Source organism: Pocillopora verrucosa, chromosome 12 (genome assembly GCF_036669915.1).
Source record: "Pocillopora verrucosa isolate sample1 chromosome 12, ASM3666991v2, whole genome shotgun sequence".
NCBI lineage: Eukaryota > Metazoa > Cnidaria > Anthozoa > Scleractinia > Pocilloporidae > Pocillopora > Pocillopora verrucosa.
This window is the reverse complement of record NC_089323.1, coordinates 16,666,165-16,810,343: the sequence shown is the minus strand read 5'-3', so window position 1 is coordinate 16,810,343 and position 144,179 is coordinate 16,666,165. Positions and strand designations below refer to the sequence as shown.

At 36.9% G+C, this 144,179-nt stretch overlaps 9 protein-coding genes across 15 annotated transcripts; 7 read left to right on the top strand and 2 right to left on the bottom strand.

Moving 5' to 3' along the window:
* Positions 1–5,105: 5,105 nt before the first annotated feature.
* LOC136277432 (protein sidekick-1-like) lies at positions 5,106–16,277 on the top strand. The gene is made up of 11 exons (XM_066159525.1): positions 5,106–5,227; positions 5,550–5,852; positions 9,020–9,333; positions 9,591–9,735; positions 10,378–10,691; positions 11,159–11,306; positions 11,921–12,223; positions 12,547–12,849; positions 14,222–14,488; positions 14,909–15,217; positions 15,809–16,277. The coding sequence occupies exons 1-11, from the start codon at positions 5,206–5,208 to the stop codon at positions 16,144–16,146; spliced, it is 2,766 nt and encodes a 921-aa protein (XP_066015622.1). The 5' UTR covers positions 5,106–5,205; the 3' UTR covers positions 16,147–16,277.
* A 9,207-nt stretch (positions 16,278–25,484) lies between these two features.
* LOC136277435 (cell adhesion molecule 2-like) lies at positions 25,485–29,244 on the top strand. The gene is made up of 3 exons (XM_066159540.1): positions 25,485–26,125; positions 26,558–26,830; positions 27,411–29,244. Exons 1-3 carry the CDS (start codon positions 26,077–26,079, stop codon positions 27,779–27,781), a joined length of 693 nt encoding a protein of 230 aa, XP_066015637.1. The 5' UTR covers positions 25,485–26,076; the 3' UTR covers positions 27,782–29,244.
* Positions 29,245–30,248: 1,004 nt separating this feature from the next.
* On the top strand, positions 30,249–48,985 carry LOC136276813 (tyrosine-protein phosphatase Lar-like). Of its 2 annotated transcripts, none has more exons than XM_066159521.1 (17): positions 30,249–30,348; positions 33,115–33,428; positions 34,255–34,399; positions 35,469–35,791; positions 36,500–36,647; positions 37,024–37,326; positions 37,583–37,885; positions 38,876–39,169; positions 39,731–40,039; positions 40,277–40,377; positions 41,319–41,508; positions 42,593–42,695; positions 43,108–43,375; positions 43,772–43,832; positions 45,826–46,092; positions 46,526–46,816; positions 47,412–48,985. In XM_066159521.1, exons 1-17 carry the CDS (start codon positions 30,279–30,281, stop codon positions 47,780–47,782), a joined length of 3,861 nt encoding a protein of 1,286 aa, XP_066015618.1. In that variant the 5' UTR covers positions 30,249–30,278; the 3' UTR covers positions 47,783–48,985. The 2 variants fall into 2 exon arrangements, with proteins under 2 accessions (XP_066015618.1, XP_066015620.1); XM_066159523.1 differs by having other exon boundaries at positions 47,369–47,502.
* Positions 48,986–50,199: 1,214 nt separating this feature from the next.
* Positions 50,200–76,945, top strand: LOC131784664 (receptor-type tyrosine-protein phosphatase F). Of its 2 annotated transcripts, none has more exons than XM_066159510.1 (32): positions 50,200–50,299; positions 52,984–53,297; positions 54,124–54,268; positions 55,340–55,662; positions 56,372–56,519; positions 56,896–57,198; positions 57,455–57,757; positions 58,749–59,042; positions 59,692–60,000; positions 60,239–60,339; positions 61,280–61,469; positions 62,778–62,880; positions 63,293–63,560; positions 63,959–64,017; positions 65,078–65,194; positions 65,285–65,424; positions 66,332–66,483; positions 66,747–66,828; positions 67,323–67,399; positions 67,591–67,630; positions 68,332–68,429; positions 68,646–68,762; positions 68,920–69,068; positions 69,788–69,923; positions 70,978–71,127; positions 71,642–71,744; positions 72,494–72,564; positions 72,840–72,974; positions 73,487–73,609; positions 74,283–74,437; positions 75,137–75,272; positions 75,722–76,945. In XM_066159510.1, the coding sequence occupies exons 1-32, from the start codon at positions 50,230–50,232 to the stop codon at positions 75,800–75,802; spliced, it is 4,992 nt and encodes a 1,663-aa protein (XP_066015607.1). In that variant the 5' UTR covers positions 50,200–50,229; the 3' UTR covers positions 75,803–76,945. The 2 variants fall into 2 exon arrangements, with proteins under 2 accessions (XP_066015607.1, XP_066015608.1); XM_066159511.1 differs by having other exon boundaries at positions 63,959–64,019; positions 65,083–65,194.
* Positions 76,946–81,684: 4,739 nt separating this feature from the next.
* Positions 81,685–92,180, top strand: LOC131776845 (cell adhesion molecule DSCAML1-like). 2 transcript variants are annotated; one of them, XM_066159527.1, is made up of 10 exons: positions 81,685–81,766; positions 84,557–84,791; positions 85,008–85,152; positions 85,715–86,028; positions 86,503–86,650; positions 87,237–87,542; positions 87,867–88,172; positions 89,804–90,070; positions 90,503–90,793; positions 91,389–92,180. In XM_066159527.1, the coding sequence occupies exons 3-10, from the start codon at positions 85,116–85,118 to the stop codon at positions 91,757–91,759; spliced, it is 2,040 nt and encodes a 679-aa protein (XP_066015624.1). In that variant the 5' UTR covers positions 81,685–81,766; positions 84,557–84,791; positions 85,008–85,115; the 3' UTR covers positions 91,760–92,180. The 2 variants fall into 2 exon arrangements, with proteins under 2 accessions (XP_066015624.1, XP_066015623.1); XM_066159526.1 differs by having other exon boundaries at positions 84,478–84,791.
* Positions 92,181–94,234: 2,054 nt separating this feature from the next.
* LOC131784667 (receptor-type tyrosine-protein phosphatase alpha-like) lies at positions 94,235–115,421 on the top strand. 4 transcript variants are annotated; one of them, XM_066159516.1, is made up of 29 exons: positions 94,246–94,455; positions 97,355–97,668; positions 97,899–98,043; positions 98,566–98,879; positions 99,337–99,484; positions 100,615–100,920; positions 101,458–101,692; positions 101,726–101,751; positions 102,009–102,111; positions 102,345–102,612; positions 102,892–102,952; positions 103,722–103,833; positions 103,924–104,063; positions 104,146–104,297; positions 104,499–104,580; positions 104,947–105,023; positions 105,974–106,013; positions 106,603–106,700; positions 106,906–107,022; positions 107,612–107,760; positions 108,253–108,388; positions 108,791–108,940; positions 109,360–109,462; positions 110,274–110,344; positions 110,794–110,928; positions 111,522–111,644; positions 112,128–112,282; positions 112,825–112,960; positions 113,260–115,421. In XM_066159516.1, exons 1-29 carry the CDS (start codon positions 94,386–94,388, stop codon positions 113,338–113,340), a joined length of 4,047 nt encoding a protein of 1,348 aa, XP_066015613.1. In that variant the 5' UTR covers positions 94,246–94,385; the 3' UTR covers positions 113,341–115,421. The 4 variants fall into 4 exon arrangements, 3 of the variants coding, with proteins under 3 accessions (XP_066015613.1, XP_066015612.1, XP_066015614.1); XM_066159515.1 differs by having other exon boundaries at positions 94,247–94,455; positions 101,458–101,751; XM_066159517.1 differs by lacking the exon at positions 94,246–94,455 and adding an exon at positions 94,507–94,912 and having other exon boundaries at positions 101,458–101,751.
* LOC131769232 (uncharacterized) lies at positions 115,205–120,912 on the bottom strand. The gene is made up of 6 exons (XM_066158911.1): positions 120,813–120,912; positions 120,204–120,209; positions 117,599–117,789; positions 117,349–117,400; positions 116,439–116,807; positions 115,205–115,561 (listed from the first exon to the last, which is right to left on the bottom strand). Exons 1-5 carry the CDS (start codon positions 120,910–120,912, stop codon positions 116,467–116,469), a joined length of 690 nt encoding a protein of 229 aa, XP_066015008.1. The 3' UTR covers positions 115,205–115,561; positions 116,439–116,466.
* Positions 120,913–127,330: 6,418 nt separating this feature from the next.
* On the bottom strand, positions 127,331–129,089 carry LOC136277211 (uncharacterized). The gene is made up of 3 exons (XM_066158910.1): positions 128,999–129,089; positions 128,748–128,799; positions 127,331–127,671 (listed from the first exon to the last, which is right to left on the bottom strand). The coding sequence occupies exons 2-3, from the start codon at positions 128,764–128,766 to the stop codon at positions 127,331–127,333; spliced, it is 360 nt and encodes a 119-aa protein (XP_066015007.1). The 5' UTR covers positions 128,767–128,799; positions 128,999–129,089.
* Positions 129,090–135,361: 6,272 nt separating this feature from the next.
* LOC136276772 (putative inactive tyrosine-protein kinase Wsck) lies at positions 135,362–139,358 on the top strand. Its single transcript, XM_066159539.1, is given in 6 exon segments — positions 135,362–135,445; positions 136,393–136,484; positions 136,487–136,597; positions 136,600–136,625; positions 136,825–136,876; positions 137,951–139,358. Coding segments are annotated over 6 exon segments (690 nt in total). The 5' UTR covers positions 135,362–135,377; the 3' UTR covers positions 138,292–139,358.
* The last annotated feature ends 4,821 nt before the right edge of the window (positions 139,359–144,179 follow it).

The window sequence follows — 144,179 nt, the reverse complement described above, 5'->3', positions numbered from 1 at the left end:
TGTCCCTCCCGCTTCTTGTATATTTATTTATTTATTTTTTGTGTTGCTATGTGAATTGGCAGGTCGGCCCGTTGCTATGGGCCACGTGCTCATGTGTGAGATAGAAAAAAAAGTTGAGTCGAGGAGTTTGGAGTAACGTGAGCGAAATAAAGTTGTTAAAAAAAAATCGAATCAGCCGAGTCCAAATTGTCGTCCGACAACGACATTCACTCATCTCGCTGAAGAACCAACTCCATTTTACCCGTCAGTTTGTTTGCACCACGCATTTGCGGTCCATAATTTGATTTGATGACAGGTTCTCACATGACAGTATCGTCATAATCAAATTGCCGCGTCAGCCTTAATGTAAACATGAATATCGCTGACTCAAACTCATTTTATTTTAAATTTTGGGAAAGGCCATTACTTCGTTCTTAGGGTAAACCAACACATCTTTGGCGAAGCGCGATTTTTTCAAATGAATAGAATAACTCCTGCGATAATTAACAAAAGAGAAAAAAAAATTGAAACTTGCGCGCACCGTTCGCCATCATTTGAAAACTTTCAAGGCAAAACAAAATACGTAAGATAACTTCTTTTCCCATAACACCACGACAGCATTACACATTCCAAACGATAGGACAAGAAATAGCTCGAAGAACACGAAAACCATGAAATATTACTCGAGCGATGAACTGGCGCGAGGGTTTTTAGGCGATGAATGCCAGAATCAATGTTTAACCGAAACATGATCAGTTGAATTAAAAAAAAAAAAATTTGAATTTTTTCTTGGCCTTAGCGCAAGAGAAAACCCAGATAAGACACGACTTACCTCCTCTTCTTTCACGGATCCTTTGTAGTTCGCTTCTCTTTGTTGATGACCTCTTTTCAGTCTGTTTTCAGGAGCGACTTTTTATTTTCTTCTCGCGTTGCTATTCGCTAGATGTTCGCCTATTTACTTATGCCTTTTATTGTTCTCTTTCGCGTTCCTCTCGCCGTGTTCTGCCTATTTTGGCGTCCTTTCTAACTTTCTTGCCCGATTTTATGGACTCACTTTACGCCGTTTACCTGTTGCTTTCTTTGGTCGCTCAGTCTCTTTATATCCAGCCTATTTTCACTTAAAACCCTCTCTCCACGAACTTGAATTATAACAATTTTCTCCGACTTACAAAGCTTAAACTCTGCCGTTTTGTTGCTTTACGAGTTGTTTAGAAATTACAAAATACTGAGAATTACTGTTAACTACATCCTTAGCAAATTATTTGCTAACGCGGCTTCACATCTACTAGCCCACGTGAAGCCCTCGTGTAATATCTAACCCAGTGCCCGCGGTACGCTGCCCTAAAGGTCGGCACTTGAGAATGCGCACCTCATTGTCATCTGCCGGTGTCTCCTGGCGCACACGAATGAGTTATCCAAGTAACGCAAGCAATCGCACCTGCGTATCACCTATTTCCTCGAACTTCCATTAGGTGGCTAAGATAGCGCCCACGGTACAGTCGGCCACGCATGCTAAAAATAGCACCTTGTACGGACGCCTGTACGGTCATAAGTCCAATTTTTTGTGGCTTGATGGGTTACTACTATTTTGTATAATTATGGGGCTACGCTGCACGCGCTTTGAGCTCCACCATAAAACTCTTCTGAACATTCATGTAAATATCATAAAAGCCAAAAGTATGTAGGTCCTAGAACACCGATTCTATTTTTGAGTCAATAGGAGGGAGACTAATGAAATGTTTACTTGGTCAAGACTCAGTCTTGTTGTTTTAGAGAGAATGTAATCGATATCAAAGAGAATAAAAACAATGTGTGAACGTTCTTTCAAAAATGTTTTTTTTTTCGGTGCTTGTCCAACAAGTGGTTGTTGTATCATAATCTCTCAAAAACTAGATGTACCTCTTCCTTTAGGTTATTGACCACAAGTGATATACAGAATCACATACTGGTTTTGCGTTAAAATAAACTAAAGTTCACACGACAACCAGGTGGAAAATCAGACATGGTTTGATGCTACTCTGGTTTGTAGATTTAATGAATGTAAGCGAAGAAGTTACAATTCATAGACCCAACGTTTCGACACTCCTGTCTAGTGCCTTCACTAGGGGTGATCTAAACGTTGCAACAAGAGATCCTTTTATATGACCACTAATTAGCGCCCTTTTTTCTGACGAGGTGTAAATAGGCGTCAGGAAGCAAACCGCCATCGTCACGATTTAAAGGAGCGTGGGCGGAGTTAATTTGCCGAGCCTCCAAACAAAGGCACTGGTGGTAACGCCGATTATTGGTGATAATTTTAGAATTATCCCACCCAATTGTATGGCTAGTTAGGCATATGTGCTCCGATAAAGCCGAATTTCCTTTTTCCAAAAGAAAAACGCTTTTTGATGCTCTTTTAAACGTGTACCAAACTGACGTTTGGTCTGTCCGATGTATTCGTTATCACAGTCATCGCAAGGAATAGAATAAATGGCGTCGGCTCGTTGTTCTTTCGTGACAGGATCCTTAGGTTTGGCGAAATATGCCCCAAAGTCCCCAAAGGTTTTTGAGCAACTTTAACGTTGTGGCTATTCAAAATTCTCTTGTGGGTTCCGTAACACCCTGAATGTAAGGAATAGCAGCAAAACCAGTCGCTGATTCCCTTTCATCAAGAGGGTTACTAGTTGTAACTGGTTTTTGGTAGTTACGGAGAAAGGTTTTTGTATTCTCGATTCTCACCGCCCTATTTGCCATAAAAAGTCTGTAGCCAAAACTTTACTTAGGAGGGCTGACTGTCTACCATCTTCACTCGATTCGAAGGCTGAGGAGAGGAAATATGTTTCTGATGTCCTAAAGGCAAATGGCTATACAAAAACCTTTCTCAGTAACTGCCAAAAACCAGTTACAACTAGTAACCCTCTTGATGAAAGGGAACCAGCGACTGGTTTTGCTGTTATTCCTTACATTCAGGGTGTTACGGAACCCATCAAGAAAATTTTGAATGGCCACAACGTTAAAGTTGCTCAAAAAGAAACAACAGAAACTAAGTCTTTCCATTGCCATTAGAGACATGTAAATAGTTGTTACTTAAGAGCAGTCTGTTAAGCAGTAGTATTAAGAATAGTTTGACATAATGATTTCACATTTTGTACCACAAACTATAGGTCTTTCCCGGAAACTCAAATCAAAATGGTATCGTAAAGAACAGTCTACAGGAGTTTGCAAGTGCAAAGTATATCCGCTTTCTACCAACAACATATTACGGATGGAAGGCACTGAGAGTGGAAGTTTATGGAGTACTTCTAACAAAAGGTATTAATTTGCTCTAGCTTGTTTTTATCTCTCCCTAAGACAAATATCATCACGGTATGAACATTATTAGTATATTGCAGGGTTGTCATAATTATTTTCTATAATCTTTAAACTAAATTTTAAAATTTCTTGTCTGTTTCATTTTCATGAAGTATGTTTGCTATTCAAATAAGTGACCTTACCTTGCAGCTTGTGAAATGAAAGCCATTGGTCTGGCCAGTGGCGGTACAATTCCAGACAGCAGCTTTTCTGCCTCATCGCATTATAGTGCTGGGTATATACCATCTAATGGTCGACTGAATGGAACTAGCCTGGGTTGGGCACCCAAGACTAATTCCGATCCTGCCGACTACCTGCAAATTGATCTTCTGTATGAGTATGTTATCTGTGCTGTTGCTACTCAAGGAGCTTATGGTATTAATGAGTGGACAACAAAGTATAAGATTCGCTTATCAATGAATGGTACCACTATGGTCACCTACCAAGAAAACAATGTTGACAGGGTAAGTTTATATGTACATGTCAAAAAGCAAAAAGTATGTCGGTCCTAGAACACAGATTCAATTTTTGAGTCAAGTGGAGGGAGACCAAGGAAGTGTTTACTTTGTTAAGACTCGGTCTTGTTGTTTAATAGAATATGAAATCGATACCAAAGGAAAAAAGAAATGCGTGAAAGTGTTTTAGAAAAAAACTTATATTTTGGTGTTTATCCAACCAGTGGTTGTTGTATTATAATTTCTCACAAAGCTATAAGTACCTCTCCCTTAGGTTATTGACCAGAAATGATATACAGGGTCACATACCGGTTTAGTGTTAGTTTTGAAACAACAGAAACTAAGCTTTTCCATAGCAGTTATTGACATGTAAATAGCTGATACTTAAGAGCGGTCTGTTAAGCAGTAGTACTAAGAACAGTTTGAGATAATGATTTCAATTTTTTTACCACAAACTATAGGTCTTTCCTGGAAACTCAAATCAAAATGGCATAGTAAAAAACCGTTTACAGGAATTTGCAAGTGCAAAGTATATCCGCTTTCAACCAACAACATATTACGGATGGAAGGCACTGAGAGTGGAAGTTTATGGAGTACTTCTAACAAAAGGTATTTATTTGCTCTAGCTTGTGAGCAGAGCTAGCTAACGGCGAGTTATAAAATCTCCAATATGGATATAGCTTTGCCATTGGTCAGGTGAGAATTTTGTGGAAATGACATAAGAGCTGACCATATGAGATGAGAGAATTTGAAAATCATTAATTTAGTTCTTTTTTTAAACTTTGAATTCACTCTCTTCTGATCATTTAGTTCTTCTTTTGCTAAATTAAAAAAGTTTTGCTCAGCTTATTATTTGTGGTTTTTATGAACCAGTGCCTGATGTGATTGTAACATTGTACATTGTAAATTCTGGAGCACTGTGGGTTGCCAGTGTAACATAATAATTGTTCTCCTATTTTGTTTAGCACATCTTCATACTCAGGATATAAATAATATATATTTAATGCATAAACACAATCCCTACTCATGATCAATGATCCTCCACTTTGATCTGAGGAATATGTAAGCCTCTCTAAGGTCACGAGGATGATTAATTTACATTCATATCACTAAATCAACCGAGAATTATGCCAAACAACTGGTGATGTTTATTTCAGTTCCATCCCAACCTCCTACTTCCTTCAAGTTAACTGCAAGCTCTTCTACCAGTATCATAGCGTCCTGGCAGTTGCCATCAGTCTCTGCTGGACATGGAAGAAACATTACTGGATTTAAACTGTTCTACAGAAAGAAAGGTTCTGTCAGATCAGCAACAACCTTGACTATAAGCAGTGGATCAACATTAAGTAGAAATGTCACCGGGCTTGATAAGTACACAGAATACGAATTTCAAGTGTTGGCCTTCACTTCTGATGGTGATGGACCAAAGAGCCCTGTTGAGATGCAGAGAACAATGGAAGACGGTATGTGATGAGTAAAGGTGAAAGAGAAAAGATTATGACAATTGCTATTCAAAAATTAATTAAAACTGCGATAAAAAAAGCAAAGAAATGATCCTCCCAGTTAGGTTGTAATTTCAAGCAATCGCAGCAAAGACGTTTGATACTGATTCAGGCACCAATGGGATTTGAACCCATGTTCCCCAGATACTAGATGGGTGCTGCTACCAACTGAGCTGTAAAGCCACAGGTTAGGAGCGTGGTAACTTCTCAGAGACCTCATTGTTTGGTAGTAACCATTAACAAGACTAGTATGGCATTAAGCGCTACAGTTTTTTAATTGCAGCTCCATCACAAGCCCCGAGGAGCTTCAGTGCGACTACAGTTACTTCTACAATGATCACAGCATCCTGGCAGTTACCACCAGCAGACTCCAGAAATGGAGTAATCGTAGGGTTCAAATTATTCTACCAAAAGAGTGGCTCCGTTGGGCGAGCAAGCACCCTGACCATTAACAATGGAACAGCATTAGGTAAAGATGTCACTGGGCTTGAAAACAACACGGAATATGAATTTGAAGTGTTGGCTTTTACTTCAGTTGGTGATGGACCAAAGACCTCACCTGTAGTAGTGAGGACCATGAAAGATGGTAAGAGTTCTCAGAAGATGTTTAACACATTTTCAAGTGATTTTGTGTAGCAACAGCAAAATTTACTCTACTTTTGAGGAGATTGTTGAATGAGATTTAAACCTGCCCAGTCTTACATTTACAATAACCGAGGAGGTTCATTTGCGGTTCATAGCATTTTGGGTTTCGTGGTATAGTTAAACATGTATGGCCATCAGATTCAAAAGCTGAAATTTTTTAGCTGTTCATTAGACTAGGCGTATGTCTGAGAGAGGTTCACTTCCGTGCTTGGAGTAAAGAACTTTTCATGGTACCAAGGCACCCTTGTTTGACAAAAATTTGATGACTGCCTATACAAACTTTAAGACAACTGCTAGAACAGTTTCTGTAAACTCTTGAAGACAAGTGCATAATTTTATTTGAAAATTGTTTGGGAACGTTTGGAGATGACAGCTACAACACTACAGATGCATGAATACTAATTTAAGGCAGACCGTAATGCATCAAGACAACCATTACAGAAGGTCTGATGAACAAAAGAAGATGAATGCCTTAAAAGTGTTCGTGAATTGTTGAAAGAAAAAAACTGAATTGATAGGGCCGTGGAGGGCGTGAAGAGAATTGTTACAAAGCTACCAAAAAAAAAAATTGAAACCAAGCATTGCAAAGTAACCTGGGACTACCAACAAATGTTTGCAACCAAACTGCTCGGGATCTAAAAGATACACTGAGTTATTGTAACAAAGTTACAATAACAAAACTTTCATCATTCGAAAAGGAATTCTATTCGTCCAGTGAAAGAACTGATTACAATAACAAAACTTGCATTTCTACTCGTCCAATGTAAGAACTGATTCATAAAACTGACCCATCCATCTATTCCTTGCCTGCATTCAGACGTCTCAGGAATTTACCCCTGCTAAATCATTATCCTGCGGTTGTTACCAGCTTTTTGGTTTTGGTAAAAGTTATACAAGCAGTTTTTAGCAGGCTTGTAATTTTGCACCACATGATGTAAAGAAGCCAATAATATCAAGCAAAATCAATGGATGGGCTATTGCAACCTTTATTAACAGCATGCTTCCTCCGCTGCACCATAACAGTTTTTCCAGAAACTCAAATCTTTCCTTAATTTCTCTAGAATTGGCCCCTTCAGAAATGACGCCCCAGGCTGCAGATTTGGTTATTTTAAGGATTGAGATTTCTTCCTGATTTGTTATAGAATTGATAAATAAGGTTAAAACTGTAATGTTTGAACGAAGATGTATATCATACAAGACGACTCAAAGTCAGCACACTGGTCATATGGGAATCACATGTAAAAATTACTTTATTCCCAGCATGGTTGGCTACACGACGCAAGACTTGTCACGGTACTGTGTAACGCTAAATACTACATTTCGTTTTTCCTGCAGTTGAGAAGAATCACATGATCGAAGGAATAAATATCGTGAAATAAGTAACAGTAACAGGTGCTATGCGACAGAACTAGACTAGGAAAAATAAACTTAAACATGGGGATACAGAATCCTACTCAAAGTCCTTAATCACTGAATACTCAACCACTAAATGTTCTTACAAGCCCAAAGTTCATAATTCTCAAACGGTGTCCATAAACCAATACTTGAGTCACTTTGAAATCAGTCAAAAGAATATTCATCAAATAGATGTTCAAAATCACTTTAAATCAGTGAATCATCATTAATCAAATCTCTTGGATGAGTCTCTTTTGGGGCACAGACAACGTGGAGACCTTCAACGCACAGGTTCAGGATCTCAACACTTTCACTGGGGTCCAATGGTGAGCCTGTGGACCCCTGAACTGAGACTGGAATGCAGGAAGGAGGACTGCTCTCGGTGTCCTGGTCAAGAGTGTCAGGTGACGTCGACAGCTTTTCTCGCTTTGGTTGTCTGATCAGTACTGTGTCTCCAACCTAAACGTCGCAATCTTTGATGACTCTCCTAAAATCAGCTTGGCTCTTGATCCTGAGTTTCTGCTGGGCATCTCTTTGGCGCATGGCTGCAGGGTCAAGACTTTCACCTCTTGGCACAACAACGGGGTTGGGTAACTTGATTCTAATTGGTCTGCCAAAATGGGGCTGTAGCAGGGGCAACACCCGTAGTACAATGGGGAGTAACACGATAGTTGTGTAAGAAACGACACATATCTTGCTTCCAGCGAATGGTGGTGCGTAGTACCTTTCCAAAGGTCCTCATAAAGCGTTCCACTTCTTCATTAGCTTCAGGTGACACGCGTTCGCGGTTTCACCTGGGTTTTGCTTCGCCCGCTGAAACGTGAAAATCTTAAATTCCACATTCTTCTTCGGGTCAAAGTACGCGTCCAGCTTCGTTTTGGCCGTTGCAAAATCTTCACCGGTGTCGGGTGGAGTGTCAAAGAGGTCAGACACTTCCTCCCCGGTGTGGTACGGTAAAAGAGCTCTCTGTATCTTCTTATCACTAATAGCAGTGGTAACAGATAGGTTTTCGAAGGTTGGAATCGCTTCAGCCATCACAAAGATTAGTCACACGGTCACACATACGGCTATGAGTATCGAGGAGTGATTTTTTACCGATCTTCGTCCCCAATGTAATGTTTGAACGACGGTGTATATCACAGAAGACGACACAAAGTCAGCACACTGGTCATATTGGAATTATTTGTAAAAATTACTTTATTCCCAGCATGCTTGGCTACATGACGCAATGTGTATCACGCCATTGTCTAACATTAATCACTACAAAAACCAAAGAAGCCTTATTGCTATTAGCATATACTAAAACAGTGGAAGCGTTGAAGGTGCGCCCTGATTGGCCAATCAAACTCGGAATATCTTTTGCTTTTCACCTCCGAGCAACTCATGCCCGAAAATATTGCTATTGTTGCAGAATGAATGACTTATGATCATCTTTTTGTGTTATATTTTACTTAAATAACTATTTACAGAAGTGTCGGTGGCAAGCGAATGATAGTTACCTTGCCTCTTTCTGGCTTGGTAACTATCAATCACTAGTCACCAAAACTTCGGTGAATAGTTTTTAATTATCTAAGACACAGACCTTTAACTGGAGGTACCAAAAGGAGAGATTCGAGACATCCATGTCCTTTTTACATCCAATCCATTATCCCTTAAACAATTCTTATTATGAATATGTTATGATACGTGCAAATGTAAATTTTGTTTCTTTAGGGGCCTGTGTTGATTTTGACCTTGGAATGGAAAGTGGAACAATCCCAGATAGAAATATAATTGCTTCTTCTGAAGAAAGTGCCAGCACACCAGGCAAGAATGGTCGACTGAACTACGCATCAGGATCATCATGGTGTGCAGGAACAAGTGACACTAGCCCATATCTACAGGTTGATCTACAGACACTTCATATCATCTGTGCTGTGTCCACTCAGGGGAATTCTCAAGCAGATCAGTGGGTGAAGAACTACACGCTACAATTATCCACTGATGGGACAACCTGGACAGACTATAAGGAAGGTGGACAAGTTAAGGTATATAGGAATAAAATGTGAGACATAACTTCTCAAAAAAATTAGAATAAAAATTTACGACTGTAACATAAACTATGAAGCGTGACGGTGTAGAATATCCCACAGAGATGGAAGTCTTGTTCAAAATTAGAATTTTCGATCTTATCAATTATCGTTAAGACTGCTAATTACACTTCGTGATATTTTTTATCCTGCTATTTCCTCGAGTCGCAAAATTAGAATCCAATGGTGAATTGCGAGTATTTGTTTTTTTCCAGTTTCTGAGGGGAAATGCTGACAGAGAGTCAGAAGTGAAGCATTTTGTGTATGGAGTATTACTCAGATATCTGCGATTCCTGCCACGAACACACCAGGGTAGAGTGTGTATGAGGATAGAGGTGTTTGGAGTGGAAAAAAAGCCTAGTAAGTGTGAAACTGGAATGTGTCTTTGCCATCATCACGGTGTTGGTAGCATTAGTACTATTAGTGAACTTCAGTGTAGTCATAAATATTTTCTTAAAATCTCTAAACAAGGTTTTTCAAACCTACTCTGTTATTTTGTTGATGTATGTTTGTTATTCAGACAAGTGAGTAGAATTTTTGAAATCAAAGACACCAAACCACTCCTAATAACAAGTTAATCTAAAGTTGAATGCTGAATTCATGGTCAATACTTACTTAGATAACTAAATTTACGTCAAAGGAGAATAGCTGATAGGAAAGGCTTAAATTTGAATTTGTCGCTGGGACTCAAAATGCAAGTATGAAATTTGGAAAAAATCTGATTATTTCCAGTTGGTAGATCAGTTGTAATTTTTGAGTAATAGATAATGCAAAAATTTGGCTTTAAAGTATCGGGTAAAATTGAATTTGATCTGTGTAAGGGTACATGGAGCCTCATCCTGGTCACTACTTCTAATTCATTTGTACAAGGAACGAAAACAACTCAGAAATCTACATGCCATATGCTTACGCGTTCCACGGCGCATGCGTAAGACCGCAGATCTAGTAAGATTACCATGTCAATTGTGGTATGAAAGATGATTTTAAATCGTTACTTTGCAGCTTGTGAAATGGAGGCCATTGGTCTGGCTAGCGATGGTACAATTCCAGACAGCAGCTTCTCTGCCTCATCGTATTATAGTGCTGGGTATCTACCCTCTAATGGTCGACTGAATGGAAATAGCCTGAGTTGGGCACCCACGACGAATTATGATCCTTCCGACTACCTCCAAATTGACCTTTTGTATGAGTATGTTATCTGTGGTGTTGCTACTCAAGGAGCTAATGGTATTAATGAGTGGACAACAAAGTATAAGATTCGCTTATCAACGGATGGTACCACTATGGTCACCTACCAAGAAAACAATGTTGAAAGGGTAAGTTTATATAAAAATCTTGTGAATATTCATGTCCATATAATAAAAGCCAAAAGAAAGAAGGTCCTAGAACACTGATTCAATTTTTGAGTCAAGGGAAGGGAGAGCAAAGAAGCGTCTACTTGGTCAAGACTCAGTCTTATTGTTCAAAGAGGATGTAATCGATACGAAAAAAAATCATTGTGTGAAAGTGCTTTCGAAAAGTCTTATTTTTTGGAGTTTGTTCAACCAGTGGGTGTTGTATTACAATCTCTCACAAACTACATGTACCTCTCCCTTAGGTTATTCACCAGAAATGATACACATGGTCACATAATGGTTTTGTGTCAATTTTGAAACAAAAGAAACTACGTCTTTCCATAGCCATTAGAGATATGTAGATAGACGATATTTAAGAGCAGTCTGTGAAGTAATAGTATTAAGAACAATTGACATAATGATTTCAAATTTTTTACCAAAAATTCCAGGTCTTTCCCGGAAATTCAAACCAAAATGGCATTGTAAAAAACAGTCTACAGGAATTTGCAAGTGCAAAGTACATCCGCTTTCAACCAACAACATATTACGGATGGAAGGCGCTGAGAGTGGAAGTTTATGGAATACTTCTAACAAAAGGTATTTATTTGCTCTTGTTTTATCTCCCCCATGAGACAAAAATGAAGTCGCATTTACAAACTATTTGTGGAAGGCAAGGTTAGATAATTATGCAGAGCTAGCCAACGGTGAGGTATAATTACTCCAATATTGATAGAGCCTTGCAATTACTAAGGAGATAATTTTTATTCAAATAACTTTAGAGCTGACCATGAGAGATGAGAGAATTTGAAAATCCATGAATTTAGTTTTTTTAAACCTAGAATCCACTCTGCTCAGATCGTTCAGGTTCTTCTTTCTAAATTAAAAAGATATTTGCTTAGCTTATTATTCGTACATGTTATGAAACAGTGTCTAATGTGATTGTAGCATTGTACATTGTAGATTCTGGAGCCATGTGGGTTGCCATTGACACAGAATCATTTCTCTCCTATTTTGTATGACACATCTTAACACTCGGGATACAAATAATGTATATTTAATGCATATACAGAGTCGCTACCTATGATCGATGATCCTTTACTTTGATATGAGGAATATGTAAGCCTCCCTAGGGTCTCGAGGATAATTAATTTACATTTATATCACTAAATCAACTAAGAATTAAAGCAAACAACTGGTGATGTTTATTTCAGTTCCATCCCAACCTCCTACTGCCTTCAAGTTAACTGCAAGCTCTTCTACCAGCATCACAGCTTCCTGGCAGTTGCCACCTGTCTTTGCCAGACATGGCAGAACCATTACAGGGTTTAAATTGTTCTACAGAAACCAAGGTTATGTGTCAGCAACAACCTTGACTATAAGCAGTGGATCAACATTAAGAAGAAATGTCACCGGGCTTGATAAATACACAGAGTATGAATTTCAAGTGTTGGCCTTCACTTCTGATGGTGATGGACCAAAGAGTTCCCTTGAAATGGAGAGAACAATGGAAGATGGTATGTGATAAGTGAAGGTGAAAGAGAAAAGGTTATCACAATTTTTATTAATAAATTAATTAGAACTGTGGATAAAATCAAGCAAAGAAATTATCCTTCCAGGTAGGCTGTAATTTCAAGCAATTGTAGCCACGAAGCTTGATACTGATTCAGTATCGATGGGATTTGAACCCATTTCCCCCAGATACTAGATGGGTGCTGCTACCAACTGAGCTGTAAAGCCACAGGTTAGGAGCGAGGTAATTTTTCAGAGACTTCATTGTTTGGTAGTAACAATTAACAAGACCAGTATGGCATTAAGTGCTAAAGTTTTTCAATCGCAGCTCCATCACAAGCCCCAAGCAGCTTCAGAGTGACTGCAGTTACTTCTACAATGATCACAGCATCTTGGCAGTTACCACCAGCAGACTCCAGAAATGGAATAATCATAGGATTCAAATTGTTCTACCAAAAGAGTGGCTCCGTTGGGCGAGCAAGCACCCTGACCATTAACAATGGAACAGCATTAAGTAAAGATGTCACTGGGCTTGAAAACAACACGGAATATGAATTTGAAGTATTGGCCTTTACTTCAGTTGGTGATGGACCAAAGACCTCACCTGTTGTGGTGAGGACCATGAAAGATGGTAAGAGTTCTCAAACGATGTTTAACTCATTTTCAAGTGATTTTGTGTAGCAACAGCAAAACTTACTCTACGTTTGAGGTGATTGTTGAATGAGATTTGAACCTGCCCAGTTTTACATTTTGGGTTTCGTAGTATAGTTAAACATGTATGGCCATCAGATTCAAAAGCTGAAATTTTTTAGCTGTCCATTAGACTAGACGTATGTCTGAGAGAGGTTCACCCCCTCCCCGTTGCTGGAGTGAGGAACTTTTCATGATACCAAGGCACCCTTGTTTAAAGACAAAAGTTTGATGTCTGCCTATACAAGCTTTAAGACAACTGCTAAAACGTACAGTATCTATAAACTCCTGAAGACAAGCCGTTAATTTTACTTGAAAACTGTTCGGTAACGTTTGGAGATGACAGCTACAACACCACAGACGCATGAGTATTAATTTAAGGCAGACCGTAATGCCTCAAGACAAGAAAAGATCTGACAAACAAAAGGAGATGAGTGCCTCAAAATTTTTTATGAATGGTTGAGGAAAACTGAATTGATAGGGCTAAGGAAGGCGTGAAGCGAATTGCTACAAAGCTAACAAAAAAAACTTGAAACTAAGCATTGCAAAGTAACCTGGGACTGCCAACAAATGTTTGCAACTAAACTGCTTTGGATCTAAAAGATACACTAAGTTATTGTAAAAAAGTTACAATAACAAAACTTTCATCATTCGAAAGGGAATTCTATTCGTCCAGTGAAAGAACTGATTAATAAAACTGACCCATCCATCTATTCCTGGTCTGCATTCAGATGTCTCAGGAACTTTCCCCTCCTAAATAACCATCCTGCTGTTGTTACCAGGTTTGTGGTCTTGCTGAAAGTTATAAAACCAGTTTTTAGTTGGCTTGTGATACTTGGGAGATCTGAGTTCCCATGCCATACCCAGATGCACCACAGGGTTGCAAATGAATAATTAGTTTTTTTGTGGTTCTATTTTGCAAACGGTTTATGTCTAGCCATATTTCGTAGACATTGACACCAAAGGTACTGTTCCTTTCGGGCGATACTATTTGCGTTTTGTCGTTTTTTTTGTTTTGTTTTGTTTTGGTCTATTTGCTTTGTATATTTTTATATTCAGATATTCAGAAACTTATAGCCCTCAGTGAGCACACTTGAACCTAATTTGATCTAACCTTTGATTTGTTTAATGATGAAAGGCTTAAATGCTGATTTGTTTGTTTGTCTGTTTTGGTAATCAACCTGAAGTTGGCTATCAATTGAGGAGCTTTTCTGTTATTGTTTAGTTGGGAAGAGAAGCTGCAAAGCCTACATGCTGCTTTGTGTCTTGAGCTTTATTAAAAAATAACTAATCCGTTTTTTACTAAATCTCAGATAAACCTCACATCAAGGATCTGCCTAAAAGAACCATTAAAGCAGTTGGCGAACTGGCAGTGTTGACTTGTGAGGTTAGTGGAGACCCTGAGGCTTCTGTTACTTGGACCAAAGATGGACTTACCAGTATACCTCGCGCTAAGTTCAAGAAGAACGGCAAGATACTTATTATACAAGATGTTGTTCCTGGTGACAGTGGCGTTTATGAATGCATAGCTATGAACATATTTGGAGAGAGCCGTACAGCTTCGACACTCATTGTTGCTGGTACGTAGAAACTCATTTACAATCACGTAAAACATTGCATACAACGGCATAATCATTTCTTCTGTGAGGTAAATATGGTGGAGAGTAGGTGTATAATTTTCAGCAATACGTTAGAAAATTTGCCAGCCTCCACCAAAGTTAATGACCAAGTATGGTTTTGCTAAGCACCACTATGATCACCATTGCAACTAGTCTCAGTTTACTCCAGCCTCTTATTTACAGGTCATTTAATACTTATTGGACTTGAAGGTTAAAGCAAAAAGAAACACCAATGACAACAAAGCAAACTACCACTCAAAGTGCAAACCTTCATCATGATAGTGTCCCCGTATGTTTGTTATACCCTTCACGATTTTGCATGAGCATGATTTTGTCAAAATTTCCCTTGGTCTCATTACAATTCTCTTTCTTTCTACACAGCGCCACCCAGAATTATCGAAGAGCTTTCCCCTTCTTCAGTGATGTGTGAAAAACAAACTCCGTGTTTTCTCTCATGTCAAGCAACAAGTTATCTTCCGTTTAACTACTCTTGGACGAAAGATGGCCAGGTTCCAACTGGTGATGGCATTAAGTTAATGAATAACAGTATCATTGTCACGCCACGTGATGGAAAAGGTTATGGGGAGTATGTGTGTCGCGTTACAAACAGCTTTGGGTCAACAAATTATAAAATCACTCTGCTTTCTCCTAAGGATAATCGAGATGATGACCGTAAATATTCTCAAAACGGTAAATATTCCTCAACATTCGAACGTGCTTAAATGTTTTCGCTTCAAACATTTTGGAAAGCCTAGAACGTTTTGGAGTTTATGGGCTTCTAATTACAGTTTTTTGATAGAACCAGTTATGTATCAAAAGCAATATTATACGATGGTCTCATAAGCCGACGTTGTTCTGTGTGAAGTTACATTTTTTTGCTTCAGTTAGAAAGTTATGGTGTGCAATGCAGGTAGATCATTCTTATATCAAAATTGGCCTCTTAGGTTGTTAGTAAATCAAAACAGAACTATATGTATACCACTGTTGAGGTGTAAGGTTAAAATATCTCCGTGTTTCTCCTATTGTTGTCCTGCTGGTTCAAGATTTCTGGAGTACGAAATTTGGAATGAAGAAGGAATACGAAATTTATGAGATACAATGAAGAACGACCTAAAGACGAGAACGTTTGTTAAAGTATTTAGGTTTCGGGGTGAAAAGAAACTTCGTATTCCTTGGTGTGAATCTATTGAAAAAAAAAACAACAACAACAACGATATCTATCTAAGCTATGTTTTCAGTGTTTGATAGTTGGTTCTAAAGACGTTTTTTTTCTTTTACTAGGTGTACCACAAAGCACATCCCTTGCCGGTGTAATCGCATTGTCTTGTGTTGTGGTCGTGTTGCTCATTATAATTTGTGGGCTGATATGGCAGCGCAGACGAGTCGTGCCAAGTGAAAGGATACAGGGAGAAGAAAACGTTTCCTTTGAAGGCGTTGAACCTTCACCTGATCGACAGTCAAATTATGAACAAGCTTCAGACCTAAATACATATATAGAACTCAAACCCAGGCCCTCGAACCATGAACAGTCTCACGTTCCTAGTGAGTATCAGTCGCTGCAGGAAATACCCAAGAACACCGAGCTTCATTACTACACATCTTATTTAGAAGCATTATAAGAGCTTCATTACTACACATCTCAGTTGTTTAGAAGCACTATAAGAGCTTCATTACTACACATCTCAGTTGTTTAGAAGCACTATAAGAGCTTCATTACTATACATCTTGTTTAGAAGCATTATAAGAGCTTCATTACTACACTTCTTATTTAGAAACATTATAAGAGCTTCATTACTTTACATCTTGTTTAGAAGCATTATAAGAGCTTCATTACTACACATCTTATTTAGAAGCATTATAAGAACTTCATTACTACACTTCTTGTTTAGAAGCATTATAAGAGCTTCATTACTACACATCTTATTTGGAAGCATTATAAGAGCTTCATTACTAGACATCTTGTTTAGAAGTATTATAAGAGCTTCATTACTACACATCTTATTTAGAAGCATTATAAGAGTTTCGCTACTACACATCTTATTTAGAAGCATTATAAGAGCTTCATTACTACACATCTTATTTGGAAGCATTATAAGAGCTTCATTACTACACATCTTATTTAGAAGCATTATAAGAGCTTCATTACTACACATCTTGTTTAGAAGCATTATAAGAGCTTCATTACTACACATCTTATTTAGAAGCATTATAAGAACTTCATTACTACACATCTTATTTAGAAGCATTATAAGAGCTTCATTACTACACATCTTATTTAGAAGCATTATAAGAGTTTCACTACTACACATCTTATTTAGAAGCATTATAAGAGCTTCATTACTACACATCTTATTTAGAAGCATTATAAGAGCTTCATTACTACACATCTTGTTTAGAAGCATTATAAGAGCTTCATTACTACACATCTTATTTAGAAGCATTATAAGAGCTTCATTACTACACATCTTATTTAGAAGCATTATAAGAGCTTCATTACTACACATCTTATTTAGAAGCATTATAAGAACTTCATTACTACACTTCTTGTTTAGAAGCATTATAAGAGCTTCATTACTACACATCTTATTTAGAAGCATTATAAGAGCTTCATTACTACACATCTTATTTAGAAGCATTATAAGAGCTTCATTACTACACATCTTATTTAGAAGCATTATAAGAACTTCATTACTACACATCTTATTTGGAAGCATTATAAGAGTTTTGTTACTTTGGTGTTGGGAATATGAATGGAAATAACTAATTAGGATAAACCATTCAACTAAAAAACATATTGTAAGCAGTTGATAGTTTACTATTTCAATGACGGTTTTACTTTGTAAGTTGAGTAATTGTTATCTGTTAGCAAACAGTTCTCTCAGAGGGGCGGTACTTAGGGTAGGGCTTTGTTCCTTGAATCCTCGGTTTATTCTGTTGTTATGTAACATACTTCAAGGGTTGTTTTTTCTTTAGTTATCTTTTTAATTGAAATTCTACTCTACGCAACAGTTTCTTTATAATTTTTATATTATCAATCTTGTTTCTGTTTTGGCAGATCTTAACCGCAAAAGTTTGAAATTTTAGGTAGAAAGTAATTTTGGTAAGAGAAAACAAACCTAAGGTACATACTAACTACGTAAGTCGACGTGACTCGCTAGTGAAGTGGGAAACAGTGACGGTGGTTAAATATTGACAACTTACTAATTGCCACCTTTATAAACTGGAAACCAACACTTTCTTGTAAATGATGCGTCATACCCTAAGCTAGCAAGTTATTTGAGCTGTTAAGAGAAGCAATAAAGAAAGTTTCAACTGCACAAGAATGCTAGAAATTTCTTCTAACAATATATCGCGTATAGCCAGAACTAAACATTTAGTTATAGCCACGAATGAGAGGTAAATGAAATTATAACTTTGAGCGAGGTTCCCAAGCTAAACGAAATCTCTTAGAAGACGATCACACACGACACTTACTTTGCTAAAGGAATCCGTGTTTTCAAGTGGGATTTAATCTACAATTGCATATCCTAGTAGTGGCATGAAAATTTTAATTCGAGTTTAAGTGAGTTCTGAACCTGAATTAAAGTTAAAAGAGTGAATTTGCAAACTCGTTTAAGAGCCATTAGATGTAAAAAGAGATCGAAGCGTAACAATGTAATGGAAGTTGTTCTTTGTATTTTACCTTTTAAGAAGGATTATACTTTTTGAGTCTTTTCTTATGTTTTTATACATATTAGATTCGTAACCGTTAAGCAAATTTATTGGTTTGTACTCTGAAGAAATCGAAAACTGCTAGCTAAACGAATATTACTGTTAGGTATTTGTAGATATCTGAAGAGAAAATTTACACTCCAGTCTCTTGAAGACATTTCAAAGCCATAGCCTATTTACAAATTGAAAAAAATGCTTGGAAATATTTTTATAATGCAATAACTTATAAGTACATTTTCAACTGTTAATAAGCAACAGAATAGCTGTAGATGATGGAATAAGAAGTTTTCACGAAAACATGTCTCTTATAACATACTCTGTGATTCCAACGAGTTGATCAGAAAAGATTCAGTACTGTCAGGTTTAGGAAGCTTTCGTAGCAAAGAATGCGTGTAGTAAGTTTTGAATTTTATTCTTTTCGTATTGGTATACTCGCGTTACTTTACTTGACGTCCATATTTTCTTTCGATCTTTTTCTATCAGGATTACAGTAAACGTAATGCGTACATTCTGACTCAAGCTCCAGTAAATAACAGTATTATTTCGGTCCATAAAAATGTAAAAGAAAAAAAAGGAACTCGGCCCATATCCAGTATCCAGCTTCGTCAATAACGCATACATTGACATATTGTAGCGAAAGAGTTCTCTTTTATTGAACAAAAAATGTTCGTGTGGTTAAAACGAGCGCGCGCTAATTAGTCGTTGCATTCTTCAAGTCACAGTGACCTCTCACGGAAAAGTAGTAGACACTGAATTGGCCAATCAGAGCGCGAGCTTTACATTGGTTATGTTACAAAACGTGCTTGGGAATTCTACAAAACCCAATGACTGAATTATTACTGCTACATCCATAGCATCATCAAAGGGTGAAATTCAAACTGACGAAAAAAACCGACTCACACGCCTCTGTAATAACTATAAATACTGTAAAGAACTAAATGTATCATCATTAAAAAATTAACATAAACCGATTGAAAACTACATCTTGACATGTAATGACGATATTCCTACAAATTATACAAAGACAAGCTTAGTGTTGTGGCGAATGTGTTCTTATTTTTTTGATTTCTCACAAATGGGTCTTATATTTCCACACCCGTTAATTTACACGTATTTTATTGGTTTTTCCACATATCATCTCTACACCATTATTTTCACACTTTATGCAAATTACGCCCCCCTTTGTGCATCATGTTTCACGTCCCTTTTAATAGCGTGTCTTATTTTGCGTCGATGTAAACCCATTTCCCACGAGTGTTTCGTGTCTCGTGTATTCCTATAGCATTTTTTAACGTTTTTGTCTCGTGGTATCTTCGCATTTATTTTTCCCGTCTTGTATATTAGTACTTTTTTACGAAAGTCGTTTTCCTGTTCCTTAGGAATTAACTTCTTCTTCACGTGCGAAGTAAAGAGTAGTTAAATTGAATTCTGAGTAAGCGTGTTTGTGTGAAAAGGGCCCTTGACCCTTTACCAAGATAGTGAGAAAAGAAAGACATCTTGCGTGACCGCATACCGTGACACACTCAATCGAAACATGGCGCAGTTTAATCTCGAGCTTTGTTTCCTTGTAGCTGTTCTCGCTGTATTTCTTCCTCTTGCTTCAGGTGAGCACCATATGATATCAAATCTACTCAAAAGGTTTATTTTCATTTGAATACTACATCTAACGGAATTGGTGAGTTACATCTTTCAATTTTTCGAATTCCGCCACTTAATCGCGAATGCCGACAGCATCAATACCAAAAAGATTAGAGAGCTGCTTCGGGTTACGTCGCGGTTGTAGAATAAAGTATTGTTTATAAATCTTTAGATAGATGCCAAGCTCTCTTTCAAAACAATCCTTTCCAAAGCATGTTTGGGAATGTGACCAAACAATGGAACAAATTTGGATTTGTTCGCTTCATTTACTAAATGCTAATGTACGTTCAAGCAACATTTGAACATTCAGTCCAAACAGTCCCTGGGGCAAAAGGACGCCGTGTATCTTTCTGACAAAATATTAATTCTCATCCTTGACAAACTTGGGTTTTGAAGCTAAGGGAACAACCTGGTAGAGAATCATACCGAGGGCAAGTTTAAATGTAACAATAATACAAGTCATTTAACTGTGATTTTCTCGTCAAAAATATTGATTACGATCGTCGTTAACTAAACTTCTAAGCATGCGTTAAGCATTCATTGATTCCATGTCTGCCTCAGAAACATGTGTTTTCTAATCTCGCGGACAAAAATCAATACATTATGCTTACATACTAGCTCTAGGAGAGCAAACTCAATTTGAAACTGAAATCGCGGTGAATCAATCATTATTTATTTGCGTTTCTCAAGCGAGCAAGGTGCGTGATTTACACGCGCGCGAGGCCATTTGTTTCTGCCCCCGCGAGTCACGCTCATGGCTGCCTCTCGCCTAGTTTCCATGTAGTTAACGAAATGCGTCTGTGGCGATAAAACATAGAGTGTCAGACAGAAAGCGAATAGCTACCACTGCATTGACTGACCGGCTTCGCAAAATACCAATTTACAATTATTGTATTTCTTCGAGTAAGCGCTCACGCTCTAATAATCGTCCTCTCCCGAATAAGCGACCCCTTACCTCACTTTCTTAAATGAATAATAGGGATACAAGGAAATCATGTTTCTATTGCCACTTTATCTATATTATTTTAGGCTTCAACCAACGCGGAACTAGTACAGGAGAATAGGGTCTTTTCCGTTTCAATTATGTCTATATTTATTTGCTTGCAGAGTTCCGTTAAAATGGCTTACTATAATTTGCGAAACGAAATGAAACGAAACGAAACGGAATGAAACGAAATGAAACGAAACGAAACGGAATGAAACGAAACGAAACGAAATGAAAATCTGCAATTTGCGAAATGGAAATATGCTAATGATTTGCTAAATAGAAATCTATAATTTAAGAAAAAATTTTTCTGAGACTCAAGAAAATGAAAGAGCTTGGGTCAGTTACATTTTCTTAGCAAATATGATATCTCATCTAGAAACATGCTGCGACACTTTCTATGTGCATTTCCGGTCACGTAGGTGTTGTGTCGACAACGTTCATTGATTACACTTTATAGACGGTACAGCTACAGCATCAACTAACATTTTACTTTTGCACTCTATGGCCTAAACGAAGCATTGAGTTATTCACGAAGGTAGTGGAGATTCGCAAAGTTCACCACGCAGATTTTGCAAAGCATTAGGATATTTCCATTTAGCAAATTACAGATTTCTAGAAATCTGTAATTTGCGAAACGGAAATATGCTTATAATTTGCAAAATAGGAATTTATATTTTGCAAATCATTAGCATATTTCCATTTTGCAAGTTACAGATTTTCGTTTTGTTTCATTTCGCAAATTACAGTAAGCCTTTTCGCAACTTGCTGTAAGCCATTGAAATTTTAAACAAGCACCCGGGCACCCGGGCCTTTTCGTTAAGGAAATACGGTACTTTGAAATACTGTAAATATAGTTTGGGTTGAACGTTGCAATGGATTACTAAAACCTCAAACTTGCATACCTCAGCTGGAAAAAAAAATGTTTTCTTTGTAAGATAACATCAACTAGATCTTACTTGAAAATTGTAAAAATCCCAATGATTTAAGTACCACTGCCACATCCAAAGCATCAAAGGGTGAAATCCAAACTGACAAACAAAACAACACACACTTCCGTGACAACTATAATAATACTGCAAAGAGCTAAATGCATCATCTAGAAATAAGCTGATTGAAAGCCACAGATTTACATGTATTAGCGATGATGCTACAAATTATGAAAATACGAGCTCGAGTGGCGAGGAAACAGACACGTTCTGTCGGATGACCTTTCTGTTACAGAAGGCCGGTAAAGCCTTAAACCCTAAGAAATTATGCTACCTATACTATGTGCTCGGTTATTTTAGGTATACAGTTTAATGGAACTATTTCAGTTTATTTTTCTAAGACAGAGATAGTTTCAAATATAATCTTTAAACTTTACATCATTCAGCAAATAGACAGAGAGTCCGAAACCATTATGTATATTTTGTAAACTTTTTATCAGTGTCAAAATAAACCACTTTAGGAAACTATGCTACTTATACTATGTACTCGGTGATTTTAGGCGTACAGTTTAATGGAACGATTTCAGTTTAACCTTTCACTATTCTAAGACGGAGATAGTTTAATGTTTAATAGTCTAATGTTTTCAATCGAATGTTTGCCATTTTTTCTTTCATCAAGGAACTGTACGCATAATAAATTATGCATTATATCATGGATTATGCTAATTCCAGTTAACTCTGCCGTTGCATTTCGATCAGCCTGTACATTCCTGCCCTGCACCTCAGAAACTGTACATTTGCCCAAAAAGTCAACTTCCCTCTCAACAAAGGAAGGGTTTAAAACCCTGTTTCCCTGTGTCAAGTTATTTAGTGAAGAAACCTCTTCAGGCAGTTGGTATGTCTGTAGCTGAGATGTGGTCCGAAAAATGAATATTTGGCAAATTAGCGAAGCTTGGAAGGCAAAAGAGAAATTGTGAGTAGAAACCCTCAGCCAAGGACATTATTAGCCGACATACCAGCAGGCCAGATGGATGTTTACTATTACATAATCCCTCCATTAATTATTGTATTGTACATTGGACAGCATTCGAGATCAGTTTTTAACGTCACTCTCACCAGACTTAAAAAATAACTTTATAGCTGACCATGAGAGATGAGGGAATTTGAAAATCAATCAATTTTAGGTTTTTTTAAACTTTGAATCCACTCTTCTCTCTCTGCTAAATTAAAAACAAAGTTTTGCTTAGATTAGTATTCGTGCTTGATATGAAACAGTGTCTGATGTGATTGTAGCATTGTACATTGTAGATTCTGGAGCCCAGTGGGTTTCCATTGCAACAGAATCATTTCTCTCTTTTTATGACACATCTTCACACTCGGGATACAAATAAGGTATATTTAATGCATAAACATAGCCCCATGATCCTTCACTTTGATCTGAGGAATATCTAAGGTTCTGTGAGATCATGAGGGTGATTAATTTACATTCATATCACTAAATTAACCAAAAATTACAACAAGCAACTGGTGTTGTTTATTTTAGTTCCATCCCAACCTCCGGCAGCCTTCAAGTTAACTGCAAGCTCTTCTACCAGCATCACAGCTTCCTGGCAGTTGCCACCAGTCTTTGCCAGACATGGAAGAAACATTACAGGGTTTAAACTGTTCTACAGAAAGAAAGGTTCTGTGGGGTCAGCAACAACCCTGACCATAAGCAGTGGATCGACATTAAGTAGAAATGTCACCTGGCTTGATAAGTACACAGAGTACGAATTTCAAATGTTGGCCTTCACCTCTGATGGTGATGGACCAAAGAGCGCTGTTAAGGTGGAGAGAACAAAAGAAGATGGTATGTGATAAGTGAAAGTGGAAGAGAAAAGATTAACACGACTTTTATAAATAAGTTAATAAGAACTGCGGATAACATCAAGGAAAGAAATGATCCTCCCAAGTAGGCTGTAATTTCAAGCAATTACAGCAAAGAAGCTTGCTACTGATTCAGGCATCGATGGGATTTGAACCTACTTCCCCCAGATACTAGATGGGTGTTGCTACCAACTGAGTTGTAAAGTTACAGGTTAGGAGCGAGGTAATTTTTCAGAGGCTTCATTGTTTGGTAGTAACAACTAACAAGACCAGTAAGGCATTAAATGCTACAGTTTGTTAATTGCAGCTCCATCACAAGCCCCGAGGAGCTTCAGTGCGACTGCAGTTACTTCTACAATTATCACAGCATCCTGGTAGTTACCACCAGCAGACTCCAGAAATGGAATAATTATAGGATTCAAATTGTTTTACAAAAAGGGGGCTCTGCTGGAGCAGCAACCCCCTTGACCATGAACAATGGAACAGCATTAAGTAGAGATGTCGCTGGACTTGATATTTACACAGAATATGAATTTGAAGTATTGGCCTTTACTTCAGTTGGTGATGGACCAAGGAGTTCTCCTGTAGTGGTGGTGAGAACCATGAAACGTGGTAAGAATTTTAAAAAGATGTTTAATCTCTATTGTTATTGTTTAATTTTACATCTGCAGTAACCAAAATGGCGTTTTGTGGTTTATAGTATTATATTTGTAGGGTTAGTTATACATGTTTAGCCCACAGATTCTGTGCTGAAATGTTTTTAGGCATTTAGAAGTTAAAAAACTTTGCCTTTATACAAACGTTATGCCTCTTTTAAGATCTCATACACTTGAAGGAAAATGGAAAGGAACGGAAGGTGACATTTTGAAAGCTGTGTATTTGGTTTGTGATGAGATCAAAAGTATGGCCAATTAAGAATACTTATTTAAGTTCTGAGTTTAATGGCTGCTTTGCTTAAAATAATGGAAAACAAGTGCTAGGGATTTCTAGGGAATAACAACGTGTCGGAGGCAAGCCTTAGATGAAATAGGGCTCTTAGAGCGGTCAAATCCCTAGAAAACGGCCAGGAACCCTCACTCTAGGCCGATGTTTTTCTTAGCGGACCGTAAGACTACATGGAAGTCATGTAAGCCTAGGACAAAGCATGGCCCTGAACTTTTCATGGTACCCAGGAACCCTCGTTTGCAGACAAAAATTTGATGGCCGCCTATACAAGCTTTAAGAGAACTGCTAGAACGGTGACAGTAAACTCTTAAGACAAGAGCATGATTGTACTTGAAAACTGTTCGGGAATGTTTGGAGATGACAGCTACAACACTACAGAGGCTCAAGACAGCTGTTACAAAAGGTCTGGCAAACAAAAGAAGATGAATCCCACAAAATTTGCCATGAATAGTCGAAGAAAAAAATTAATTGATAGGGCCGAGGAAGGCGTGAAGAGAATCGCTGCAAAGCCGCCGAAGAAAACTTGAAATCAAGCATTGCAAAGCAACCTGGGACTGCCCACGAATGTTTGCAACTGGGCTGCTTGAGATCTAAAAGATACATTTCATTATTGTGACAAAGTTACGATAACGATATTTCTATCATCGAAAGGGAAGTTCTACTCGTCCAATGTAAAAACTGATTAATAAAACTGACCTATCCATTTATTAATGGTATGTATTCAGATATCTCAGGAGCTTTTCCCTCCTAAATCATCATCCTGCTGTTGTTCTAGCGTTTTGGTCTTGGTGAAAGTTTTACTAACAGTTTTTAGCAAGCTTTTAATGCCATATTCAAGCGCACCACATGGTTGTATATGAATGGCTAATTTTTTGTGGTTCTATTTTGCAAACTTTGTAAGTACAGCCTTATTTCGTAGACATCGATACCAAAGGTGTTGTTCCTTCCAGGTGATACTATTTGTGTTTTGTTGTCTTGTTTTGTTTTATTTCCTTCATATGTTTTTCTTATTCAGATATTCGGAGACGTTAAGCACTCTGTGAGCACACTTGAACCTAATTTGATCTAACCTTTGATTTGTTTAACAATGAAAGGCTAAGATGCTGATTTGGTTGGTTGTCTGTTTTGAAGTTGGCCATCAACTGAGGAGCTTTTTATGTTATTGTTTAGCTGAGAAGAGAGGCTGCAAAGCCAGCATGCTACTTTTTGTCCTGAGCTTTATTAAGGAATAACTAATCCATTTTTATCAAATCTCAGATAAACCTCACCTCAATGATCTTCCTGAAAGAACCATTACAGCAGTTGGCGAACTGGCGGTGTTGACTTGTGATGTTAGTGGTGACCTTGAGGCTTCTGTTACCTGGACCAAAGATGGACTTACCAGTATACCTCGCGCTCAGTTCAAGAACAGCGGCAAGATACTTATTATACAAGATGTTGTCCCTGGTGACAGTGGCGTTTATGAATGTAAAGCAATGAACTTGTTTGGAGAGAGCCGTACATCTACGGTACTAATTGTTGCTGGTACGTAGAAACTGATTTACAATTACATTAAAAATTACATAACAATTGCTTAATCATTTCTTCTGTGAGGTAAATATGTAGAAGAGTAGGTGTATTATTTTTAACAATACGTCAGAAAATTTGCCAACCTCTACCAAAGTTAATGACCAAGTATGGTTATGCTGAGCACCATGATGATCACCATAGCAACTCGTATAAAACGTACTCCAGCCTCTTATTTACAGGTCATTCAACAGTTATTGGACTTGAAGGTTAAAATAACATTTTGAAAATTACCGGTAACAACAAGGCAAACGACTACTCAAAGTGCAAACCAAACGTACATCATGGTAGTGTCCCCATATGTTTGTTATACCCTTCCCCGTTTTGCATGAGCATGATCTTGTCAAAATTTCTTTTAGTCTCAATACAATTTTAAATTTTTCCACACAGTGCCACCCAGAATTATGGAAGAGCTTTCCCCTTCTGAAGTAATTTGTGAAAAGCAAACTCCGTGTTTTCTCTCATGTCAAGCATCAAGTTATATCCCGTTTAACTACTCTTGGACGAAGGATGGCCAGGTTCCAACTAGTGATAACATCAAGTTGATGAATAACAGTATCATCGTCACGCCACGGGATAGACAAGATTATGGAGAGTATATGTATCACGCTACAAACAGCCTTGGATCAACAGAGTATACAATCACTCTGCTTTCTCCTAAAGGTAATCAAGATGATGAGGGTAAATATTCTTCCTAAATATTCGAACATTCTTAAATGTTTTCCTTTCAAAAATTTTGGAAAGCCCAGAACTATGAAGTCCAGTTAAGAGTTTTGGGGCTTCTAATTACAGTTATTTTGTATAATCATTTATGTATCAAAAGCAATATTTTGTGGTGGTCTCATGCGCCGACGAAAGTTATCATAGTGTGCAATGCAGTTAGATCATTCCATATATCAAAATTGGCCTGTTAGGCTGTAACTAAAGAAAAAAAGAGCTATATATACCATTGTTGAGGGGGCTCAAGGCTAAAATATTTCTGTGTTTCTCCTGTTGTTGTCCTAATGGCTCAAAGTCTCTGAAGGACGAATTTTGAATGAAGAAAGGATAAGAAAATTATGGGATAGAATGAAGAACGACCTAAAGACGAGAACGTTTGTTAAAGTATTTAGGTTTCAGGGTTGAAAGAAACTTCGTATTCCTCAGCGTGAAATTACTTAAAAAAAAAAAACAACAACAACAACTAAACTATGTTTTCAGTGTTGGATGGTTGGTTCTAAAGTCGTTGGTTTTCCTTCGCAAGGTATACCACGAAGCATCTTCCTTGCTAGTGTAATCGCGCTGTGTTGTGCTGCGGTTGTGTTGCTCATCATAATTTGTGGGCTGATATGGCAGCGGAGACGAGCTGTTCCCAGTGAAAGGATACAGGGTAAAGAAAAGGTTGACTTTCACGGCGTCAAATCTTCACCTGATCGACAGTCGAATGATGAACAAGCTTCAGACCCAAATACGTATATGGAACTCAAAGCCAGGCTCCCGAACCATAAACAGTCTCATGTTCCAACTGAGTATCAGTCACTACAGGAAGTACCCATGAACCCCGAATATTACAATATGGTGCTTCAGAAAGAAATTGGCGGGAAACAAAATGAAGAAGTGTATGAGGAAATATGATCATCCCCAAATAATTTCCTCAAGAACAGACATGACTACAATTGGTTTCTGGTCAAGGCAGTTTATCAGCCAATTTACAGCAGTGAGGCTGTAAGAGCTTCCTCGGCTAGCAACGACTTTTATTTGGTCGATTCGAAATGAATTATATTAATCTTTCTCGTATTTTACGCATATCTGTATAATTATAGGGAATCCATGCTATCAAGTGAGATTTGATCTGCAATTGCATATCCCAGTGGCAGCATGAAAATTTCAATTCGAGTTAAAGTGAGTTCTGAACCAGAATTAAAGTTAAAGTACTGAATTTGCAAACTCGTTTAAGAGCCAGTAGATATAAAAAGAGAGCAAAATGTAAAAAATGTAATGGAAGTTGTTCCTTATATTTTAACTTTTAAGGAAAATTACATTTTTTGAACCGTTTATTATGTTCTTATACATAGTAGATTCTTCTAAATCGTAAAACAAATCTGGTTTGTACTCTTCCTTTGAAGAAATTGAAAAAGGTTAGCTAACAGAATATTATTGTTAGATATTTGTTGATAGCTGAATAGAAAATTTACACTCTAGTCTCTTGAAGATATTTCTTAGTCAGCCTATTTACAAATTGAAGAAAATGGGAGATGAATGTTGTTCGTGTCTCACGATAGAGTCACTTAGAGTCGACGTTTGGAATAATAATGAGGATCGAAATGCACTGATAGCAGCGTGCTACAAATAACGAAACGTAAACAATCGACCTCATCGCCTGATGAAGACGAGCAGTATTGCAGTCGAAACGTCGCGATCTACATCTTAAGTGACTCTATCGTGAGACAAACGAACAAAGTTCATCTCCTATCTCCTATATTTTATTAACCCTTTAACTCCCAGATCAAATTTGTAATTCTCCCTACTGTCAACTATACAATTCTTATAATGTTCATTCAGAGAATTTAGTATTGGATCAACTAATTATCTCTAAATTGATATTTTTCTTTATTCTCATCACTCATCTGGTTGATATTGTACTGATATTGTAAGGAGAAATTCTGCCTTGGTCACTCATGGGAGTTAAAGGGTTAAATTGAAAAATGTTTGGAAAGATTTTTCCGATGCAATGAAATATAAATATTATTAGATTCAACTGTATCTAAGCAACAGAATGGTTGTAGATAATGGAATAAAAAGTTTTCACGAAAAGATATCTTTTTATAACATGCTCTGTAATTCCAACGTGTTGATTAGAAAAAACTCAGTACTTTTAGGTTTAGGAAGCTTTCGTTGCAAAGTATCCGTGTAGTGTACTTTTGAATTGTTTAACCCTTTCCACCCTAACATCAGTGTGCCTATTCTCCATACTGCTCTATATACATTTCCTAAAGTGCTGACGAGGAGAATTTGTTTGACAATCACGAGCTTCTTCAGCTGGTGGTCATTTTCTTTATTCTCATTACCTTAATATGTGATTCAGGGGTGATATTGTAAGGAGAAATTAAATGCTAGTGACCCTTAAAGGTTAAAGGGCTAATTTCTAAGCAGATACTCATTTAGGTTTTCCTTCTTGGGTTGCGGTGTTGTTATTCTTTTCGTATTGGTAAACTCCCGTTGCTTAACTTGATGTTCATATTTTCTTTCGATTTTTATTTATCAGGATTACAGACAACGTAATGCGTACATTCTGACTCAAGCTTTATAAGATGACAGTATTATCTCGGTCCGTAAAATGCAAAAGAAAAAAAAGGAACTCGGCCAATATCCAATATTCAGCTTCGTTAATAACGCATATATTGACACATTGTAGCAAAAGAGTTATCTTTTTTATTGAACCAAAAATGTTCGTGTAGTTAAAACGAGCGCGCGATAACTAGTCGTTGTATTCTTCAAGTCACGGCAAACTCCCATGGGCAAATAGTAGGCATTAAATTGACCAATCAGAGCGCGCTTTACGTTGGTCATGTTACAAAACGTACTTGGAAATCTAAAAAACCCAGTGATTAAATTATCACTGCTACGTCCATAGCATCATCAAGGGGTGAAATCCAAACTGATGAAAAAACCGACACGCGAGCTTTCGTAACAACTATAAATACTGTAAAGAACTAAATGTATCATAATTTAGAAATTAACATAAACTGATTTAAAAATAAGATTTACATGCATTGACGATATTCCTACAAACTATACAAAGACGAGCTTGGTTTTATGGCGAATGTGTAATTTTTTTTGATTTCTCATAAATGGGTCTTATATCTCCGCACTTGTTAGTTTACACGTATTCGTTTGGTTTTTCCACGTATCATCTCGACACAATTATTTTCGCACTTTACGAAGGTTTGAATAAAGGCTTAAAAAAAATTCAACTTCTTGAAAACAAAGCGGATAGTCCCAAAGGTAATCTATTGTTTGCGCTATTGTTTTCTTCAACAAATGACTGTATGCATAATGAAGTATGGGGCTGTGCGGAAATTTTGCCCAAAGACATCTTGCGTGACCGCATACCTTAACACACAATTGAAACATGGCGCAGTTCAATCTCGAGCTTTGTTCCTGTGTAGTTGTTCTCGCTGTATTTCTTCCTCTGGCTTCAGGTGAGCACCATATCATATCAAATCTACTCGGAAGATTTATTTTTATTTGAATACTACATTTAGCAGAAATAGTGGGATATGTTTTTCAGTTTTGAGAGCTGGAGCTTAAGACTTCCGCGTACCATCGTAACTTAATCGCTAATGCTGTCAGCATTAAAACCAAAAAGATTAGAGTATTGTTTATTAATCTTGGGACAGATACCAAGCTCTCTTTAAAAACAATCCTTTCCAAAGCATGTTTGGGAATGTGACCAAACAATTGAATAAATTTGGGTTTATTCGCTACATTTACTAAATGCTAAAGTACGTTCAAGCGACTTGTTCAAACAGTCCTTGGGGGTAAAACGACGCAACGAACCTTTCTGTCGAAAAATTCATTCTCATCCATGAAAAACTTGGGTTTTGAAGCTAATAGAACAACCTGGTAGATAATCATGCCGAGGGTAAGTTTTAAAGTAATACTAATACAAGTCATTTAACTGAGATTTTGTCGTCGAACATATTTATTGCGACCGTCGTTAACTAAACTTCTACGCATGCCTTAGGCATTGACTGATTCCATGTCTGCCTCAGAAACGTGTCTTTTCCAATCTTGCGGACAAAAATCAATACATTATGCTTACATTGGAGCTTAAGGAGAGCAAAGAGATAATTGAAATTGTCTGCCTTTTCCAGTATTTCGTTCAGTTTCGCAATGAAACAATCATTATTCATTTCCGTTTCTCAAGCGAGGAAGGTGCGCGATTCACACGCGCGCATGCCCATGCAGGCGAAGGAGGCCGTTTCCTTTTGCCCCCGCGAGTCACACTCATGGCTACTTCTCGACCAGTTTCCCTTGTAGTTAACGATATGCGACCGTGGCGATAAAATATCGAGCGTCGGACAGAAAGCGAATAGCTACCACTGCATTGACTGACTGGCTTCGCAAAATACCTACTTACAATTACCGTACTTTTTCGAATAAGCGCCCACTCTTTGATAAGCGTCCTCTCCCGAATAAGTGACCCCCTATCTCACTTTCTTCAATTACTAGTAGGGAAATCTTGTTTCTATTGCCACTTTATCTATAACATTTTGGGCTTCAACCACCGCCGCATCAGGACAGGAGAGTAGATTCTTTTCCGTTCCAGTTATGTTTACCTCCATGTGCTTGCAGAGTTCCTTTACAATTTTTAAATAAGCACACGGGCCTTTCGTTAAAGAAATACGGTTCTTTGAAATACTTCAATAGAGTTTGGGTCGAACTACTAAAAACTCAAACTTACATACTTCAGCTGGAATAAAAATGTTTTCACTGTAGATGAAATCAACTAGATCGTACATGAAAATTCTAAAAATCCCATTGATTTAACTATCACTGCCACATCCATAGCATCTAAGGGTGAAATTCAATCTGAACGACAAACCAACACAAACTTATGTGATAACTATAAAAATACAGCAAAGAACAAAATGCATTATTTAGAAATAAGCATAAACTGATTGAAAGCTCCAGATTTACATGTCTTAGCGTAATGCTACAAAGTATGCAAATACGAGCTTGAGTGGCGAGGAAATAGACATGTTTTGTCGCATGAGCTTTCTGTTACAAAAGGCCGGACTAGCAAAACAATCGTGACCACATACAGTGACACACTCAATCAAAACATGGCGAGTTTAATCCTGAGCTTCATTTCCGTGTAATATTTCTCATTGTATTTCATCCCCTGGCTTTAGTTGAGCACTGCATCATATCAAATCTACTTGAAAGGTTTATTTTAATTTTGAATTCTACATTTAGCGGATATTGTGGGATATATCTTTTCTGACCAGCTCAGTTAGGAAGGAAAGAGTTATTCACAAAAGGCAATTTAAATTTTACATTATTCAGCAAATAAAGAGAGAGTCTGAAACCATCATGTTTATTTTGTAAACTTTTTATCAATTTTTTATCAAGACTCTTGGAAATTGTGCTCCCTATATTATGTACTCATGGATGTTATAGTTATAAAGTTTAATGGAACGATTTCAGTTTAACCCGCAATATTCTAAGACAGAGATAGTTTCAAAGATAAGCTAATGTTTTGCCATTGTTTCTTTCATCAACGAACTGTGTGCATAATAAATCATGGATTATATCATAGATTATGTGAATTCCAGCATAAATCAGTCAACTCAGCTGTTGCATTTTGATCATGTACATTCCTGCCTTGCATCTCAGAAATTCTACATTTACCCAAAAAGTCAACTTCTCTTTCCTCCAAGGAAGAGTTAAAAATCCTGTTTCCCTATGTCAAGTTATTTAGTGAATAAATCTCTTTAGGCAGTTGGTATGTCTGTAGTTGAGATATTGTCCAAAAAATGAAAATGTGGCAAAGGGGTAAAGCTGGAAAGGCAAATGAAAAATTGTGAGTAGAAACCCTCAGCCAAGGACATTAGTAGCTGACATACCAACAAGCCAGATGGAGGTTTATCATTAGTAGTCCCTCCATTAATTATTGTATTGTACATTGGGCAGCATTTTGAGATCAGTTTTTAACGTCACTCTCACCAGACTCTATAAAACGAGTTTGTTTTTCTTCCTTGTTTGCGGCTCAGTAAATATACATCATTAGCCACTGTCACTTTGGTGAATAGTTGTTAACCATCTGTGACATGGACCTTTTATTAGAGGTACCCAATAGAGAAAATCAAGGCTTCCACCTCCTTAACCATTCAACCTATTATACATGTTACAATAATTATTATGAATATGTTAAAGTGCAAATGTAAATTCTTTTTCTATAGGGGCTTGTGTTGATTTTGACCTTGGAATGGGAAGTGGAACAATTCCAGATAATAATATAAACGCTTCTTCGGTAGAAAGTGCCAGCACACCAGCAAAAAATGGTCGACTAAACTACTCATCAGGATCGTCATGGTGTGCAGGAACAAGTGACACCAACCCATATCTACAGATTGATCTACAGACACTTCATATCGTCTGTGCTGTTTCCACTCAAGGGAATTCTCAAGTAGATCAGTGGGTGAAGAATTACACACTACAACTTTCCATCGATGGAACAACTTGGACAGACTACAAGGAAGGTGGACAAATTAAGGTACCTGTATGAGACATACATATTGTGTATACTTCAAGACATCATTGTTCAGAGAACTATTTTCTTGCACTCACTTGGAACTGTGAGTAATTCTAAATATACAATAATGTTGAAGACTTAATCAGAGAATCGCACTTAAGTAATTGCACTTAAGTTGAAAATGCGTAGTATCCTCTGTGGGCTAAGCAAATACAGTGTCTTCAGCTAAGCCTTCAGCAAATGATTTTTCAGAACTGTGAGATTGCTGCCGAGGAGCAGTAAGAATTTTTTTTTACACTGCTGTGTAAGACTTTTTTTCATATATGGCAAACCAAATGCCATTATTTTAAATGAAAAAGAGTATTGCTAGCCCTCAATCATCTACTTGTTGAAAATGGGAAGAATAGATTTTCACTCAAAATTTCTGAGGGCACTTTACTACTTGCGGTGACCATGTCTTAAAGAGCGCAAAGATGTTTCCTGCTCCATTTTCATTTTCACCCTTATCAAACAATTTTCAAGGTTTGACTCTTGGCCCTTTAGAGTACTAGCATCTTGTTTCTGGTTACAGTATCACCCCTGAATTAAACACTAAGGTCACACAAATAACGGAACTGATCACAAGTTCTTTGTCATGTCGTACCTTTGGAAATGTAAAGAGAATTGTTTGGGGAATGTGTCTACTGATGTTAAGGTGTGAAGGGTTAAGAAGGAAATGATGATAGAAACTCATTTGTTATAAGCTGTGTGAATATCATTATCCCTGCTTTTTTCTCAGTTTGCAAGAAATACAAACTGAGAAAATGGGGGATTATGAGGTGTGACTATTTGTTTTGTTTCTTTTAAGATTCTGATAGGAAATGATGACAAAAACTCAGAAGTAAAGCATGTTTTGTATGGAGTGTTGACTAGATATCTACGAATCCGACCACAAACTCACCAGGGTGGGGTGTGTATGAGAATAGAAGTGTTTGGGGTGAAACAAAAGCCAAGTGAGTTTGAAATTTAATGTTTCATGATTGCTATGATCTGCCACTTTAATGGACGTTCTTAGATACTCTCTTAATCTTTAAAGAAGAGTTTTAAACCTGATACATTCGTAGACATGTTCTTTTAATGCTAAAAAATAAGCTTTTTGGATACAGTTAGTGGCTAAAATGATACAAACCACATTGTATATAAATTATAGTCTAATGATACAGTTTATATAGTCATCAAAAACATCAAACCTCTCATGATAACTTTTAAGTTGCATGCTTAACGATATATTGTCTCTAATTCGCCAAAGAAAGGGAATAGCTGATAGAAAATGCTAAAATTGAATTCATTTTTGGTGCCCAAATTCTGTTTTAAACTTTTTGAGGTCTCTATTCGATTGATAAGTACAATAGATGAGTTGTAATTTTTGTAATGTGAAACTCAAATTATTGGGATTAATACCAACTAAGTTGAGGCAATATTTGGTATTGAAATGCTGTAGGATTCAGTTTATTAATCATTTCAATTAATAAGAAACCGTATAATCGTTTGTATCACGATGTAGTCACTTGAGATGTAGATTGTAACATTCCGACTGCTTACTGCTAGTCTTCATTAGGCGATGGAGTCGACTGCTCATGCTTTACCATTTGTATCATGGTGTTCTAGTGTGATTAGGGGATCTTGATCTCCATTGTTCTGATAAGCACAGGTTTCCCAAATTCCTCCCCAAGTAGAAGGCCTGTGAGGCAGTTCAAGTCCACATCGGTTTTACCCTATGTAAAAGGTGTATCAGAGCCTCTTGGCCGTTACCCACAACAACAAGGCACCCGCGCAGTCTTCATGTCCAACACAACACTTAGATTGCATTTACTGTGTATTTCCTGACAGATCGCAGCATTCATTTGGTTATTTTGCAAACAGTCAAGGCTTCATTTTCTCGTATTTTTCCATCACTCTTTTTCTGTATTTCTGTTTTAATATCTTACAGATTGTTTAGAAGTGTCTACAATGTATTATATTGAAAAACATACATGAAATATGCATAGATAGAAAGGAAATCTTTTAATTGTTACCTTGTAGCATGTGATTCACAGCCAATTGGTTTGGCCAGTGGCGGTAGAATTCCAGATGACAGCTTCTCAGCCACTTCAATATTTGCTCCCAGATATGCAGCTAAATATGGTCGTCTTAATGGAACAGGGGCATGGGAACCTAAGACTAATACTGATCCTGATGACTACCTACAAATTGACCTTCTCTATGAGTATGTTATCTGTGCTGTAGCTACTCAAGGAAATCCACCATCCAATTCAGCAGCTCAAGAATGGACCACAGAGTACAAACTAAGATTTTCTTTGAATGGTACCACTTTTTTCCCTTATAACGAAAGTAAGGCTGACAAGGTTGGTATGACATGCTCTCGTATGCAAGTATTCATAACAGCCAAAATTAATGCTTGTGGTACAAAACTAGAGCTACTCACAGCAATAACAAATTTGCTTATACATGTCGTAGAATATTAACAATATTTACTAATGCTCGCATTACCCACAATATACTTCTGTTGCTTGCAAACCATATCGGCATTACTTTCAAGAAGTAATAGTGAATTTTTCTAATCAATTACATGTACATGTAAGGATTAAAATGGAGTACACACACCCAAAAGCATGTAGTCTATTAGTTAAATATATGTTTTCATAGGAGGATGATTGTACAAAGATGTAGCAAACACTGACCAATTCTAACTGTTCAATCTCACGTACTGAAAAAAATTACCACACAATTTAAAGATGAAGAATGAAATGGTTGTGATCTCTCTGACATTCATTATCTGACCTGTGGCATTCCTCAAGGCACAATCCCTGGTCATCTTCAAATGACTTGCTGAAGTAGCTCAAGCTCTTTAGTTTTTAACCTAAGATGTATACAGACAATGGGGACTTAACCTACAGATAACAGATTTCAGTTGTACACATTACAGATTCTCATGTTGTGTTCTTTTTCCAAGTTACAGATTTTCATTTTGCAAATTGCAGATTTTCATTTTATCTCATTTGCCAAATTACAGCGAACCATTAAATACATCAATATCACTTTTTGTATAACAGGCCTTTCCAGGAAATTCAGGAAAAACTGACACAGTGAAAAACAGTCTAAAGAAATTTGCAAGTGCAAAGTTTATCCGCTTTCTGCCAACAAAGTATAACAGGTGGAAGGCTCTTAGAGTGGAGGCTTATGGAATACTTTTGTCTAAAGGTATTTATTTGTTCTCATTTTTGTCCCTCAGATACAAAATGAAGTCACAATAAGTAATTATTAGGACAATTAAGGCAGAACTGGGCAATTTGCAATTACGAGGGCGATGTTATTGACGAATATCAAAAGTAAATGTTGGAGATGGCTGTGAAATGCCTATCAACAAAGTTGTGAAGCCTAACTCATAACGAACATCATGGAGAAAATATTGTAAATGCGTAAACAAAGTCACCACCTCAGATGATCCTTCGCACTACTCTTAATCAATATAGACTACCCATTAGGTTTACCGTGGCCGTTAATGACATGTTCTTTTTAAACTTCGCATCAATTATTATCTATGAATTCAAGCATACATCTCTTGTTGTTGATACAGTTCCGTCACAACCTCCCACTGCCTTCCAGTTGACTGCAAGCTCTTCTACCAGCATCACAGCTTCCTGGAAGTTACCACCAGTCTTTGCCAGACATGGAAACATTGCAGGGTTTAAAATGTTTTACAAAAAGAAAAGTTCTAGTGGCTCAGCAACAACCTTGCCAATCAGCGATGGAGCAATATTAAGTAGAACTGTCACAGTACTAGATAAGTACACAGAATATGAATTTCAGGTTTTGGCCTTCACTTCTGATGGTGATGGACCAAAAAGTTTAGCGAAAGTGATAAGAACAATGGAAGATGGTATGTAACAGTTCAGGGATAATGAAAAGAACTGTGAAAGATAGTTCTTGAATTTGCATCTTCATTGCAGGTTTATTGGATACCAATCTCATGATGAGAGGGCTAAACAATTGAATAGTTTGGAATCAGTTGGTTACTTTAATTCATCAAAACACGATAGCATTTATATTCATGTGGCAAGTTAAGATGTGATAGAATTTTTCAAAAAAATTTACAGCTAATAAAACTAATTAAAAACACTACTGCCCAATTGCAGCTCCTTCACAACCTCCATCTAACTTCAATGTCACTCCAACCTCCTCTACTGGTGCAAGAGCATCATGGCAACTACCACCAGCAAACTCCAGGAATGGAATAATTAAAGGATTCAAATTATTTTACAAAAGGAAAGACTCGTCAGACTCAGGCACCATTCTTCTTATCAACAGTGAATCAATTTTAAACAAAAATGTCAATGGGCTTTATAAGTATAGAGAGTATGAATTTCAAGTGTTGGCTTTTACTTCTGCTGGTGATGGTGTAAACAGCTCTGTTGTTGTTAAGAGAACAAAAGAAGATGGTTAGAGAAACTTTTTGGTTTATCTTCTTAAAACGTCTTGACTTTTTAATTAAAGGTCAGATACACTTGCACTTCTCATACAGTTTTCTGATTTGGTGTGAAAAGTGAGAATATATAATTATGTAATATGTGATTTTGATAACTATGATTTAACACACCGTCATATCAGTGAGTCATGAGTGGTAAGGTAATTATTTGAAGATAACTAACATAATGTAAGCATTCTGATTGGCCATCAAATCATGACTATTTACTCAAGAAATTATAAGCATGCAATTGAATATTAGCAATTATGTTGGCTGTTTTTATTGGTTGCCTTCCTTCTGGATTTAGACTTAGATGGTGTACCCTTAGCTCCGTTGCAAATTTAGAATAATTTCTGGATTTGAGTCTGCCTTTTTTCTTTCATTTGTTCCTGAGTGGCATTAATATTAAACAAACAAACAAAAACAGAAAAACAAATGAAAAGAAACAAATACAGCTACAACACTGATATTACAGCTTAACACCAGAAGGTTCCAGACATGGAATCATCAAAGGATATAAACTGTTCTATAAAAAGAAAGGCTCAGACTCAGTAACCTTCTTGACACTGAACAATATAAAAACATCAGAAACAGTTACCGAGCTTGATAAATACACTAAATATGAATTTCAAGTGTTGGCCTTCACTTCCGCTGGTGATGGACCGAACAGTTCCACTGTTTTCAAGACAACGATGGAAGATGGTGCGAATCAGAAGTGCTTTAACCAACATTTGAACATAAAAGTGATGTTACTTATTTAGGGTGATTTCTTTTATGTAAGGTTATCAATTGTATCCTTCATAATATATCTCACACTTAAACACGTGTGAAGATGATACCCAAACTATTTCTTGAATGATATATATTTTTTTGAATCCCAAGTAATCTTTTTTGAAACAGCATGCAGTTATTGTTGATTTGTTCACTCTTAATTAGTGTTAACAATTTTCCTTTATTCTGCCAGCGCCTGATGCACCTACCTCCTTGTCATATACTGATCTGTCACCAAGCAAGTCACATGGTCCAAGAATAACCCTGACCTGGAGAGAGCCTGCAGAAAGAAATGGAGTTATCAAAAGTTATACTTTGTTTTACAGTCACGATGGAGTTGCACCAAGAGAGATTTCTGGAATAGGCAAAGCTGCACTTAGTCACACTGTTGATGTATTAGGTGGAGTGACTTATCAGTTTAATGTCAGAGCTGTGACTATTAAACCTGGAAAAAATGCCACGAAAACAGTAACTACTAAGGAATATGGTAAACTTTACCTTCATATATTTGAAAGGACTTCTTTTTAATTTTACCATACTAAAATAAATTTTTTATACATTGTGTAAATTCCAAAAAACAGACAGTAGTTGGTCGCCCAAAATAACTTAAGCGCTAAACTACTTGGGTGATTCCTATTTATTAGTTGGGAAAGCACAAAAGTAGGGAAAAAAAAGGGCAATTACCTAAATTATTTTTGTACATATCTTCGTTGATATTAACACCTATAGTACAAATTATCTAAAGATGATTTACCTACGCTACTTTACATGTATCAAATAATAAAAAAAGTCAGGAAAAAACTTAAGTTTTGTTGAAAACGATTCCATTTGCTGTGAATCAATTAACAAAATGTCCTGTTCTTTGTAGCTGAAGACTTAAGCGATCCTAATTGTTCAACTAATTACTAATAATAAGAAAATATCTTAGATTGTAGACTTGCAGGTGCATTTTAGGTGACAAAGGTTCAACTGCCTCTTTACTTTATCGAAAACTCTTGGTATTTTTCTCCAAAAACTGATAGCGTGAGGTTTTTACTCTCTTCCTCAGCACCCGGAGCTGGCCCAGAACGTCCTTCATCCGCTCAAGTGAACAAGACGACTTTTAACATATCATGGGAACCTCTATTAAGAGAAAAGAGTTATGGAAAAGTTATTTTGTATGAAGTCAAGGCCATCTTCTCGAAGAAAGGAAATTTGCGCAAAAGATCTCTAATTTATAGCCCCTCTGTCAACACCTCAGTAACATTTGTTTTCCTGTCTGATTTAGAGCTTTGTTCTAGATATAATGTGTCTGTTCGAGCTTACACAGCAGAAGGGCCTGGACCTTATGGCCAACCTTTGGAACTGGAAACATCAAGTGAGTTTGATGAGATTATTATGAAAACTATATTGGTTTGTGACATGATTGGTGAAAAAAAAATACTAAAAAAAACATTTTGTTTTATTTTATGATTATTGACAATTTAAAAAAAAGCACAACTTGTAACATTCATTAAATGATAAGATTCTTTCCCCAAGTTATTCTGACTCGATAACTTTTTCAATATACAAGGCCTTTCTTTACCTTTTTTTGTTCTCTAACATAACACTATAGGACCTGAAGCACCAGGGGAATTTAAAATAACAGACTTTGGAACAAAGCAGATTACCCTAGCGTGGAAACAATATGATGAAAAGGAAAAAATTGTCTATACTGTAAGTTGGATTAAAATTACCCTATTTCTTCCCTTTGGGTGCAATTATTTCGCATGTAATTATAAGTAGTACTTATACTGTACATAGTTAGACATGTCTTGAAATAATAATAATAATTGAAATATTTATCTAGGATAACCCTTCAATACAAAAGTACTGTTATTAACGGGGTTCTGCTGATTAAGAATTTAAAACTAAGAAATATTAAATTATTAAAATATATATAAGATAGTGCCTATGGTACTATCTTTAGGTACTATGTAGATGGTACCTATAGTACTATAATTCCAGACTTATGTTTGTGTGAGATGTTTTATGTTTATTCATATTTTTAGTGCTGATACTAATAAATGTGTAATGACGATACCAAAGGGAATTTCTTAATACGTTTCATCAGCAAGATTTTGTTTCAGTGGAAATTTATTTTTCAAAAGAAAAAAACAACTCCTATCTTTGCTAGATTTTCAAGAAACTTTAACCCTTGTGAATGGCTTGATTCCAAGTCAGACCAATTGTATCTTAGTCACAACGTCATATATTTACAAAAGGGAGGTCCTTTTTATATATTTTGACTCAATTTAAATTTATATCACAAAAGTAACCAGGCAAGTCACCCAAAATGAGAACAGAGTCATCATTTCAGCTAGAAACTATTGACTTTACTCAAATCCAATCCCAAGACCATGCTTGAAATCGCATAATTTGTATCAAAACAAAAAGTCAAAATCACAAAACTAATTTATTTTATCGGAATATTAACTGTTCCTCGAAATTCAAAATTGCTTTATAAAAAAACTTTGTATAATTTAATTTGTCCAAGCTTACTTCCTATCAGAGATTTTAAAATTAGATTAACGTAGATTCTATATCTCGGCTTGAATTACAGAAACAATAAATTTGAAGTAATTTGATATCGGAGCCTTTTGTACTTAATCGTGTAGGTGGAGTACACTGGAACAAAGTCCTACAATAAAACGTTCAGAGATGAGCGGACTATAGAAGCAATAAATGCAACAACACAGAAAGTAGAAGGGTTGATTCCAGGCACCACATATAAATTTAGAGTTCATGGCACCTCTGTTTGTGGTGAGAGTGCTTCCGAAGTCGTCTCAAAGATGACAGATATGATGGGTAAGTTTCCAAATTCTTTGAGGCCAACCAATCATTGTAATAGGTTATCTATGAAACTATCTAAGAAAACATTCGCTCTGATGAAGGGCCAACGCTCGAAACGTCAGCTTTGAAACTCTTAACGGCGGCCAATTTCCGTTATCATCTCAGTTGACAATACAAAATTACCTTGATATACTCTCACACCGACGTAGCCCAAAGATTCTTTAGAAACTTACCCCCTTGGATCATTTACCCATGACACTCTTACCTTTCCATTTTAATCAAAACTGATGATATCAAAATTTTTCCAATTTTTTTTCCAAACTTACCCCTTTATCGGTTTATACGTTGGATAGCTTTATCTACCCTTTGAACAAATGGACCTTGTTTTCGATGTTCGCGTGCTTTCGAAATGAATTGGTGAAATTGATTTTTTTTTCTGCTGGTGAAAGAAAATAATATTAGAACTGGCGGTTGATAATCAATAGTGCTCAATGTCTTTAAAGAAATAGCTTTAACGAGAACATTTGTTACATGTACATTGATCTTCCGAAAAGTCTGAGGTCTGGGGGTGTGCTTTTTATAGTAAATATTTAAGTAGTATTGATAAGCTCTTTGCCAGGTGTTATAAGTTAGGTTACTGCTTAAAGCGGCATAGTATCTTGGATATTCGTCATGATAGAGATATGAAATTATGACGAAGGATCTCTTCCACGAACACTGCCTTGAGGGATCTTTTACCTCCCCAGAGGACACGGCAGTTGAGAAGTAGGTCGCATAATTATATTCTACCTAGGGTCCAGACAAGTCGTTTTAAATCTGTGTTTATAAATAGATGTCTTTTTAATTGCAATTAATCATTATTTCTTCATGTAAATTGTTGCACGTCTGTTTGCGCAATCAATTCTTAATAAAGACCTTTTTTATTATTAAGGGTTATAATAATAAAAAAGGTCTTTATTAAGAATTCATTGCGCAAACAGACGTGCAACAATTTACGTGAAGAAATAATGATTAATTGCAATTAAAAAGACATCTATTTATAAACACACAAGTACAAGAGTGTTGTTGTGGTTCAGAAGCTATTTTTTTTCCTTACCAGCTCCTGAAGCCCCACATCCACATAATATAACCGATGTTGAGGTTTCTCAGACAGCTGTGGATATTTATCTGTGGCCTGTTGAACAAAAATATGGTCCAGTAAGGTAATTATCAATAAGAATGTGATTTTCTAAAGAACCAGAGGTGGAATAGATCCTGCATTAAGATATAAGGTAAGATTACCTGCTGCTTCTCGATAAATGAGGTCACGCTCCCTCCACGAAGGCTGGATTCGTGCGTGCGACAGAAATTGAACTTAAGAGGCGTTAGATATTTAATAATTTTTGAAAAAGGTTCATTAAAAGTGTCCTTTAGGAAATCAAATTTAAGAGGCGTTAGATGTTTTATAGTTCTTGAAAAAGGTTCATTAAAAGGGTCCTTTAGGAAATATTAAATGAATTACGAAACTGTGGGCGGATTCTCGATGTTAATGGTCAGTGGCCCCTAAATGCTATCTTAATGGCCTCTTTTCGAGAAGTTACTCATTAGTCTGGCATTTTGTTTTACAACTTTCAGTGCTTATCAGGTTATTGTTCTGAAAACCGCTAATGGCGTTAGAGAGCTTCCAGACAATTATGATTCAAAACTGAAAGCTGCCAGTGATGCTAAGAAAGAGAACGTGAATTTTTACATTGCTGCTGAGATAGAAAATGACCCATTACTCAGCAAACCTCAGAAATTTACCGTTGGCGATGGTCATAAAACTAAGGAATTTGTGAATGAAGAACTTGAGAAAGGAGAAAACTACATTGTGTATGAGAGAGCTCTAACTAAAGCCGAGAAGGTATGTAAACTACTTATTTAAAACATTTTCCTCTTTTTTTACAACCAGATCATCTGACCATCAGCGTGGTGAAACGGTCTGCCTTTTCTTCTGGAAAAATATGTAACCCCTCTCTATAAAGATTTGACCCAGGAGGAGGCCTACTTTAAACTCACTAGAGCACAAACGTGCTCCCATTAGTTGTGCAACTGGGTTTATTGACCTTTTTCTGAGTCGATTTTTAAGAGTAGCTGGCTAGACAGTACCTCTCTCCTCCTAGTGTATGTAAACACATACACCAGGAGGTTATGTAATCGAACCACACAATAACTTGGCAGTTCCTTTGCTCTCGATTCAGCGGCCCCTTTGATTTTAAAGCACGTGCTCTTTTTGTTTTTGTTTTTGTATATTTCACAGGGGGAATTAAAGGGATACGCAAGCATAGTTGCCAAAATTTCCATCACCTCTTCTACCACGGGTTTGTCTATATTGTACTTAATAAGCATTGAAGTTACATATTGTACTACAAAGTAACAGAGAGCAAAATGATTTCTAGAGCAGTTCTTTACTTGCAAGAATGTTGGCTCCGAGAGCCTCATGCCTAGGCTGGTATTAATTACAACTGGCCTGGAGATTCTCCTCCTCAGATTATCTAGATCATCAAGCTATGCTCAATCCAAAACACCAACTTTGAGTGTTCACCCTTTACCCCAGATTTTGTCTCACTCATGATCAGTTTCGTAGCAACCTAAATTTGGTGACGGTAATAAGCTGCATCGCACATCGGAGCCAACAAAATGATTTTGATAACACAATCTCGGTGTGTCATGGACTCTTTCGTCTTGTTCAATAAAGTTTAGAGACTGGACTTGGCGCTGATTTTTTAAATTAAATTGCTCATAGTGCTGAGCTTTATTGAGCTACGTCACAATATTTTGTGTGCTTTTTTGCCGTTTTGTTCCTGAAAAACTGTAATGAATGCGAGGGAAACCATAAGTTAATTGATATCCAGGGTAGACAAACACAATAAAAGCACGAATGAGCCTAAAAAGAACAAGGATGGTTAAGAATGGAGAAGTTTGACAGCGATTACTAATGAAGAAGTTCTATTTTGTTGAATGTACTTTCCTTCACCTAGCTCCTTTGAGACTACCCAGTAAACTGTAATGAATGCGAGGGAAACCATAAGTTAATTGATATCCTAATATGATATTGGCACAGTTGTGATGTTGAATAACTTGGAAGAAGGAAAGCAGGTAAAAATCATGGCATGTTTTTGAAAAGCATAAAGCAACATTCTTCGTTCTGTGTTTGCAACGAAGCAAGCCTAAGATGAAATAGGGCTCTTAGAGCGGTCAAATCCCTAGAAAACGGCCATGAGCCCTTACTTTAGGCCGATGTCTTTCTTAGCGGACCGTAGGACTACATGGAAGTCATGTAAGCCTAGGACAAAGCATGGCCCTGACCTTTTCATGGTACCCAGTAACCCTTGTTTGCAGACAAAAATTTGATTGAACTCTTAAGACAAGAGCATGATTGTACTTGAAAACTGTTCGGGAATGTTTGGAGATGACAGCTACAACACTACAGAGGCTCAAGACAGCTGTTACAAAAGGTCTGGCAAACAAAAGAGGATGAATCCCACAAAATTTGCCACGAATAGTCGAAGAAAAAAAAATTAATTGATAGGGCCGAGGAAGGCGTGAAGAGAATCGCTGCAAAGCCACCGAAGAAAACTTGAAATCAAGCATTGCAAAGCAACCTGGGACTGCCCACGAATGTTTGCAACTGGGCTGCTTGAGATCTAAAAGATACATTTCATCATTGTGACAAAGTTACGATAACGATATTTCTATCATCGAAAGGAAAGTTTTACTCGTCCAATATAAATACTGATTAATAAAACTGACCCATCCATTTATGAATGGTATGTATTCAGATATCTCAGGAGCTTTTCCCTCCTAAATCATCATCCTGCTGTTGTTCTAGGGTTTTGGTCTTGGTGAAAGTTTTACTAACAGTTTTTAGCAAGCTTGTAATGCCATACTCAAGCGCACCACATGGTTGCATATGAATGGCTAATTTTTTGTGGTTCTTTTTTGCAAACTTTGTAAGTGCAGCCTTATTTCGTAGACATCGATACCAAAGGTGTTGTTCCTTCCAGGTGATACTATTTGTGTTTTGTTGTCTTGTTTTGTTTTATTTCCTTCATATGTTTTTCTTATTCAGATATTCGGAGACGTTAAGCACTCAGTGAGCACACTTGAACCTAATTTGATCTAACCTTTGATTTGTTTAACAATGAAAGGCTAAAATGCTGATTTGGTGGGTTGTCTGTTTTGAAGTTGGCCATCAACTGAGGAGCTTTTTATGTTATTGTTTAGCTGAGAAGAGAGGCTGCAAAGCCAGCACGCTACTTTTTGTCCTGAGCTTTGTTAAGGAATAACTAATCCATTTTTATCAAATCTCAGATAAACCTCACGTCAATGATCTTCCTGAAAGAACCATTACAGCAGTTGGCGAACTGGCGGTGTTGACTTGTGATGTTAGTGGTGACCTTGAGGCTTCTGTTACCTGGACCAAAGATGGACTTACCAGTATACCTCGCGCTCAGTTCAAGAACAGCGGCAAGATACTTATTATACAAGATGTTGTCCCTGGTGACAGTGGCGTTTATGAATGTAAAGCAATGAACTTGTTTGGAGAGAGCCGTACATCTACGGTACTAATTGTTGCTGGTACGTAGAAACTGATTTACAACTACATTAAAAATTACATAACAATTGCTTAATCATTTCTTCTGTGAGGTAAATATGTGGAAGAGTAGGTGTATTATTTTTAACAATACGTCAGAGAATTTGCCAACCTTTACCAAAGTTAATGACCAAGTATGGTTATGCTGAGCACCACGATGATCACCATTGCAACTCGTATAAAACGTACTCCAGCCTCTTATTTACAGGTCATTCAACAGTTATTGGACTTGAAAGGTTAAAATAGCATTTTGAAAATTACCGGTAACAACAAGGCAAACGACTACTCAAAGTGCAAACCAAACGTACATCACGATAGTGTCCCCATATGTTTGTTATACCCTTCCCCGTTTTACATGAGCATGATTTTGTCAAAATTTCTTTTAGTTTTAATACAATTTTTACTCTTTCCACACAGTGCCACCCAGAATTATGGAAGAGCTTTCCCCTTCTGAAGTAATTTGTGAAAAGCAAACTCCGTGTTTTCTCTCATGTCAAGCATCAAGTTATATCCCGTTTAACTACTCTTGGAAGAAAGATGGCCAGGTTCCAACTAGTGATAACATCAAGTTGATGAATAACAGTATCATCGTCACGCCACGGGATAGACAAGATTATGGGGAGTATATGTGTCACGCTACAAACAGCTTTGGATCAACAGAGTATACAATTACTCTGCTTTCTCCTAAAGATAGTCAAGATGATGAGGGTAAATATTCCTCCTAAATATTCGAACATTCTTAAATGTTTTCCTTCCAAAAGTTTGGAAAGCCCAGAACTATGAAGTTCAGTTAAGAGTTTTGGGGCTTCTAATTACAGTTATTTTGTATAATCATTTATGTATCAAAAGCAATATTTAGTGGTGGTCTCATGCGCCGACGTTGTTCTGTGTGAAGTTACATTTTCTTTCTTCAATTAGAAAGTTATAATAGTGTGCAATGCAGGTAGATCATTCCATATATCAAAATTGGCCTGTTAGGCTGTAAGTAAAGAAGAAAAGAGCTATATATACCATTGTTGAGGGGGCTCAAGGCTTAAATATTTCTGTGTTTCTCCTGTTGTTGTCCTAATGGCTCAAAGTCTCTGAAGGACGAATTTTGAATGAAGAAAGAATAAGAAAATTATGAGATAGAATGAAGAACGACCTAAAGACGAGAACGTTTGTTAAAGTATTTAGGTTTCGGGGTTAAAAGAAACTTCGTATTCCTCAGCGTGAAATTACTTAAAAAAAAAAACAACAACAACTAAACTATGTTTTCAGTGTTGGATGGTTGGTTCTAAAGTCGTTGGTTTTCCTTCGCAAGGTATACCACGAAGCATCTTCCTTGTTAGTGTAATCGCACTGTCTTGTGCTGTGGTTGTGTTGCTCATCATAATTTGTGGGCTGATATGGCAGCGGAGACGAGCTGTTCCCAGTGAAAGGATACAGGGTAAAGAAAAGGTTGACTTTCACGGCGTCAAATCTTCACCTGATCGACAGTCGAATGATGAACAAGCTTCAGACCCAAATACGTATATGGAACTCAAAGCCAGGCTCCCGAACCATAAACAGTCTCATGTTCCAACTGAGTATCAGTCACTACAGGAAGTACCCATGAACCCCGAATATTACAATATGGTGCTTCAGAAAGAAATTGGCGGGAAACAAAATGAAGAAGTGTATGAGGAAATATGATAATCCCCAAATAATTTCCTCAAGAACAGACATGACTACAATTGGTTTCTGGTCAAGGCAGTTTATCAGCCAATTTACAGCAGTGCGGCTGTAAGAGCTTCCTCGGCTAGCAACGACTTTTATTTGGTCGATTCGAAATGAATTATATTAATCTTTCTCGTATTTTACGCATATCTGTATAATTATAGGGAATCCATGCTATCAAGTGAGATTTAATCTGCAATTGCATATCCCAGTGGCAGCATGAAAATTTCAATTCGAGTTAAAGTGAGTTCTGAACCAGAATTAAAGTTAAAGTGTACTGAATTTGCAAACTCGTTTAAGAGCCAGTAGATATAGAAAGAGAGCAAAATGTAAAAATGTAATGGAAGTTGTTCCTTATATTTTAACTTTTAAGGAAAATTACATTTTTTGAACCATTTATTATGTTCTTATACATAGTAGATTCTTCTAAATCGTAAAACAAATCTGGTTTGTACTCTTCCTTTGAAGAAATTGAAAAAGTATAGCTAACAGAATATTATTGTTAGATATTTGTAGATAGCTGATACACTCTAGTCTCTTGAAGATATTTTTAAGTCAGCCTATTTACAAATTGAAGAAAATGGGAGATGAACGTTCTTCGTGTCTCACGTTAGAGTCACTTAGAGTCGACGATAGAGTCGACGTTTGGAATAATAATGAGGATCGAAATGCACTGATAGCAGCGTGCTACAAATAGCGAAACGTAAACAATCGACCTCATCGCCTGATGAAGACGAGCAGTATTGCAGTCGAAACGTCGCGATCTACATCTCAAGTGACTCTATCGTGAGACAAACGAACAAAGTTCATCTCCTATCTTACAGCACGATGAACAATAAGCACATATGTTATTAACCCTTTAACTCCCAGATCAAATTTGTAATTCTCCTTACTGTCAACTATACAATTCTTATAATGTTCATTCAGAGAATTTAGTATTGGATCAACTAATTATCCCTAAATTGATATTTTTCTTTATTCTCATCACTTATCTAATTGATATTGTATTGATATTGTAAGGAGAAATTCTGCCTTGGTCACTCATGGGAGTTAAAGGGTTAAATTGAAAAATGTTTGAAAAGATTTTTCCAATGCAATAAAATATAAATATTATTAGATTCAACTGTATCTAAGCAACAGAATGGTTGTAGATAATGGAATAAAAAGTTTTCACGAAAAGATATCTTTTTATAACATGCTCTGTAATTCCAACGTGTTGATTAGAAAAAACTCAGTACTTTTAGGTTTAGGAAGCTTTCGTCGCAAAGTATCCGTGTAGTGTACTTTTGAATTGTTTAATCCTTTCCACCCTGACATCAGTGTGCATATTCTCCATACTGCTCTATATACATTTCCTAAAGTGCTGACGAGGAGGATTTGTTTAACAATCACGGGCTTCTTCAGCTGGTGGTCATTTTCTGCTAATTCTGCTAATTTCTGAGCAGATACTCATTTAGATTTTCCTTCTTGGATTGCGGTGTTGTTATTCTTTTCGTATTGGTAAACTCGCGTTGCTTAACTTAATGTTCATATTTTCTTTCGATCTTTATTTATCAGGATTACAGACAACATAATGCGTACATTCTGACTCAAGCTTTATAAGATAACAGTATTATCTCGGTCCGTAAAATGCAAAAGAAAAAAAAGGAACTCGGCCAATATCCAATATTCAGCTTCGTTAATAACGCATATATTGACACATTTTAGCAAAAGAGTTATCTTTTTATTGAACCAAAAATATTCGTGTAGTTAAAACGAGCGCGCGATAACTAGTCGTTGTATTCTTCAAGTCACGGCAAACTCCCATGGGCAAATAGTAGGCATTAAATTGACCAATCAGAGCGCGCTTTACGTTGGTCATGTTACAAAACGTACTTGGAAATCCCAAAACCCCAGTGATTAAATTATCACTGCTACGTCCATAGCATCATCAAGGGGTGAAATCCAAACTGATGAAAAAACCGACACGCGAGCTTTCGTAACAACTATAAATACTGTAAAGAACTAAATGTATCATAATTTAGAAATTAACATAAACTGATTTAAAAATAAGATTTACATGCATTGACGATATTCCTACAAACTATACAAAGACGAGCTTGGTTTTATGGCGAATGTGTAATTTTTTTTGATTTCTCATAAATGGGTCTTATATCTCCGCACTTGTTAGTTTACACGTATTCGTTTGGTTTTTCCACGTATCATCTCGACACAATTATTTTCGCACTTTACGAAGGTTTGAATAAAGGCTTAAAAAAAATTCAACTTCTTGAAAACAAAGCGGATAGTCCCAAAGGTAATCTATTGTTTGCGCTATTGTTTTCTTCAACAAATGACTGTATGCATAATGAAGTATGGGGCTGTGCGGAAATTTTGCCCAAAGACATCTTGCGTGACCGCATACCTTAACACACAATTGAAACATGGCGCAGTTCAATCTCGAGCTTTGTTCCTGTGTAGTTGTTCTCGCTGTATTTCTTCCTCTGGCTTCAGGTGAGCGCCATATCATATCAAATCTACTCGGAAGATTTATTTTTATTTGAATACTACATTTAACAGAAATAGTGGGATATGTTTTTTCAGTTTTGAGAGCGGGAGCTTAAGACTTCCGCGTACCATCGCAACTTAATCGCTAATGCTGTCAGCATTAAAACCAAAAAGATTAGAGTATTGTTTATTAATCTCGGGACAGATACCAAGCTCTCTTTAAAAACAATCCTTTCCAAAGCATGTTTGGGAATGTGACCAAACAATTGAATAAATTTGGGTTTATTCGCTACATTTACTAAATGCTAAAGTACGTTCAAGCGACTTGTGAACATTCAGTTCAAACAGTCCTTGGGGGTAAAACGATGCAACGAACCTTTCTGTCGAAAAATTCATTCTCATCCATGAAAAACTTGGGTTTTGAAGCTAATAGAACAACCTGGTAGATAATCATGCCGAGGGTAAGTTTTAAAGTAATACTAATACAAGTCATTTAACTGAGATTTTGTCGTCGAACATATTTATTGCGACCGTCGTTAACTAAACTTCTACGCATGCCTTAGGCATTGACTGATTCCATGTCTGCCTCAGAAACGTGTCTTTTCCAATCTTGCGGACAAAAATCAATACATTATGCTTACATTGGAGCTTAAGGAGAGCAAAGAGATAATTGAAATTGTCTGCCTTTTCCAGTATTTCGTTCAGTTTCGCAATGAAACAATCATTATTCATTTCCGTTTCTCAAGCGAGGAAGGTGCGCGATTCACACGCACGCATGCCCATGCAGGCGAAGGAGGCCGTTTCCTTTTGCCCCCGCGAGTCACACTCATGGCTACTTCTCGCCCAGTTTCCCTTGTAGTTACCGATATGCGACCGTGGCGATAAAATATCGAGCGTCGGACAGAAAGCGAATAGCTACCACTGCATTGACTGACTGGCTTCGCAAAATACCTATTTACAATTACCGTACTTTTTCGAATAAGCACCCACTCTTTGATAAGCGTTTTCAACCACCGCCGCATCAGGACAGGAGAGTAGATTCTTTTCCGTTCCAGTTATGTTTACCTCCATGTGCTTGCAGAGTTCCTTTACAATTTTTAAATAAGCACACGGGCCTTTCGTTAAAGAAATACGGTTCTTTGAAATACTTCAATAGAGTTTGGGTCGAACTACTAAAAACGCAAACTTACATACTTCAGCTGGAATAAAAATGTTTTCACTGTAGATGAAATCAACTAGATCGTACATGAAAATTCTAAAAATCCCATTGATTTAACTATCACTGCCACATCCATAGCATCTAAGGGTGAAATTCAATCTGAACGACAAACCAACACAAACTTATGTGATAACTATAAAAATACAGCAAAGAACAAAATGCATTATTTAGAAATAAGCATAAATTGATTGAAAGCTCCAGATTTACATGTCTTAGCGTAATGCTACAAATTATGCAAATACGAGCTTGAGTGGCGAGGAAATAGACATGTTTTGTCGCATGAGCTTTCTGTTACAAAAGGCCGGACTAGCAAAACAATCGTGACCACATACAGTGACACACTCAATCAAAACATGGCGAGTTTAATCCTGAGCTTCATTTCCGTGTAATATTTCTCATTGTATTTCATCCCCTGGCTTTAGTTGAGCACTGCATCATATCAAATCTACTTGAAAGGTTTATTTTAATTTTGAATTCTACATTTAGCGGATATTGTGGGATATATCTTTTCTGACCAGCTCAGTTAGGAAGGAAAGAGTTATTCACAAAAGGCAATTTAAATTTTACATTATTCAGCAAATAAAGAAAGAGTCTGAAACCATCATGTTTATTTTGTAAACTTTTTATCAATTTTTTATCAAGACTCTTGGAAATTGTGCTCCCTATATTATGTACTCATCGATGTTATAGGTATAACGTTTAATGGAACGATTTCAGTTTAACCCGCAATATTCTAAGACAGAGATAGTTTCAAAGATAAGCTAATGTTTTGCCATTGTTTCTTTCATCAAGGAACTGTGTGCAAAATAAATCATGGATTATATCATAGATTATGTGAATTCCAGCATAAATCAGTCAACTCAGCTGTTGCATTTTGATCATGTACATTCCTGCCTTGCATCTCAGAAATTCTACATTTACCCAAAAAGTCAACTTCTCTTTCCTCCAAGGAAGAGTTAAAAATCCTGTTTCCCTATGTCAAGTTATTTAGTGAATAAATCTCTTTAGGTAGTTGGTATGTCTGTAGCTGAGATATTGTCCAAAAAATGAAAATGTGGCAAAGGGGTAAAGCTGGAAAGGCAAATGAAAAATTGTGAGTAGAAACCCTCAGCCAAGGACATTAGTAGCTGACATACCAACAAGCCAGATGGAGGTTTATCATTAGTAGTCCCTCCATTAATTATTGTATTGTACATTGGGCAGCATTTGAGATCAGTTTTTAACGTCACTCTCACCAGACTCTATAAAACGAGTTTGTTTTTCTTCCTTGTTTGCAGCTCAGTAAATATACATCATTAGCCACTGTCACTTTGGTGAATAGTTGTTAACCATCTGTGACATGGACCTTTTATTAGAGGTACCCAATAGAGAAAATCAAGGCTTCCACCTCCTTAACCATTCAACCTATTATACATGTTACAATAATTATTATGAATATGTTAAAGTGCAAATGTAAATTCTTTTTCTATAGGGGCTTGTGTTGATTTTGACCTTGGAATGGGAAGTGGAACAATTCCAGATAATAATATAAACGCTTCTTCGGTAGAAAGTGCCAGCACACCAGCAAAAAATGGTCGACTAAACTACTCATCAGGATCGTCATGGTGTGCAGGAACAAGTGACACCTACCCATATCTACAGATTGATCTACAGACACTTCATATCGTCTGTGCTGTTTCCACTCAAGGGAATTCTCAAGTAGATCAGTGGGTGAAGAATTACACACTACAACTTTCCATCGATGGAACAACTTGGACAGACTACAAGGAAGGTGGACAAATTAAGGTACCTGTATGAGACATACATATTGTGTATACTTCAAGACATCATTGTTCAGAGAACTATTTTCTTGCACTCACTTGGAACTGTGAGTAATTCTAAATATACAATAATGTTGAAGACTTAATCAGAGAATCGCACTTAAGTAATTGCACTTAAGTTGAAAATGCGTAGTATCCTCTGTGGGCTAAGCAAATACAGTGTCTTCAGCTAAGCCTTCAGCAAATGATTTTTCAGAACTGTGAGATTGCTGCCGAGGAGCAGTAAGAATTTTTTTTTACACTGCTGTGTAAGACTTTTTTTCATATATGGCAAACCAAATGCCATTATTTTAAATGAAAAAGAGTATTGCTAGCCCTCAATCATCTACTTGATGAAAATGGGAAGAATAGATTTTCACTCAAAATTTCTGAGGGCACTTTACTACTTGCGGTGACCATGTCTTAAAGAGCGCAAAGATGTTTCCTGCTCCATTTTCATTTTCACCCTTATCAAACAATTTTCAAGGTTTGACTCTTGGCCCTTAAGAGTACTAGCATCTTGTTTCTGGTTACAGTATCACCCCTGAATTAAACACTAAGGTCACACAAATAACGGAACTGATCACAAGTTCTTTGTCATGTCGTACCTTTGGAAATGTAAAGAGAATTGTTTGGGGAATGTGTCTACTGATGTTAAGGTGTGAAGGGTTAAGAAGGAAATGATGATAGAAACTCATTTGTTATAAGCTGTGTGAATATCATTATCCCTGCTTTTTTCTCAGTTTGCAAGAAATACAAACTGAGAAAATGGGGGATTATGAGGTGTGACTATTTGTTTTGTTTCTTTTAAGATTCTGATAGGAAATGATGACAAAAACTCAGAAGTAAAGCATGTTTTGTATGGAGTGTTGACTAGATATCTACGAATCCGACCACAAACTCACCAGGGTGGGGTGTGTATGAGAATAGAAGTGTTTGGGGTGAAACAAAAGCCAAGTGAGTTTGAAATTTAATGTTTCATGATTGCTATGATCTGCCACTTTAATGGACGTTCTTAGATACTCTCTTAATCTTTAAAGAAGAGTTTTAAACCTGATACATTCGTAGATATGTTCTTTTAATGCTAAAAAATAAGCTTTTTGGATACAGTTAGTGGCTAAAATGATACAAACAACATTGTATATAAATTATAGTCTAATGATACAGTTTATATAGTCATCAAAAACATCCAACCTCTCATGATAACTTTTAAGTTGCATGCTTAACGATTTATTGTCTCTAATTCGCCAAAGAAAGGGAATAGCTGATAGAAAATGCTAAAATTGAATTCATTTTTGGTGCCCAAATTCTGTTTTAAACTTTTTGAAAAGTCTCTATTCGATTGATATGTACATTAGATCAGTTGTAATTTTTGTAATGTGAAACTCAAATTATTGGGATTAATACCTACTAAGTTGAGGCAATATTTGGTATTGAAATGCTGTAGGATTCAGTTTATTAATCATTTCAATTAATAAGAAACCGTATAATCGTTTGTATCACGATGTAGTCACTTGAGATGTAGATTGTAACATTCCGACTGCTTACTGCTAGTCTTCATTAGGCGATGGAGTCGACTGCTCATGCTTCACCATTTGTATCATGGTGTTCTAGTGTGATTAGGGGATCTTGATCTCCATTGTTCTGATAAGCACAGGTTTCCCAAACTCCTCCCCAAGTAGAAGGCCTGTGAGGCAGTTCAAGTCCACATCGGTTTTACCCTATGTAAAAGGTGTATCAGAGCCTCTTGGCCGTTACCCACAACAACAAGGCACCCGCGCAATCTTCATGTCCAACACAACACTTAGATTGCATTTACTGTGTATTTCCTGAAAGATCGCAGCATTCATTTGGCTATTTTGCAAACAGTCAAGGCTTCATTTTCTCTCATTTTTCCATCACTCTTTTTTTGTATTTCTGTTTTAATATCTTACAGATTGTTTAGAAGTGTCTACAATGTATTATATTGAAAAACATACATGAAATATGCATAGATAGAAAGGAAATCTTTTAATTGTTATCTTGTAGCATGTGATTCACAGCCAATTGGTTTGGCCAGTGGTGGTAGAATTCCAGATGACAGCTTCTCAGCCACTTCAACATTTGCTCCCATATATGTAGCTAAATATGGTCGTCTTAATGGAACAAGGGCATGGGAACCTAAGACTACTACTGATCCTACTGACTACGTACAAATTGACCTTCTCTATGAGTATGTTATCTGTGCTGTAGCTACTCAAGGAAATCCACCAACTCAATCGCCAGCTGAAGAATGGACCACAGAGTACAAACTAAGATTTTCTTTGAATGGTACCACTTTTTTCCACTATAACGAAAATAAGGCTGACAAGGTTGGTATGACATGCTCTCGTATGCAAGTATTCATAACAGCCAAAATTAATGCTTGTGGTACAAAACTAGAGCTACTCACAGCAATAACAAATTTGCTTATACATGTCGTAGAATATTAACAATATTTACTAATGCTCGCATTACCCACAATATACTTCTGTTGCTTGCAAACCATATCGGCATTACTTTCAAGAATAAATAGTGAATTTTTCTAATCAATTACATGTACATGTAAGGATTAAAATGGAGTACACACACCCAAAAGCATGTAGTCTATTAGTCTTATATATGTTTTCATAGGAGGATGATTGTACAAAGATGTAGCAAACACTGACCAATTCTAACTGTTCAATCACACGTACTGAAAAAAATTTACCACACAATTTAAAGATGAAGAATGAAATGGTTGTGATCTCTCTGACATTCATTATCTGACCTGTGGCATTCCTCAAGGCACAATCCCTGGTCATCTTAAAATGACTTGCTGAAGTAGCTCAAGCTCTTTAGTTTTTAACCTAGGATGTATACAGACAATGGGGACTTAACCTACAGATAACAGATTTCAGTTGTACACATTACAGATTCTCATGTTGTGTTCTTTTTCCAAGTTACAGATTTTCATTTTGCAAATTGCAGATTTTCATTTTATCTCATTTGCCAAATTACAGCGAACCATTAAATACATCAATATCACTTTTTGTGTAACAGGCCTTTCCAGGAAATTCAGGAAAAACTGACACAGTGAAAAACAGTCTTAAGGAATTTGCAAGTGCAAAGTTTATACGCTTTCTGCCAACAAAGTATAAGAAGTTCAAGGTTTTGAGAGTGGAGGCTTATGGAATACTTTTGTCTAAAGGTATTTATTTGTTCTCATTTTTGTCCCTCAGATACAAAATGAAGTCTCAATAAGTAATTATTAGGACAATGAAGGCAGAACTGGGCAATTTGCAATTACGAGGGCGATGTTATTGACGAATATCAAAAGTAAATGTTGGAGATGGCTGTGAAATGCCTATCAACAAAGTTGTGAAGCCTAACTCATAACGAACATCATGGAGAAAATATTGTAAATGCGTAAACAAAGTCACCACCTCAGATGATCCTTCGCACTACTCTTAATCAATATAGACTACCCATTAGGTTTACCGTGGCCGTTAATGACATGTTCTTTTTAAACTTCGCATCAATTATTATCTATGAATTCAAGCATACATCTCTTGTTGTTGATACAGTTCCGTCACAACCTCCCACTGCCTTCCAGTTGACTGCAAGCTCTTCTACCAGCATCACAGCTTCCTGGAAGTTACCACCAGTCTTTGCCAGACATGGAAACATTGCAGGGTTTAAATTGTTTTACAAAAAGAAAAGTTCTAGTGGCTCAGCAACAACCTTGCCAATCAGCGATGGAGCAATATTAAGTAGAACTGTCACAGTACTAGATAAGTACACAGAATATGAATTTCAGGTTTTGGCCTTCACTTCTGATGGTGATGGACCAAAAAGTTTAGCGAAAGTGAAAAGAACAATGGAAGATGGTATGTAACAGTTCAGGGATAATGAAAAGAACTGTGAAAGATAGTTCTTGAATTTGCATCTTCATTGCAGGTTTATTGGATACCAATCTCATGATGAGAGGGCTAAACAATTGAATAGTTTGGAATCAGTTGGTTACTTTAATTCATCAAAACACGATAGCATTTATATTCATGTGGCAAGTTAAGATGTGATAGAATTTTTCAAAAAAATTTACCGCTAATAAAACTAATTAAAAACACTACTGCCCAATTGCAGCTCCTTCACAACCTCCATCTAACTTCAATGTCACTCCAACCTCCTCTACTGGTGCAAGAGCATCATGGCAACTACCACCAGCAAACCACAGGAATGGAATAATTAAAGGATTCAAATTATTTTACAAAAGGAAAGACTCGTCAGACTCAGGCACCATTCTTCTTATCAACAGTGAATCAATTTTAAACAAAAATGTCAATGGGCTTTATAAGTACACAGAGTATGAATTTCAAGTGTTGGCTTTTACTTCTGCTGGTGATGGTGTAAACAGCTCTGTTGTTGTTAAGAGAACAAAAGAAGATGGTTAGAGAAACTTTTTGGTTTATCTTCTTAAAACGTCTTGACTTTTTAATTAAAGGTCAGATACACTTGCACTTCTCATACAGTTTTCTGATTTGGTGTGAAAAGTGAGAATATATAATTATGTAATATGTGATTTTAATAACTATGATTTAACACACCGTCATATCAGTGAGTCATGAGTGGTCAGGTAATTATTTGAAGATAACTAACACAATGTAAGCATTCTGATTGGCCATCAAATCATGACTATTTACTCAAGAAATTATAAGCATGCAATTGAATATTAGCAATTATGTTGGCTGTTTTTATTGGTTGCCTTCCTTCTGGATTTAGACCTAGATGGTGTACCCTTAGCTCCGTTGCAAATTTAGAATAATTTCTGGATTTGAGTCTGCCTTTTTTTCTTTCATTTGTTCCTGAGTGGCATTAATATTAAACAAACAAACAAAAACAGAAAAACAAATGAACAGAAACCAATACAGCTACAACACTGATATTACAGCTTAACACCAGAAGGTTCCAGACATGGAATCATCAAAGGATATAAACTGTTCTATAAAAAGAAAGGCTCAGACTCAGTAACCTTCCTGTCACTGAACAATATAAAAACATCAGAAACAGTTACCGAGCTTGATAAATACACTTAATATGAATTTCAAGTGTTGGCCTTCACTTCCGCTGGTGATGGACCGAACAGTTCCACTGTTTTCAAGACAACGATGGAAGATGGTGCGAATCAGAAGTGCTTTAACCAACATTTGAACATAAAAGTGATGTTACTTATTTAGGGTGATTTCTTTTATGTAAGGTTATCAATTGTATCCTTCATAATATATCTCACACTTAAACACGTGTGAAGATGATACCCAAACTATTTCTTGAATGATATATATTTTTTTGAATCCCAAGTAATCTTTTTTGAAACAGCATGCAGTTATTGTTGATTTGTTCACTCTTAATTAGTGTTAACAATTTTCCTTTATTCTGCCAGCGCCTGATGCACCTACCTCCTTGTCATATACTGATCTGTCACCAAGCAAGTCACATGGTCCAAGAATAACCCTGACCTGGAGAGAGCCTGCAGAAAGAAATGGAGTTATCAAAAGTTATACTTTGTTTTACAGTCACGATGGAGTTGCACCAAGAGAGATTTCTGGAATAGGCAAAGCTGCACTTAGTCACACTGTTGATGTATTAGGTGGAGTGACTTATCAGTTTAATGTCAGAGCTGTGACTATTAAACCTGGAAAAAATGCCACGAAAACAGTAACTACTAAGGAATATGGTAAACTTTACCTTCATATATTTGAAAGGACTTCTTTTTAATTTTACCATACTAAAATAAATTTTTATACATTGTGTAAATTCCAAAAAACAGACAGTAGTTGGTCGCCCAAAATAACTTAAGCGCTAAACTACTTGGGTGATTCCTATTTATTAGTTGGGAAAGCACAAAAGTAGGGAAAAAAAAGGGCAATGACCTAAATTATTTTTGTACATATCTTCATTGATATTAACACCTATAGTACAAATTATCTAAAGATGATTTACCTACGCTACTTTACAAGGATCAAATAATAAAAAAAGTCAGGAAAAAACTTAAGTTTTGTTGAAAACGAGCAAATAAGTACAAGTGACTTCCATTTGCTGTGAATCAATTAACAAAATGTCCTGTTCTTTGTAGCTGAAGACTTAAGCGATCCTAATTGTTCAACTAATTACTAATAATAAGAAAATATCTTAGATTGTAGACTTGCAGGTGCATTTTAGGTGACAAAGGTTCAACTGCCTCTTTACTTTATCGAAAATTCTTGGTATTTTTCTCCAAATTGTGGTAAAAATATATCCCCTTTATGAATAGAATACTCAAACATTTTTTATAAAACTAATAATATTGTCTTCTGATAGCGTGAGGTTCTTACTCTCTTCCTCAGCACCCGGAGCTGGCCCAGAACGTCCTTCATCCGCTCAAGTGAAAAAGACGACTTTTAACATATCATGGGAACCTCTATTAAGAGAAAAGAGTTATGGAAAAGTTATTTTGTATGAAGTCAAGGCCATCTTCTCGAAGAAAGGAAATTTGCGCAAAAGATCTGTAATTTATAGCCCCTCTGTCAACACCTCAGTGACATTTGTTGTCCTGTCTGATTTAGAGCTTTGTTCTAGATATAATGTGTCTGTTCGAGCTTACACAGCAGAAGGGCCTGGACCTTATGGCCAACCTTTGGAACTGGAAACATCAAGTGAGTTTGATGAGATTATTATGAAAACTATATTGGTTTGTGACATGATTGGTGAAAAAAAAAATACTAAAAAAAAATTTTGTTTTATTTTATGATTACTGACAATTTAAAAAAAGCACAACTTGTAACATTCATTATATGATAAGATTCTTTCCCCAAGTTATTCTGACTCGATAACTTTTTCAATATACAAGGCGCCTTTCTTTACCTTTTTTTGTTCTCTAACATAACACTATAGGACCTGAAGCACCAGGGGAATTTAAAATAACAGACTTTGGAACAAAACAGATTACCCTGGCGTGGAAACAATATGATGAAAAGGAAAAAATTGTCTATACTGTAAGTTGGATTAAAATTACCCTATTTCTTCCCTTTGGGTGCAATTATTTCACATGTAATTATAAGTAGTACTTATACTGTACATAGTTAGACATGTCTTGAAATAATAATAATAATTGAAATATTTCTCCAGGATAACCCTTCAATACAAAAGTACTGTTATTAACGGGGTTCTGCTGATTAAGAATTTAAAACTAAGAAATATTAAATTATTAAAATATATATAAGATAGTGCCTATGGTACTATCTTTAGGTACTATGTAGATGGTACCTCTAGCACTATAATTTCAAACTTATGTTTGTGTGAGGTGTTTTATATTTATTCATATTTTTAGTGCTGATACTAATAAATGTGTAATGACGATACCAAAGGGAATTTCTTAATACGTTTCATCAGCAAGATTTTGTTTCAGTTGAAATTTATTTTTCAAAAGAAAAAAACAACTCCTATCTTTGCTAGATTTTCAAGAAACTTTAACCCTTGTGAATGGCTTGATTCCAAGTCAGACCAATTGTATCTTAGTCACAACGTCATATATTTACAAAAGGGAGGTCCTTTTTATATATTTTGACTCAATTTAAATTTATATCACAAAAGTAACCAGGCAAGTCACCCAAAATGAGAACAGAGTCATCATTTCAGCTAGAAACTATTGACTTTACTCAAATCCAATCCCAAGACCATTCTTGAAATCGCATAATTTGTATCAAAACAAAAAGTCAAAATCACAAAACTAATTTATTTTATCGGAATATTAACTGTTCCTCGAAATTCAAAATTGCTTTATAAAAAAACTTTGTATAATTTAATTTGTCCAAGCTTACTTCCTATCAGAGATTTTAAAATTAGATTAACGTAGATTCTATAACTCGGCTTGAATTACAGAAACAATAAATTTGAAGTGATTTGATATCGGAGCCTTTGTACTTAATCGTGTAGGTGAAGTACACTGGAACAAAGTCCTACAATAAAACGTTCAGAGATGAGCAGACTATAGAAGCAATAAAGGCAACAACACAGAAAGTAGAAGGGTTGATTCCAGGCACCACATATAAATTTAGAGTTCATGGCACCTCTGTTTGTGGCGAGAGCGCTTCCGAAGTCGTCTCAAAGATGACAGATATGATGGGTAAGTTTCCAAATTATTTGAGGCCAACCAATCATTGTAATAGGTTATCTATGAAACTATCTAAGAAAACATTCGCTCTGATGAAGGGCCAACGCTGGAAACGTCAGCTTTGAAACTCTTAACGACGGCCAATTTACGTTATCATCTCAGTTGACAATACAAAATTACCTTGATATACTCTCACACCGACGTAGCCCAAAGATTCTTTAGAAACTTACCCCCTTGGATCATTTACCCATGACACTCTTACCTTTCCACTTTAATCAAAACTGATGATATCAAAATTTTTCCAATTTTTGTTTTAGATAGCTCTGCCCACGCTTGCTTGAAGGGAGTTTAACGCTATCATGTGGTTCTTAGTGTAGGATATCCGATAGCGGTTTATCAATCGCTCTGACGAAGGGCTAACGCTCGAAACGTCAGCTTTTTTACCCTTTACGGTGGCTAATTTACGTTTTCAACCCAGTTGTTAACACTAAATTACCTGCTATACTCTCCCACCGACGCAGCACCACAGTTTCTTTAGAAACTTACCCCTTTATCGGTTTATCCGTTGGATAGCTTTATCTACCCTTTGAACAAATGGACCTTGTTTTCGATGTTCGCGTGCTTTCGAAATGAATTGGTGAAATTGATTTTTTTTTCTGCTGGTGAAAGAAAATAATATTAAAACTGGCGGTTGATAATCAATAGTGCTCAATGTCTTTAAAGAAATAGCTTTAACGAGAACATTTAGTTACATGTACATTGATCTTCCGAAAAGTCTGAGGTCTGGGGGTGTGCTTTTTATAGTAAATGTTTAAGTAGTATTGATAAGCTCTTTGCCAGGTGTTATAAGTTAGGTTACTGCTTAAAGCGGCATAGTATCTTGGATATTCGTCATGATAGAGATATGAGATTATGACGAAGGATCTCTTCCACGAACACTGCCTTGAGGGATCTTTTACCTCCCCAGAGGACACGGCAGTTGAGAAGTAGGTCGCATAATTATATTCTACCTAAGGTCCAGACAAGTCGTTTTAAATCTGTGTTTATAAATAGATGTCTTTTTAATTGCAATTAATCATTATTTCTTCATGTAAATTGTTGCACGTCTGTTTGCGCAATCAATTCTTAATAAAGACCTTTTTTATTATTAAGGGTTATAATAATAAAAAAGGTCTTTATTAAGAATTCATTGCGCAAACAGACGTGCAACAATTTACATGAAGAAATAATGATTAATTGCAATTAAAAAGACATCTATTTATAAACACACAAGTACAAGAGTGTTGTTGTGGTTCAGAAGCTATTTTTTTTCCTTACCAGCTCCTGAAGCCCCACATCCACATAATATAACCGATGTTGAGGTTTCTCAGACAGCTGTGGATATTTATCTGTGGCCTGTTGAACAAAAATATGGTCCAGTAAGGTAATTATCAATAAGAATGTGATTTTCTAAAGAACCAGAGGTGGAATAGATCCTGCATTAAGATATAAGGTAAGATTACCTGCCGCTTCTCGATAAATGAGGTCACGCTCCCTCCACGAAGGCTGGATTCGTGCGTGCGACAGAAATTAAACTTAAGAGGCGTTAGATATTTAATAATTTTTGAAAAAGGTTCATTAAAAGTGTCCTTTAGGAAATCAAATTTAAGAGGCGTAAGATGTTTTATAGTTCTTGAAAAAGGTTCATTAAAAGGGTCCTTTAGGAAATATTAAATGAATTACGAAACTGTGGGCGGATTCTCGATGTTAATAGTCAGTGGCCCCTAAATGCTATCTTAATGGCCTCTTTTCGAGATGTTACTCATTAGTCTGGCATTTTGTTTTATACCTTTCAGTGCTTATCAGGTTATTGTTCTGAAAACCGCTAATGGCGTTAAAGAGCTTCCAGACAATTATGATTCAAAACTGAAAGCTGCCAGTGATGCTAAGAAAGAGAACATGAATTTTTACATTGCTGCTGAGATAGAAAATGACCCATTACTCAGCAAACCTCAGAAATTTACCGTTGGCGATGGTCATAAAACTAAGGAATTTGTGAATGAAGAACTTGAGAAAGGAGAAAACTACATTGTGTATGAGAGAGCTCTAACTAAAGCCGAGAAGGTATGTAAACTACTTATTTAAAACATTTTCCTTTTTTTTTTTCAACCAGAATCATCTGACAATCAGCGTGGTGAAACGGTCTGCCTTTTCTTCTGGAAAAATATGTAACCCCTCTCTATGAAGATTTGACCCAGGAGGAGGCCTATTTTAAACTCACTAGAGCACAAACGTGCTCCCATTAGTTGTGCAACTGGGTTTATTGACCTTTTTCTGAGTTGATTTTTAAGAGTAGCTTGCTAGACAGTACCTTTCTCCTCCTAGTGTATGTAAACACATACACCAGGAGGCTATGTAATCGAACCACACAATAACTTGGCAGTTCCTTTGCTCTCGATTCAGTGGCCTCTTTGATTTTAAAGCACGTGCTCTTTTTGTTTTTGTTTTTGTATATTTCACAGGGGGAATTAAAGGGATACACAAGCATAGTTGCCAAAATTTCCATCACCTCTACTACCACTGGTTTGTCTATATTGTACTTAATAAGCAATGAAGTTACATATTGTACTACAAAGTAACAGAGAGCAAAATGATTTCTAGAGCAGTTCTTTACTTGCAAGAATGTTGCCTTCGAGAGCCTCATGCCTAGGCTGGTATTAATTACAACTGGCCTGGAGATTCTCCTCCTCAGATTATCTAGATCATCAAGCTATGCTCAATCCAAAACACCGACTTTGAGTGTTCACCCTTTACCCCAGATTTTGTCTCACTCATGATCAGTTTCGTAGCAACCTAAATTTGGTGACGGTAATAAGCTGCATCGCACATCGGAGCCAACAAAATGATTTTGATAACACAATTGCGGTGTGTCACGGACTCTCTCGTCTTGTTCAATAAAGTTTGGAGACCGGACTTGGCGCTGATTTTTAAAATTAAATTGCTCATAGTGCTGAGCTTTATTGAGCTACGTCACAATATTTTGTGTGTTTTTTTGCCGTTTTGTTCCTGAAAAACTGTAATGAATGCGAGGGAAACCATAAGTTAATTGATATCCAGGGTAGACAGACACAATAAAAGCACGAATGAGCCTAAAAAGAACAAGGATGGTTAAGAATGGAGAAGTTTGACAGCGATTACTAATGAAGAAGTTCTATTTTGACGGTTGAACGTACTTTCCTCCACCTAGCTCCTTTGAGACTTCCCAGTAGCAGGAAACAATGATACAGTTAGTAGTACAAGTCAGCACCCCAAGCTGCAATCATTTTGGTTGCCATGGCGACGAAATTCTCAGCGAAAGTCGACGAATTCGCCACATGTTTTCGGCTGTCAAGTAGCAAGCTGTAATGCTTTCATTTTTTAACAAAATTGAATGGCCCATACTAGGGGCTTTAGTCTTGAGATGTCACGCGAGCCTTAAAAATAATTGTCGGCCACTGTCGACTAAAATTCTTTCTCTTACGACGATTACCTGGTTTTCGGCTGCCAACTGTCTGCTCTGAAACAACTTTAAGCTTGGAGCACTGCAAGTAGTAATTCCAGAAGAGCTTAATTATTAAATACTCTTTACTTTTTTCTTATGCGGAAGGTGAGAAAAAGGAAAAGTCCAGCGGTTCTAACGCTGCAGCTGTTGCTGTACCTGTAGTCCTGTTGCTACTCCTTATACCAGCAGTTGTTGTCGCTGTGTTCTTATACCGGAGGTCTGTTTCGTTTTAAGACTGAATCCTAGTGACTGAGCATAGAAAAAAAGTATGGCAGCCGAATATTCGACATTTTGTTCTTTTTTTTAGGAGAAGGCAGTCAAGATCCAAAAGTGCCGGGGAAAGATCTGTTCAACTAGATGACATTAACGACGATTCACAAGACCTTACCTCAAGTACATCAAATCTGGTCTATCAAAATGTAGCAGACATTCGTCGGACGATTCATGGTAATTTTTTGTAGATAAAGTGCAATATACATGTTAGTTTCTAGGAGAGGGTCATTGAATAACTTTCACGGTTGAAGTCATAACGTTCGTACAATTAGCTACGATCGAATCGTTATTTCCATGCTAAAAAGGATTGTTGGGATGCTTTGCTAAATTTTTACTTAAACTGTGACTGACTTATGTATTGTCTGTGTAACAAAGTTATATCTTCAAAGTCAAGATTTGGATCAGCATCATTTCAACTAGGAAAGTGGTTTGTACCAGGAGCAATTTTTAATCGTGTAGTCAAGTTTGCCGTGACGCTATTTGCTGCAAGATTCAAATAGTATAACTCGGTCGTGATTGCACTAATCAACTATTACGAACCAGATTTAGTTACATCACTTGAAAAACAAAACAATTTCTCACTTAATTGTGCTGATGAAATTATCCCAGGTCGTTTAAAGGTCTTCATCGCAGTCGACAACAGTCCTTTTCAAAACAACCCTCACCTGGTCTATTGGACTGCGTGTAACTGGTCATCGTTTTTAAATACATAAAAAAATAATCAAACTAGTTGATTGAGGACTTGTATCGAAAGAAAGTTGTTACCATATATTTAAAGTTAAATTACCTTGGTACATGATTCTCAGACAGCAGATACCTTGAGTCTAAAAATAACTTTGTGGGGGTAGTGGAGGTACTCCAGATTTAAAGGTTACTCAAGGAATACACTCTCACAGCTTGTTCGTTACTTGAGCTACATCTTAAGGTCGGGGTAGGTGTTTCTTGTTGAGTGTAGCAAACGAAACGGAGCAGTTGGAGCGTATCTGTTACTTAGGAGGAGAATTGATAACACGGTCGAGTGTCCATAGAGAAGATCAAAGGAATTGTACAGTTCCTTATGAGCGATTTTTCTACCCTACAGGTGCTGAGAAACAGCCTGTTAGTGAAGAAAAAGAAGCTATTTACAGTGAAGCTGACGATGGTAAACCCAAACCGATACCTATGGCTGAGTTTCCAAAATATGTCAAGAGAAAATCAGAAAATGGTGCCATTGTGCTGCGAGAGGAATTTAAGGCAATTATCTATTATAGTTTCTTACCTCTTTCCTTTTCTTTCGTATTATCGTATTATTGTATGATACAGTAATTATTTCGTGCTTTTTATTTTCTTAATGGACAACTTGACATATATATGCTTCAGTACATTATGTATCACCATTTTTGCAAAAGCGTAAGAACATTTTTTTGGATGTCGTTGCAAGGGTCAAAAAAAGTGATTACATCTAATCAGTTTTGATAGAAGCACATGTATTGCAACTTAGTTCATACCTTTTCCAGTATTTGCCAGGTGGAATGCAGTTTTCTTGGGAGATTGGCAAGAGTAACAGAGGCAAGAACCGTTATGGAAACATTGTTTCATGTGAGTACATTCCATCAACTTTGTAAGTATTTTTATGCAACGGTAGCTATGTAAAACCTAGAAGTTTAGATAACTAGAGGTCAGCTTCTAGTGCAGGGACTGTAACTGGTGCTTCCCCTTTCAGTCGTGTTTTGAGGCAATAAAGTCCAACCAACTTAATAACCACCTCTCAGCTGGATGGTTAGCTCAGTTGCTAGAGTATTGCACTGATATCACAGAGGTCATGGGTTCAAATCTCGATCAGGCCTGAATTTTTTTTTCAAATTCCATTGTTGATAAATCGCAGAACTATTCTGGGATTAACAATCGCTTCAAAATTGGTGATTTAGGAAGTGGTGAGCTTAAATCTTGAGAGTATATTATGTTTGAATCCAAATTTTGAATCTTACGTTGAAAGCGCAACAAATTCTTAAGATTTCTTTGCATTTCACACTATTAAAAAAACCGTTGAAAACTTCAATAGAAACTGAACAAACGATTGTGTTTGTTTACAGATGATCACTCTCGTGTTTTGTTGGAGGAAATAGAGGGTGACAAAAACTCCAGTTACATCAATGCAAGCTACATTCCGGTCAGTAACAAAAAATGCATACGACAACGTGAACACAACACTGTACGACATGACACGACAAGACAAGACAAAGAAGAACGACAAAGTCGACCTTACTTGTTTGATATAATAAATGAATAAATAGATAAACAATCGATATTTGAGTTGATTATCGTGAATTTCTGTTATCTTTTTCAAATTTCTCTCCTCAGACCTACGATGAGGTCACCATGACTTATATCGCAACACAAGGTAAATATTACTTGAGGTGTCTCGTGGATACACTGTAAGTTGTCGCACGCTAACTCGTATTACTGTTGAACAGCTCGTGGGAAATCTGACGCAACATAGAGTCAGAGGGCTAGCAAATGTCCCATGATAATGACGGTCACTTTCACCGGGTTCCTTGTCGGTATATTTAATCGTGTACCCTTTCCAAATGGGGCACCCCTGGAACTAACAAAAGCGTCGTCGATCCCATCGTTAAAGGTAATACATTGTAGGAACAAAGCTTTTAGAAAACTCTCATCCAGTTCAGATGACAGTTTCTAGACTTTTAGGGGGCGAAGATTATCACTCGTCATTACGGGGTTCCATCAACTTATTGGGCTTTTTGTTATGGCCTTTTACCAGAATTTTGCGTTGTTTCAGTGTTCTATTCTGTGGGCAGAAGCATTCAGGGAATAAAGCAGCAATAAATGATGGAAACTCCCACACTCCCAAAAAAATCATCCGTCAACTTATTGGGCTTTTTGTTATGGCCTTTTACCAGAATTTTGCGTTGTTTCAGTGTTCTATTCTGTGGGCAGAAGCATTCAGGGAATAAAGCAGCAATAAATGATTGAAACTCCCACACAAAAAATGACTTGTCCCATTCTTTTGTAAATAAATGCTAAAAAGCTCCTGTGAAATTAACTCATGTTTCGCCTCTCTTTTGTTTTAATGATTATTAGGTCCAACTTCTACAACTATCGCTGATTTCTGGCGAATGGTCTGGCAGGAAAACAGTTTCACCATTGTGATGCTTACAAACCTGGTTGAGCTGGGAAAGGTAGACGTAGCGCAAGTTTTTAGTTTGATGTTGAATGCAACCCAGAGTTTCAGTGATTTTTCATTTTCTACACTTTAGGAGTAGTCTTTAAAACATGCATCATAACCTCAGCCAGCAAGCCACTCAGCGATTAGGCTACTTGCGTAACATGCTGTACGATGAAGTTGTTGGTCGCTATATATAGTATCAACCTATTTTTTCCTATCATATCTTTAGGACAAATGCAATCAGTATTGGCCAGATGATACTTCCAAATTTGGTGCTATCACAGTTACCCTACACAAGGCTGAAACATTTGCCGATTACGTCATCAGGTCATTGATTGTGACAAAGGTGGGTTGTCTCTGTTCGAAATGAAATTAAGTTATTTGCAATACGACATCTTGCATTTTTTTACTGTGAAGTACTTGCAAAGAATGACTGCGTATTTTAAATCAAGAGAGATCCCTTTGTAACAAAATTCCCCTCATGAGAACGAATTTTCATTTAGGACTCAGAAAAAAGGACCGTGCAGCAGTTTCATTACGTCACTTGGCCAGACAAAGGTGTCCCACAACATTCCACAGCTCTACTTGGATTCAGACAAAAGATTCATGCAAGGCACCAGGCTACTGGTGGACCACTTGTTGTGCACTGCAGGTAAAAAGCATAGTAAAATTTGAAGACTTCAAATTAAATGCTTCACATTCGCAAATCTTTATCGTATGTTGGTTTAGTTCTTCTGTAGATATTTCAATTGCGATTTCTATCTGGTTTGGATAACAGGAAACAAACGTTTTGATCAGAAGAAAGATTAATATCACAAGGAACCTAAAAGAACTGAAATTAAAACAGTAAAACTGTCTTAAGTGGTAGAATTATATGCGTTAGTGTAGGGCTTTTTTCTATAGTCAGCTCCCATGAGTGACTAAGACAGAATTTCTCCTTACAATATCAATACAATGTCAACCAGATAGATGATGAGCATAAAGAGAAATATCAGCTTGGGGATAATTAGCTGATCCGATACTTAATTCTCCGAACTAACATATTAAGAATTGTATGGTTGACAGTTAGGAGAATTACAAATTTGGTCGAGGAGCTATAGGGTTAATAAATAGATCTCAATTGTTTACTCTCAATACTCTTACTGATCACACCAATGATATCGAGAATTTTAAAAACGCAAGTGAACCCTGCTAGAAGCGAAGCCTAGAGGTATCTGATGTATTTCAAAAGTCAGGTCTCCAACTTTTACCTTCTACTCGTGCCGTTTCCTCTTTATTGGTCGCGATCCATAATAGTTCTTGCTATTTTTCCTTAATGTCTATTGTTCTCTCCGTTGGTTGTTACTAACATCTGTTGTTACCTTTGTACAGTGCTGGTGTTGGTCGAACTGGCACATACATTGCTATCGACGCCATGTTGGAGAGTGCTGAGAAGATAAAAACTGTGTTTATACAGAATTACGTGCAAGTCATGCGTAGATCTCGTCCTCATATGGTTCAGAAAGATGTAAGTTTAAAAATTTAACTGTTTTCCATAAGAATAAAAGAAGCAAAAGTCTTATTTATTCTCCCCCAGTGCATCTTTAGAAAGAGCATGCGTCATGATATTAAAACTGATACAGTGTCTTAATAACCCAAGCCTGGTCATTATGATGACCGTCAAAGGCCTTTTTATGATTTCGATATGACACCCAAATGATTTTATATAAAATCCTAACCTTTTGCAATTTCCATCTGAAAATTTAGTAAAGTACAGAGTTTATGTAAAACTGAATATCACAGTGAGCACCACTCTTTTTTAACTTCTAGAGTAATAAATAACTCGTTCCTCAGTATCTTATAACTCATTCACACTAACAAAACATGCTCAGTTAAACCGAATTTTACTGAATGAAAACCATAAACAGAAAACTGAAAAATTGAAATTTTCATAATACTTAAGTACTCGCTTACTTGTATTTTCAATTGGCTACTTTTAAACATTGGTTCTATGAAAACAAGAAATTAAACCATAGGTAGAATTCCGTTAGCTACATTGTTGCAGTCGCTGCGCGCTGGACAAAATCTTTGAAATTTTTTACACTTTCGATCGCCTTCCAGAGGAGTGGTCTGGCCAAAAATCATTTTTGGATTGTGGCGACGCAAAAAAAGAGAATTGGAGAACAACTAAACTATTTTTGAAACATGTGTCCTAAACCCCTTTCATGGGCAAAAAATAAAAGAAAACTTTTTTTCCGACGGGAAGTTGAGTGGACCGCTGTTAGCGAGAGTGGCACTTAAAACATGTCTAAGCTTTGTTGTGTAAATGAGGTTTGAATAATTTGAGAATACGACTGATATATGGAAAAATGGCCAACCTTCTTAGTGGAGTTCAGGTTTGCTCTTCGGCCAACGCCAGGAACGGTCACGGTTTTAAAAACGATGATGTTTTGGTTGGAAGCGAGGATACAGGGTTTATTTGTCGTGGATGTTTTAGTTTGACGGTGAGGAATTTCCTAAATTTAGCTTCATCAAAAACTGTCCTTTGCAACAGTATTGGTATTTACTTTATCCCTGTATAGGACCAGTATGTTTTCTTGCACCAAGCAGTGATGGAAGCCTTGGTATGTGGAAATACAGAGATTATCCCTCAGGACCTACGAATTGCGACAAACAAGCTTGCCAAGGTGCATAAACCATCCAAAAAGACTGGATATGAACGAGAGTTAAAGGCAAGTGATAACTATTCCTTGTAACTGAATTTGGTTTTATATGTTATTAATTGTGCGTTTAATAAACGTAAATGCTGACAAGACAGCTTATTACTTGCTTCTGGAGATTCTTTTAAAGACGTGTCTATGTGACTTTGTTAACTTCATGTTCACATCTCATCTACAGTTCTTAAAGACAAAAAAAATCTCGAAAAATTAGTTAGTCAGACGTAATTATCAAAATACAAAGCATGCTTTTGTTCATGGATAACTCCTGCAAATACATACATATTAGTGGCAGATGAACTACATTACATCACAATATTTTGTTTCACTTTCTATTAATTTAATTTGTGTGTGTTTTGCGCGAAAAAAAATCAGATTACCTTTAGCCTAAATGAAACAGCAGTTTATTAGTTTGGTAAGAAAAAAAATGCTATGGAAACAGCAATAAATCAAGACCAAACAAAAATGGCTTAAGATGGAAGGGATTAAAACTGGATAGGACGGACTGAGAGAATTTTATGTTTTGTAGCGCTTGGAGCTTGTAACAGACGCCCACGCTTCTCAAGAAGTAGCAACGAACGCATTTATGCCTGCAAACGTCGTCAAGAACAGGTTCCCCAACATTGTTCCGCGTAAGTGTTCCTTTGTCTTTGTTTGCATTGCTTCCGAAACACTAAACAAAACTTTTGCTTACTCCTGAATTGTTTTCCAGTGGAGTCTTAAACCGAGTGGGGTCTCATTCGGTCTGTGATCTTACCAGTGATCCACGAAATCGAAAGACCACAAGCACCGTTAATTTTTTTGTCACAAGATAGATTTGGACGACAGAAAGTTCTGTTACTGAACAATCAAGACTGTCACAGCATTTTGGGAACAAATACACATTGATTACGCGCGAACTATCCTTTCTTACTCTGCAGTTACAGGCATGAATAGTGCACTGTTAGTGTTCGGGACATCTTTCTTGTTTTGTTCGCTATTTGAAAGTGAAATTTCACGAAGTGGGGAGAAACACGAGACATGGTCGAGTGTTTCTCCCTACCCTTCTTTCGTGTTTTAGCCGCTTCTTGCGTTCTCTACAACAGAACAGAGCATAGTCAGGGCTTCTCTATTTGTTAAGTGATGGTTAAGTCGCTGTGTTGTGTTTTAGGACAACTTACGTCGACTAGCTAGAAGTATCTCTAGGATAACTAGAATGCGTAAAATTTGACAACTGGTTCCCTACCTTTCCACTCCAAATTTCAGGTGGCGCCACACATCGAATAATGTTTCCAAACGATAGATCTGAGACAATCTTTATAACTTTTGTTAGGTATATTTTTTGTTGCAAAAATGCCTTTATATTTTAAACATTAAACACTTCTATTCGATTTTGTACCAGTGGACAATGCTCGAGTGCATTTGCAAGCGTCTTCACAAGAAAAGAGTTACATCAATGCCTCTTATGTAGATGTAAGTGCAAAAATGCCCTTGTAAAATTTTTATAATATATTCTGTAATTCTAGCGTGCTGATAGGAAAAGACTCAGTATTTTCTGGTTCTTTAGAAAGCTTTCTGTTGCAACGTGTCCGTATAGTAGATTTTTTAATTCAGTCAACCCATAAAAAGAGGTTTATTTCTATTCAAGTTTTCCTTCTTGGGTTGTGGCGGTGTTATTCTTTTCGTATTGGTATATTCGTGTTGCTTAACTTGACGTCCATATTTTTCTTTGATCTCTTATTTACCAGGACTACACACAACGTAATGCATACATCCTGACACAAGCTCCGTTAGACTGCACTATTATAGACTTCTGGCTTATGATTTCTCAGTATGATATTGGCACAATTGTGATGTTGAATAACTTGGAAGAAGGAAAGCAGGTAAAAATCATGTCATTTTTTTTTAAAAGCATATAGCAACACTCTTCACTCAGTGTTTGCAACGAAGTGTGCAAAATATGCCTAAACAATCTGCTAGAGCTATGCTAGATTGTGCTAGAAATCACGTGATTTATTTCAAAACAGCCAGCTACTGATATGGGTTACTATTGGTATTTGTGGTGAACTTTGATAAATTACCTCTATTCGTTAAACAAATTGGTAAAGAAATAATTATTTAAGTTATTAAGACATTTTGGCAGGACGCATCACTGTATTCCGGTTATCATCTTAACACTTGTAGAATGAGGAGCCATTTTGTACCCTTCATCGTCGAGATAAAGTCACAATTTACAACGATTGACTCACTGAGTATGCTCTCAAATGTCAGTGAGACGCTATAGTTGGAACTCTTTTTCGGAAAATCCTTCCTATCATCATGCTCACCATAATATCACATATATTTAGTTATTCGTGTCACGGATCATACATGTAATACTACTTTTCTTTTTTAGAGTTACCCACAATACTGGCCAAGCGAGGGATCTGCCAAGTATGGTGAAGTCACTGTCCAGCTTTTGTCCCAAGAAACTTCAAACAATATCACCACCAGACGATTCAGCGTCGAGAATGCAGCGGTACAGTTTGTTTGTTCTAGAATTGTAAGGTCCCATTTTTTCTGGTTAGTTTGGAGGAAACTTTTATCTACACCAACAGGAGGCATTTGTGCATTCTTGATGCGCGGAAGTTCGACCTTAAGTATTTCACTGTTACGAGAGAGAGACCAATGAGTAATTTTTTCCTGTCTAAATCAAAACACTCTTTGGCAGAAAGGTGATGAGTGCAGAGGAAAATGTAAAGAAGAGGAGATCGTTTGAATGAACACGAGATTTTCTGAACGTATTCATGATTGCGGAATCTGCTGGTTGAAATAATTCCTTTTTGATTTGTTTTTGTTTGTTTGTTTTTCGAATTTCAATGTTTCATTCTACGTAATCAAATAAATCCTGCGTGGAAAATTGATTTTTGTTCATTACGGAATATGTTTGGCAACGTTACAGACAATCCCACGATTCAACTCACCACTAAGTTAATTGTACAACAAGCATTAAAAAAATAAATCACAATGTTTTATGAAAAAAAAAGTAAGTTCATACTTTATCTAAGTATTTACGACAACAACAAAAAAGAGACCTGACTATGTGATCACGTTGGACTATGCGGCCCACGTGATAACTGATTTAAAATAAATTGACCTCATGTTCCTCAAAATAATAGTTTGATTTGCTTCTAATTAACTTCGTTCTTCAGCCCCCTAAGAAGACGTCAACTTTACAGCATATACAATACACTGGTTGGGCCAATGAAAACTCATGCCCAGATCCCCAGGATATGCTCGACCTGATGACTACTGTACAGCAGTCTCAGCAGCATTCAGGAAATAGAGTCATAGTTTTCCAGTGCGGGTATAAAGAGCACGTCTCTTATTGATGCTATCGTACGTTTAAATGTTGTACTAGACATGATTCTAAACCCACTAGGCGTTTAGCTGATAATAGTGCACTCACGCTAGAATAGCGTATGGTTACTCGCATCATGTATGACTTTATGTACATACTTTTTGCATAACGCGTTCAGATTGTAAACAGAACATAAAACAACATATCTTGTCTACAAAAGATACAACTATCAAGAGTGTCTATATTAGATACTGCTATCTACCTCTACTATCTGCGTTAGATTGAGCTATCCACGCTGACTATATCAGATGAGCCATCTTCACCGTCTACAGTACATACAGCTATCTAAACTGTCTCTATTAGATACAAATATTTACATTTTCTAAAGTATATACAGTTTTTCCCATTGTGACAATTAGATAATCAATATACATTATCTACAGTAAATACAGCTTAGTTTATTCACTTTCTACAGTGGATAAAGCTATCCACGCCATCTACAACAGATACAGTATTATCAGGAGACAGTTTAGTTGGCTGTATCCGGCGTGGTCGGTGTTAATGGTTTTATCTTTCTGAAAACAGTGGATACTTGACACTTTGGAAGTTCGATGCTAGGAGAAAAAAGGCAAGAACCTGTAATACGGATCCATCACTGTACACTTTTCAACTTTCTTGATTAGTTCTACGTTTATCTTTCTACAGTGATGGTACTGGTCGTAGTGGCTGCGTAGCCACCATAATGTCAGTGATCGAACGAGTCAAGACTGAACAAACAGTTGATGTTTTCCAGACTGTAAAACTAGTTCGAGCAAAGAGACCAGGTGCAGTCAACACTCTGGTGAGTTAAAAGTGTCATGATCCATTGTTATAGCTTTGTTCAGGTTTAAATTGTCAAGGGCGTAACAAAGGAGTTCTACCCCGGGGTGAGTTGGAAAACTAGATATCTGCCTGGGGATGGGTGGAGGGGTGGGTTATGTTCATTTCCTTCCCCCCCCCCCCGCCCCAGAAACTGTGCTTGAGCTTCCCATTATGCTGAAATTTATCAAAGGAATCACAGGAGAAGTCATCCCTTCTGGATTTGTAAGAAACAACATAGTCACTTCAAAGATACGTCCGCAAGTTAAATGTGTCGTCTGATCTATTTTCTGTCGCGTTTTTCATCATGTTTAATAGTTTTTGCTGCTTTTTCACGTCTTAAGCTTACTTTGCACAATGCTGAGCACTCGCAGATCAATCGCATATCCTTCGTGAGCCTAAGGTGTGTTTTTTTTTGTTTTTATCTTTCAGGAGCTGTACATGTTTTGTTACAAAACAGTTCTAGCTTACTTAGACTCTTTCAGTACGTATTCAAACTTTGCAGAATGCTGAAAAGTATTGCAAAGTAAAAAACAGATTTGACAGAAAGGAGTGATGCACATCTTGTGTTTTTACGAAGCAGCTTTTTCCCCTCATATTCAAATTTTTGTAACAAATCATAGTTACCTCTAAGCGGGTGGCCTTTCCCCTTAATAGTTTTGATAAATTAGTTTTGCTAAAAAAGTTTTTATTACATATTTTAGTTAAAAAAGAAGTTTTTTGTCATAGGAAGTAGGTAAAATGCGTCCGTGCAAGTGAAGGTGTTGTCAGCTGGAAGATGTTCACCACTTGATTGTTGATAAATTTACATCAGATTTTTATATGGTAACTTGACAAACAAGCATGTGTCCCTGTGAGGCCTAGGATTATGGCAATATCATGAATTGTGTTATCCTACTTTTCTAATTATGTAATTAAAAGAAAGAGGTACTAGGTGTATCTACAAAGAAGTTATTACATTTTGTGGAGTTTTGTGGTTTTTTTTTTTAGTTAATTGTAAAAGAAAGTTTTTGATAACTTACATATTTCATGATGTCTTTTTTCTTAAAAGTCTATAAAGTTTCATAGATATAGTTTTCTTTTAACAGTGTTGGATTAAAAGTGGTTTGTAGTTCTATAGTTTGTTTTGGAGGGTTATGGTGCCTTTTGCATTTTCTCTTTTTATCTGAATCTAATTCACACTGTTTTCAATTAATACATCAGAATTTCTATAAGATTGTACTTTTCTCAGAAGTAAGATAGAATTGTGCAGATTTTTGGTAATTAAATGATTAACTGATATATTCTTTGAACGATTAATTTGGAATTCAAGATATTAAGATAGAATTGTGCAAAGAGTTAGATTTTTGGTAATTAAATGATTAACTGATATATTCTTTCAACGATTAATTTGGAATTCAAACGTGCTAAGCACATTGAAATATATTTTTACTAATGTAAAAGATAGAGTTCACGTATATAGTTAGTACATTAGTATGTTTTATGAATTTTGGAGTGATAGGCTCTGTTACTGATTAAATAATCTTCTACTAAGTTTAAGAGTATCTTTTTTACTTTGACTGCGTCCGACTGTTCTTGAAAATTTCGTTAAAGAAAACCTTCATTACTGAAACTATCTGACGTTAAACCAAATGGAAATAAAGTGGCAGAGAAGGGGCCCTGGGTCTTAGCTGCGGAATATGTCAACTCCCCATAGTTATTTGTAGATAGTCTCACGAACGGAAGTCAGTTTTCCGATACGTCCGCATAGGAAATTCCTGGTGTGATATTCTGGGTGAATAGAATGAACAGCTAAGAGATGAGTTTTGTCGATAAAACGACCTCGAAAAAAGGAAATGATATTTTTAAGCGAAGTGTTCTGATTGGTTACCCGAGCGGGAAAGATGGGTCCCTCTTGTCCGATCGGGATTTCCCGCTTTGATCTCGCGCAAACTTATAAAGTTCGTAATTCTTGGACAATATCAGGGATGAAGTCGCAAATAGTGGCAGAAAAAAGTCAAACTTTCTTTCCCGGCTCTTGAAATAAACCAATTATACTTGATTCTTGATAAAGCGAAATTTCTTTGCTTTATAATAAAACCGTTATTGACTAAGCTTGTTCAGTCATGGTGGTTGGATGTTTGCCTCGTATTAGTCTCATTTTTTTTCTTACCATTTTCATCGATAGACCTCAACTTCGTCTCGGTCCATAAAAATGCGAAAAAGAAAAAGAACTCGGCCAATATCCAATATCCAGCTATCATATCTTCTTCACGAGCGTCTTAAAGAGTAGTTAAATTGAATGCAGAGTAAACGTGTTTGAGTGAAGTGGACCCTTGCCCCCTGACTTGGATAGTGAGAAAACAAAGACATCTTTTGTGCAATGAGCTCTCTATTCAAATGGCCGGTCAATTACGCAAAACAATCGTGATCGTTTACTGTGACAATTCAATTGAAACATGGCGCAGTTTATTCTCAAGCTTTGTTTCCGCGTCGCTTTTCTCGCTGTACTTCTTCCTCTGGCTTCAGGCGAGCACTATATCATTTGAAATCTACTCGTAAGGTGTATTTTGACTTTTATTGCTACTATCATCGGAATTGATTGGATATATCTTTCAGTTTCGAGAAGACTTCCGCGTACCATCGCAACTTAATCGCTAATGTCGACAGAATCAATTCCAAAAAGATTAGCTACCCCAGGTTTTATACTTGTTGTAAAAAAGATCATCTTAGAGCAAACGGGAAATCTAAAAATCTTTATGCATATGTAACTAGCTCATTTAGGGAAAAAAAATTTACGAAAGTCAATTTAAACTTTTCATTATTAATTAAACAGACAGAGAATCTGAAGCCATTTTCATTGAAGCTATCGGGTGGCAACATTTGCGTCAATTTCAGGTTAAAGCACTCTTGGAAAGCACTCCAGCTGCCAGTTCTCTAAATTTTATTTGGCAGGTTATTTAGTGAGTAAATCCGTTCAAGCGTCGGCTGATAATATCTGAATAATGAATAATAAGCGAAGCTTGGAGGGCAAATGTGAGATTTTGAAAATGATTTCTCAGCTAAGGACATTAACAGCCGATAAGCCAGCAAGCAAGAAGAGGTTAATTTATTTTATAATCCCCCTATTAATTCTCGTACTGTACTTTAGGCAGCAATTGAGATTATTTTTAACGTCACTATCACTGGACAAAAGAGAACAAAGTGGAAAGGAGATCAAAGAAAAACTAGGCATAACAGCGGGGAAAAACATTGTCCTTACTTAGTCTTGAGAAAGGTGGTCATTGGTCATTGAGGAGTAGCCCTTTAGCCCTGAAGAGTGACAAACATCTGATTTCTCCTTACGGTATCTCCACTACAACAAAAATCAAGCTCTTGTGACTAAAGGAAATAATCGCTAACTGATTGTTCAGCAATTTTTTTTGTCAGCAATGTAAGAATTGTGTAAAGAACAATATGGAAAATATAATTACTGATTTTAGGGTGTAAAAGATTTCGTAAAAATGTAATTTCCTACTCTGGTTGGTAGAACCAGCTCTTCTACATATTGTTTCAAATTTTCCATGGTTGAAATGTCTCCCAGCAAAATACTCGAGATTCTCATCGTCTGAGTGAAAACGATTGCGTTGGAAAATTCCTACAGACACGTTTACGTTTCAAATATGTGTTCAACGCTCAAAATACTCTGTCAGGATTGAATAAATTTGGGTTGATTGCTTCATTTACTAAATTCTGATACATAAAACAACTTGTGAACATTCAGTCCAAACAGTCCTTCGAGGTAAAAGGGCGCCATGAATCTCTCTGACAAAAAATTCATTCTCATCCTTGACAAACTTGGGTTTCGAAGCTAATGGAACAACCTTGTAGAGAATCATACCGAGGGTAAGTCTCAGTATAATACAAATACAGGTAATTATCTAAGATATTGTCAAAAATATTCATCTTAATATTAAAATTTTTTTTTTAACTTTTTAAGCACGCTAGGTCTCACTGGTTTCATGTCTGCCTCAGAAACGAGTCTTTTCCAATCTTCCGGACAAACATTTATCCATTTTGCTTAAATTTGGGCTTTATGAAAGCATACACAAATATGTTTGTTTGTGTTTCTCAAGCGAGCACTGTGCGCGATTCACTCGGGCGCACGCCCGCGGCAGGGGAACTTATGCCCGCGGGATTCACGCTCGTAGTTTACCTCGCACCGGTGCCCTTTTTGGTTTACGCCATGTGTCTGTGACAATAATTTATCGAGCTGTTCCCAGTGGAAGGATACAGGGTAAAGGAAAAGTTGACTTTGACGGAGTCAAATCTTCACCAGAGCGACAGTCAAGTTATGAACAAGCTTTAGACCCAAATACGTATTTGGAACTCAAAGCCAGGCCCTCGAACCATGAACAGTCTAATGTTCCAACTGAGTATCATTCGCTACAGGAAATACCCAAGAACCCCGAATATTACAATATGGTGCTTCACAAAGAAAATGGCGGGAAACAAAATGAAGAAGTATATAAGGAAATATGATAATCCCCAAATAATTTTCACAAGAACAGACATGACTACAATTGGTTTCTGATCAAGGAAGTTCATCAGCCAATTTACGCCAGTAAGGCTGTAAGAGCTTCCTCAGCTAGCAACAACTTTTAATTTGGTCGATTCGAAAGTAATTATATTAATCTTTCTCATATTTTACGCATATCTGTATAATTATAAGGAATCTTTGTTATCAAGTGAGATTTAATCTACAATTGCATGAAAATTTCAATTCAAGTTAAAATGAGTCCTGAACCAGAATTGAATTGAAATGGCGAATTTGCAAACACGTTAAAGAGCCGTTAGACGTAAAAATGGAGCAAAACGTAAAAATGTAATGGAAGTTGTTCCTTATATTTTATCTTTAAAGGAGGATTACATTTGTAATGATTTTATACATAGTAGATTCTTCTAAATCGTAGAACAAATTTATTGGTTTGTACTCTTCCTTTGAAGAAATTGAAAACTGTTAGTAGATAAATGAATAGAAAATTTACACTCTAGTCTCTTGAAGATATTTCTAAGTCATAGCCTATTTACAAATTGAAAAAAAGCTTGGAAAGATTTTTATAATGCAATAACATATAAGTACATACTCAGCTGTTAATAAGCAATAGAATGGTTGTAGATAGTGGAATAAAAAGTTTTTACGAAATTATTTCTTTTTATAACATGCTCTGTAATTCCAAGGAGTTGATCAGAAAGGACTCAGTTCTTTCAGGTTTAGGAAGCTTTCGTAGCCAACTATTCGTGTAGTGTATTTTTTAATTTGTTTAATATCAAAGCAAAATTCATTTCCATCTTCCTTCTCGAGTTGCGATGTTGTTATTCTTTTCGTATTGATATACTCACGTTGCTTTACTTGACGTTCGTATTTTCTTCTGATCTTTATTTATCAGGATTACAGACAACGTAATGCGTACATTCTGACTCAAGTTCCATTAGATAACAGTATTGTCTCGGTCCATAAAAATGTAAAAGAAAAAAAGGAACTCGGCCCATATCCAGGCAGCTTCGTCAATAACGCATATATTGACACATTGTAGCGAAAGAGTTCACTTTTTATTGAACCAAAAGTGTTTGTGTAGTTAAAACGAGCGTGCGATAACTAGTCGTTGCATTCTTCAAATCACAGTGACCTCCCATGGACGAGTAGTAGACACTGAATTGACCAATCAGAGCGCGCGCTTTATGTTGGTCATGTTTCAAAACGTACTTGGAAATTCTGAAAAACCCAATGATTAAATTATCATTGCTACATCCTTAGCATCATCAAAGGGTGAAATTCAAACTGACGAAAAAAACCGACACACACTCTTCTATAATAACTATAAATACTGTAAAGAACTAAATATATCATCATTAAGAAATTAACATAAACTGATTGAAAACTGCATATCTACATGTACTGACGATATTCCTACAAATTATACAAAGACAAGCTTAGTGTTGTGGCGAATGTGTTCTTATTTTTTTGATTTCTCACAAATGGGTCTTATATTTCCACACCCGTTAATTTACACGTATTTTGTTGGTTTTTCCACATATCATCTCTACACCATTATTTTTACACTCTATGTAAATTACGCCCCCCTTTGTGCATCATGTTTCACGTCCCTTTTAATAGCGTGTCTTATTTTGCGTCGATGTAAACCCATTTCCCACGAGTGTTTCGTGTCTCATGTATTCCTAGAGCATCATGTAACGTTTTTGTCTCGTGGTATCTTCGCATTTATTTTTCCCGTAGGAATTAACTTCTTCTTCACGTGCGAAGTAAAGAGTAGTTCAATTGAATTCTGAGTAAGCGTGTTTGTGTGAAGAGGGCCCTTGACCCTTTACCAAGATAGTGAGAAAACAAAGACATCTTGCGTGACCGCATACCGTGACACAATCGAAACATGGCGCAGTTTAATCTCGAGCTTTGTTCCTGTGTAGTTGTTCTCGTTGTATTTCTTCCTCTGGCTTCAGGTGAGCACCATATCATATCAAATCTACTTAAAAGGTTTATTTTCATTTGAATACTACATCTAACGGAATTGGTGGGTTACATCTTTCAATTTTTCGAGTTCCGCCTACCATCGCAACTTAATCGCGAATGCGGACAACATCAATACCAAAAAGATTAGAGAGCTGCTTCGGGTTCCGTCGCGGTTGCAGAATAAAGTATTGTTTATAAATCTTTAGATAGATGCCAAGCTATCTTTCAAAACAATCCTTTCCAAAGCATGTTTGGGAATGTGACCAAACAATGGAACAAATTTGGATTTGTTCGCTTCATTTACTAAATGCTAATGTACGTTCAAGCAACATTTGAACATTCAGTCCTAACAGTCCCTGGGGCAAAAGGACACCATGTATCTTTCTGACAAAAAATTAATTCTCATCCTTGACAAACTTGGGTTTTGAAGCTAAGGGAACAACCTTGTAGAGAATCATACCGAGGGCAAGTTTAAATGTAATAATAATACAAGTCATTTAACTGTGATTTTCTCGTCAAAAATATTGATTACGATCGTCGTTAACTAAACTTCTAAGCATGCGTTAAGCATTCATTGATTCCATGTCTGCCTCAGAAACATGTGTTTTCTAATCTCGCGGAAAAAAATCAATACATTATGCTTACATACTAGCTCTAGGAGAGCAAACTCAATTTGAAACTGAAATCGCGGTGAATCAATTATTATTTATTTGCGTTTCTCAAGCGAGCAAGGTGCGTGATTTACACGCGCGCGAGGCCATTTGTTTCTGCCCCCGCGAGTCACGCTCATGGCTGCCTCTCGCCTAGTTTCCATGTAGTTAACGAAATGCGTCTGTGGCGATAAAACATAGAGTGTCGGACAGAAAGCGAATAGCTACCACTGCATTGACTGACCGGCCTCGCAAAATACCAATTTACAATTACTGTATTTCTTCGAGTAAGCGCTCACGCTTTGATAATCGTCCTTTCCCGAATAAGCGACCCCCTACCTCACTTTCTTCAATGAATAATAGGGATACAAGGAAATCATGTTTCTATTGCCACTTTATCTATATTATTTTAGGCTTCAACCAACGCGGAACTAGTACAGGAGAATAGGGTCTTTTCCGTTTCAGTTATGTCTATGTCTATTTGCTTGCAGAGTTCCGTTAAAATGGCTTACTATAATTTGCGAAACGAAATGAAACGAAACGAAACGGAATGAAACGAAACGAAACGAAATGAAAATCTGTAATTTGTGAAATGGAGATATGCTAATGATTTCCAGAATCGAAATTTATATTTTGCAAACCACAAGCATATTTCCATTTCGCAAAATACAGATTTCTATTTTGCAAATCATTAGCATATTCCATTTCCATCGCAAAGTACACATCTGTAATTTGCGAAATGAAAATATGCTAATGATTCGCTAAATAGAAATCTATAATTTAAGAAAAAATTTTTTCTGAGACTCAAGAAAATCAAAGAGCTTGGGTCAGTTACATTTTCTTAGCAAATATGATATCTCATCTAGAAACATGCTGCGACACGTTCTATGTGCATTTCCGGTCACTTAGTGTCGTGTCACGCATTCGAGTTATTCATCGACAACGTACATTGATTACACTTAATAGACGGCACAGCTACAGCGTCAACTAACATTTCAAATTACTTTTGCGCTCTATGGCCTAAACGAAGCATTGAGTTATTCACGAAGGTAGTGGAGATTCGCAAAGTTCACCACGCAGATTTTGCAAAGCATTAGCATATTTTCATTTAGCAAATTACAGATTTCTAGAAATCTGTAATTTGCGAAACGGAAATATGCTTATAATTTGCAAAATAGGAATTTATATTTTGCAAGTCATTAGCACATTTCCATTTTGTAAGTTACAGATTTTCGTTTCGTTTCGTTTTGCAAATTACAGTAAGCCTTTTCGCAACTTGCTGTAAGCCGTTAAAATTTTAAATAAGCACCCGGGCCTTTCGTTAAGGAAATACGGTACTTTGAAATACTGTAGATATAGTTTGGGTTGAACGTTGCAAAAAAGGTAATGGATTACAAAAACCTCAAACTTGCATACCTCAGCTGAAAAAAAAAATGTTTTCTTTGTAAGATAACACCAATTAGATCTTACTTGAAAATTGTAAAAATCCCAATGATTTAAGTACCACTGCCGCATCCAAAGCATCAAAGGGTGAAATCCAAGCTGACAAACAAAACAACACTTATTATTAGTGAATAAACCTCTTCAGGCGGTTGGTATGTCTGTAGCTGAGATGTGGTCCGAAAAAAGAATATTTGGCAAATTAGCGAAGCTTGGAAGGCAAATGAGAAATTGTGAGTAGAAACCCTCAGCCAAGGACATTATTAGCCAAAATACCAGCAAGCCAGATGGATATTTACTCTTACATAATCCCTCCATTAATTATTGTATTGTACATTGAGCAGCATTTGAGATCAGTTTTTGACGTCACTCTCACTAGACTCTATAAAGCGAGTTCGTTTTTCTTCCTTGTTTGCGTCTTGATAAATGTGCACATTAGTCACTGCCACTTCGGTGAACAGTTGTTGGCTATCTGTGACATGTACCTTTTATTAGAGGTACTCCATATAGAGAGTCAAGGCTTCCACGTCCTTTTACATCCAACCCATTATCCATGTTACAATAATTATTATGAATATGTTGTTGTGCAAATGTAGATTTTGTTTCTACAGGGGCTTGTGTTGATTTTGACCTTGGAATGGGTAGTGGAACAATTCAAGATAGTAATATAATTGCTTATTCTGAACAAAGTGCCAGCACACCAGCCAGGAATGGTCGCCTGAACTACACATCAGGATCATCATGGTGTGCAGGAACAAGTGACAAAAACCCATATCTACAGATTGATCTACAAACACTTCATATCATCTGTGCTGTGTCAACTCAAGGGAATTCTCAAGCAGATCAGTGGGTGAAGAATTTCACACTGCAATTATCTACAGATGGGACAACTTGGACAGACTACAAGGAAGGTGGACAAATCAAGGTATATAGGAAATAGGATGTGGTCACAGTTAGTTGTATGCCAATAGAACATGCTTGTAAATTCTAACAATATGGAATATCTTACAGGTAAAATGATGTCTCGTCCAGAGAATTTTTGATCTCAATAGCATTTACACTATTTACATTCATATACCTACTTCGTTCTTAATTTGAGAAAAATGTTATTGTTGGCATGTGACTATTTGTTTGCTTCAAGTTTCTGAGAGGAAATGATGACAGGAACTCGGAAGTGAAGCATGTTGTTTATGGAGTGCTAACAAGATATCTGCGATTCCTGCCACGAACACACCAGGGTGGGGTGTGTATGAGAACAGAGGTTTTTGGAGTGAAAAAAAGCCCAAGTGAGTATGAAACTTTAATGTATTTTTGCGTGTCTGTTATTATCATGTTATCATTATTACTGCCATATTGTGAGAGTAGTCTAAAATACTCTTTTAATCTTTACACAAGTTTTTCAAGGCATGTAAAAGGAGACTAGCTGATAGAAAAGAGCTGAGTTTGAATTTATTGTTTGGTACTCAAAACGTCATTATGAACTTTTAAAAATCTTGTAATCTTTAATTTGTAGATCTAGTGCATTTTTTGTGAAGTGAATAATGCAAATTAATGGCTTTAAAGTATTGGGTAAAAATACAAACTGAGTTGAAGTGAGAGTTGGTCTACAGATCATGTACACGTTATTTGTCTGATCACTTGAATTATTAAACATGATTTGTATAAAGATACATGGAGCCTCATCGTGGTCTCAACTTATATTTTATTTGGTAAACGAACGAAAAAAAACTCAGAAATCTACATGCCTTATGCTTACACGTCCCACGGCGCATGCATAAGACCGCAGACCTAAAATGATTTCAATTTGCATGGCACTATGAAGGCTGATTCTAAATTATTACCTTGTAGCTTGTGAAATGGAGGCCATTGGTTTGGCGTTTGGTGGTACAGTTCCAGATAGCAGCTTCTCTGCCTCATCGCATTATGATCACAGGTATAAACCCTCTTATGGTCGACTTAATGGAAATAGCCGGGGTTGGGCACCCAAAACTACGTTCGATCCTGCTGACTACCTCCAAATTGACCTTCTGTATGAGTATGTTATCTGTGCTGTTGCTACCCAAGGAGCTAATGGTATCAATGAGTGGACAAAAAACTACGAGATTCAGTTATCAGTGGATGGTACCACTATGGTTACCTACCAAGAAAACAATGCAGACAGGGTAAGTTTATATAAACGTCATGTGAATATTCATGTAAGTTACAAAAAAGCCAATAGTATATAGGTTCTAGAACACTGTCTCAATTTTTTGAGTCAAGAGGAGGGAGGTAAAAGAAGTGTGTATCTGGTCAAGGCTCAGTCTTGTTGTTCAATAAAGTATGTAATCTATAGCAAAGAAAATAAAATGATTGTGTGAAAGGGCTTTCGAAAAATCTTATTTTTCGGTGTTTGTCCAACCAGTGGTTCTCATATTGTAATCTCTCTCGAACTGTACCTCTCCCTTAGGCTATTCACCAGAAATGGTATACAGGGTCATATACCGGTGTTTTTGAGTTAGTTTTGTAACAATAGTAACTAGGTCTTTCAATAGCTATTATAGACGTGTAAGTAACTGATACTTAATAGTGGTCAATGAAGCAGTGCTATTAAGAGTATTTTGACACAATTATTTCACATTTTTTATCACAAACTACAGGTCTTTCTCGGAAACTCAAATCAAAATGGCATCGTAAAAAACAATCTCCAGGAATTTGAAAGTGCAAAGTTTATCCGTTTTAAGCCAACGGCATATAGTGGCTTTAAAGCTCTGAGAGTGGAAGTTTATGGAATACTTCTAACAAAAGGTTTTTATTTGCTCTTGTTTTTATCTCCCCCTGAGACAAAAATGAAGTCACATTATTCAAATTATTTGTGGAAGACAAGCCTAGGTAATTGTGCAGAGCTAGCTAACGGCGAGTTATAAACTATCCAATATTGATAGAGCCTTGTAATTGGTCAGGTGAAAATTTTTTTAAAAATAACTTTAAATTCAAAGCTGACCACAAGAGATGAGAGAATTTGAAAATCAATAAATTTTAGGTTTTTTTAAACCTTGAATCCACTCTGCTCAGATCCTTCAGGTTCTCTCTATGCTAAATTAAAAACAAGGTTTTGCTTTGATTATTAATCGTGCTTGATATGAAACAGTGTCTGATGTGATTGTAGCATTGTACATTGTAGATTCTGGAGCCCAGTGGGTTTCCATTGCAACAGAATCATTTCTCTCCTTTTATGACACATCTTCACACTCGGGATACAAATAATGTATATTTAATGCATATACATAGTCCCATATCTAAGGCTCTCTAAGGTCATTAGGGTGATTAATTTACATTCATATCACTAAATCAACCAAAAATTACAACAAGCAACTGCTGTTGTTTATTTCAGTTCCATCACAACCTCCGGCAGCCTTCAAGTTAACTGCAAGCTCTTCTGCCAGCATCACAGCTTCCTGGCAGTTGCCACCAGTTTTTGCCAGACATGGAAGAAACATTACAGGGTTTAAACTGTTCTACAGAAAGAAAGGTTCTGTGGGGTCAGCAACAACCCTGACTATAAACAGTGGATCGACATTAAGTAGAAATGTCACCTGGCTTGATAAGTACATAGAGTACGAATTTCAAATGTTGGCCTTCACTTCTGATGGTGATGGACCAAAGAGCGCTGTTGAGGTGGAGAGAACAAAAGAAGATGGTATGTGATAAGTGAGAGTGAAAGAGAAAAGATTAACACGACTTTTATAAATAAATTAATAAGAACTGCGGATAGCATCGAGGAAAGAAATGATCCTCCCAGGTAGGCTGTAATTTCAAGCAATTGCAGCAAAGAAGCTTGTTACTGATTCAAGCATCGATGGGATTTGAACCCACTTCCCCCAGATACTAGATGGGTGTTGCTACCAACTGAGCTGTAAAGTTACAGGTTAGGAGCGAGGTAATTTTTCAAAGGCTTCATTGTTTGGTAGTAACAACTAACAAGACCAGTAAGGCATTAAGTGCTACAGTTTTTTAATTGCAGCTCCATCACAAGCCCCGAGGAGCTTCAGTGCGACTGCAGTTACTTCTACAATTATCACAGCATCCTGGCAGTTACCACCAGCAGACTCCAGAAATGGAATAATTATAGGATTCAAATTGTTTTACAAAAAGAGAGGCTCTGCTGGACTAGCAACCACCTTGACCATGAACAATGGAACAGTATTAAGTAGAGATGTCGCTGGGCTTGATATTTATACCGAATATGAATTTGAAGTATTGGCCTTTACTTCAGTTGGTGATGGACCAAGGAGTTCTCCTGTAGTGGTGGTGAGAACCATGAAACGTGGTAAGAATTTTAAAAAGATGTTTAAATGTTAAATGTTAGATGATGTTTAATCTTTATTGTTATTGTTTAATTTTACATTTGCAGTAACCAAAATGGCGTTTTGTGGTTTATAGTATTCGGGGTGTTGTAGGGTTAGTTATACATGTTTAGCCCACAGATTCTGTGCTGAAATGGTTTTAGGCATTGAGAAGTTAAAAAACTTTGCCTTTATACAAACTTTATGCCTCTTTTAAGATCTCATGCACTTGAAGGAAAATGGAAAGGAACGGAAAGTGACATTTTGAAAGCTGTGTATTTGGTTTGTGATGAGATCAAAAGTATATTCTCTCTGTATGGCCAATTAAGAATACTTATTTAAGTTCTGAGTTTAATGGCTGCTTTGCTTAAAATAATGGAAAACAAGTGCTGGGGATTTCTAGGGAATAACAATGTGTCGGAGGCAAGCCTTAGATGAAATAGGGCTCTTAGAGCGGTCAAATCCCTAGAAAACGGCCATGAGCCCTTACTCTAGGCCGATGTCTTTCTTAGCGGACCGTAAGACTACATGGAAGTCATGTAAGCCTAGGACAAAGCATGGCCCTGAACTTTTCATGGTACCCAGGAACCCTTGTTTGCAGACAAAAATTTGGCCACCTATGCAAGCTTTAACAGAACCGCTAGAACGGTGACAGTAAACTCTTAAGACAAGAGCATGATTGTACTTGAAAACTGTTCGGGAATGTTTGGAGATGACAGCTACAACACTACAGAGGCTCAAGACAGCTTTTACAGAAGGTCTGACAAACAAAAGAAGATGAATCCCACAAAATTTTCCATGAATAGTCGAAGAAAAAAAATTAATTGATAGGGCCGAGGAAGGCGTGAAGAGAATCGCTGCAAAGCCACCAAAGAAAACTTGAAATCAATCATTGCAAAGCAACCTGGGACTGCCCACGAATGTTTGCAACTGGGCTGCTTGAGATCTAAAAGATACATTTCATTATTGTGACAAAGTTGCGATAACGATATTTCTATCATCGAAAGGGAAGTTCTACTCGTCCAATGTAAAAACTGATTAATAAAACTGACCCATCCATTCATTAATGGTATGTATTCAGATATCTCAGGAGCTTTTCCCTCCTAAATCATCATCCTGCTGTTGTTACTAGCTTTTTGGTCTTGGCGAAAGTTTTACTAACAGTTTTTAGCAAGCTTGTAATGCCATACTCAAGCGCACCACATGGTTGCATATGAATGGCTAATTTTTTTGTGGTTCTATTTTGCAAACTGTGTAAGTGCAGCCTTATTTCGTAGACATCGATACCAAAGGTGTTGTTCCTTCCAGGTGATACTATTTGTGTTTTGTTGTCTTGTTTTGTTTTATTTCCTTCATATGTTTTTCTTATTCAGATATTCGGAGACGTTAAGCACTCAGTGAGCACACTTGAACCTAATTTGATGTAACCTTTGATTTATTTAACAATGAAAGGCTAAAATGCTGATTTGGTTGGTTGTATGTTTTGAAGTTGGCCATCAACTGAGGAGCTTTTTATGTTATTGTTTAGCTGAGAAGAGAGGCTGCAAAGCCAGCATGCTACTTTATGTCCTGAGCTTTGTTAAGGAATAAATAATCCATTTTTATCAAATCTCAGATAAACCTCACGTCAATGATCTTCCTGAAAGAACCATTACAGCAGTTGGCGAACTGGTGGTGTTGACTTGTGATGTTGGTGGTGACCTTGAGGCTTCTGTTACCTGGACCAAAGATGGACTTACCAGTATACCTCGCGCTCAGTTCAAGAACAGCGGCAAGATACTTATTATACAGGATGTTGTCCCTGGTGACAGTGGCGTTTATGAATGTAAAGCAATGAACTTGTTTGGAGAAAGCCGTACATCTACGGTACTAATTGTTGCTGGTACGTAGAAACTGATTTACAATTACATTAAAAATTACATAACAATTGCTTAATCATTTCTTCTGTGAGGTAGATTTGTAGAAGAGTAGGTGTATTATTTTTAACAATACGTCAGAAAATTTGCCAACCTTTACCAAAGTTAATGACCAAGTATGGTTATGCTGAGCACCACGATGATTACCATAGCAACTCGTATAAAACGTACTCCAGCCTCTTATTTACGGGTCATTCAATAGCTATTGGACTTGAATGTTAAAATAGCATTTTGAAAATTACCGGTAACAACAAGGCAAACGACTACTCAAAGTGCAAACCAAACGTACATCATGGTAGTGTCCCCATATGTTTGTTATACCCTTCCCCGTTTTGCATGAGCATGATTTTGTCAAAATTTCTTCTAGTCTCAATACAATTTTTACTCTTTCCACACAGTGCCACCCAGAATTATGGAAGAGCTTTCCCCTTCTGAGGTAATTTGTGAAAAGCAAACTCCGTGTTTTCTCTCATGTCAAGCATCAAGTTATATCCCGTTTAACTACTCTTGGACGAAAGATGGCCAGGTTCCAACTAGTGATAACATCAAGTTGATGAATAACAGTATCATCGTCACGCCACGGGATAGACAAGATTATGGGGAGTATGTGTGTCACGCTACAAACAGCCTTGGATCAACAGAGTATACAATTACTCTGCTTTCTCCCAAAGATGATCAAGATGATGAGGGTAAATATTCCTCCTAAATATTCGAACATTCTTAAATGTTTTCCTTTCAAAAATTTTGGAAAGCCCAGAACTATGAAGTCCAGTTAGGAGTTTTGGGGCTTCTAATTACAGTTATTTTGTATAATCATTTATGTATCAAAAGCAATATTTTTTGGTGGTTTCATGCGCCGACGTTGTTCTGTGTGAAGTTACATTTTCTTTCTTCATTTCTTCACATCATAGTGTGCAATGGAGGTAGATCATACCATATATCAAAATTGGCTTGTTAGGCTGTAACTAAAGAAAAAAAGAGCTATATATACCATTGTTGAGGGGGCTCAAGGCTAAAATATTTCTGTGTTTCTCCTGTTGTTGTCCTAATGGCTCAAAGTCTCTGAAGGACGAATTTTGAATGAAGAAAGAATAAGAAAATTATGGGATAGAATGAAGAACGACCTAAAGACGAGAACGTTTGTTAAAGTATTTAGGTTTCGGGGTTAAAAGAAACTTCGTATTCCTCAGCGTGAAATTACTTAAAAAAAAACAACAACAACAACTAAACTATGTTCTCAGTGTTTGATGGTTGGTTCTAAAGTCGTTGGTTTTCCTTCGCAAGGTATACCACGAAGCATCTTCCTTGCTAGTGTAATCGCACTGTCTTGTGCTGTGGTTGTGTTGCTCATCATAATTTGCGGGCTGATATGGCAGCGGAGACGAGCTGTTCCCAGTGAAAGGATACAGGGTAAAGAAAAAGTTGACTTTCACGGCGTCAAATCTTCACCTGATCGACAGTCGAATGATGAACAAGCTTCAGACCCAAATACGTATATGGAACTCAAAGCCAGGCTCCCGAACCATAAACAGTCTCATGTTCCAACTGAGTATCAGTCGCTACAGGAAGTACCCATGAACCCCGAATATTACAATATGGTGCTTCAGAAAGAAATTGGCGGGAAACAAAATGAAGAAGTGTATGAGGAAATATGATAATCCCCAAATAATTTCCTCAAGAACAGACATGACTACAATTGGTTTCTGGTCAAGGCAGTTTATCAGCCAATTTACAGCAGTGCGGCTGTAATAGCTTCCTCGGCTAGCAACGACTTTTATTTGGTCGATTCGAAATGAATTATATTAATCTTTCTCGTATTTTACGCATATCTGTATTATTATAGGGAATCCATGTTATCAAGTGAGATTTAATCTACAATTGCATATCCCAGTGGCAGCATGAAAATTTCAATTCGAGTTAAAATGAGTTCTGAACCAGAATTAAAGTTAAAGTGTACTGAATTTACAAACTCGTTTAAGAGCCAGTAGATATAAAAAGAGAGAAAAATGTAAAAATGTAATGGAAGTTGTTCCTTATATTTTAACTTTTAAGGAAAATTACATTTTTTGAACCGTTTATTATGTTCTTATACATAGTAGATTCTTCTAAATCGTAAAACAAATCTGGTTTGTACTCTTCCTTTGAAGAAATTGAAAAAGGTTAGCTAACAGAATATTATTGTTAGATATTTGTAGATAGCTGATACACTCTAGTCTCTTGAAGATATTCCTAAGTCAGCCTATTTACAAATTGAAGAAAATGGGAGATGAACGTTGTTCGTGTCTCAGGATAGAGTCACTTAGAGTTGACGATAGAGTCGACGTTTGGAATAATAATGAGGATCGAAATGCACTGATAGCAGCGTGCTACAAATAGCGAAACGTAAACAATCGACCTCATCGCCTGATGAAGACGAGCAGTATTGCAGTCGAAACGTCGCGATCTACATCTCAAGTGACTCTATCGTGAGACAAACGAACAAAGTTCATCTCCTATCTTACACCACGATGAACAATAAGCACATATTTTATGAACCCTTTAACTCCCAGATCAAATTTGTAATTCTCCTTACTGTCAACGATACAATTCTTATAATGTTCATTCAGAGAATTTAGTATTGGATCAACTAATTATCCCTAAATTGATATTTTTCTTTATTCTCATCACTTATCTGGTTGATATTGTATTGATATTGTAAGGAGAAATTCTGCCTTGGTCACTCATGGGAGTTAAAGGGTTAAATTGAAAAATGTTTGGAAAGATTTTTCCAGTGCAATAAAATATAAATATTATTAGATTCAACTGTATCTAAGCAACAGAGTGGTTGTAGATAATGGAATAAAAAGTTTTCACGAAAAGATATCTTTTTATAACATGCTCTGTAATTCCAACGTGTTGATTAGAAAAGACTCAGAACTTTCAGGTTTAGGAAGCTTTGGTTGCAAAGTATCCGTGTAGTGTACTTTTGAATTGTTTAACCCTTTCCACCCTAACATCAGTGTGCATATTCTCCATCCTGCTCTCTATACATTTCCTAAAGTGCTGACGAGGAGAATTTGTTTAACAATCACGGGCTTCTTCAGCTGGTGGTCATTTTCTGCTAATTCTGCTAATTTCTGAGAAGATACTCATTTATATTTTCCCTCTTGGATTGCGGTGTTGTTATTCTTTTCGTATTGGTAAACTCGCGTTGCTTAACTTAATGTTCATATTTTCTTTCGATCTTTATTTATCAGGATTACAGACAACGTAATGCGTACATTCTGACTCAAGCTTTATAAAATAACAGTATTATTTCGGTCCGTAAAATTGCAAAAGAAAAAAAGGAACTCGGCCAATATCCAATATTCAGCTTCGTTAATAACGCATATATCGACACATTGTAGCAAAAGAGTTATCTTTTTATTGAACCAAAAATGTTCGTGTAGTTAAAACGAGCGCGCGATAACTAGTCGTTGTATTCTTCAAGTCACAGTAAACTCTCATGGGCAAATAGTAGGCACTAAATTGACCAATCAGAGCGCGCGCTTTACGTTGGTCATGTTACAAAACGTTCTTGGAAATCTAAAAAAACCCAGTGATTAAATTATTACTGCTATATCCATAGCATCATCAAGGGGTGAAATCCAAACTGATGAAAAAAACCGACACGCAAGCTTCCGTAACAACTATAAATACTTTAAAGAACTAAATGCATCATAATTTAGAAATTAACATAAACTAATTTAAAAATAAGATTTACATGCATTGACGATATTCCTACAAACCATACAAAGACGAGCTTGGTTTTGTGGCGAATGTGTAATTTTTTTGATTTGTCATGAATGGGTCCTATATTTCCGCACCCGTTAATTTACACGTATTCGTTTGGTATTTCCACGTATCATCTCGACACAGTTATTTTCGCACTTTATGCAAATTGTGCAGCCCTCAACATCTCATGTTTCACGCCCATTTTGGCGGTGTGTCATATTTTGCGTCAGTATGTCATATTTTGCGTCATTCCTAAGAGTGTTTTGTGTCTTGTGCATTCCTTCAGCATTTGGTAAGGTTTTTGTCTCGTGGTATCTTCACATTAATTTTTCCCGTCTTATATGTTAGTGCTTTTTTGTCGTTTTTCTATTCCTTAGGAATTTACTTCTTCTTCACGTGCGAATTAAAGAGTAGTTAAATTGAATACTGAGTAAACGTGTTTGAGTGAAGAGGGCCCCTGACCCTTCACTTGAATAGCAAGAAAACAAAGACATCTTGCGTGACCGCATACCGTGACACAATCGAAGCATGGCGCAGTTTAATCTCGAGCTTTGTTCCTGTGTAGTTGTTCTCGCTGTATTTCTTCCTCTGGCTTCAGGTGAGCACCATTTCATATCATATTAAATCTACTCGAAAGGTTTATTTTTATTTGAATACTACATTTAGCAGAAATGGTGGGATGTGTCTTTCAGTTTTGAGAGCTGGAGCTTAAGACTTCCGCGTACCATCGCAACTTAATCGCTAATGCAGTCAGCATTAAAACCAAAAAGATTAGAGTATTGTTTATTAATCTTGGGACAGATACCAAGCTCTCTTTAAAAACAATCCTTTCCAAGCATGTTTGGGAATGTGACCAAACAATTGAATAAATTTGGGTTGATTCGCTTCATTTACTAAATGCTAAGCACGTTCAAGCGACTTGTGAACATTTAGTTCAAACAGTCCCTGGGGGTAAAACGACGCCACGAACCTTTCTGTCGAAAAATTCATTCTCATCCATAAAAAACTTGCGCTTTGAAGCTAATAGAACAACCTGGTTGATAATCATGCTGAGGGTAAGTTTTTAAGTAATACTAATACAAGTCATTTAACTGAGATTTTGTCGTCGAACATATATATTTCGACCGTCGTCAACTAAACTTCTACGCATGCCTTAGACCTTGACTGATTCCATGTCTGCCTCAGAAACGTGTCTTTTCCAATCTTGCGGACAAAAATCAATACATTATGCTTATATTGGAGCTTAAGGAGAGCAAACATATAATTGAAATTATCTGCCTTTTCCAGTATTTCGTTCAGTTTCGCAATGGAACAATCATTATTCATTTCCGTTTCTCAAGCGAGGAAGGTACGCGATTTACACGCGCGCATGCCCATGCAGGCGAGGGAGGCCGTTTGCTTTTGCCCCCGCGAGTCACACTCATTTTTGCCTCTCGCCCAGTTTTCCTTGCAGTTAACGACATGCGACTGTAGCGATAAAATATCGAGCGTCGGACAGAAAGCGAATAGCTACCACTACATTGACTGACTAACTTCGCAACATACCTATTTACAATTACCGTACTTTTTCGAATAAGCGCCCGCTCTTTGATAAGCGTCCTCTCCCGAATTAGCGACCTCCTGTCTCATTTTCTTCAATTAATAGTAAGGATACAAGGAAATCCTGTTTCTATTGACACTTTATCTACAACATTTTAGGCTTCAACCACCGCCGAATCGGTACAGGAGAGTAGATTCTTTTCAGTTCCAGTTATGTTTACCTCCATGTGCTTGCAGAGTTCCTGTACAATTTTAATTAAGCACTCGTGCCTTTCGTTTAAGAAATACGGTACTTTGAAATACTTTCAATAGAGTTTGGGTTGAAAGTTGCAAAACAGTAATGAACTGCTGAAACCTCAAACTTATATACTTCAGCTGGAATAAAAATGTTTATAAAAATTCTAAAAATCCCATTGATTTAACTATCAAAGCCACATCCATAGCATCAAAGTGTGAAATTCAATCTGAACGACAAACCAACACACACTTATGTGACAACTATAAAAATACTGCAAAGAATGCATTATTTAGAAATAAGCATAAACTGATTGAAAGCTCCAGATTTACATGTATTAGCGATAATGCTACGAGCTTGAGTGGCGAGGAAACAGACATGTTTTGTCGCATGAGCTTTCTGTTACAAAAGGTCGGTCAAGCAAAACAATCGTTACCGCATACCTTGACGCGCTCAATCAAAACATAGCGCAGTTTAATTCCGAGCTTTATTTCCGTGTAGTTGTTCTCGCTCTATTTCTTCTTCTAGCTTCAGGTGAGCACCATATCATATCAAATCTACTTGAAAGGTTTATTGTAATTTTGAATGCTATATTTAGCAGAAATGGTTGATATATCTTTTAGCTTTGAGAGCTTAAGCTTAAGACTTCTGGATACCATTACAACTTAATCGCCAATGCAGACAGCATCAATACCAAAAAGATAATAAAGCTCTCTCGGGTTTTGCTTTTCTTTTTCATGAAAATATTATCTTAAAACGAGTGGGATTGTTGACCCCTTCATGCTTTTTTGACTAGCTCACCTAGGAAGGAAAAAATTATTTACGAAAGGCAATTTAAACTTTACATCACTCAGCAAGTAGACAGAGAGTCAAAAACCATTATGTTTATTTTTTAAACTTTTTATCTATCTCAGGATTAAACACTCTCGGAAATTATGCTGCCTAGACTATGTACTCGGTGATTTTAGGTAGACAGTTTAATGTAACGATTTCAGTTTTCAAATATAGTCTAATGTTTTTGCCGTTGTTTCTATCATCAAGGAACTGTAAGCATAATAAATTATGGATTATATCATGGAGTACGTGAATTCCAGCATAAATCAGTTGACTCAGCCGTTGCATTCCGACCAGCCTGTACATTCCTGACTTGCACCCCAGAAATTGTGCATTTACCCAAATAGTCAACTTTTCTTCCTCCAGGGAAGGGTTAAAAACCTTGTTTCCCTGTGTCAAGTTATTTAGTGAAATGAATAAACCTCTTCAAGCGGTTGGTATGTCTGTAGCTGAGATATGTTCTCCGAAAAATGAATATTTGGCAAAGGAGCGAAGCTTGGAAGGTAAATGAGAAATTGTGAGTAGAAATCCTCAGCCAAGGACATTAGTAGCCGATATACCAGCAGGCCACATGGAGGTTTATTATTACATGATCCTTCCATCAATTGTTTTATTGGACGTTGAGCAGCATTTGAGATCGTCACTCTCACTGGAATTTACAAAATGAGTCGGTTTTTCTTCCATGCTTTGCGGCTCGGTAAATGGATGCACCATTAGCTACTGCCACCTCAGTGAATAGTTGTTAACTATCTTTGACACGGACCTTTCATTAGAGGTAACCAATAGAGAGAATCAAGGCTTCCACGTAGTTTTACATCCAACCTATCATCCATGTTACAATAATTATTATGAATATGTTGTTGTGCAAATGTAAATTGTGTTTCTATAGGAGTATGTGTCAATTTAGACCTTGGAATGGGTAGTGGAACAATTTCAGATAGTAATATAACTGCTGGTTCTGAACAAAGTGCCAGCACACCAGCCAAGAATGGTCGCCTGAACTACACATCAGGATCATCATGGTGTGCAGGAACAAGTGACAAAAACCCATATCTACAGATTGATCTACAGATACTTCATATCATCTGTGCTGTGTCCACCCAAGGGAATTCTCAAGCAGATCAGTGGGTGAAAAATTACACACTGCAATTATCTTCAGATGGGACAATTTGGACAGACTACAAAGAAGGTGGCCAAATCAAGGTATATTGGAAATAGACTGTGAGGCTCGGCTGCGATAGTTAGTTATATGCTAATAAAACATTTATTGTAAAGTCTGACAATATAGAATATCTCACAGGTAAAATGATGAGTCTCGTCCTAACGATTTTTGATCTTAATGATATTTATACTATTTGTATTCTTATACCTACTACGTTCTTAATTTGAAAAAAAACGTCGTTGATGACATGTAACTATTTGTTTGCTTCAAGTTTCTGAGAGGAAATGATGACAGGAACTCGGAAGTGAAGCATGTTGTTTATGGAGTGCTAACAAGATATCTGCGATTCCTGCCACGAACACACCAGGGTGGGGTGTGTATGAGAACAGAGGTATTTGGAGTGAAAAAAAATCCAAGTGAGTTTGAAAGTTTAATGCATTTTTTCATGTCTGCCATTATCATGTTATCATCATTAATCTTTAGAAAAGTTTTTCAAATCATGTCAAAGGAATAGCTGATAGAAAAGGGCTGAGTTTGAATTTATTGTTTGGTACTCAAAACGTCATTATGAACTTTTCAAATCTAGGAATCTTTAATTTATAGATTAATTGTATTTTTTTGTGAAGTGAATAGCGCAAATTAATGGCTTTAAAGTATCGGGTAAAAATACCAACTAAGTTGAAGTGAGAGTTGGTCTACAGATCATGTACACGTTATTTGTATGATCACTTCAATTATTGAACATGGTTTGTGTTATGAAACATGGAGCCTCATCGTGGTCTTACCTTATCTTTTATTATATAAAGGAACGAAAAAAATTCTGAAATCTACATGCCACACGCTTACGGGTTCCACGGCGCATGCATGAGACTGCAGACCTAATATGATTACAATTTGCATGGCACTATGAAGGCTGATTTTAAACTATTACTTTGCAGCTTGTGAAATGGAGGCCATTGGTTTGGCGTTTGGTGGTACAATTCCAGATAGCAGCTTCTCTGCCTCATCGCATTATGATCATAGGTATAAACCCTCTAATGGTCGACTGAATGCAAATAGCCGGGGTTGGGCACCCAAAACTGAGAACGATCCTGCTGACTACCTCCAAATTGACTTTCTGTATGAGTATGTTATCTGTGCTGTTGCTACTCAAGGAGCTCATGGTATCATGGAATGGACGAGAAAGTATAAGATTCTCTTATCAATGGATGGTACCAGCATGGTCACTTATCAAGAAAATAATGTTGACAGGGTAAGTTTACATAAAATTCATGTGTAAATACATGTACATATCGGAAAAGCCAAAAGTATGTAGGTCCTAGAACACTGATTCAATATTTTGAGTCAAGAAGAGGGAGACAAAAAAAGTGTCTACCTGGTCAAGACTCAGTCTTGCTGTTTAATAAAGTATGTAATCGATACCAAAGAAAATAAAAACTTTGTGTGAAAGTTTTTTCGAAAAGTCTTATTTTTCGGTGTTTGTCAAACCAGTGGTTCTTGTATTATAATCTCTCACAAACTACATGTACCTCTCCCTTAAGTTATTCACCAGAGATGATCTACAGGGTCACATTCTGATTTTGTGTCAGTTTGTAACAACAGAAAGAAGGTTTTTCAATAGCTATTAGAGACTTATTAGCGGTCAATGAAGCAGCAGTATTCTGAGCATTTTGACGCAATGATTTCACAATTTGTACCACAAACTATAGGTCTTTCCCGGAAACTCCAATCAAAATGGCATCGTAAAAAACAGTCTACAGGAATTTGCAGGTGCAAAGTTTATCTTCTTTCAGCCAACAACATACAACACGTGGAAGGCTCTTAGAGTGGAAGTTTATGGAATACTTCTAACAAAAGGTATTTATTATTTGCTCTTGTTTTTATCTCCCTCGAGACAAAAATGAAGTCGCATTAACAAACTATTTTAGGAAGGCAAGGTTAGGTAATTATGCAGAGCTAGCTAACGGCGAAATTACAAATTATCCAATATTGAGATAGCCTTGCAATTGGTCAGGTGAGAATCTTTTTAAACAACTTTAGAGCTGACCATAAGAGTCATTCAGGTTTTCCTTACGCTAAATCGAAAAAGTTTTCTTAGATTATTAGTCGTGCTTGATATGATAGTGTCTGGTGTGATTGTAGCACTGTGCATAGTAAATTCTGGAGTTTTCTTTGTTTTGACCGTCTTCTACAGCTGTCGTCTGTCTCTAAAGTTAACATTGTCCAAAAATTACAAACTGTGTGTCCGCTCCAAGCAGTTTTCTTCCTTGCATGCGATCAAAGCGGGCAATCCTGAGCAGGAAAGATGGGCCCATCTTGCCGGCTCGGGTATAGCCAACCCGAACACAGGATTCGCTTCATTTTGCCCACGCGCGCTGTCAGCGTTGTAATAAATATATCTTATTAGCCGTTTTGGTGTGTAGTACCGCTGAGTATTTTAACGAGTTATGCCGTACTTTGACTAGCCCGTATGAATTCGGCTGTCGTTCATTCATAAAACACACGCCTCGAGCAGCTTATTTTCTATTTGTCATGCTAAAAAAACTTGCGTGTTTTTATAGCTACAATTCGGGGGGGTTTGACTGAAGAAGTGGGGAGAAACACTCGACTTCGTTTCGTGTTTTCTCCCTACACTTCTTTCGTGCAGTAGCCGCTTCCTGCGTGCTTTACAACAGAACAGAGCCCAGTCAAGGCTTCTCTATTTGTTAGGTTAATCGATCGTAGATTGTAAATTCTGGAACCTAGCAGGTTGCCATTACATTATAATCGTTTGTCACCTATTTTGCAGAGCACATCTCCACGTTTAGGATATAAATAATTATGCACATGCTTAATTATGCATTGTGCATATAAACAATCCCCACTCGTGATGATTATCCACTCTGCCCTTGGGAATATCTTATGCTTTCTAAGCTCACAAGGATGATTGATTTATATTCACATCAATAATAAGATAAGAATTAAAACACACAATTCGTGTTGTTCAGTTCCATCACAACCTCCCACTGCCTTCAAGTTGACCGCAAGCTCTTCGACCAGCATTATAGCTTCCTGGCAGTTACCACCAGTTCCTGCCAGACATGGAAGGACTATTACAGGATTTAAACTGTTCTACAAAAAGGAAGGTTTTGGTGGGTCAGAAACAAATTTGACTATGAACGGTGGATCAATGTTAAATATAAGTGTCACTGGGCTTGATAAGTTCACAGAATATGAATTCCAAGTGCTGGCCTATACTTCTGATGGTGATGGACCAAAGAGCCCTGTTGTGGTGAAGAGAACAAAGGAAGATGGTAAGTGATAGATGAAGGTGAAAAAAATAAAATGATCATAATTGTTCGTGGAAGAAATTTTTACTGAACTTGCGGATGAAATCAAACAAAGAAATGTTCCTCACAAATGCCGAAAAGAAGCCTGAAAAAATTCAGGCTTTGACAGGACTGAAACCCGTACCTCTCGCAGCTGACCTTTGAAGGGATCGGGGAGGTGACCGCTGAATAGAGGTGAAAATAAGAATACGAAAGGGAAATAAATTGGGGACTTTGACAACTGACCGTTTAATACAGGATGACCAGATACAGAAGATATCTCGCTCGCCGTGGAGTCTGTGGCCTAGTGGTAGAGAATCTGAGCGCGGAATCCGAAGTTCTGAGGCTCGATTCCTCATGGGGACTCAGAATTTTTTATTTTTCCTATGCTCGTGATAATAAAAAAAACATCTTTCTCTATACTACAACGTGCTTTGGATTAATTGTTATTCATTACACATACCTCCGATGATTTTCTTTTCATTTCTTTTATTAATAATTACATTATCTCTATTCTGCCAGCTCCTAGTGTACTTTTATCTTTATCTTCTGTTGACGTGTCACCCACCAATTCGCATGGTCCAAGACTAACCTTGACCTGGAGTGAGCCTGCAGAACCAAATGGGGTTATCAGAAGTTACACTTTGTTTTATAGTCGCAATGGAGTTGCACCAAAAGAGATTTCTCGAATAGACAAAGATGCATCAAATTACACAGTTGATGTGTTTGGTGGAATGACTTATCAGTTTAATGTCACAGCTGTGACTATTAAACCTGGACCATATGAGACGATAACTGTAACTACCAGGACATATGGTAAACTTAACTTTCATATTTTTGAAGTGACCATAACTTAGTTACGTCATGCAATTCTGTCTAACTTAAGCGAATCATCTATATCTACCGTCATTTAAATCAATTTAACTCTTGAAGAGATGAGTTTCGTTAATTCATTTAGTTAGTCTAAGTGCAGTGTCATGAATCGCCATCTGAACTTGTAATCATACATCTGTATTATCTCATTTAATAGGAACCCTTTTGTTGAGATACAAAGTGTCTATCTTTCTCACCAGCTCCTAAAGCTCCGGTTCCACATAATGTGAGTGATGTTGAGGTTTCTGAGACAGCTGTTGATATTTTTCTGTGGCCAGTTGAACAAATAAATGGTCCAATAAGGTAATTATCAATACGAATGTGATTTGCAGAATAACCTAAGGTTGACCAGGTCCTTTCTAATGATAAGGTGAGATTGCCAGCCGCTCCTCGAGAAATGAGATAACGGTATGTTGTTGAAAGCAGGATAAATTCTAGCAAGAGGATTTAAGTCATTGATGCTACGATCAAAATGTGATTAGAGACTATATACAAATTGCCTTCATGACTCGGGCAAATTTTTTTCAATCTTTCAGTGCTTATCAAGTTATTGTTCTGAAAGTTGTCAATGGTGTTGAAGAGCTTCCGGAAAATTATAATTCACAACTGAAAGCTGCCAGTGCTGCAAAGAACGATGACGTGAACTTTTACATTGCTGCTGAGATAGGAAATGTCCCAGCGCTCAAAGGACCTTGGAAATTTACTGTTGGCGACGGTGAAAAAACTGGAAACTATTTGAATAAAGAACTTGAAAAAGGACAAAACTACATTGTGTATGAGAGAGCTCTAACTAAAACCACGAAGGTATGTAAACTATAACCTACGTCCCTCCATTACTCGTAGAACTGGGTTTAGTGACCTTTTTGCAATCGATTTTAAAGAGTAGTTTGCTAGACAGTGGTCTAGTCTTTATTGCGGAGAAGATTGTTCGCACTACATTGTATGAGTTAACACAAAAACTAGGAGGAGGTCTAGTCTAAGCCCATACTTTTCAGCCGTTTTATTCTCACTTCAGTCTCCTCATTGTTTTTAAAGCACGGGCATTTTTTGAAATGTGTGGTTTGTTTTTTGTATATTCTACAGGAAGTACTAAGAGGAGAAGTAGGGAGCGTTGCCAAAATTTCTATTACCCCGGCCATTACGGGTTTGTCCATATTACATTTAACTAACCAACAAGTTACAGTTTATACGATTGTAGATTTACTTTTGTAATTCAAGGGGCTTTTCAAGAGCAGTAACTCACTTGCGAGAGTGCTGGCTCCAAGAGGCTTATATGTTAGCTTGTATTAATTACAACTGGTCGAAAATCCTCTTTTTAAATATATTTTATTGAACTAGTTTACTTCTTTTCAGTATACAGAGCCTGGTGTCTACATTTTCGTTTAGATAGTCTAGATCTACAAGCTAGTCTAAATCCATATCATCAACTATGAGCATTCAAAGTTTATGCCAGAATTTGGCTCGCTCGGCCTGGTGCCGAGCTAAATTTGAGGACAGTAGCGAGCTGCTAACAAAACGAAAGTGAATTTGAGGGAAACAATTGATAAATTGCCAAAAATGCGCAAATAAACCTAAACAGAACAACGATGGTTAAGAAAGGAGAAGATTAACGCGGATTGGAAATAAAGAAGTTCCAAATTGTCGGTTAAATGTACTTTCCTCGAACCAGCATTTAAAACTTAAGACTTTTTCTTAGCATGAGTCAGTAACGCAGTTGGTAGTACGAGTCCGCAATCCAAGCCGACGCCATTTTGGTCATTGCCGGTTGTGCGTGTATTTTCTTGTGATGTCACTCGAACAAAACGATTTTCGGCCATGGTCGACTTAAAACTATTTTCTTAAAAACCATTTTTGATTTTTTTATTACCAAATGTCTACCCTGAAATGCTAATTACGCTCTTCTTTCGCGGAAGGTGGAAGAGAGGAAAAGTCCAGCGGTTTTAATGTCGTTGCTGTTGCTGTACCTGCAGTTCTGTTGCTACTCCTTATTCTAGCAGTTGTAGTTGCTGTCCTCTTATACCGGAGGTTTGTTTATTTTAAGACTGAATACTAATGACTGAGCGTAGAAAAAGGTATTGCAACCGAAAATTACACATCTTATCTTTTTTTTTTTAGGAGAAGGGAGACAAGATCCCAAAGTGCCAGTGAAAGACCTGTCCAATTTGATGACCTTCAAAACGGTTATGAAAACCTTGGCGCGAGTACATCAAGTTTGGTTTATCAGAATGTAGGAGACAGTCGTCTGTCAATTAAAGGTATGTTAAAACATGGTTGATTGCCTATAGGGATTATCAAGATACTGAAAAGTTCCATATATGCGATTTCTTTACCCTAAAGGTATTGAACAACAGCCTGACGGTGGAGAGGAAGAGGCTACCTACAGTGAGGCTGACGATGGTAAGCCCAAACCAATTCCTGTAGCTAATTTTGAAAAATACTTCAAGAGAGGTTCTGAAAACGGTGCTATTGTACTGCGAGAGGAATATAAGGTAAGACGTTGGTTTTTCTGTGTGTTATTGTACGAGAGAACACTTGCAAATATTTCTCGATTTTTTTTTGTGCTGTTCCTTTTCGCAATAGGTGACTTGGTATTTGTGGTGGATTTTGTTGTAAGGGTCTCAAAAAGTGATCACATCGAATCGTTTTTGATAAAAGCACATGTTTTGCAACTTAGTTTATACCTTTCTTAGAATTTACAGGGCGATATGCTGTTTCCTTGTGAGATTGGCCAGAGTAACAGAGGCAAGAACCGTTATGGAAACATCGTTTCATGTGAGTACATGTAAAGATTTTTTTGTTGTTTCTATCCAAAGGTAACTAGGTAAAAAAGCTTTAAGTTATATTAAATTAAAATCAGTTTCAAGTGACTAGACCGTAACTAGCGCTGCCTCTGCAGTTAGTCTCTTTTAAGGCAATAATTATAAATTCCATAGCTCTCTGAATATAAAACTGTGTCAGTATCTCCAATCATTTCAAAGTTGGTGAGGTGGGAAGTGGTAAAGTGGTTGAGTTTGAGTCAGAATTTCGCACCATACGCTATGTTCAAAATTTATACGTATTTCACGCCATAAAAAAAAAACTATTAAAAAAAACAACAAAAAAACTAGTTCCTAAATCACCGATTGTGTTAATTAACAGATGATCATTCTCGTGTTGTTTTGGAGGAAATAGAGGGTGATAAAAATTCCAGCTACATCAATGCAAGCTACATTCCGGTCAGTAACACGAAATACATATGCATATGACGACAAAACAACGACGGAGACAGGACGACACAATACGACTCGACACAAAACGAAACGGTACGACACGACAATACAATGCAATACAACGGCGCGTCGACACTGCTTGTTTGATGATATATATAAATGAAGAGATAACAGATTAAACAGAGATACAAATAAAACTCATTTTACCGTTCGGGCATCTTGAAAAAAAATCAGCATGCATATTTTCTGTTCTCTATCTGCAGTCTTGCATTACTCTTATGGGGTCATCTTTCATCCGTTATTGTTTAACTTCGACAGCAAATCTCATAACTTACATAATAAACGGCTGAGAAAGGCATGGAAAAGACATTATATCAATATTTTGAATACTTATAATTAATTTCAGTTAACTTTTACGGTATAACCTAACCGACAGAAAAACACTACAATCCTACAAACTCAACTACCTTATTAAACAACGAGTGATATTCTTAATAAGGGGCGACTCCTAAAGGCAGTACAATAATTATGCTCAATGAACTTACTTAAGCCCCTTACAGTCTATATCTTAGCTCGCCGAACTCACAGTTTCCTCTAACTTTTCTTGAAATTAGCAATCTTCCACTTTAGCTCTCTCTCACGGTATAGCTTTCTAAACAGTCGGTGTCTCCTGACAACAACAACTACTACTACTACTACTGCATAACTGAGTTTTTCTATACATTTACACAGTGTTCCGGAACATTTCAGAAGCTTATAAAAGTACTATTTTAATAGTGTTACGTAATAACTGCGTGACTTGATGAAATGTTTTAGAAAGTTCTATGGTACACATGTCAGCATGAGTAAGCAGTCTGGAGAATTCAAGATGCTTATATTTACAACAACAATTACTCATATCATATTATTATCATATTATTACTCATAACATCAAGTTTTCTACTGTCTCTCCTTAGACCTACGACGAGGTCACCATGACTTATATCGCCACACAAGGTACAATTATCTGGAGGAGTCTCATAGAATCACACGTTAACACATGTCATTGTCTAACTGCTGTAGTGAACTCTGCTGCAATATAGAGTTAGAGAACTACAAAACGTCTCGCATAATAATTACTGTTGGTTTTATCTGGGTCTCCTTCAGTATATTTAACCGTGTACCCTCTGCAAATGGGACACCTCTGGAACTAACAAAAGCGTCCTTGAGTAAAAGTTCCTTCGATTAACGTAAAAGGTGCAAAGGTTATAGAAATTTCTTGCTTAGTTCGAACGATAGTTTCTGCATTATTAGGGGGCGAAGATTATAGCTCGTTGTTACGGGGTTCAGTCCCTTTATAGGGGTTTTCTGTGGCCTTTCTCTGGCCATTTTGGTTGTGCTAGCGTTCCTTTGTTACTCTGTTGGCAAAACCTCTCAGGAAAAAAAGAACATTTATAAATGTATTCAAGAAAGTTCCCACTGTCCCGAAAGAAAGACTTGTCCCATTGTTGTGTCAATGTTGTTAAATAGCTCATGGCTTTGTTAAATCACCACACGCTTCGCCATTCTTTAACAATATTCTGACTACTTGTAATTGGGTTATTAGGTCCAACTTCTACAACTGTCGATGATTTCTGGCGACTGGTCTGGCAGGAAAACTGTTCCACCGTTGTGATGCTTACAAACCTGGTTGAGGGGGGAAAGGTAGACGTAGATCAGTTTTCAGTTTAACCTTCAACTTTATCCGGAGTTTCATTTATTTTGCATTTCCTTCGCTTCGTGAGTGGTCTGTAAAACTCGCACCATAACCTTAAATATCGATCACATTCAAAACCAAGATCAGAATAACGTCATGGGTTGCTACATATAGGCTCACATGCATTTTTTGTTGTTGTTGTCTTAACTGTAGGGTAAATGCGATCAGTATTGGCCGGATCACACTTCCAAATATGGTGCTTTCACAGTTACTCTTCAAAAGACTGAAACTTTCGCCGATTACGTCATCAGGTCATTGATTGTGACGAAGGTGGGGTGTCTTAATAAAATTGCTGTTTTTTATATTTAGTACTTCCTTAAAGAATATGGCCTTAAGTGCTAAACAAAAAGTCCTAATCGTTTTAAGTATATACCTTTTGGGTTACATACCTAAAGAGTACATGGTAACAGTGCGCAAATTGCGATGCATCCGATCAAAGAAGCTGCAACCCACCGGCAGGGTGTATTTGTATTTGTACCAGTGGCGGATCTCAGTGGAGGGTACGGGGGATTTGGACGTCCCCCCTACCACCCTTCCATCAGACTTTTTTACCACTTGACTCAAACCAATATTTTTCCAACTGCGGAGTGAAATTAGAGTACTAAAAATTAAATCTTTAAATATCTTTTAGTTCATTAAGGCTGCAGAGTAAAAAACAAAACAAAATATGTGATGAAAACAGAAATGTGTCTTTTGAATCAAAGTTTGGGCCCCTATGGATCTGTTTAGGCATGATCTCTGTTCCAACTAAAATTACGTAATGGAATTAATCTTTCATTGAAAAATACTCGAAAATAATGACGTATTTTGGGCTCCCTCTATGACAAAATCTTCAACCAAGGCGTGAATTTCCCCTTAGGATTCAGAAAAAAGGAACGTGCACCAGTTTCATTACGTCACTTGGCCAGACAAAGGCGTCCCACAACATTCCACAGCTCTACTTGGATTTAGACAAAAGATTCATGCCAGACACCAGGCTACTGGTGGACCACTTCTTGTGCACTGCAGGTAAAGAGCACAGTAAAATTTCAAGACTTAAAGTTAACGGCTTCATATTTACAAACAATTCTTATTTGGGTTAAGGTTCTTCTGCAGATTTTCTAATTAAAACTTTTCTTTTCTACGGATAACGATAAAAATTTTTCTTAATATACCTCCATGTGTGTAAATTACCAAGGCCCTCCATCAACCAATCCCTTACCCTCGAGAGTCGCCCAATCGTGCTTAAAATAACTAACAATTCTAACAGGGCTTTTCAGTTGGTTGTCGTAAAACCAAAACCAAAGCAATCTAATGCGACGGAAGCTCGACATCATGAGGAACAAATGAGGACTCAAAGTAAATACAAGGAAATTACTCAAAGTGCAAGTCACCTAGTCGTGTTTGATCAGTGCGAGTTTCCATACTTAAAAAGGGGATTGATTGTTTTCCTTCGCCTCTTCCCTTCATATTTTTTAACAATAAGAATTGTTAATTATCTCTATTGTTACCCTGGTACAGTGCTGGCGTTGGTCGAACTGGCGCATACATTGCTATCGACGCTATGTTGGAGAGTGCTGAGAAGATTAAAACTGTGTTCATACAGAATTACGTGCAAGTAATGCGTAGATCTCGTCCTTACATGGTGCAGAAAGCTGTAAGCAATTTCAACCGCTTTCCATAAGAATAACAGCAGCATAAGTCCTTTTTATTCTGAGCTTAGTTATTTCACGGTTCGTCGTGCTCCACGGTTATCGTGAGGACCGTCGTAAGCCAGTTATGATTTCGATAAAACACCTAAATGATTTCAGAGTCCACCTTCTTGAAACCACCATCTTCAAATTTAGAAAATCTAATCGTTCTTGATATGACTTTATCCGAATTGATATATAAATATATATATCAAATAGATATATAGATTGATGTATATATATAGACATATATCAAAAGCCGTTTGTCTCATCACTACTCTGTCTCTGCATAGAAGCAGTGCGTTTTCTTGCTCCAAAAACTGTTCGTTCAGTCCAACAGTATTGGTATTGACTTTACCTCTGTATAGGAACAGTATGTTTTCCTGCATCAAGCAGTGATGGAGGCCTTGGTATGTGGAAATACAGAGATTATCCCTCAGGACCTACGAATTGTGATGAACAAGCTTTCCATGGTGCGTAAACCATCCAAAAAGACTGGATATGAACGAGAGTTTAAGGTAACTAGCAACTATTTCTAATAAATACATTTCGCTTTGTTGCGAAATTAGACTTAAATACCAATAAGACAGCTTATTACTTGATCCTGAGGATTCTTTTAAAGACTTCTCTCTTTGATATTGTTAACATCACATTCATGTCTTATCTACACTTTTCAAGACAGCTAATCTCCACAAACTAACGATTGTGTCTCGCTCACAAGTGAGCATTGACTCAATTATCAAATCACAAAAACTGCTCTAGCTTGAAAAAGAAGGCAATAACTCAGTTCGGTAAGAAACAAAAACGGCAGAGGAACTAACATGAAAGTAGGACGGCCAAAGGTTGGCTTAAGATAAAGAAGATGAAAAGGGTTTTCAAAGGACAAACTGAAAGGTACAAAAATAATCACTTACATCTTTTGATACTTTTGTCGTAGCGCTTGGAACTTGTAACAAACGCCCAGGCTTCTCAAGAGGAAGCAAAGGAAGCATTTCTGCCTGAAAACACTGTCAAGAACAGATTCCCCAACACTGTTCCGCGTAAGTGTTACCTTGTCTTACTTTGCAGTCTTTCAAGAATGTCAAACAAGATTTCTGCTCACTCCCGTGTTATTTCCTAATGGAGCCCTAAACCAAGTGAGGTCTCATTCGGTCTGAAACCTTACGAGTGGTCAACGACATAGAAAGACCCCAATCAATGTAAAATTTGTTAGTCACGAGTGGATTACCGATTGGACGACACAAAGTTTTGTTACCTAACGATCAAAGTTTTCACAAATTTTGGGAACAAATTAGCCATTGATCGATCATAGTCAAGGCAAAAAGATTTCAGTTTACTTATATACACGAGAAAATAAACCCATAGTCTAGATAATAATGCGCGAAAATGCAAATACTTTTCAATAAAGCAGGCTTTCACACAATTCAGCCGCCAATCATCAATCATTCTCCATAATTTTGTTAGTTTTGATAAAGAAAGGTCATAGCCTACAAGGTATTATGAAGTCGTACTGCGATGACCCAAACAAATAAAATGTTATAGGTTCGAGTCATGGCTAAAGTCACTGTGTTGTGTTTAAGGACAACTTGGGTAAACTTCACACGAAGGGAACCCAAATTGGCGTGAAATCAAGGTTTCTAAGACAGCGTAGGACTTGGAATAAAGAAATATCTCCAGGTTAACTAAAATGCGTAAAGTTCGACAATTGGTTCCCTAAAATTCCATACCAAATTTCAGGTGGCGCCACACATCGAATAATGTTTCCAAACGATAGATCTAAGAGAATCTTTATAAATATTGTTTGGTATGTTTTTTGTCTGCAAAAACGCCTTTATGTCGATTTTACACTAGTGGACAATGCTCGAGTGCACTTACAAGCTTCCTCACAAGAAGAGAGTTACATCAATGCCTCATATGTGGATGTAAGTGCAAAAATGCCTTCTTATAAGATTTTTTTGGTAATATATATTCTGTTTATTTATTAATTGAACACAAAAAATCGCAAGTACGAAATTTAAAAATAGTCAATCAATAATACAGAAGAATAGCAATATTACATAAATTCACAAATCAAAAAAATTTTAAAAAAATGTTTAATCAATGTAGCGACGAAACCTAATAAAGGCTAGGAGCTCATAAAATAAGTATTCCCAACATGTTGATTTGAAGAAAAAACTCAGTAGTTTCAAGTTCTCTAGAAAGCTTTCTGGTGCAACGTGTCCATATGTTTTGAATTTGTTCAATCTATAAGTATATATTATTTTCCAGTATTTTCTTTTTGGGTAAAGAGGTACTGTTATTCTTTTCGTATTGGTATACTCGTGTTGCTTAACTTGACGTCCACATTTTCTTTTGAACTTTTATTTTTCAGGACTATAGAGAACGGAATGCATACATCCTGACTCAAGCGCCATTAGAAAACACCATTAAAGACTTCTGGCTGATGATTTCTTTGTATAATATTGGCACAGTTGTAATGTTGAGTAACTTGAAAGAAGGAAGGCAGGTACGAATCATGACATGTTTCTGAAAAGCACTAAACAACACTCTTTGCTACGTATTTTCAACCAAGAAATGTACAGAACCTGCCTAAACTATGATGTTAAAGCTCTAATTATTTATATCAAAACAGCCACTGATATGGGCAACTGATGGAAATCTCTGGCAAACTTTGATAGATTGCCACTATACGTTAAAAGGTGGCAAAAATAATGGGACAAAACACCTCTAAAGCATCAATTAACGCAGTGAAACTAATATGCTCTCAAAAATTATCGGCAAAGTGTAACTTTCCCGCTGAGACTCTTTGACTAAACCGCTGTCACTTGTAAATACGATACTCGTCTGCGTTACTGGCTGGCGAAATGAAAACTTCCAAATGTTTAGAGCACATGTCACTCTAGTTCGGATATCTTCTCAACACCTTTAGACTGAAGAAGCTTTATCGTCGAGGGAAAGTAACATTTTACAACGATTGACCACGGAAAAGTTGGAACTCTTTACTGGAAAATCCTTGCAACCCCTTTTTTTAGACCACGATATTAAGTATATATAATTATATCACGGATCAAACATGTAGCACTGTTTTTCTTTTTGTAGAGTTACCCAAAATACTGGCCAAGTGAGGGATCCGCCAGGTATGGTGTAGTCACTGTTCAGCTTTTGTCCCAAGAAACCTCGAACAATATAACTACCAGACGATTTACCTTAGAGAATGCAGCGGTACGGTTTGTTTGTACAAGTATTACAAAGTTTTCTGTTCTTTAGGTAGTTTGGAACGAACTTCTTCCCATACCAATGGTTGCGGTTTGCTTGTATTAGTATTCGAAGCTTCCCTGTGTTATAGGTAGTTTCGATGAAACTATAATCAATACCAACAGAAAGTGTTTATATATTTTCAACGCGTGTGATTTATGTTAATGAAAGGTGGATGGTTTGACCTTAACTCTTTCAATATCAGGAGAGACCACTCTGTAAATTCTCCTTACATTATCGATACAGTGTCTAAAGGATATTATTTGATTTAACACTAGAATTTCCGCTGAACTTATGCATTATTATGAAATCGAGTTTGTTTGCTCGCTTTTCAATATCAATGTTTCACTTCACATAAACAAGCTAATCCTACATTTAAAGTTGATTTTTTAATAGGCATCTGTTTTGAAGAATGGTGTGAATTTCTTCCTATTTCAATTTGTTTTTCAGTCTCACGACAGGAAGTCAACTATACAGCATATACAGTACACCGGTTGGGCCGATGGAAACTCGTGCCCAGATCCCAAGGAGATACTTGAACTAATGAATGCTGTACAACAGTCTCAGCAGCAATCAGGAAATGGAGTCATTGTTTTTCAGTGCAGGTAAAGAGCGCTCTTTAAGTAAAGAGTTCTCTAGATGTTATCATATGTTTGAATGGATTACTACACATAACCCTAAAAAGTTATGGTTATTGATACAGAGCTTAAGCAGCGATCTTTTTGAGACACCGCTTTAGCGTTTTAAACCAAACCGCGCCAACGAAAAATATTGTTTGAACTCCAAAAATGATAATTTTAACTTCTGGTTGCCGTCTGCTTCCCAAAAACATCTGTGCTTAAGCTGCCTAATGTTTTACTCGGCACATACGTCATGCCCGAATTGCTCATAGTCAGTTTGTTAGACATTATACTAATAAATGACCAAATATTTATTTTTTCTACAGAATGGTAAAGGTTTAAATGGTTAATGTAGATGACCTTATCTAGCGTAGACAGTGTTATTGGTTGAACATGTCTGAAAAAAGTAGACACTTGACTCGCTAAATTAAAGGCTAACAAGAATCAAGGCAAGAAACTGCAACACGAATAGACAATCGTGTTCTTTTCATTTTTTCTTAATAGTTACCCGTTTTATCTTTCTATAGTGATGGTATTGGCCGCAGTGGCTGTGTAGCTACCATAATTTCAGTGATCGAACGAGTCAAGATTGAACAAACAGTTGATGTTTTCCAGACTGTAAAACTAGTTCGAGCAAAGAGACCAGGTGCTGTCAACACCCTTGTAAGTTGACAAATATCATAATCCATTGTTATAACTTTACTCATGTCTAGATTGCCAGAGGAAAAACAGGGGAACTCCACTCCGGCGTTTTAATACCGGGAGTAGGGGCCCTCCAAGGTACGCCTGACTTTATCAAAACACGGAACTTTGCTTCGAAGAATTAGAATTGAATTTCTTTGCTGTTCAGTCATTTCTTTTGGGTTCTGAGAAAATAACATGGTCACTTTGCTGAGCGCTCACAAATCAGTAGCGTTATTTTTTGTGATCCTAAGGAGTGTTTTTATGTTTTCATCTTTTAGGAGCAGTACATGTTTTGTTACAAAGCAGTTCTGGCTTACTTAGACTCTTTCAGCACCTACTCAAACTTTGCAGAATGTTAAAAAGCATTGCAAAGTATAAAACAGATTTGATAGAAAGAAGTGATGCACATCATCGGTGTTTTTACGAAGCTGTTCTCTGCATGTTTTTTTTTTCCTCGTATTCAAATCTTTTGTTACAAATTATGTATGCCTTTACGAGGAAGGCCTTTCCCTATAATATTAATGAAGGTTTTCCTTAATTATTTTTGTAAAAAGAGTAGTCCAGGTAAACGTACAGGTATCTGAAGAGGTTCACTGTTTGATAGCTGATAGATTTACATCAGATTTTGCTATAGTAACTTGGGACACAGGCATGTGTCTCTACAGGGCTTAGGACAACGGCAATTATCGTACTTTTTAAGTTATTCCATTAAGATAAAGAGAGATAGGTGTATGTAAAATAATTCAAAATACAAAGGTATCCCATTAAGGAAAAGAGAATGTATGTAAATGGTTCAAAAGACAAAGTATTCATAAAGTTTAATTTATTACGTTTCATCGAGTTTTGTGTTTTCTTATAGGTTAATGGTAAAGGAGAACCTTTTATAACTTAGATATATCATAGTATATATTCCTCTTAAATGTTTCATTGAAGCTTTAGAGGTGTCTTTACGTTTCAAAAGGTTGAATCAAAAATGGAAGTTTGTCATTTTAATTTTATAGTTTGGTTTAATGGGACAGTTTGCCCTTTTTTTGCATTTAATTCCCTTACCTGGAGTTAATTTTTCATAATGTTAAATTCATAAATTATACGAGATGGTCACATAACTTTAAAAAAATAGTATTTTTTTCTCAGAAATCAGAAATAATTTTGTATAGAGTTAGATTTTTAGTAATAAAATTATAAACTAATTTTGATAACGATAAATGAAAGATTCAAAGGTGTAAAGCGTATTAAGCGGTCCGATATTCAGCCGTTGTATATTTTACTAAGGTAAAGGATAGAATTTATATAGAGTTGAGGATATACATTAATACATTCAATGACTGATTGATTGATTGACTGAAATGTGTTTATATATTCACCCATCTTATAGTTAACATTTCTATCTACATTGTGTGAATTTTGGAGTGATCGACCAGCAGTTTCTTATTTAATATTCCTCTTAAGAGTTTTGAACTGATCTCGTTTATTTTCATTGCGTTCGACTGTTAGTTTATGAAGATGTAGTCAAAGAGAACCTTCACCGATGAAACTATCTGACGTTAAAGGAAAAGAAAATAAACTGACTAAACCCAATTCCTTGGTAAATTCCAATACAGTTATTTATAGAAAATCTCTCCGAAGGAAGTCTCTTATCTGAGACATCCGCATGAAAGATCAATTCGATCTGATATTCTGAATGAATATAATAACGAACAGCGAAAAGAGAAGTTTTGTCGCTGAAAACGACTTAGCACTCTATACGCTAACATTTCAAGTTTTTGCTCGATAATTCATATTGCAGACGTCTGGGGAAACAGAATTCCATTTCCGTTGAAAACATTGCGGAATCGCATCTATCTTCATACAGATGAGGAACGTCGTTTGAACTTAAGCTTGGCCTAATGAGGCAGTAATTTTGAAGAAAGTGACATGTGGATGGTTGAAATTTTGAAAAGGTGATAAGGAAAGGAAATGGAAAAAAAAGGTACGAAAATGTGTCACGAGAAGAAGGAGCTCTGAGCCAGAAAACGTGAATAAAGGTGCGGACTTATCCACCCGCGCCCACGCAACATCTGCATCCTTGCATTGCGATCGCTATCTTGACTTCAAACATGAGCGCGCGGTCTTTTTTCAAGTTCTCAGTGAGTAAATGAAAAACCACAATAATGACACATATAAAAGCATTGGCCAATATAACCAGCCCTTTTTTATATTGTTACACATTTTCTGTGGCTGTTATGTCCAGGCAAAGTTCTTGTGATTTATAACCTTTAAGTGACGTCGCGTTAACATTTCAAAGATAATAATGTTCAAACGCTCTTCTCAGTCAGGGTTGTAAATATAATTTATTGCTTATTTATCGTACCAAGCTACTTTTTAAAGAACAAATATCCTTTCCAAAGCATGTAAGGGAGTGTGACAAAACGATTGAATAAATTTGGGTTTATGCGTTTCATTTACTTGATGCTAATGATACATATTCAAGTTAATTATGAACATTCAGTCCAAACAGTCCTAGAGGCATGAACACGCCATGAATCATTCTGACGAAAAATTCGTTCTCATTCTTGTGGGTTTTGAAGCCATTGAAACTACCTGGTGGAGAATAAAACTAAGGGTAAGTTTAATAAAATACACATAATTCAATGAACTGAGATTTTGTTGTCAAAATTAACTATTTATATCATCGTTAACTGAACTTTAGACTCGCTGCTTTCACTCATTTCATGTCTACCTCGTAGAAGCGTGGCTTTCCCTCTCTTCTGAATAAAACCTTCGCTTCTTGTGCAAAAATTGACCTTCTTGAGAACAACCATTAATTTAAGACTATCTTTTCCCAGTTTATGTTATCCTCGCAATGAATCAATCCTTATTTGTTTGCGTTTCTCAGGCTAACATGGTGCGCGATTCACACGTGCGCACACCCGCGGGAAGGGAGCGAAGCCATTTGCTTTTGCCCTCGCACGTCCCGCACGTAACTGTCTCGCGGCCTGTGTTCGCTGTTTTTAATGACTTGCTACAAAGACGATAATTTATCGAGCGTCGAACAACATTTAAATATACCTTACAATTCCACCGAAAATTGCTTTCAAAACCTGTAATAATCATGAAATAAAATTTGAAAATATAATCTGCGTTGGTCGGCATAGAAGCGATGAAGTGCTAAAATTTTACTGTGGCTTACCTCAACTAGAACAGCTTTCTATTATAAATGACATTAACAGGACATACTTTTAGGAAAATTATATAACTCCTGCTGATTCAGTTAGTATTGTATTTGTGGCATCAAAGGATATCATTTTCATTTCAAACTGAGAAAAAAAAACAACGCGTGTAGTGATGTAACAACAATATAATACTGCAACCAACTAGATGTAATATCAGGGTAATTTTACGTTAACAATAACGATAATATCACTTAATCAAAACCACGGGTCCTATTGATCTGAAGGGCTATATCGATGATCCACACCTTTTTTCAATTGGAGGACACTCCCATTTCACTCCACATTTTCATAAATTTCTCCCTTCTCGTCCAAGCTTTCTTCCGAAACTCCCATATTGTAGTAATCTTGGGTCACCCGTCTGTCGTCCAGTGACTGGTATTCAGGTGGTTCACGTGGCTGCCCGTCAGAAGGCCTGGGTTGCAGCTCCATATAAACACCAGTTTCTGATGCTTGATGAACACCAGGTGGGACAGGGATACCACTGTTTACTATGGTTGTTCTATTGTTAGGCTCGGCTCGTCTTAACCGCCATATTAGGGTACCGTTCACAATAAGAGAGAAAAAAACAATAGAAGAAAGGGCGATGACAGCAGCGAAAAGTACTCGGCTTTCAGCTGAAAATCAAAATGCACAATAATGAGCGCGTTTGCAAAACTCCATAATACTTACAGCTCTCTCCTTTGGTGTCCTAAGTTATACTTGCTTGTTAAAAAGAAAGTAAAGTTTTGGCAGCAAAAGCCTACGATTGAATTGTTGATGAGCATAATCCCAAAAACGAAGAGAACAAGTTATGTCCATGTGCCAAAGCTATGGCACTTGTTCATCATACAGCTGAATTTCGTGGAATCACGGGTTTACTATTTATTAAATTAAAAGAGTTCTTGTCACAGTGAAACGAGGAAATGGCATATGACAGTAACAAGGAAGTTACTGTAGTAGAGTTGTATAATATGCAGGTCAGCCGACGAATATATCCAAATTAGGATTCTGCGTGAAACATTAACCATCGAAACGAATTTGCTGGATTTTTTTCCCAAACATGGCCAGCAGGGCAGAGAATTTCAACTGTTCACACAATTGCTTTACTACCTGTAGGTCTTTCATCACTTTTGAAAATAGAGGTTTCTGAGTATCAAGTAAAATTGAATCACTTACCTGGTTTAACAGAAATCATGGCGATTTTGCTGACATCTCCTTCTAAAATTTGCTGTGAAACGAAACAAAGGTCAAAAAGTGACCAAAAATTCTGTTGATTCCTTGATTTAAGAAAAGAAATGTAGCTCTAACAACATGTCCGTAAAAACATGGGGTTTCCATACGATTTTTGTTTACTTACCAGATCCAACGTTTGGGTCATTTATTGTAACCCTGAGCAGAAATTTCACGGAAATTAAAATTTACTTACACTGTTGTAATCGGTTAAGGCTCTTTGGTATACAATGTAATCTTCTCCTCTTGTCAGTTCATTGTTAACAAAGGCTCCATACGATTTCCCGTCACCAACAGTAAACTTCCAAGACTTCTCATGGACAGGGTCATTTTTCAACTCCGCAGCAACGTAAAATGGACAAAAGTTCGTGTTGTTTCTATTCAAGTCTTGAGCACAATCAGAGACTTTTAAGACAATTACCTGATAGGCACTGAGATTAGGAATAAGAGCGAATTCTTATCAATGAAACTCTGACCATCGTTCCGTCGCCTTATAAAACTAAAGGACGTCAAAGACATCAGATTTAGATCTAGGGATCAGGTATTAGACACTGCCTATATACTCCGTTAAATTCCTTCACATGTTCTTGAAAAAGAGTGGTAACGTTGACTTGGAAAATCATCAAAAATAGAAAATTGCATTATTTATTGACTTTTACTTTAATAAATGATATATAAATGAATGAATAAATAGGTTTCTGAGAGTCCCTGAGATAAAAGGTGAAAAGTGAATCTAATTAATGTACACTAATGTATTACATTATATATTATTATTATATTATTATTATATTATTATTATTATATTATTATTATTATTATATGTATATATTATTGGCCCTTTAACCCTCAAGATCTGATCGCTACACAGTGCCTTGTAAATCTGTTACGAAATTTGGTGTTAGATCAACAAAACAAGTTCTATCTGATAAGTTTGAGTATTCTCATTAATTGTCTGCTGGATAATATGTATATTTTAAGGTTTATCATTCTAGGGGTACAAGGGTAAAATAGGTTTTACGCCTTTATCTGTCTCATCTTAGGATCACAGGCAAAAAAATATGGACCACCAACAGTACATCGAAATTTTCATCATTTTGGAATGAGTGGAATACTTATATAAGTACGTCACCTGAAAACTTATAAGCAACATGATTTCGAGTGCAATTTGGTGTTCATAAGCTCAGAAAGTTTTTCAAAGACAACAAAATGCAATTTGTAGCCTTTGAAAAATTTACAAGTGCTATTCAAACCAAATAACACGAGAATCGTCTTATTACTTGTTAGCAATTCCCATGAAAAACGCATCGCGCGCGCGCTATTTGTAATTGGCACTCGTGTTGCATGAAAAATGAACTCGTTTTCCGCCATTCAGACGCGCGTAATTTTCCATGTATATTATTAAACTTAATAAAATATACCGTATATTCTATTCTATAGTCCACAAAGATTATTTTGCATTTCATAAGAGCTACTTCCTATATATATCCGTATGCTCTCATTTTTACGGAACTCTAAAATAAGTTATCACTTAAACAAAGTCCTGAAAATCTATGGGACAAATGATACTATAATTCTAACTGCATGGCTTTAGAACAGGAAAATAATCGGTTTACATCAGGTATACCTGTCATCTTTGTTTTGAAAAATACCGAATAAAAGCATGCAATAATACTTAGACAGTTCGGGAGAATATCAATAGAAGTCCTCGGTCGTTCTTTTATGTCTAGTCTATGGCTAATATTCGAAGAAATCGGCCTTTACGCTCAGCTAAATGACATGTTCACTTTAATAGTTCTGTTAATTTTACAATCCTTTTTTCCTTGCTCTCCTTTGTTCGCTTCTTTCTTGTCCAAAAATTAAAAGGAATCCTTATATCTACTTTAGAGTTTACAAGTGGTCTGATTTCGCAAGACGGCATCGAAAAGGACTCTGAATGTTTGTAAACTAACAAGCGGCTTTAAGTACAGATGCGCCAGCATACCAAGCTAATACAAAGCAAGATATTGTACACTCTGATAGCCACTCCGATAGCATGATCCGGGTCAACTCTGACTCTGAAATGTCCTCTATAAATATGCAGGCCACTGAAAAGATTATTTTTGCATTTCATAAGAGTTACTTCCTATATATATCGTATGCTCTCATTTTTACGGAACTCTAAAATAAGTTATCACTTAAACAAAGTCCTGAAAATCTATGGGACAAATGATACTAGAATTCTTACGGCATGGCTTTAGAACAGGAAAATAATCGTTTACATTAAGGTATACCTGTCATCTTTGTTTTGATCCTATCAGGAAATCTTCTGGGTTCTCTGAATCCACATACAGAGCTCATGAAAATCTGGAACTCGTAAGTAGAGCCTGGAACTAAACCTTTCATAGTGTAAGAGGTGGAACTGCAACGTCTTGGACACCTTCCTCTCTGAAGCTTTCATTGTAAAGCTTTGTTCCGAGATACTTTACCTTAAGAGACAAACAGTAATCAAATAAAACACTGCTTAACTACTGAAAAGAGTCTAACGATCAAAGGTAAATAATAACAGTTTACTTTTAATAACCCTTATCGATTAGCATCTAATTTCTCCTCACAACATCACCCCTGAATCAAACATTAAGGTCACGGGAATAAAGGAAATGATCACCAACTAAAGAAGCTCTTGACTGTTAAGTTCCATATAAATGTATAGGGAACGGTATGGAGAATATGCAAAGTGTAAGTGTATAACGAGTTAAGAGATAATCTCTGCAAATAAAAATAAACCATTCATCAGCACAGACAAAAAAACCAAAAACTATTACCTTGAACTATAAAGGATATAATTAAAAAATTATTAACTCCACTTAGGTTTCCTCTCTTTTAATAGTTGTTAAATCTATCAGATTAATGTAGAAAAATGAACTCTAACAACTGCAAAGGCAGACAATTTTTTATAATTGTACCAAAGGCTCCATTTAAGACAAAATTCAAGGGTTAAAATTGTAAGCGTTTGCTGTGAGCCACTTGCGCCCTCAATTTCAGAAACAATTACATTTTAAGTGAACCAAACTTATGTTTTGTGGTTTTACTAAAATTGGATTTTCACTTCACATTACGCAACTGAATTAAACGTACCAGTAATGAAGATCTTGCTTCTTGTTAACATCGATAAGATACGTAGGAGAGACTATATTGAACTTACTATATTCTGGGATATTAACAGATATATTAAATATTATCAATATTATTATATATTAATCAGACTCTAGGGATTAAACTTTTTAATATATATTTGTTAGGATTTCAACATATATACACAGTCAAATACATTACTGCACCTTCATTCATGTCAAGCCAACTTTAAAATGATAGGCTCTTGAAAACCAACCAAAAGTGGAATTGCAACTGTTACAAACAATCAAGTTTTGTACCATCTTCCATTGTTCTCTCCACCACAACTGAACTCTTTGGTCCATCACCATGAGACGTGAACGCCAACACTTGAAATTCATATTCTGTGTACTTATCCATACCATTAATTACTCCTAAAAAGGTCCTTCCATCATTGATAGTTTTCACATGTATGGACCCGATAAACCCTTTCTTTTTATAGAACAATTTGAACCCTGCAATGATTCCATGTCTGGAATATGCAGGAGGTAACTGCCAGGATGCAGTGATACTTGTAGAAGAGACTGCAGATAAAATCAATTCACTGGGTGCTTTTGAGGGACTGAAATTAAGATAGAATGATAGTTGAATAATAGCAATAATAATATTGATTATAATCAATAATAATGATAATAATAATGATAACAACGCTACCAATATTCTTCATTCTTTTGCACATAAAAGTCAATTCATGTGGTATTTAAGAGATCAAATTCAACCCAGCCTTACTCTTCCAGTTTCAGTTTTTCTTTCAGTTAGTGAAAAGTCCTGCACAGTTTTTTTGAAAAATATTAATTTGTAGGGTCTTAGGAACTGTTGGGAGTGCATATATGAACTTAATTACGTAAATGGGAGAGAAGAAATTATCCCAAAATGGACTTAAACAGATCAGTTTCTCATTTGTAGACCCCTTTAGACAACCAGACAACCACCAACATTAACATAGGTACATATCCAGCTCCATGACTGGGAGCCATAAAGCTGTAGGTTAAGACCATTTTTTGTGGAAAATGCCACTTCCTAATTTGACCGATATACATGTAAACACGCAAACAAAAAAAACGCAAATCCATATGTTGCTCGATTGCGCTCGTGTCAATGATTATTTGCATGATTCTTGGAATTGACCAAGATCTCCTTTTGATGGTTCAAACTTCGTTCGTTTATCTTCTACGTTGAGGACTTTAGGTTTTCACAGCAACTGAATGGAGATTAGATGCCGAGTTGTCCTAAAACGTTGCGTAAACGTGATCGGTCGTAACGCTTGCGCGCTTGCGTGACTTACAAAGTAGACAAAAGTGATCGGAAGGCGCCTTCTCGATAATTTACGTTGAAATATCAGGTCATGAACTACGCACAGTGTGGAGAAGATCAAAATTAAAGAACAAAATTTGGCACTCTGGTCATAACAGACATATCGCGTTGCATAAAAGGACACACAAAACAAGTTAAAATAGGTTACAGTGTTTATATTTACAAAACAACACGCATACACTCTGAAACAATTCTTGCAGTTTCGCCCGAGATTTAGTATACGGAACCCGATGAACTAACCCTCTTTCTGCAAATTTGTTTCCGTCATTAATGATGTTACACTCTTATGGGCCAACGGTTCACAACTGAACTATTTTTGAAACATGTGTCCTAAACCCTTTTCATGGGCAAAAAATAAAAGAAAACTTTTTTTCGACGGGAAGTCGAGAGGACCGCTCTTAGCGGGAGTGACACTTAATACGGAATTTTGCACATAGATGCCATTGATAGGCCTTGAGGAGAACATGAATGTCTATTGACCTCAATAGTTTGTGCGATGTGCAAGTTAAATCATAAATTTACGCTGTACTACTTTGGCTTAATAGCTAATCCATATTTCTAAAACCAGTTAGGCGCTAAGGATGACTAGGTACATGTCTATCTCTCGGTAGAATTCGCATCAGACATAATAGGTATCAACAACCCAAAAGAAAGTAAAAAGACGAATATTCACCACGGGAAATGTGATACTGCATAACAAATCAAAGTTGAAATTATCCTCGAGAGGAATGATCCGTAATATAACAAGAAGCAACAATTATGAAGGCATCATCTGGTTCTTTATGATTCTCTTGTCAACGCGACATGAAGCTCTGAAGCATTAAAGCTTAAAAAAATTCCCTAGATCAAAATACCAGATATATCCTGTGAACATTTTACCTATGTTTTCTTGTGCTTACCGGAAGCCAAAGGAAGAAGAAAAATGAGGAAAACTAGCCAGAGACATATTTTGGAATGCGGCTCCGACATGCTTGGTATCTTCGGGTCAATTGTTATGGAAGTTTGCTTGCAGTATTGTCGTAGCCTGCGTAATTCATGCAACAAATAGTGCATGCGCGCGGGTGTAAATTACAGAAGTGTCGATCGGCGTGTAATGGGAAACAGCTGTTAAAATCAAAGTCGAAAGGAAATAGCTTGAGATTTTGGTAAACCACGAATAAGTAATGTCAGTCTTGGATTTAGGTAGTTTAGGCGTGTACTTCCTTTGTATTAGCATATAAATAGGATCACTCACTTGTAACAGAGAATTTGAGATCGATTGAAAGTAGAAAGTTCGGATATTGTATGGATCGTAAATAAACACAAGAAATCGGAAAGATACAGTCGTATTGATTGTCGAACCAGTGCTCCGCAGACATTTTCCTTAACGCAGTGGAAAATTCTGCAACACTCTGACGAAAGGCTAACGCTCGAAACGTCAGCCTTTTAACTCTTCTCGGAGGCTAATTTACGTTTTCAACTCAGTTGTCAACACTGAATTACTTGCTATACTCTCCCACTGTCGCAGCACCACAGTTTCCTTAGAAACTTTCCCCCTTTATTCATATTTGGACTACTATATGGTAATTGGCTACGGCGGACGCTCTCCATGTGGCTCCGCTTATTTCGTTTCTCCTGACGCTATTTTTTGCCAACGTGTTGCTGAAAAGCCTAAGAAATGATATCTATCAGAGGCCCTCGTTCGCAAATGGTCTTATCGTCTTGGCCGCTACATTCCCGATGAAAAGTCACCGAACGTTCGATAAATCTGGAAAATCAATGCTTCGCCATCGCTATTCTACCAGAAAATATCTGTTCGTTCTTTTCCTTCTAATATCTAACGACATTCACTGAACCCTGGGCCTCTCAATTCTCGACTCTCAAATCATGCAGTCTAAATTCCCGTAGTATTGTTAACAAGAGAACTGAGCTGCAAGTTATGGTCGCTACAAAGGAATCAGACATCATCGCTGTAACCGAAACATGCATGGTTGAACCCTGATATAATGGATCAAGAAATCCCGTCATCTGATTATAATATCTACGGAAGAGATCGCCTAGGAAAAGGTGGTGGTGTTTTTTTAGCTCTAGGGATAACATTTGCTGTTATAGACGTTGTGACCTCGAAACGGACTGTGGATTCCATTTCAATCCCTGCTCAACATACTTTATTGGAGTATACTACCGCTCCTCTATCAGTGATATGGCCCACCTAATTAAACTGGTCCATTCGCTAGAAAAGTTTCTACCATGGTCTAATGTCCTTTTGCTTGGGGATTTTAATCTACCGAATTTTGACTGGAACCTTGTAGCTCAATGGCAGCCGATGAGTTATTTTGGAAACCCCACGTACTGTCTGTTGTTGCAAGATCGAACTGACTATTGGGCTTTCACAAGCGGACATTTAGATCTCTTTCTAAGGCTCTTTTTACTGGTTATAAAGCCATGATCCGTCCAATAATCGAGTACGCCTAGAGGGGAAAGAAAACCAATATACTAAAAGAAAAACCGAAAGTTACGCATTTAGTGGCTTTGGTGTTAACATTTCTCTCGGCTGAGAACGAAAATCGACAACTAGAAGATTTTTCACTGGCCGATTTTGGCCGTTTACTTGAAAGACTTCTTTTGTCGGTAAGGACAAAGTCAATAAATGAGAATTTTGTGAATTGAAAATTACGACCATTGTTTGCTTTGTAATCATGATTCAACGCATTTTCCATCTTAAGAGTTAGCGCCAACGCACTCTTCGATTGTTATTCGGGGATTTTCATTCATTTATTTTCATCCATCAGAAGTCGGCTTTTCTTCTCAGTAAAGGGCTATGAGTTTAGAACTATAGCACATTGATTGCCAATGAACTACCAATATTACAGAGCCTTGTTTGCGGATCAGGTAAATCTTATAAAATCTTCCAGTTTTTCACAAGCTCTTAGTCAATTCGTATCGCTGAAAACTATAGCTGTAGCTGTAGTGTTAAATACATCAGGTCTTGCGCGAAGCTTTGTTTCGCAAAACAGACTGCATGCCAAGGAAATATCATATCTTAATCTTCCCAGTTCCAATTGTTCAAAGCTGGGTTAAAATAACCTAGAGTTATTGTGAAATCTAATATCAGTTCTGAAAGCTTGAAAAGAAATTTAAGTTTAATTCATTTTGTCTAAAATTTGATAGTTGCATGTTCTAAAGAGGTTAGAGAAAATTATCGGAGGATGGCCTTTGAATTGAAGGATAAAAAAACCCAGATTAAAATTCAACCTTGAGTAAGCGCTGATCGGCCTTCGATGAACTGCGCGCTGGTCTATCTGACGTTATATGGTGATGTTGGAAATCGTCCATAAATAATTTTGTCAAACCTTATTAAAGTATATCCTCTTAGACTACATTCTTATTATGATGAACATTTTCACTGCTTAGATCGTTTGAAGTGTTTTGCATAAATATACTTGGTGCACATGCTTATTGCTTTTCATTTTACCTGGCATCTGTACAGCTTCAATCTGTTACTGTCGATCAGGACTTAATTGTTGGAGTTCTATGGTAAAATAAAGCTCATTGACTGCGTACATTGGTGACACCTTTAAAACAGCATAGTTTTTATATTATAGGCCACTTTCCTTAAATGGTGATTATCATACAGGCAATAAAATTGGAATGTTTAGAACAGTGAACGTAACAGACAAAATCATCCTTCAGAAAAAGTTAGGGGGCTATTTTTGTCAAGCTGATATTTTTCTAAGGGGGAAAGGTAGCGCAGCTCTAATGTGCTGCATGACATACTATGTATTTCACTTGTATTTGACCATACCTTCCCTGGCCCTTCGATTTTGCGCTTATCAAGTTCCTTCTATATCAATGAGGAATCATAAAAAGTGGGACAGTTACTTATAAAATTATTCCGATGGAAATGGACAAAAAACATCATCACGAAAATGTGTCACAAGAAGAAGGAGGTCTGGGCCAAAACGTGCATAAAGGTTAAGACGTATCCACCAACGCTCACTCAGCATCTGCGTTCTCGCAGTGCAAGCGCTATCTTGGCTTAAGACATGAGCGCGGTCTTTTTTCAAATTCTCAGTGAGTAAATGAAAAACTACAGTAATGACACATACGAGAATTGGATAATATAACCAGCCTTTTTTCTATATTGTTCCACGTTTTCTGTGGCTGCAATATGTTTTTGCAATATTGCAAAGTTCTTGTGATTCATATCCTTTATGTTAAAAAAGAATTTCATTGAAAATTCCCACAGTCACGTTAACATTTCAAATGTAATAATGTTAAACGCTCATCTCAGTCGGGGTTGTAAATAATTTTTTTTCTTATTAATCGATTGCAATCTATTTTTATAAAAAAATCCTTTCCAAAGTATGTAAGGGAAGGTGACAAAACAAATTAATAAATTTAGGTTTATTGTATTCATTTACCTGATGCTAATACTATTCAAGTTAATTATGAACATTCAGTCCAAACAGTCCCTTGAGGCATGAACACGCCATGAATCATTCTGACGAAAAATTCGTTCTCATTCTTGTGGGTTTTGAAGCCATTGAAACTACCTGGTGGAGAATCTAACTAAGGGTAAGTTTAAATAAAATAGAAATAAGTCAATGAACTGAGATTTTGTTGCCAAAATAACTAATTATATCATCGTTGACTGAACTTTAGGCTCGCCGCTTTCACTCATTTCATGTCTACCTCGTAGAAGCGTGGCTTTCCCTCTCTTCTGAACAAAACCTTCGCTTCTTATGCAAAAACTGACCTTCTTGAGAGCAACCATTAATTTAAGACTATCCTTTTCAAGTTTAACGCTCAGTTACAGCTTGAAATCGCAATGAATCAATCCTTATTTGTTTGCGTTTCTTAGGCTAACAAGGTGCGCGATTCACACGTGCCTACACCCGCGGGAAGGGAGCGAAGCCATTTGCTTTTGCCCTCGCACGTCCCGCACGTAACTGTCTCGCGGCCTGTGTTCGCTGTTTTTTTAATGACTTGCTACAAAGACGATAATTTATCGAGCGTCGAACAACGTTTAAAATACCTTACAATTCCACCGAAAATTACTTTGAAAACCTGTAATAATCATTGAAATAAAAATTTGAAAATATAATCTGCGTTGGTCGGCATAGAAGCGATGAAGTGCTAAAATTTTACTCTGGCTTACCTCAACTAGAACAGCTTTCTATTATAAATGACATTAACAGGACATACTTTTAGGAAAATTATATAACTCCTGCTGATTCAGTAAGTATTGTGTTTGTGGCATCAAAGGATATCATTTTCATTTCAAACTGAGAAAAAAATCAACACGTGTAGTGATGTAACAACAATACAATACTGCAACAAACAAGATGTAACATCAGGGTAATTTAGTGTTATCAACTGAGTTGATAAAGAAAATATCACATAATCAAAACCACGGGTGTTGTTGATATGAAGGGCTATATCGAAGATCCGCACCTTTTTTCAAGTGGAGGACACTAGCATTTCACTCCACATTTTCATAAACTACTCCCCTCTCGTCCAAGCTTCCTTCCGAAACTCCCATATTGTAGTAATCTTGGGTCACTCGTCTGTCGTCCAGTGACTGGTATTCAGGTGGTTCACGTGACTGCCCGTCAGAAGGCCTGGGTTGCAGCTCCATATAAACACCAGGTTCTGACGCTTGATGAACACCAGATGGGACAGGGATACCACTATTTACTATGGTTGTTCTATTGTTAGGCTCGGCTCGTCTTAACCGCCATATCAGGATACCATTCACAATAAGAGAGAAAAACACAATGACAGAAAGAGCGATGACAGCAGCGAAAAGTACTCGGCTTTCAGCTGAAAATCAAAATGGCACAATAATGAGCGCGTTTGCAAAACTCCATAATACTTACAGTTTTATCCTTTGGTGTCCTAAGTTTACTTGCATGTTAAAAAGAAAGGAAAGTTTTGGAAAGTTAAGTTTTGTCTGTCACTACAAATTGCACTCCTCTGCTCTTAATGTTTCCCAGCCTGTAAACACCTCTAGCCATATTCATAGCTCTTTTTCGTATATTATCTCTCATTCCTGGAACCAGCTACCATCTTCAGTTAAATCGGTAACTACTCTAACAAATTTAAGACTGGCCTATCTCGCATAACTACGCTTGGCTGTAAGTGTAATAAGTGTATTAGTATACAATTGTAGGGGTGGGTTATGAATTGGTAATTAGGCTTCAGGGTTAGGGCTACAAGTTAGGTGATTAGGGCTGGTAGGGTTTCAGGTGAAGTTCCGGATTAGGGTTAGGGTTAGGGGTAGGGGGCTAGGTGATATTTTTGCGTTTTTTTTTCGTCAGATATACATATTTAACTTGTAGATATATTTATATACACATCTGTATTTTATATGTCGAGCGTTTTCAACTTGAGCCATTAGGCTCGGGGGATTGGGTAACCACCCCCTACGTTACGACGTAAAATAAAGTGTATTGTATTGTATTGTATTGGCAGAAAAAGCGTATGATTGAATTGTTGATGGGCATGAACCCAAACACTAAGAGCACAAGTTATGTCCACGTGCCAAAGCTACGGCACTTGTTCATCATAAAGCTGAATTTCGTCGAATCACGTGTTTGCTCTTTATTAAATTAAAAGAGTTTTTGTCGCAGTGAAACGAGTAAATGACATATGATAATGACAAGGATGTTACTGTAGTTGTGTGTGGATGATATGCAAGGTCAGCTGATGAATAAATGCAAATCAGGATTCTGTATGAAACATTAACCATCCAAGCGAATTTGCTGGAATTTTTTCCTACCCATGGCCAGCAGGGCAGAGATTTTTAATTGTTCAAACACTCGCTACACTAACCGTAGGTCTTTAATCACTTTTGAAATAGAGCTTTCTGAGTATCTAGTGAATATTGAATCACTTACCTGGTTTAATAGAAATCATGGCGATTTTGCTGATATCTCCTTCTAAAAATTGCTGTCAAACGGAAAAAAGGTCAAAAAGTGACCAACAATTCTGTTGATTCCTTGATATAAGGAAAAGAAATGTAGCACGAACAACATGTCCGTAAAAACGTGGGGTTTTCATACGATTTTTGTTAACTTACCAGATCCAACTTTTGGCTCATTGATTGTGACCCTAAGCAGAAATTTCACTGAAATTAAAATTTACTTACACCGTTGTAATCGGTTAAGGCTCTTTGGTATACAATGTAGTTTTCTCCTCTTGCCAGTTCGTTGTTAACAAAGGCTCCATACGATTTCCCATCACCACAGTAAACTTCCAAGACTTCTCATGGACAGGGTTATTTTTCAACTCCGCAGCAACATAAAATGGATAAAAGTTCGTGTTGTTTGTATTCAAGTCTTGAACACAATCAGAGACTTTAAGAACAATTACCTGATAGGCACTGAAATAATGAACAAGAACGAAATTCTTATCAATGAAACTCTAACCATCGTTCCGTCGCTTTTTTAAAACTGATAGACGTTAAAGACATCAGGTTTAGATCTAAGAATCCTGTAATAGACTCTGCCCACATACTCCGTTTAATTCCTTCACATCTTCATGAAAAAGAGTCGTAACGTTTACTCATTGATCTTTCATTTAAAAATATAATGAATAAATGAATAATAAATAGGTTTCTGAGAGTCCTGAGATAAAAGGTGGAGTGAATAAAAATTAACGTACAGTAATGTATATTGTTTATTGACCTTTTAACTCTCAAGATCTGATCATTAATTCTCCCTTCTAGTTGCTACACATTTCCTTGTAAATTTGTAACGAGAATTTGGTGTTAGATCGAGAAAACAAGTTCTATCTGATAAGTTTGAGTATTCTCGTTAATTGTTTGCTGGATATTGTATCGATGTTAAGGGAGAAGTTAGGTATTAATCATTTTCTAGGGGGAAAAAGGTTAAATAGGCTGACGCTTTGTCTGTCTCATCTTTGGGATCACGACCAAAAACCAATAAGGACACCAACAGTAAATCAAAAATCCATCATCAGAATAGTGGAATACTTATGCTAGTACTTCACCTGAAACTTGTTGGTAACAACATGATTTCGAGTGCAACTTGGTGTTAATAAGCACGAGAAAGTTTTTAAAAGACAAATGCCATTTTTAGTCTTTGAAAAATTTACAAGTGCTTATTTAAACCAAATAACACGATAATCGTGTTATTACTTGTTAATATTCACATGAAAAACGCATCGCGTGCGCGCTATTTGTAATTTGCACTTATGTTACATGAAAAATGGACTCGTTTTCCGTCGATCAGACGCGCGTATTTTTTCCATGTATATTATGAACTTAATAAATGAATACCGCACATTCTATTCTACAGTCACGCACCTTACTGGACCATTTCTTTGCTCTACAGGCCAGAGGTTAATTTCGACCGATAACTCCGAGATCTCCATATTAGTCCACTGAGGTACAAATGGGGCCATTGGAGCTACAGAGGAAAATTATGTACTAGGTGAGTAAAATTATCACAATTTTCTAGAAAGAGAAAATGCATCCATCCATAATGTAGCTTTAGACTGAAAATACCCAATGAAAGCACGTAACAATACTTGGAACAGTTCGGGGAGAATATCAATAGAAGTCCTCGGTCTTTCTTTTATGTCTAGCCTATGGTTAATATTCGAGGAATCGGCCTTTGCGCTTAGCTAAATGACATGTTCACTTTAATAGTTCTGTAATGTTTACAATCCTTTCTCCCTTACTCTCCTGTTTTTTCTTCTTTCTTGTCCAAAGATGAAAAGGAATCCTTATGTCTACGTTTAGAGTTTACAAGTGGTCTGATTTTATCAAGATGCCATCAAAAAAAGGACTCTAAATGTTTGTAAACTAACAAGCGGCTTTAAGTTCAGATGCGCCAGCATGCCAAGCTAATATAAAGCAAGATACTGTACTCTCAGATAGCCACTCCGATAGCATGATCAGGGTAAGCTCTGACTCTGAAACGTCCTCTATAAATATGCAAGCCACTGAAAAGATGATCTTTGTATTTCATAGGAGTTACTTCCCATATATATCGTATGTTTTCATTTTTTACGGAACTCTAAAATAGGTTATCACTTAAACAAGGTCCTGATAATCTATGGAACAAATGATACTAAAATTCTAACAGCATGGCTTTAGAACAGGAAAATAATCGTTTACATCAAGGTATACCTGTCATCTTTGTTTCGATCCTATTAGGAAACCTTCTGGGTTCTCCGAATCCACATATTGAGCTCACGAAAACCTGAAACTCGTAGGTAGAGCCTGGAACTAAACCTTTCATGGTGTAAGAGGTGGAACTGCCAACGTCTTGGACACCTTCCTCTCTAAAGCTTTCATTGTAAAGCTTTTTCCGAGATACTTTACCTTAAGAGACAAACAGTAATCAAATAAAACACTGCTTAACCACTAAGATGAGTCTAACGATCAAAGGTAAATAATAACAGTTTACTTTTGACAACCCTTATCAATTAGCATCTAAGTTCTCTTAACAACATCACCCCTGAATCAAAGATTTAGGTCACGAGAATAAAGGAAATGATCACCAACTAAAGAAACTCTTGACTGTTAAGTTCCATAGTAAATGTATAGAGAACGGTATGGAGAATATGCAAACTGATGTTAGGGTATAAGGAGTTCGGAGGAAATCTCTGAAAATACAAAGAAACCCTTCATCCGCATCGACAAAAAAAAGCTCACCTTGAACTATAAAGGAAATAATTAAAAAATAATTAACTCCGCTTAGGTTTACTTTCTTCTAATAGTTGTTAAATTCATCAGATTAATGAAGAAAAAGGAACTCTAACAACTGCAAAGGCAGATATAATTTTATTTTGTTGCACCAAAGTCTCCATTTAAGAAAAAATTCAAAGGTTAAGTTGTAAGCGTTTGCTATTAGCCATTTGCACCCGCAATATCAGAAACAATTACATTTCGAGTGAATATAAATGTGGAACGTGAAATTAATGTTCCATTTAAATTGAAATTTTCATCGTTTTCGTCTAGCTTACCCTATAACTAATGCCTTCTCTCGTAGTTAGCTCAGGTTCTTTCCATTCCAGGCTCACTCGCGTTGTTCCAACATTTGAAGTACTCAGACCCCAAGGTGTTCCTGGGTCTTTGAGAAAATGATAACGACTTCATTACTAAAGAAAACATTACGTTCCTCAAACGAAAGCGAAGTAAAAGCACGCTTTTATATGCTATATTACGATATGAAATTCTTTCAGTTTCCAAATCTAATTTCTAAAAGTCTGTTCCAAGCCTGTTAACCTTTCCCACAATCTGAATGTGACTGAAGTCGGAAGAGCAGTTCAATGTCGCCACTCTTTCTCTTTCTTCCTCACTTCTTTCATTTTAGCATCTCCAAAGGCCACACACAAAGGCGTACGGCTTTTCATGGCCCAGCTCGGGTTGTCGCGTTGGGCACTAATCCGGAGATTTTTTTCGGTGCTTCCCAAAAGGGTGCACAGGACCGTATGGACATAATAAAATGACTTATTTTTATCTTTTTACTTAAAGGTTGGGCTTCCCTACGATGTTTTTCTCTGTTCTGATTTGCCGAAGTGTAATCTCTTGCACTGGTTCTACTTCCATCAATTTTAAGGCGCTATTTTGATATATATCGTATTCACTTACCTGTCGTTCTCGGCGTTTTAAGGTGGACCATGGGCCAGGACCTACTTTGGTATAAGCTCGAACGACACTTGGTATTGCGAACAAAGTAATAATCCACTCAATAAAATGAAAGTCTTTGTTGTATTAAATGTTTTGCTACTCAGAGGTGATCTTTTCTGTCGTTTTCCCCGAGACAACAATTCTTCTTGACGTTATACAGAATGATGCCGCCATTACTCTGTTCTCTTGATAGAGGAGCCCATGAAATGTTTTAAGGTTGTCTTGTTCACATAAGTAGAAAAACACATTAGCTGGACCACCATTAGGCTCTGGGAGAAAAAAAAATTCAGTCCAAAGGTCAAAAAAGAATTGTTGTCTCGGGGAACACGACAGAAAAGATCACCTCTGAGCAGCAAAACAGTCAATACAACAGAAAACGTTCCGTTATATTGAGTGGATTATTGCTTTGTTCGCAATACCAAGTGTCTGTTCGAGCTTATACCCAAGTAGGTCCTGGCCCATACGGTCCACCTTCAGAACTGCCGAGAACGTCAGGTAAGTGGAATACGATATATGTCAAAATAGCGCCTTTAAAATTGATGGAAGTAGAACCAGTGCCAGGGATTACACTTCGCAGCCAGATCAAACAGAGGAAAATATCGTAAGGAGCCCATTTTAAGTAAAGATAAAATAAGTGATTTTATAATATGATCTATACGTTCCTGGTGCACCCTCTTGGGAAGCATTAAGAAAAAAATCTCCGGATGAGTGCCCGAACGCGATAACCCGAGCTGGGCCATGGAAAAGCCGTACGCCTTTGTGTGTGTCCATTATGAGATGCTAAAATTGAAGAAAGCAAGGAAAAAGAGTAAACGAGTGGCGACATTGAACTGCTCTTCCGCACTTCAGTCACATTCAGATTGTGGAGAGGGTTTGTTTAACAGGCGTTTGGACAGACTTTAGAAATTCTATTTTGAACTAAAGATTTCATGTCGTAACTAGTAATGCTGGAAAGCGTGCTTTTTTTCACTTCGCTTTCGTTTGAGGAAACTAAGTTTTTTCTTTAGTACTGAAGTCGTTCACTATCATTTTCTCAAGGAGACCCAGGAACACCTTGGGGTTGAGTAACTTTAAAATGTTGGAACCACGCGAGTGAGTCTGGAATGGAAAGAACCTGAGCTAACTACGAGAGAAGGCATTAGTATAGGGTAGCTAAACGAAAACGATTGAAAATTTCAATCTAAATGGAAAATTTTAATTTTCACGTTCCACATTTATATTCGGAGCTCGCATAGAGCAATGCCCCATAATTTACAAAATATTAGTTTTTTTTCAAGCCGAAAAAACGGATGTAACGACCGTAATGCTAGTACAACCAACGCGTGCGACCGTACACAGTTTGACTTTTTCTTGGTCAACTGGATACCGACGGGCACGCCAACGCCACGGCCTTGTTCAGTCTAGGCAGCTGGGTTAGTACACTTGTCGGACGAGTCGGACGCCCGGTTCTTTCCTGGCCGGGGCAAGGCGTTTGCATGCCCTTGAACGTGCATGAAAAGAGAATGCGAGTAAACTTTTTAGGCGCTAAATATATATATTTTCCACTTAATGTATGTTTCTGATAATCAAGGTGAAATATCTTTTTTTTTTTTTTTGTGGTGCGGATGAAGGTTTCTTTGTATTTTCAGAGATTTCCTCTCAACTCTTTATACACCTAACATCAGTTTGCATTTTCTCCATACCGTTCGCAATACATTTACTATGGAACTTAACAGTCAAGAGTTTCTTTAGTTGGTGAGCATTTCCTTTATTCTCGTGACCTTAATCTTTGATTCAGGGGTGATGTTGTTAGGAGAAATTAGATGCTAATTGATAAGGGTTTGTCAAAAGTAAACTGTTATTATTTACCTTTGATCGTTAGACTCATCTTAGTGGTTAAGCAGTGTTTTATTTGATTACTGTTTGTCTCTTAAGGTAAAGTATCTCGGAAAAAAGCTTTACAATGAAAGCTTTAGAGAGGAAGGTGTCCAAGACGTTGGCAGTTCCACCTCTTACCCATGAAAGGTTTAGTTCCAGGCTCTACCTACGAGTTTCAGGTTTTCGTGAGCTCAATATGTGGATTCGGAGAACCCAGAAGGTTTCCTAATAGGATCGAAACAAGATGACAGGTATACCTTGATGTAAACGATTATTTTTCCTGTTCTAAAGCCATGCTGTTAGAATTTTAGTATCATTTGTTCCATAGATTATCAGGACCTTTGTTTAAGTGATAACCTATTTTAGAGTTCCGTAAAAAATGAAAACATACGATATATATGGGAAGTAACTCCTATGAAATACAAAAGATCATCTTTTCAGTGGCTTGCATATTTATAGAGGACGTTTCAGAGTCAGAGCTTACCCTGATCATGCTATCGGAGTGGCTATCTGAGAGTACAGTATCTTGCTTTATATAGCTTGGCATGCTGGCGCATCCGAACTTAAAGCCGCTTGTTAGTTTACAAACATTTAGAGTCCTTTTTTGATGGCATCTTGATAAAATCAGACCACTTGTAAACTCTAAACGTAGACATAAGGATTCCTTTTCATCTTTGGACAAGAAGAAGAAAAAACAGGAGTAAGGGAGAAAGGATTGTAAACATTACAGAACTATTAAAGTGAACATGTCATTTAGCTAAGCGCAAAGGCCGATTCCTCGAATATTAACCATAGGCTAGACATAAAAGAAAGACCGAGGACTTCTATTGATATTCTCCCCGAACTGTTCCAAGTATTGTTACGTGCTTTCATTGGGTATTTTCCAGTCTAAAGCTACATTATGGATGGATGCATCTTTTCTTTCTAGAAAATTGTGATAATTTTACTCACCTAGTACAAAATTTTCCTCTGTAGCTCCAATGCCCCATTTGTACCTCAGTGGACTAATATGGAGGTCTCGGAGTTATCGGTCGAAATTAACCTCTGGCCTGTAGAGCAAAGAAATGGTCCAGTAAGGTGCGTGACCGTAGAATAGAATGTGTGGTATTCATTTATTAAGTTCATAATATACATGGAAAAAATACGCGCGTCTGATTGACGGAAAACGAGTCCATTTTTCATGTAACATAAGTGCAAATTACAAATAGCGCGCACGCGATGCGTTTTTTCATGTGAATATTAACAAGTAATAACACGATTATCGTGTTATTTGGGTTTAAATAAGCATTTGTAAATTTTTCAAAGACTAAAAATGGCATTTGTCTTTTAAAAACTTTCTCGTGCTTATTAACACCAAGTTGCACTCGAAATCATGTTGTTACCACAAGTTTCAGGTGAAGTACTAGCATAAGTATTCCACTTATTCTAAAATGATGGATTTTTGATTTACTGTTGGTGTCCTTATTGGTTTTTGGTCGTGATCCCAAAGATGAGACAGACAAAGCGTCAGCCTATTTAACCCTTTTTCCCCTAGAAATGATTAATACCTAACTTCTCCCTAACATCGATACAATATCCAGCGAATAATTAACGAGAATACTCAAACTTATTAGATAGAACTTGTTTTCTCGATCTAACACCAAATTCTCGTTACAAATTTACAAGGAAATGTGTAGCAACTAGAAGGGAGAATTAATGATCAGATCTTGAGAGTTAAAAGGTCAATAAACAATATACATTACTGTACGTTAATTTTTATTCACTCCACCTTTTATCTCAGGACTCTCAGAAACCTATTTTTATTCATTTATTCATTATATTTTTAAATGAAAGATCAATGAGTAAACGTTACGACTCTTTTTCATGAAGATGTGAAGGAATTAAACGGAGTATGTGGGCAGAGTCTATTACAGGATTCTTAGATCTAAACCTGATGTCTTTAACGTCTATCAGTTTTTAAAAAAGCGACGGAACGATGGTTAGAGTTTCATTGATAAGAATTTCGTTCTTGTTCATTATTTCAGTGCCTATCAGGTAATTGTTCTTAAAGTCTCTGATTGTGTTCAAGACTTGAATACAAACAACACGAACTTTTATCCATTTTATGTTGCTGCGGAGTTGAAAATAACCCTGTCCATGAGAAGTCTTGGAAGTTTACTGTTGGTGATGGGAAATCGTATGGAGCCTTTGTTAACAACGAACTGGCAAGAGGAGAAAACTACATTGTATACCAAGAGCCTTAACCGATTACAACGGTGTAAGTAAATTTTAATTTCAGTGAAATTTCTGCTTAGGGTCACAATCAATGAGCCAAAAGTTGGATCTGGTAAGTTAACAAAAATCGTATGAAAACCCCACGTTTTTACGGACATGTTGTTCGTGCTACATTTCTTTTCCTTATATCAAGGAATCAACAGAATTGTTGGTCACTTTTTGACCTTTTTTCCGTTTGACAGCAATTTTTAGAAGGAGATATCAGCAAAATCGCCATGATTTCTATTAAACCAGGTAAGTGATTCAATATTCACTAGATACTCAGAAAGCTCTATTTTCAAAGTGATTAAAGACCTACGGTTAGTGTAGCGAGTGTTTGAACAATTAAAAAATCTCTGCCCTGCTGGCCATGGGTAGGAAAAAAATTCCAGCAAATTCGCTTGGATGGTTAATGTTTCATGCAGAATCCTGATTTGCATTTATTCATCGGCTGACCTTGCATATCATACAACACTACTACAGTAACATCCTTGTCATTATTATATGTCATTGACTCGTTTCACTGCGACAAAAACTCTTTAATTTAATAAAGAGCAAACACGTGATTCGACGAAATTCAGCTTTCTGATGACAAGTGCCGTAGCTTTGGCACGTGGACGTAACTTGTTCTCTTAGTGTTTTGGTTTCATGCCCATCAACAATTCAATCATACGCTTTTTCTGCCAATACAATACAATACAATACAGTTTATTTTACGTCGGTAACGTAGGGGGTGGTTACCCAATCCCCCGAGCCTAATGGCTCAAGTTGAAAACGCTCGACATATAAAATACAGATGTGTATATAAATATATGTACAAGTTAAATATATGCATATCTGACGAAAAAAACGCAAAAATATCACCTAGCCCCCTACCCCTAACCCTAATCCTGAACTTCCCCTGGAACCCTACCAGCCCTAATCACCTAACTTGTAGCCCTAACCCTGAAGCCTAATTACCAATTCATAACCCAACCCCTACAATTGTATACTAATACACTTATTACACTTACAGCCAAGCGTAGTTATGCAAGATAGGCCAGTCCTTAATTCTGCTAGAGTAGTTACCGATTTAACTGAAGATGGTAGCTGGTTCCAGGAATGAGAGATAATATATGAAAAAGAGCTATGAATATGGCTAGAGGTATTTACAGGCTGGGAAACATTAAGAGCAGAGGAGCGCAATTTGTTGTGACAGACAAAACTTTACTTTCCAAAACTTTCCTTTCTTTTTAACATGCAATTATAACTTAGGACACCAAAGGAGAACACTGTAAGTATTATGGAGTTTTGCAAACGCGCTCATTATTGTGCCATTTTGATTTTCAGCTGAAAGCCGAGTACTTTTCGCTGCTGTCATCGCTCTTTCTGTCATCGTGTTTTTCTCTCTTATTGTGAATGGTATCCTGATATGGCGGTTAAGACGAGCCGAGCCTAACAATAGAACAACCATAGTAAATAGTGGTATCCCTGTCCCACCTGGTGTTCATCAAGCGTCAGAACCTGGTGTTTATATGGAGCTGCAACCCAGGCTTTCTGACGGGCAGTCACGTGAACCACCTGAATACCAGTCACTGGACGACAGACGAGTGACCCAAGATTACTACAATATGGGAGTTTCGGAAGGAAGCTTGGACGAGAGGGGAGTAGTTTATGAAAATTTGGAGTAAAATGGGAGTGTCCTCCACTTGAAAAAAGGTGCGGATCATCGATATAGCCCTTCATATCAACAAGACCCGTGGTTTTGATTAAGTGATATTTTCTTTATCAACTCAGTTGATAACACTTAATTACCCTGATATTACATCTTGTTTGTTGCAGTATTGTATTGTTGTTACATCACTACACGTGTTGATTTTTTTTCTCAGTTTGAAATGAAAATGATATCCTTTGATGCCACAAACACAATACTTACTGAATCAGCAGGAGTTATATAATTTTCCTAAAAGTATGTCCTGTTAATGTCATTTGTAGTAGAAAGCTGTTCTAGTTGAGGTAAGCTAGAGTAAAATTTTAGCACTTCATCGCTTCTATACCGACCAACGCCGATTATATTTTCAAATCTTTATTTAAATGATTATTACAGGTTTTCAAAGTAATTTTCGGTGGAATTGTAAGGTATATTTAAACGTTGTTCGACGCTCGATAAATTATCGTCTTTGTAGCAAGTTAGTAAAAACAGCGAACAAAGGCCGCGAGACAGTTACGTGAAGGACGTGCGAGGACAGAAGCAAATGGCTTCGCTCCCTTAACGCGGGTGTGCGCACGTGTGAATCGCGCACCTTGTTAGCCTGAGAAACGCAAACAATTAAGGATTGATTCATTGCGATTTCAAGCTGTAACTGAGCGATAAACTGGAAAAGGATAGTCTTAAATTAATGGTTGCTCTCAAGAAGGTCAGTTTTTGCATAAGAAGCGAAGGTTTTGTTCAGAAGAGGGGGAAAGCCACGATTCTACGAGGTAGACATGAAATGAGTGAAAGCGGCGAGCCTAAAGTTCAGTCAACGATGATATAAATAGTTAATTTTGGCAACAAAATCTCAGTTCATTGACTTATTTGTATTTTATTTAAACTTACCCTTAGTTTGATTGTCCACCAGGCAGTTTCAAGGGCTTCAAAACCCACAAGAGCGAAAACGAATTTTTCGTCAGAATGATTCATGGCGTGTTCATGCCTCGAGGGACTGTTTGGACTGAATGTTCATAATTAACTTGAATATGTATTAGCATCAGGTAAATGAATATAATAAACCTAAATTTATTAATTTATTTTGTCACATTCCCTTACATGCTTTGGAAAGGATTTTTTTAAAAAATAGCTTGAAATCGATTAATAAGAAAAAAAAATTATTTACAACCCCGACTGAGATGAGCGTTTAACATTATTACATTTGAAATGTTAACGTGACTGTGGGAATTTTGCAATGAAATTCTTTTTTCACATAAAGGATATGAATCACAAGAACTTTGCCATATTGCAAAGACATATTGCAGCCACAGAAAACGTGTAGCAATATAGAAAAAAGGCTGGTTATATTATCTAATTCTTGTATATGTATTAGTACTGTAGTTTTTCATTTACTCACTGAGAATTTGAAAAAAGACCACGCTCATGTCTTAAGCCAAGATATCGCTTGCACTGCGAGAACGCTGATGCTGAGTGAACGTTGGTGGATACGTCCGAACCTTTATGCACGTTTTCTGGCCCAGACCTCCTTCTTTTTGTGACACATTTTGCGATGTTTTTTGCCCATTTCCTTACGAATAATTTTATAAGTAACTGTCCCACTTTTTATGATTCCTCATATGGAGGGAACTTGATAAGCGCAAAATCGAAGGGCTAGGGAGGGTATGGTCAAGTACAGGTGAAATACATAGTATGTCATGCAGCACATTAGAGCTGCGCTACCTTTCCCCCCTAGAAAAATATCAGCTTGACAAAAATAGCCCCCTAACTTTTTCTGAAGGATGATTTTGTCTGTTACATTCACTGTTCTAAACATTCCAATTTTATTGCCTGTATGGTAATCACCATTTAAGGGAAGTGGCCTATGATATATTGGCCCTAACTCTTAAGATGGAAAATGCGTTGAATCATGATTACAAAACCAACAATGGCTGTACTTTGATGGCGATTGATACGAACATGATGACATTTAGATGATAACGTAATACGTTTAGCTTAACTTCCCAAACTAAACACTCTTATCAAAAGGCTCATATAAAAATCCTTACGAAAATGGCTGTTAATTATGCAAGAATAGTGAAAACATTATAAACAGGATTATTGAGCACCTCATGAAGTATAAAAGTGAGTTAAACTGGGAGAGAAATTAAGCTGGAGAATGCAAAATTAAGCAAGTTCGTTTTAATCACATTAATGGAAATTGAATGCTATTTTATTTTGTTTACAAATGAAAATACGCAGATACAAGTCTTCAAATCATATCAGTTATAGATATATGTGATGTAATAAGGGATAACGGGAGTCAAACAAGAATAGAAGTAGAAATAAATTGGGATATATATAAACGATGCCTACCAAGAGGAAGCGAAAGTCGTTCCTGGAGTGCTTGGGTGAGAAGGGGATAACGTGCCAAGGAAAACGATAAATAAATCTCCATTCACTTATAACACCATCACGCAACTCATCAGAATCCTTGGTTCTTGGAGTGAGGACAAGGATGAGAAATGAAGGTAGCAACGGTAAAGAATACGAAATGCGTGCACACTGTTTACGTTGACAGACTAAAATCTCTTCAGTTGTCTTATCTTCTTATCTTTTATGGACCTCGATGTTCTACATGGCTAACCTACAGTACTAAAGACGATTCTGCGTTTAAAATAGCCTTCAAACGCAAATGGATCAATTTTGGCTACCCGGGCGCCAGTTTCCCGTGTAAAATTTCTAAATAAAAAAGGAAATTAGTGATAGTCATTCAATACTCCGGGAAAAGGTTCCACAGGTTTTATATATTCATTCATTCATTCATGCATTTCTCTATATTTACATTTTGTAGGATAACCGTTCTATTTTGGCGGCATTTCTCAAGCCAACTGCTTTCAATTTTACTTTGAAATTTACCTCGTTTATCAATGCTGGTGTGGAATACTTAAAACAATGAAAAGCGAAACGGATACGAAATGAGTTTCTTGCAAGATTCTATTCGCTTTAATGACGGAAATAAAAACTGCACTTGTATTAGAAGATCAACTTTATCTTCACCAATACGATTTCTCACAGAAAGACGTAATAATCCACAAAACATAACATATGCTTGGGAAGCTAGGTTATGTAAAATATTTATTTATGTATTTATTTATTTATAACAACTTTATTTAATAATTTAATAACATATATTTAATAACATATATAATATAAACTATTGTAAACGATACCCCAAATATTTTATACTATGCAATATAAATATACACACTGAAACATTTTAAATACAAGCATATATCTATATAAGTATAAAATCTAAGTAAAGAAGACATATCGAAGATAAAAATTCTGTTGAAACGATGAATAATTAAATGATGTATAATATATAGAATAATTTAATTTTGTACTCATAGGCCTAGTTAAATAATGTTTATTTTGGAGCTTTCTTAAAAGTATTCATTGAGTCAAGTTCAACTACTGATGACTGTAAACTGTTCCATGTGTCGATATATCTGTGCCAAAAAGAATACTTTAAGATATCTGTACGGCAAAATGGTTTATAGAGTTTAAACTGATGACTTTTTCTTGATTACCTGTTACTGAAAGATATGTAATCATTAGTGTTTACGGAAGAGTTTCCTTTAATGAACTTAAAAAGCTGAACCAAGCTAAGATACTCTCTGCGTTGAACTAGCGTCGGTAGTTTCAAGGATTTCAGTCGGTCTTCATACAGAATGTCTTTACCAACGATCCATCTTGTAACGTTCCTTTGCACGCATTCAAGTTTTTCAATCAAATGTGCTTGGTGAGGATTCCACGCTTGACAGGCGTACTCGGGTATTGGACGGATCATGGCTTTATAACCAGTAAAAAGAGCCTTAGAGTGAGTTCCAAATGTCCGCTTGAGAAAGCCCAATAGTCTGTTCGATCTTGCAACAACAGGCAGTACGTGGGGTTTCCAAAATAAATCATCGGAAAGAACCACTCCAAGATGTTTGTGTGTAAATACTTGGTTAAGTAGCTTGCTATTAATAGTGTAGCTACACGAAGAGGGAGTTTTAGCCTTGGTGAACTTCGTGGACTCGCATTTGTCAGCATTTGTTCTTAAAAGCCATGAGCCACACCGATCAGTGACTTTATCTAGACTCTCCTGGGCAGTGATGGACGTTTGAGATGGAGGGCAGTAATTATAGATTAACATATCATCAGCAAACATGTCTGCAGGACTTGATAAAAATTCAGGGATGTCATTGACATACAGGATGAATAACAGGGGGGCAAGAATGTTCCCCTATGGAACACTAAATATGACAGGCGCCCAGTCAGATTGGCAACCCTCGATTACGACACGTCGAGATCGACCTTGGAAAAGATTGGATAGCCAGGAAAGTAGAGAGCCGGTAATGCCAAAGCATTCTAGTTTGAGTAGAAGACGGTCGTGAGGAACCGAATCGAAGGCCCTTTCAAAGTCCAGAAATATCACATCGGTGGTAGAGAGTCGTTTATCTAGTGCTTTAGCCCATTCATGGAAAAGGTGTATCAACTGAGAGGTACAAGAGTAGCCAGGACGAAAGTAGATTATTTGATTCAATAAGTCGCTGATGATGTGCGGCTGCCATTGAGCTACAAGGTACCAGTCAACATTCGGTAGATTAAAATCCCCAAGCAAAAGGACATTAGACGATGGTAGAAATTTTTCTAGTGATTGGACCAGTTTAATTAGGGGGCCATATCACTGATAGAGGAGCGGTGGTATACTCCAATAAAGTACGTTGAGCAGGGATTGAAATGGACCTCACTCCAAAGGAATTCACAGTCCGTTTCGAGGTCACAACGTCTATAACAGTAAATGTTATCCCCTAGAGCTAAAAAAAACCACCACCTTTTCCTAGGCGATCTCTTCGGTAGATATTATAATCAGGTGACCGGATTTCTTGATCCATTATATCAGGGTTCAACCATGCATGTTTCGGTTACAGCGATGATGTCTAATTCCTTTGTAGCGACCATAGCTTGCAGCTCAGTTCTCTTGTTGACAATACTACGGGAATTTAGACTACATGATTTGAGAATTGAGGAATTGAGAGGCCCAGGGTTCAGTTGAATGTCGTGAGATATTAGAAGGAAAAGAATGAACAGATATTTTCTGGTAGAATAGCGACGGCGAAGCATCGATTTTCCAGATTTGTGGAACGTTCGGTGACTTATCGTTGGGAATGTAGCGGCCAAGACGAAAGGACCATTTCCGAATGAAGGCCTCTGATAGATAATATTATTTCTTAGGCTTTTCAGCAACACGCTGGCAAAAAATAGCGTCAGGAGAAACGAAATAAGCGGAGCCACATGTACAGCGTCCGCCGTAGCCAATTACCACTTAGTAGTCGAAACATGAATAAAGGGGAAATTTTTTAAAGAAACTGTGGTGCTGCATCAGTGGGAGAATATAGCAAGTAATTTAGTCTTGATAACTGAGTTGAAAACGTAAATTAGCCTCTGTAAAGAGTTAAAGAGCTGACGTTTCGAGCGTTAGCCTTTCGTCAGAGTGTTGCAGAATTTTCCACTGCGTTAAGGAAAATGTCTGCGGAGCACTGGTTCGACCATCAATACGACTATATCTTTCCGATTTCTTGCGTTTTTTTACGATCCATACGATATCCGAACTTTCTACTTTCAATCGATCTCAAATTCTCTGTTATAAGAGAGTGATCCTATTTATATGCTAATACAACGGAAACACACGCCTAAACTACCTAAATCCAAGACTGACATTACTTATTCGTGGTTTACAAAAATCTCAAGCTATTTCCTTTCGACTTTGATTTTAATAGCTGTTTCCCATTACACGCCGAACGACACTTCTGTAATTTACACCCGCACGCATGCACTGTTTGT

Bases quoted from the DNA above. Each gene is read 5' to 3' on its own strand.
- LOC131784664 (XM_066159510.1), top strand. From the start codon at position 50,230: ATGGCGCAGTTCAATCTCGAGCTTTGTTCCTGTGTAGTTGTTCTCGCT. The intron at 68,430-68,645 runs GTAGACGTAGCG...TCATATCTTTAG, and splicing joins ACCTGGTTGAGCTGGGAAAG to GACAAATGCAATCAGTATTG. The intron at 68,763-68,919 runs GTGGGTTGTCTC...ATTTTCATTTAG, and splicing joins GGTCATTGATTGTGACAAAG to GACTCAGAAAAAAGGACCGT.
- LOC136276813 (XM_066159521.1), top strand. From the start codon at position 30,279: ATGGCGCAGTTCAATCTCGAGCTTTGTTCCTGTGTAGTTGTTCTCGCT. The intron at 36,648-37,023 runs GTATTTATTTGT...TTGTTGATACAG, and splicing joins TGGAATACTTTTGTCTAAAG to TTCCGTCACAACCTCCCACT. The intron at 43,376-43,771 runs GTATGTAAACTA...TATATTTCACAG, and splicing joins CTCTAACTAAAGCCGAGAAG to GGGGAATTAAAGGGATACGC.
- LOC136277432 (XM_066159525.1), top strand. From the start codon at position 5,206: ATGCAGAGAACAATGGAAGACG. The intron at 5,228-5,549 runs GTATGTGATGAG...TTTTAATTGCAG, and splicing joins GCAGAGAACAATGGAAGACG to CTCCATCACAAGCCCCGAGG. The intron at 14,489-14,908 runs GTACGTAGAAAC...CTTTCTACACAG, and splicing joins TTCGACACTCATTGTTGCTG to CGCCACCCAGAATTATCGAA.
- LOC131769232 (XM_066158911.1), bottom strand. From the start codon at position 120,912: ATGGATAAGTACACAGAATATGAATTTCAAGTGTTGGCGTTCACGTCT. The intron at 117,401-117,598 runs GTAAGTAAATTT...TTCGTTTCACAG, and splicing joins CCTTAACCGATTACAACAGT to CAAATTTTAGAAGGAGATGT. The intron at 116,808-117,348 runs GTAAGTGATTCA...TTTGATTTTCAG, and splicing joins CATGATTTCTGTTAAACCAG to CTGAAAGCCGAGTACTTTTC.
- LOC131784667 (XM_066159515.1), top strand. From the start codon at position 94,386: ATGGCGCAGTTTAATCTCGAGCTTTGTTCCTGTGTAGTTGTTCTCGCT. The intron at 101,752-102,008 runs GTAAACTTAACT...CTTTCTCACCAG, and splicing joins TGTAACTACCAGGACATATG to CTCCTAAAGCTCCGGTTCCA. The intron at 112,283-112,824 runs GTAAAGAGCGCT...ATCTTTCTATAG, and splicing joins GTCATTGTTTTTCAGTGCAG to TGATGGTATTGGCCGCAGTG.
- LOC131776845 (XM_066159526.1), top strand. From the start codon at position 81,697: ATGGCGCAGTTTAATCTCGAGCTTTGTTCCTGTGTAGTTGTTCTCGTT. The intron at 81,767-84,477 runs GTGAGCACCATA...TTGTTTCTACAG, and splicing joins ATTTCTTCCTCTGGCTTCAG to GGGCTTGTGTTGATTTTGAC. The intron at 90,071-90,502 runs GTACGTAGAAAC...CTTTCCACACAG, and splicing joins TACGGTACTAATTGTTGCTG to TGCCACCCAGAATTATGGAA.
- LOC136277435 (XM_066159540.1), top strand. From the start codon at position 26,077: ATGAACTTGTTTGGAGAGAGCCGTACATCTACGGTACTAATTGTTGCT. The intron at 26,126-26,557 runs GTACGTAGAAAC...TTTTCCACACAG, and splicing joins TACGGTACTAATTGTTGCTG to TGCCACCCAGAATTATGGAA. The intron at 26,831-27,410 runs GTAATCAAGATG...TTCCTTCGCAAG, and splicing joins CACTCTGCTTTCTCCTAAAG to GTATACCACGAAGCATCTTC.